General features: G+C 36.8%; 1 protein-coding gene across 1 annotated transcript; it reads left to right on the forward strand.

The window, feature by feature from the left end:
* The first annotated feature begins 20,764 nt into the window (after positions 1–20,764).
* On the forward strand, positions 20,765–108,061 carry LOC125242129 (lachesin-like). Its single transcript, XM_048150838.1, has 9 exons — positions 20,765–20,904; positions 43,781–44,082; positions 55,854–55,981; positions 58,263–58,448; positions 93,392–93,581; positions 98,952–99,083; positions 99,598–99,726; positions 101,612–101,782; positions 105,083–108,061. The coding sequence occupies exons 2-9, from the start codon at positions 43,959–43,961 to the stop codon at positions 105,421–105,423; spliced, it is 1,401 nt and encodes a 466-aa protein (XP_048006795.1). The 5' UTR covers positions 20,765–20,904; positions 43,781–43,958; the 3' UTR covers positions 105,424–108,061.
* Positions 108,062–144,179: the final 36,118 nt, after the last annotated feature.

The raw sequence follows: 144,179 nt of genomic DNA on the forward strand, positions 1-144,179 counted from the left end.
ATTGTATCGGAAAAGGCGTGATTTGTACAAGAATATCTTCTTTGAGTAAACGGGTCGCTAACGTTTAACAATCTATTTAAAAGTGAGCTTATGACGCTGGGTTCTTCACTATAATTAAATAGATACTACGAACCATTTTCCTCCTAATAACATAAAACATTGTTAGTTATGAGTAAATATATAGGTATCTTCGTAAATTGTGTTGATACATTGGGAGCGAAAGGATTATGTAAATGTGTTTCGACCCGTTACTTATTTAGGTGTGTACCTTTGATTTTACACACATGTGCTTATGGCCGACCCCTTTTAATGTCTTTAGTTCGGTTTATTCACTTAATGTTTAAGTTATTCACTTAACGTATTAGCAGGGAAATAAGTACCTATCTATGCTTTGAGTGTTAACAACATGCATGTCTGCTTGATTGACTAAAGTAGGTAGCTAAGAAATTAATAATATTATTGAAGATACGTTTTTGCAAGGTTTGCTTAATTCAAATTATTTATATGTAGTACGGACACGATTCAAGTTGATGAAATATGTCCATATGTGAGTGTGCACGGCAAAACGTTCCACTTTGTCGATTGCTATAAAGCCGCTTGTCAGTTTATTCATATAAAGATACAAGTAAATCTCGCCTTAATGGTAACCGACAAAGTAGGACGTTTTATTAAACACACTCACACATGTGTTACGTAATATATCATCATACCTAAGGATCATCAAGGCACTGTTAACAACCCTTTAACAAAACATAGGTTACAAGCATCAGGCGTGGTGCAGTTACGCATGCTGAGGTTTGCTTGGGATCGCTGAGGCATCCTTCAGGCGTTCTCAAACCTATGCCTTGCTATCAATACGCCTTAGATATGCCACGTCGTGGCGTTCGTAGACACGCCAGGCCCCGTAGCCGAATGGCATTTCTCCGACGCCAAACGAAAGCGATACGCCGCTGGCTCTGTCGCGCCAATACGCAAGCGCGATAGAGATAGATATCTACTAGCGCTTCGTTTCGTGAGCGTTTCGTGAGCGATTGTGCCATTCGGCTAGCCACCCAGGGCGTCATTAGCTAAATACTTTTAAATGTGCCGCGGCGTTCTTCGTCATGCTTTGGCGTCTTTGGCCTAGAATATTCCTAGAATTCATAAGTGAAGTTACATTGAGAATTTTCATTTAATATTTATAAAATACAGAAGTTCCTTGTGATAAGTTTATTTAAGACGTACCTACTTAAAAGCATTTATTTATCTTTCAAACGAATTTTGAGTTCCTGATGCGATTTATTAAGCTCCGAGTAATTCATGTGCGGAACAAGCGTTATTCTTTTCAACATATTGTGGTTTTAACTAACGCTACATGAGATTATTTCATGACCTACACTATTCTACAGGGCACAAGTATCTATCCACCCAAAATACGCAAACCTTGCCTTACCAAATCTGAAAGGAAGCTATCATAAACCATTGTATACCTACTTACTCCGTAGAAACGACACACTTGCCCGCATTCAATAACTAAAGAGGAAGCAATGTGTTTATCCTCAAGAGAAAAGCCAGTCCCGTTGAATACGTACAACATCCGTGATTTATATAGTTATTCTCGAGTTATATTCTCACTTTTCAAGAATATCGGGATTTGACGTTTAAAAGGGGGTGGATTTAGAAAAGCCGTCAGATTTCGGGTCGCGGATTACTCGCGCGCGGGCGCTATGGAATTTGACTCTGCCGTCCGGCCGAAGTGACAATCGTTGACGCTACGTGGCGATCAAAAAGCAGGGACCGGAAAACCCCTTTTTAGGCTTAACTTCATCAATTTGCTTACCCAATCAATTTTCTTACTAAATAAAATGGTAAGCTTTTTTAAAGGTAACCTTTTAAAACGGTAAGCTTATTGAATCTGTTACTATGAGGTTACCATAACTACTAACTAAGTTAACTCCGAAACCCTATCGCGATAGGGTTTTTAAAACCTGTTTTCATTGAGTTATGGTAAGCTTTATCCGTTCCTTGTTGACTTTCTACATTTAAACTGGTTTGCTATAGATAGAGCTTGTCTCAGACGCATGCACTCGAATTTGCGTAGTTATTACCATTTGACATGTACGTCATTTAGTTTCTGTATTTGATAGTACAATTATTGACCTACTCGTACTCATCAGTATATTATAAGGGAATAAAATGAAGTAGGTTTTTACAGCAAGCAAGGTTTTGTACCTACTTTTAGGGTTCCGTAGTCAACTAGGAACCCTTATAGTTTCGCCATGTCTGTCTGTCTGTCCGTCCGTCCGTCCGTCCGTCCGTCCGTCCGTCCGTCCGCGGATAATCTCAGTAACCGTTAGCACTAGACAGCTGAAATTTGGTACCAATATGTATATTAATCACGCCAATAAAGTTCAAAAATAAAAAATGGAAAAAAATGTTTTATTGGGGTACCCCCCCTACATGTAAAGTGGGGGCTGAATTTTTTTTTTATTCCAACCCCAACGTATGATATATTTTTGGATAGGTATTTAAAAATGAATAAGGGTTTACTAAGGTCGTTTTTTGATAATATTAATATTTTTGGAAATAATCGCTCCTAAAGGAAAAAAAAATGCGTCCCTCCCCCCTCTAACTTTGAACCATATGTTTAAAAAATATGAAAAAAATCACAAATGTAGAACTTTATAAAGACTTTCTAGGAAAATTGTTTTGAACTTGATAGGTTCAGTAGTTTTTGAGAAAAATACGGAAAACTACGGAACCCTACACTGAGCGTGGCCCGACACGCTCTTGGCCGGTTTTTTACTTTTAATTTTTATTTATTTTGAACTTCATTATCAGTCTCATAAAAATAACTATAACAATGCATGTGCTCAAAAAGTGCGTTTACAATGCATGTGCTCGAAAAGCACGTTTTTTACGAAGCAAAATCGTGCAGCAAGTAGTAGGTACTTTTAAAGTAGTACTTTTCCACACTAGTTCTTTTTACTTTAAATTTTGAACTTCACTATCACTCCCATAAAAATAGCTATAACAATGTATGTGCTCGAAAAGTGCGTTTTCTATAAAACAAAATCACGCGGAAAGTAGTACTTTTCCGCACTAGTGTTTTTTACATTCCAATTTTATTTAAATTTTGAAGGCCACCATCCGTCCCAGAAAAATCGTTCGGAAAGTTGTACATTTTCGCACTAGGGTTTTTTACTTTTTTTTTTAAATTATGAACGTCGCTATCAGTCCCGTAAAAATAGCTATTATAATGTATGTGCTCGGAAAATGCGATTTCTATGTAGCAACATTGTGCGGAAAGTAGTACTTTTCCGCACTAGCGCTTTTTACTTTTCAAATGTTTTTAAATTTTGAACTTCACTATACGTCCCCGAAAAATCGTGTGGAAAGTAGTACTTTTTCAAACTAGTGCTTTTTACTTTAATTTTTTTTAATTATGAACTTCGCTATGAGTCTCATAAAAATAGCTATTATAATGTATGTGTGCTCGAGAAGTGCGTTTCCTATGACACAAAATCGTGCGGAAAGTAATACTTTTCCACACTAGTGCTTTTTACTTTTATTTTTTTTTACATTTTGAACTTCACTATCCGTCCCCGGAAAATCGTGCGGAAAGTAGTACTTTTCCGCACTAGTGTTTTTTACTTTTAATTTTGAACTTCACTATCAGTCCCATAAAAATAGCTATTACAAAAGTGCGTTTTCTATAAAGTAAGATCGTGCGGAAAGTAGAGTACTTTTCGGCACTGGTACTTTTTACTTTTAATTTTTTATTTTATTTAGGACTTCACTATCAGTCCCATAAAAATAGCTATTACAATGTATGTGCTCGAAAAGTGCGTATTCTATGAAGCAAAATTGTGCGGATAGTAGTACCTACTTTTCCGCACTAGTCACTAGTGCTTTTTACTTTTAATTTTTTTTTAAATTTTGAACTTCACTGTCTATCCCAGAAAAATCGTGCGGAAAGTAGTACTTTTCCGTACTAGTGCTTTTTACTTTTTTTTTAATTTTTTACTTCTCTATCAGTCCCATAAAAATAGCACTGTATGTGTTCGAAAAGTGCGTTTTCTATGAAGCAAAATCGTGCGGAAATTACTTTTCCGCACTAGTGCTTTTTACTTTTCATTTTTCTTTAAATTTTGAACTTCACTATTAGTCCCTTAAAAATAGCTATTAGAATGTATGTGCTCGAAAAGTGCGTTTTCTATGAAGCAAAATTGTGCGGAAAGAAGTAGGTACTTTTCCACAATATTCACTGGTGCTTTTAACATTTTTTTTATTTTGCTTTTAACTTTAACTTAACTGATGACTGGGACTGATAGTGAAGTTAAACTTAACTTTAACTTCATTATCAGTCCCATAAAAATCGTGTGGAAAGTAATACTTTTCCGCACTAGTGCTTTACTATTATAAGTCCCATAAAACCAATGTCTTTCAAATTCGAAAATTGTACTAACATAACTTTTAATTTTAATAATTACTAAAGTATTTTGTCTTATTATGTTTTTTTATTTACTCGCACAATGCAAAGTAAAGCATTGTTTGAAAACTTTGAAACATGTGCGCAAAGATGATTTCCGAAATTCCGACTCGTATCGGCTTATATGACACTCATCAGAAATTGACTTGTTGCATAAATAGCTATTTTGACATTTTTAACAAAGCCCAATTGAGAAGATGTTTTCAATTATCTAATCGTAAGATAAGACTGCGCCCCTCAATGCGATGGACAGACCAAGTGAGGGCTCTCACCGGGTCACCCTTAAATCTCTGCGCGCGGAACGCTGCAAATAGAGCAATATGGCGGGAAACCATTCAAAAGGCAGCACAACGACCCCAATGACCACGACTACTCTGACAAGAGTATACGACTAAGAAGAAGAATCGTAAGATATCGATATAATTATTTGCTTTGTTCTTCCACAATATTTTTTTTAGTTAGTTCTTTACTAAAATTTGCTCTCGAGTATGAGCGTCTTTGCTGAGATGGTCCGGCGGCCAAACAAAAGGTTGATCTTTAAAAAGCTAAAACTAGAATTGTTCGGAAACGCACAGGTAAGATAGATAAACAATAGAACGACCCGGCGCGCGCTACGAATGCATTCAATGCCAAAACACACTATGATAATTCAGGTCAGTTATGTTTTAAATTTTAGTGTAAGGTTTTAAAGTCCAATATTGTTTGAATCGACATAAAACTACGTTATTTGAATCGACATAAACTTGTTTAGAGACGATACGTATGAGCTTGTACTCGCTATGGTTATTCAATAATAAGTTGAATTTCAATGTGCGCAGAGATTAAAGTTGCTTAAACGGTTTAATAACTAAAATGATAGGGTAACCTTTAAGACTGATTTTGGTTTTCGTTAGAGGTTATTTAAGTTAACTGTATCAGATAGGCTTACCCTATCAAACAGTCACCCTTACAAAAGGTTACCATTATGGTTGGGGTTTTTAAAACAACTTCTAAAATAAGCCTATGAAAAACCCCGGTTATGGTAAGCGGTTCCGGTCCCTGTCAAAAAGCAATCTGGCTCTGTCGCGCCACCGCAGAAGAGCGATAGGGAGACTACGATACACTACCGAAACCAAAACGATTGTGACGTTGGCTAGGTATCCTGGTTCTGTATTTTATTGTTGTAATGGAATACTTTTACTAGACGACGGGCTGAATATTAATATTGTGTATTCTACAGGTTCTGAGTTTGTTTCAGATAAGTGTAGTCAATATACAGGTATAACAAAAATACTTTGTATAGGTACCTATACCTTTTAAATACAAGTACCTATACTTAAAAACTGAATATGATGACATTACTGTAAAATTATTTTCCTTTCTTCGTTTAAATGAAATTATATTTCCTTTATTCGTATTTCTACTTAAAGGAATGATTATTTCTCTTTATTTATTTTATGTTTTACGCTAGGTTATTTACATATAGATATGTCACGTCAGTCAAATTGTATGAAACATCCGCCAATTTTTATTCGAGATTTTCGCGTTGGTCTGATAATAAAAGTTGTTCATTGTGACCTCAAAAGTCACTATGCAAAGTTTGGCTAGTACCTGCTTATAAAATGTATATATTTTATTGGTTTGTTGATTTCTAAGGATATTGTTACTATCTAATTATTGTTATTCAAAGCGAAAGGTCTCTGGCTTAACTTGTGCTTATAGCCCTACCATAAATATCAGGCAGACCACCGTATTTAACGGATTAAGATTAAGCTGTGATGGAGGTTCAGCGGGTTATTCTAATTTATTTAGGTTAAAGACTTATAAAACGCTGGTTTTATAATCTCCAAATGTTTATAATATGTAATGTAGATACTTAGTAACTTAGTTTTCCATCGTTTAAATAATCAAACAATAGACATAAATTATTAGATAGTAATAAGACTCTTACAAACCGCAGAAAGTGGCCGCAATCTCTGTATTACTACGGGAGTAAAACATGAAAGGTACGCTTCAAATTTCATAATCTCGGCGCGTAGATCATCTGTGCGATTGTCGGCACATTCAGCGATGATAAAACGTATTCATAGCGTTTACGTTTTGACATCGCGTCGCGTCAGATGCAACAGGGCAGCGATTGGAGCGCGGGAGCGCGCAGGCGCGGGCGGGCCGGGGTGCGGGGGGGCGGGCGCAGCCTCCACGCTCGTTCTTAATGAATCGCCGCTACCCGCGGCTCGCGCTGCGCTCGTAATTTCGTGCGCTCTCTTTAAAAAGTTACCTAGCAGCTCTTCTCGCCATCTCCCTCCCCCCCTGCCGTGTGCATTAAATAATACCTAACCAGGGGCGGCTGCAGTGGCCGGTGACCGATGCTTCCCAGGTAAGACCCAAACATACTTTCTTCCGGAGTTTGTTGTTATGCAGTTGTTTGGTTAATGCATACAAAAGTTAATTTTCGCTTTAAAACTTTCATAAAATTGCATTTTAGTGCTTGTTTAATCCACTATAAGGCTTTTCCAAAACTTTTAAATTGATCTGTCATTAAATTTATTAGCCTAGTTACTTAAACTTAGCAGGCACCTTTCTTGTGCAGTACAGGTATTAACTTTTTTGTTTTAAACAAACTCAAGTTTAAGAACCAAAATGTTTTGACGGAAATTGTCATGCGTTTTTGATGGGAATTGTTATGTGGTTTTGGTAAGACATATGTAATTAATATGCTTGTGTGTTGTGATTATTTGTTTCTTTTTTTGTGAGACTAATTATGTAAAAACTAATTTTATGTTTACGCCTTCGAGTCTTTTATAAGCTTTGCTCGTAAATCAGTAGGTAGACATTCCAAATGAATCCACATGGGAAATGTCTGGCCGCCGCAATAGTCAGGGTAGCCGGTACGCGGCTTTCCTAACATGTCCGGCATTACCGAATACCCGTGAATCCTATGATGCATTTACTGAGGATCCCGAACCCATATACGGGACAAATTTAATACACATAAGGCTTTGTTACTAATATAATTTATTCTATTACTACTATTAGTGCGCCGGACGATAACGGCCTCTGATAGTTAGCAAAAAAGTGAAAACTTACCAATGAGTGTTTTGAGAGTTATGTGCGAAATGTCATCTGATATTTTCCAGTCGCTTTTCGGTGCGAGAATGCCGGGATAACGCAAACAGGATGGTGAGTTAAAATAAAAAGCGCCGCATAACTGGCAACTTTGACATATCATCCGGGGAACTGATAAACAGTGGGCCCCTTAAGATCTAGTATGATCTTATGATTCTACACTTCTCGTATAAATTACCTTCTGGTTATATTTGATTACTCATTTAGGTCTTGAATTCTCTAATATTTGGGATTTTTTAGTGTTACTCATTTCGATTTCGTCCTGGTGTCCCTTTGTTCAAGATTTAATAAAAACTCCAGTATTCACATTCAATACAGTTTATTACATTACGCTACTAATTTACACACTCACGCACTATTAATTTACATTTCAATTACAAATAACAACCTTAATATTATTTTAATAAAATGGCTATGACATACGGACACCCGTAATCTGTCCGTATGTCTTGTAGTTAACATGTTTACATTAAATATTACTTCCCAAATACAGAAATATCATTCTACAATATTGACACTCAATCTAGAACTTGTAACAGAATTTCTAAACTTGAACTGTGGAATTTTAGTATCTACACTAGCCAGCAGCACTTGCCCTCGACCAATGCCCGATAGCAACTGCCGCTCGTCCATCCCAACAGCTGGTTTTAACCCACGTCTTTCCACTACTTCACCAGTGGGAGGCGGGTAGTTATCAAAACAGTGTTATTGTCTTACCGTACAAAACAAGTTTAATATAAAATTATTCTAAAACTAACTTTTATTTACTAAAATCATCACATTCGGCCATCGGACATCGTGCTGCCTCTGGCGCACGTACGTAAATTACAAAGTAATTATAACAATAGTAGGATTCAATTTGCTTAGCTTTCAACAATTCAATTACAAATATTTGGTTACAACCTTCATGTCATGATAAGAGTTTTACAATGGATACAAAACATTCTTGGTTCATTACATAAATCATCACATTCGCAAGGACTAAGTATATGCATATGATTTCTATGAATATATTATTTATTACGACAGTGAACCATCACAGGTAATGTTCAATAGAGAGAAAAAAAGGATGATTAAATTATTCTTATTACCTTATCTGCCGCTTTCATTACAGTAAATTAGCATTTAATTTAATTATGCTCTTAATTTAAGGAATTAACTAAAATTCAGACAAACAAAATAACACTTGCCAGTAATGTACGGCACAGTAGATTTACAATAATTACCTCTCAGTGGAAATAACAGCTCTTAATACGCAATAATACTATCAGTACTATCAATTACGAGGTACGCTCACTAGGTACCTACATTAAAAAAAAATCGATTTTGAAAATTTAACCGTTACTTCTGTAACATGGGATCGACCTTTTTTTATGGAACACATCTTTAAACACCGCGTTACAGTATAAAAATTATGTGTATCCACTACTGTCGCATGTACATGTACTCTAACGATTTCTTTGTTGATATGTCAGACTTGTGGGCGGATATAAAAATAAATAAATTATTGTTTAAAGTTAAAATCGTCACTCATGTAACTGGTTGTATTTTGGGATTTCACATTTGTGCTGTAGTAACAAGATAAAGTAGAATACGGCGTGCTAAACAGAGATATAATTATATTGACAAAGGGTCAAAATTATCAACTTTCGCCGTAACCGCCATCACCAGTATCACCACGTAGTGGTTGGTGAACGTAGTGTATTCTAAATGTTAATATTACGCGAGGCTCCGGTCCCTGTGTTTTAAAACGCGTAATAATTTCTGTATAATCATATTATATTGTTTCTTTATCTCAAAGCTTAGTAATATACTTTTTTTTTTATTGTTATACACACAAGCTAAGCTTATATTAACGATAAAGCTTTTCGACACCTCCAAAGGAAATAGATGCATTGATATTTTGAACAATAAATTGAACTAGATGATAAAAAGTAATCATGTATTACATACACTATTGAATATACTCTTACTTTACTATTTAAACTGTTTGTAGGTACCAGAAATTTACTGGTATTTAACTTTAATCTGAATGGAAGTCAAGTGTTGATCATATTTTATCAACTACTGAGTTGCTGTTCAAAAAGTATACCTACCTAGGATTCTTATTAAGCGTAAATCGTTTTATGATAACAAGGGTAATTATTTTACTGTCATACCTAATCACAAGTACTTAAGTCATTTCATTTAATTTTCCTGAATTTTACATTAAAATGAAAGTCTATTCTAATAAAGAGCGTACGAAACGTTCCTCTCCTCTTTTCTTTATTCTATTAGGTTACGTTCTCCAATACAACATTATATTTACGACCGATATCGAATGGACGACCAAACAACGTAATAGATAAATATAAGATATCGAAAGTGAACTTGACTCTGAGTGCAGGTGTGCAATACTGAAAATTAAAAATCTAACATACGCGTACATACAAGTACCAGGGTACCACCTCAAAAACATGAGGCATGGGCGATAAGTAATATGTGTAAGAAAATTACCTTCAATGTATTCTGATAAGTTGAATCACTAGGCAATGAGTAGTATAATTTAGGTAGTTTGACGTTTCTGTATTCCTATTTGAAAAGCTCTGAAGCCACTAAATAATTTAATTTGATTAAGTACTCTCACTTATCTGCACACTGCGTTTGGCAACGTCATTTCAAGGATTATTTAAAAATATGACTTACTGTGCTCACCGCCCAATCATGTTACCATCATCACAATGTTTTAGTATCTAATTCAAATGCAAGAGAACGACATTCTATGCCGCAATAGTCAAGTTAAATATACCTAATAAGGTAGAAAACTCAACTCTTGAGATTATTTTGTTAATGAAATTAACCGCGTGAAAAACAATCGAAAGCAATAAAATTATTTTACTCTTCTAAAATACTGACATACCTGATTATTATTTTAACGTATGGCGTATACTTGTAGACAATATTATAAGTCGATCCATATACAATTAATATTTACGTATTGTTGCACAATCTAAAGTACGAGTGCCCGACACGTGACGTTTTACCAGAAATCGTTTAAATGCGTTTAATAAAATAATAACCACTGGGTGCAGTATTTTAACGAAAAAAATGTTAGCTTTGATATTTCACATCTCAATTTAAAAATAATATCCTATTTCTATATTCAGAATAGGTATGGGGTTTGTTGGATAGTCTGACATTCTTTATTAGGACTATCAGTTTATTTCAATGTTCAAATGATGTTCGATCCATTTTTAGGAGCCAAAATAGCTAATACAGTTACAGTTTCGCCTTAACTCCTGCTGTCCTAACATTTCACCACCTATTTTGTCCCAACATGACATCTATTAGGACTGCCAACAAAAGAACCTGCTATTTACTTGTACAATCAGATCAACTATTGATACGGTTAGTATGGTCAATTGGTCACCAATGTCACCATGTAAAATAAATTGCATTGGCCACCCCCTTTTTTTTTAGATAATGGAAACAACTTGAATCTACCGACATGTAGTAATATCGAACTTTGCTATTAATGTAATATAGATCTTATTGTAAACACCCAATAACCGGATTTCTTGAACTGTCAACCACGAACCATAATCTCCTGGACTTCAATAAAAAAAATGTATGTATGATCTCCTCCAGTCTTAAAATATCACGGGAAAAATGCAGGCATTATAATGCAGCATTAGCTGCAGGTTTTCAGACATATTACAAGACTGAGCAATTTTTTTTTTTTTTTTTTTTTAATTAGCGGGTTAATGAGGAAATGTGCTTAAGTGGCCAAATACTAATCAGAAATTGCTATTGAATGACCTCATCTACACAGCACGAGTCTACGTATCAGTTACATGAGCAGATGATAATCAGTTTATTAATATATACCAATAGATACGTTTACGCCAATTCTTTTTTTTTTCTTTTTGTGTTGCTACATTTTCCTTTCCTTATTCAGGTATACCTACCTAACCCTTTCAGTCCGTAACAAAACAGCGGCAACAAAACGCAGACATTTAATAATAATTATGATTCCAAATCGAATGACTAAATTGGGCAAAGGGTTATAAACACCATTTGCGAACATACAATGCTTTAGAAATATAAGTAGGTACCTACTCATTGAAATACCCGTTACTTAATTACTTATGTCAATAGAATGGTAAGCCAACGATCAAGCCCAGAAATCATTTTAAATGATGACATTACTTAAGTAGTACTCCTCGGCACAATAATTCAAATACTAATTAACTTAATTTAGGTACTCATTCTGGTCTCCACGTAGTGAGCTGCTTGACAATATCCCTTGTGGTCGCCCAGCTCAGTTCTCGGTGCGGGCTGCTCTAGTTCGACGACTTCCTGCGTCGTTTCCTTCGCTTGCGTTTCGATAGTACATATTGGCACATTCATCGTCATTTCGGAACATGGTTTTACTGAAATGAATAATTTATACTGGTTATATCAGGTCTTCTGAAATCTAAGCTTGTAATTAAAGAACTGTAACATACATACATACATACATACATACAAACACGCCTGTATCCCATAATGGGGTTAGGCAGAGCATATGAAACTACTCAAGTTTCAGTGCCACCCTTGGCAAATAAGCGGTTGAAAGAAAACTAAATATATTGAAAAATATTGAAAAATCTAAATCATTAATATTTAATAAAATTGGTTCACCTACAAACCATACTAATCATTAATGTCAACGTCATCAATATACAAATATAGCGATATAATTTTAATAAGTGTCATCGACTATACTTATCTTTGGTCTATATCCGTCTGGTCATCTCAGCACTCTGGGCTGAGTAAATATGGCATACTTAGCCATTACAGTACTCTGGACTGTATACTTGTGGTAGGCATGGTTGATATCAGACACTCTGCGTCTGTACCACACAAGAACTACCATACGTATGGTTCACACGGTTGATATCAAGCGTCCTTCGCCTGTACCACACATGCACTACCATACGCTGCTCACTCATGGCTCACATAGTTGATATCAGGCGTACTTAGCCCGTACCACATATGTACTACCATATACTGTATACACAAGGTACACATGGTTGATATCAGGCATTCCTAACCTGTACCACACATGTAGTACCACACATTGCTTAGGCACACATGGCTCACATAGTTGATATCAGGCGTACTCAGCCCGTACCACATATGTACTACCATATACTGTATACACAAGCCACACATGGTTGATATCAGGCACTCTTAACCTGTACCACACATGTAGTACCACAAAATATAATAGTTAATAAATGGCACACGTGGCTGTATCAGGCATACTTGGCCTGTACCACACACGTGACACCACAAAATATAATAGTTAAACCAAGAATGGCACACGTGGCTAGTATCAGGCAAACTTGGCCTGTACCACACACGTGGCACCATAAAATATCATTGAAAAACAAAGCATGGCACACGCGGTTAGTATCAGGCATACTTTTCCTGTACCACACACGTGGCACAATAAAATATCATTGAAAAACAAAGCATGGCAAACGCGGCTAGTATCAGGCATAATTGGCCTGTACTACACACGTGGCACCATAAAATATCATTGAAAAACAAAGCATGGAACACGCGGCTAGTATCAGGCATACTTGGCCTGTACCACACACGTGGCACAATAAAATATAATTGAAAAACAAAGTATGGCACACGCGGCTAGTATCAGGCATATTTGTCCTGTACCACACACGTGGCACCATAAAATATCATTGAAAAACAAAGCATGGCACACGCAGCTAGTATCAGGCACACTTGGCCTTTACCACACACGTGGCACCATAAAATATCATTGAAAAACAAAGCATGGCACACGTGGCTAGTATCAGGCATACTTGGCCTGTACCACACACGTGGCACCATAAAATATCATTGAAAAACAAAGCATGGCACACGCGGCTAGTATCAGGCATACTTGGCCTGTACCACACACGTGGCACCATAAAATATAATTGAAAAACAAAGCATGGCACACGTGGCTAGTATCAGGCATACTTGGCCTGTACCACACACGTGGTCGTGGTGGTGGTGGTGGTGGTGGTGGTGGTGGTGGTGGTGGTGGTGGTGGTGGTGGTGGTGGTGGCGTGGTAGCCTCCACGCTCGTTCTTAATGAATCGCCGCTACCCGCGGCTCGCGCTGCGCTCGTAATTTCGTGCGCTCTCTTTAAAAAGTTACCTAGCAGCTCTTCTCGCCATCTCCTCCCCCTGCCGTGTGCATTAAATAATACCTAACCAGGGGCGGCTGCAGTGGCCGGTGACCGATGCTTCCCAGGTAAGACCCAAACATACTTTCTTCCGGAGTTTGTTGTTATGCAGTTGTTTGGTTAATGCATACAAAAGTTAATTTTCGCTTTAAAACTTTCATAAAATTGCATTTTAGTGCTTGTTTAATCCACTATAAGGCTTTTCCAAAACTTTTAAATTGATCTGTCATTAAATTTATTAGCCTAGTTACTTAAACTTAGCAGGCACCTTTCTTGTGCAGTACAGGTATTAACTTTTTTTGTTTTAAACAAACTCAAGTTTAAGAACCAAAATGTTTTGACGGAAATTGTCATGCGTTTTTGATGGGAATTGTTATGTGGTTTTGGTAAGACATATGTAATTAATATGCTTGTGTGTTGTGATTATTTGTTTCTTTTTTTGTGAGACTAATTATGTAAAAACTAATTTTATGTTTACGCCTTCGAGTCTTTTATAAGCTTTGCTCGTAAATCAGTAGGTAGACATTCCAAATGAATCCACATGGGAAATGTCTGGCCGCCGCAATAGTCAGGGTAGCCGGTACGCGGCTTTCCTAACATGTCCGGCATTACCGAATACCCGTGAATCCTATGATGCATTTACTGAGGATCCCGAACCCATATACGGGACAAATTTAATACACATAAGGCTTTGTTACTAATATAATTTATTCTATTACTACTATTAGTGCGCCGGACGATAACGGCCTCTGATAGTTAGCAAAAAAGTGAAAACTTACCAATGAGTGTTTTGAGAGTTATGTGCGAAATGTCATCTGATATTTTCCAGTCGCTTTTCGGTGCGAGAATGCCGGGATAACGCAAACAGGATGGTGAGTTAAAATAAAAAGCGCCGCATAACTGGCAACTTTGACATATCATCCGGGGAACTGATAAACAGTGGGCCCCTTAAGATCTAGTATGATCTTATGATTCTACACTTCTCGTATAAATTACCTTCTGGTTATATTTGATTACTCATTTAGGTCTTGAATTCTCTAATATTTGGGATTTTTTAGTGTTACTCATTTCGATTTCGTCCTGGTGTCCCTTTGTTCAAGATTTAATAAAAACTCCAGTATTCACATTCAATACAGTTTATTACATTACGCTACTAATTTACACACTCACGCACTATTAATTTACATTTCAATTACAAATAACAACCTTAATATTATTTTAATAAAATGGCTATGACATACGGACACCCGTAATCTGTCCGTATGTCTTGTAGTTAACATGTTTACATTAAATATTACTTCCCAAATACAGAAATATCATTCTACAATATTGACACTCAATCTAGAACTTGTAACAGAATTTCTAAACTTGAACTGTGGAATTTTAGTATCTACACTAGCCAGCAGCACTTGCCCTCGACCAATGCCCGATAGCAACTGCCGCTCGTCCATCCCAACAGCTGGTTTTAACCCACGTCTTTCCACTACTTCACCAGTGGGAGGCGGGTAGTTATCAAAACAGTGTTATTGTCTTACCGTACAAAACAAGTTTAATATAAAATTATTCTAAAACTAACTTTTATTTACTAAAATCATCACATTCGGCCATCGGACATCGTGCTGCCTCTGGCGCACGTACGTAAATTACAAAGTAATTATAACAATAGTAGGATTCAATTTGCTTAGCTTTCAACAATTCAATTACAAATATTTGGTTACAACCTTCATGTCATGATAAGAGTTTTACAATGGATACAAAACATTCTTGGTTCATTACATAAATCATCACATTCGCAAGGACTAAGTATATGCATATGATTTCTATGAATATATTATTTATTACGACAGTGAACCATCACAGGTAATGTTCAATAGAGAGAAAAAAAAAGGATGATTAAATTATTCTTATTACCTTATCTGCCGCTTTCATTACAGTAAATTAGCATTTAATTTAATTATGCTCTTAATTTAAGGAATTAACTAAAATTCAGACAAACAAAATAACACTTGCCAGTAATGTACGGCACAGTAGATTTACAATAATTACCTCTCAATGGAAATAACAGCTCTTAATACGCAATAATACTATCAGTACTATCAATTACGAGGTACGCTCACTAGGTACCTACATTAAAAAAAAAATCGATTTTGAAAATTTAACCGTTACTTCTGTAACATGGGATCGACCTTTTTTATGGAACACATCTTTAAACACCGCGTTACAGTATAAAAATTATGTGTATCCACTACTGTCGCATGTACATGTACTCTAACGATTTCTTTGTTGATATGTCAGACTTGTGGGCGGATATAAAAATAAATAAATTATTGTTTAAAGTTAAAATCGTCACTCATGTAACTGGTTGTATTTTGGGATTTCACATTTGTGCTGTAGTAACAAGATAAAGTAGAATACGGCGTGCTAAACAGAGATATAATTATATTGACAAAGGGTCAAAATTATCAACTTTCGCCGTAACCGCCATCACCAGTATCACCACGTAGTGGTTGGTGAACGTAGTGTATTCTAAATGTTAATATTACGCGAGGCTCCGGTCCCTGTGTTTTAAAACGCGTAATAATTTCTGTATAATCATATTATATTGTTTCTTTATCTCAAAGCTTAGTAATATACTTTTTTTTTTATTGTTATACACACAAGCTAAGCTTATATTAACGATAAAGCTTTTCGACACCTCCAAAGGAAATAGATGCATTGATATTTTGAACAATAAATTGAACTAGATGATAAAAAGTAATCATGTATTACATACACTATTGAATATACTCTTACTTTACTATTTAAACTGTTTGTAGGTACCAGAAATTTACTGGTATTTAACTTTAATCTGAATGGAAGTCAAGTGTTGATCATATTTTATCAACTACTGAGTTGCTGTTCAAAAAGTATACCTACCTAGGATTCTTATTAAGCGTAAATCGTTTTATGATAACAAGGGTAATTATTTTACTGTCATACCTAATCACAAGTACTTAAGTCATTTCATTTAATTTTCCTGAATTTTACAACAAAATGAAAGTCTATTCTAATAAAGAGCGTACGAAACGTTCCTCTCCTCTTTTCTTTATTCTATTAGGTTACGTTCTCCAATACAACATTATATTTACGACCGATATCGAATGGACGACCAAACAACGTAATAGATAAATATAAGATATCGAAAGTGAACTTGACTCTGAGTGCAGGTGTGCAATACTGAAAATTAAAAATCTAACATACGCGTACATACAAGTACCAGGGTACCACCTCAAAAACATGAGGCATGGGCGATAAGTAATATGTGTAAGAAAATTACCTTCAATGTATTCTGATAAGTTGAATCACTAGGCAATGAGTAGTATAATTTAGGTAGTTTGACGTTTCTGTATTCCTATTTGAAAAGCTCTGAAGCCACTAAATAATTTAATTTGATTAAGTACTCTCACTTATCTGCACACTGCGTTTGGCAACGTCATTTCAAGGATTATTTAAAAATATGACTTACTGTGCTCACCGCCCAATCATGTTACCATCATCACAATGTTTTAGTATCTAATTCAAATGCAAGAGAACGACATTCTATGCCGCAATAGTCAAGTTAAATATACCTAATAAGGTAGAAAACTCAACTCTTGAGATTATTTTGTTAATGAAATTAACCGCGTGAAAAACAATCGAAAGCAATAAAATTATTTTACTCTTCTAAAATACTGACATACCTGATTATTATTTTAACGTATGGCGTATACTTGTAGACAATATTATAAGTCGATCCATATACAATTAATATTTACGTATTGTTGCACAATCTAAAGTACGAGTGCCCGACACGTGACGTTTTACCAGAAATCGTTTAAATGCGTTTAATAAAATAATAACCACTGGGTGCAGTATTTTAACGAAAAAAAATGTTAGCTTTGATATTTCACATCTCAATTTAAAAATAATATCCTATTTCTATATTCAGAATAGGTATGGGGTTTGTTGGATAGTCTGACATTCTTTATTAGGACTATCAGTTTATTTCAATGTTCAAATGATGTTCGATCCATTTTTAGGAGCCAAAATAGCTAATACAGTTACAGTTTCGCCTTAACTCCTGCTGTCCTAACATTTCACCACCTATTTTGTCCCAACATGACATCTATTAGGACTGCCAACAAAAGAACCTGCTATTTACTTGTACAATCAGATCAACTATTGATACGGTTAGTATGGTCAATTGGTCACCAATGTCACCATGTAAAATAAATTGCATTGGCCACCCCCTTTTTTTTTAGATAATGGAAACAACTTGAATCTACCGACATGTAGTAATATCGAACTTTGCTATTAATGTAATATAGATCTTATTGTAAACACCCAATAACCGGATTTCTTGAACTGTCAACCACGAACCATAATCTCCTGGACTTCAATAAAAAAAATGTATGTATGATCTCCTCCAGTCTTAAAATATCACGGGAAAAATGCAGGCATTATAATGCAGCATTAGCTGCAGGTTTTCAGACATATTACAAGACTGAGCAATTTTTTTTTTTATTTTTTTTTTAATTAGCGGGTTAATGAGGAAATGTGCTTAAGTGGCCAAATACTAATCAGAAATTGCTATTGAATGACCTCATCTACACAGCACGAGTCTACGTATCAGTTACATGAGCAGATGATAATCAGTTTATTAATATATACCAATAGATACGTTTACGCCAATTCTTTTTTTTTTCTTTTTGTGTTGCTACATTTTCCTTTCCTTATTCAGGTATACCTACCTAACCCTTTCAGTCCGTAACAAAACAGCGGCAACAAAACGCAGACATTTAATAATAATTATGATTCCAAATCGAATGACTAAATTGGGCAAAGGGTTATAAACACCATTTGCGAACATACAATGCTTTAGAAATATAAGTAGGTACCTACTCATTGAAATACCCGTTACTTAATTACTTATGTCAATAGAATGGTAAGCCAACGATCAAGCCCAGAAATCATTTTAAATGATGACATTACTTAAGTAGTACTCCTCGGCACAATAATTCAAATACTAATTAACTTAATTTAGGTACTCATTCTGGTCTCCACGTAGTGAGCTGCTTGACAATATCCCTTGTGGTCGCCCAGCTCAGTTCTCGGTGCGGGCTGCTCTAGTTCGACGACTTCCTGCGTCGTTTCCTTCGCTTGCGTTTCGATAGTACATATTGGCACATTCATCGTCATTTCGGAACATGGTTTTACTGAAATGAATAATTTATACTGGTTATATCAGGTCTTCTGAAATCTAAGCTTGTAATTAAAGAACTGTAACATACATACATACATACATACATACAAACACGCCTGTATCCCATAATGGGGTTAGGCAGAGCATATGAAACTACTCAAGTTTCAGTGCCACCCTTGGCAAATAAGCGGTTGAAAGAAAACTAAATATATTGAAAAATATTGAAAAATCTAAATCATTAATATTTAATAAAATTGGTTCACCTACAAACCATACTAATCATTAATGTCAACGTCATCAATATACAAATATAGCGATATAATTTTAATAAGTGTCATCGACTATACTTATCTTTGGTCTATATCCGTCTGGTCATCTCAGCACTCTGGGCTGAGTAAATATGGCATACTTAGCCATTACAGTACTCTGGACTGTATACTTGTGGTAGGCATGGTTGATATCAGACACTCTGCGTCTGTACCACACAAGAACTACCATACGTATGGTTCACACGGTTGATATCAAGCGTCCTTCGCCTGTACCACACATGCACTACCATACGCTGCTCACTCATGGCTCACATAGTTGATATCAGGCGTACTTAGCCCGTACCACATATGTACTACCATATACTGTATACACAAGGTACACATGGTTGATATCAGGCATTCCTAACCTGTACCACACATGTAGTACCACACATTGCTTAGGCACACATGGCTCACATAGTTGATATCAGGCGTACTCAGCCCGTACCACATATGTACTACCATATACTGTATACACAAGCCACACATGGTTGATATCAGGCACTCTTAACCTGTACCACACATGTAGTACCACAAAATATAATAGTTAATAAATGGCACACGTGGCTAGTATCAGGCATACTTGGCCTGTACCACACACGTGACACCACAAAATATAATAGTTAAACCAAGAATGGCACACGTGGCTAGTATCAGGCAAACTTGGCCTGTACCACACACGTGGCACCATAAAATATCATTGAAAAACAAAGCATGGCACACGCGGTTAGTATCAGGCATACTTTTCCTGTACCACACACGTGGCACAATAAAATATCATTGAAAAACAAAGCATGGCAAACGCGGCTAGTATCAGGCATAATTGGCCTGTACTACACACGTGGCACCATAAAATATCATTGAAAAACAAAGCATGGAACACGCGGCTAGTATCAGGCATACTTGGCCTGTACCACACACGTGGCACAATAAAATATAATTGAAAAACAAAGTATGGCACACGCGGCTAGTATCAGGCATATTTGTCCTGTACCACACACGTGGCACCATAAAATATCATTGAAAAACAAAGCATGGCACACGCAGCTAGTATCAGGCACACTTGGCCTTTACCACACACGTGGCACCATAAAATATCATTGAAAAACAAAGCATGGCACACGTGGCTAGTATCAGGCATACTTGGCCTGTACCACACACGTGGCACCATAAAATATCATTGAAAAACAAAGCATGGCACACGCGGCTAGTATCAGGCATACTTGGCCTGTACCACACACGTGGCACCATAAAATATAATTGAAAAACAAAGCATGGCACACGTGGCTAGTATCAGGCATACTTGGCCTGTACCACACACGTGGTCGTGGTGGTGGTGGTGGTGGTGGTGGTGGTGGTGGTGGTGGTGGTGGTGGTGGTGGTGGTGGTGGCGTGGTAGCCTCCACGCTCGTTCTTAATGAATCGCCGCTACCCGCGGCTCGCGCTGCGCTCGTAATTTCGTGCGCTCTCTTTAAAAAGTTACCTAGCAGCTCTTCTCGCCATCTCCCTCCCCCCCTGCCGTGTGCATTAAATAATACCTAACCAGGGGCGGCTGCAGTGGCCGGTGACCGATGCTTCCCAGGTAAGACCCAAACATACTTTCTTCCGGAGTTTGTTGTTATGCAGTTGTTTGGTTAATGCATACAAAAGTTAATTTTCGCTTTAAAACTTTCATAAAATTGCATTTTAGTGCTTGTTTAATCCACTATAAGGCTTTTCCAAAACTTTTAAATTGATCTGTCATTAAATTTATTAGCCTAGTTACTTAAACTTAGCAGGCACCTTTCTTGTGCAGTACAGGTATTAACTTTTTTTGTTTTAAACAAACTCAAGTTTAAGAACCAAAATGTTTTGACGGAAATTGTCATGCGTTTTTGATGGGAATTGTTATGTGGTTTTGGTAAGACATATGTAATTAATATGCTTGTGTGTTGTGATTATTTGTTTCTTTTTTTGTGAGACTAATTATGTAAAAACTAATTTTATGTTTACGCCTTCGAGTCTTTTATAAGCTTTGCTCGTAAATCAGTAGGTAGACATTCCAAATGAATCCACATGGGAAATGTCTGGCCGCCGCAATAGTCAGGGTAGCCGGTACGCGGCTTTCCTAACATGTCCGGCATTACCGAATACCCGTGAATCCTATGATGCATTTACTGAGGATCCCGAACCCATATACGGGACAAATTTAATACACATAAGGCTTTGTTACTAATATAATTTATTCTATTACTACTATTAGTGCGCCGGACGATAACGGCCTCTGATAGTTAGCAAAAAAGTGAAAACTTACCAATGAGTGTTTTGAGAGTTATGTGCGAAATGTCATCTGATATTTTCCAGTCGCTTTTCGGTGCGAGAATGCCGGGATAACGCAAACAGGATGGTGAGTTAAAATAAAAAGCGCCGCATAACTGGCAACTTTGACATATCATCCGGGGAACTGATAAACAGTGGGCCCCTTAAGATCTAGTATGATCTTATGATTCTACACTTCTCGTATAAATTACCTTCTGGTTATATTTGATTACTCATTTAGGTCTTGAATTCTCTAATATTTGGGATTTTTTAGTGTTACTCATTTCGATTTCGTCCTGGTGTCCCTTTGTTCAAGATAACAATGGATCTGTCAGTGTTGCAGCCGCGATGAATAAGCTGTCGATGGATAAAATTGTTCTCGCCGCTGAAAACAAATGAAGCGGTTTTTGGGTGCCAAATGTAGCTATAGACATGTACTACTATTGTTTTAGATTTGAATTAATTGATATTCTCTACGCTACGCAGTTAAGGATTAGTCTAGCTACTTATTACGTTGAATACATTTTTAAACTACATGTGTATACACTTGTATACAACCATGTTCCCCTAAACATAAAAAACGCGAAAAGCAATCCAATATTCTCTAGAAAACTAAAGACTATGTTAATAGACCTTGCATGTTACAATGTACCTGAGTTTCTGCAAGTGACAAACCCATTGGCCCTAACACATCAAATATGTAATTTAGTACCTAATTAATTGAAAGATGTACCAACAAAATGTAAAATGTATTAACACTAATGTAGTAAATATAATAACTTAAGCACTGTTTGCTAAGTAAATCATTTGCAGTTACAATTTTATTATGATTATTATGAATAATGTACCAAATTAAGTAACAATGATCTGCGTGTATATGACTATACTATGTATTATAAATTGACGTATAAATATTTTACTTTTATGAATAAATGATCTGAATCTGAATCTGAACTTATAGTCATATGTCAGTGTCAAAGTGACTATTTTAAAGAAACTAACATATTCGGTCCATGTCGGATTCAGAGCTAGGATTTGACGTATCGTAATAGTAATTCTAATTCGGCCGTTATTAATTGTAATACAAATCGTATACATGTAAAGTGTATTATTTTTCTATGCTCAATTTGAAGGACTTTCATTTAAATAAAAAGAAACCCATCACGTAGGTAATTTCCTATGAGATACACCACTATAAGTATAGAATTATAACTAATAAGTTGCCTGTCAGTCCAATTAATTGCGGTCAATGCACCAAGTGTATTCTGCCTTCGTTGTGTTTCTCGTTTCTAAATAGGGTCATACAGACCCACAATCACAATATGGATGCATTACAAGGGCTGCGTTTTTAAGAATCAATAGAATCACTGTACGCCAAGGAAAACAAAAAAGAAGAGTGTATGAAAACAATGATGTCGCCACTAAAAGTAAACTTCATCAAACTGAAATAAATGTCATATACAAAGAAAAAGTGACCAAGGCCTCCAAGTGTTTAAAGCTGGATTCGAACCAGCGTCCTCCGTTATCGCGACGGATGCCTAAACCATTCGGACATTCGGACACGGTGGCAAAGGTCGAAATTTTCAAGTATATGACACAATTACAAAGGCTTATGGCGCCCCCCGCCATCTCTGAGGTAGAACCGAAACTAGTTCGACCTCCTAACTGAATCAACTCATGTCATGTGATTACGAGTTAGCGAGTTTGTATATGACATTTATTTCAGTTTATAGTTAAAATAGTAGTGTGTCTACTAAAAATACAAATTAAATTATTTTTTATGAGGATAAATTAATTTGTTCTAAGAAACTTCAACAAGTGAAGCAGTAAATAGTATTTTGCTGACTGAACTGAAGATGAAATATTATTATGCTACACCTACTGAGAAGGATACCTAACTGTCATAACTATTGCGAAGTACATATTATACTTATACTATTTACTTAGATTCGTTCTAAAGCAACCAAACGTTATTGGATTCTGGAATGCCAGGTCAAGTCGAAATCGCATTTAGTAGTTGACACAGAGTCAGAGCACCAAACGTCCTGGGGCCTATTTCTCAAAACTGAAACTTACAAGTCACAAGCGGAAGTCTCTTTCCAACTTGGCATATTAGACATTGACCACCACTTGTAAATTGTAACTTGTAGCTTCGAGAAATTGGCCCGTGCAACGCCGTTCTCTGAACTAAGTAGTATCGGGCTCAAAATAAGCCACAACACATTATCAACTCCAGCAGGTGATGGGCTAATGCTAAGAAATGCTAGCTGCCATTGGATGTGCTAGGAAGATTCTGCTTCAAACTATACACTATGTAACATAATTGCCGAAGATAAATCCTACGGCTTATACATTACATAGATAGGGAGCGTAGGGCGCTGGCGATAAGGGCGAATATGATAGCACATAGGTTCAGAGGATGCACAGCGCAGGAGAAAATAACGCTTTTTAGAGCCTATTGTACTTCTCTGTATACTTGCAGCCTATGGGCTAACTATTCGCAAAGCTCGATCAGTGCTCTACGGGTCCAATATAACAACGCCTTCAGAGTGCTATTGCGGCTGCCACGCTTCTGTAGCGCGTCGGGTATGTTTGCGGACGCTCAAGTAGACGGTTTCTATGCCACATTAAGAAAGCGTGCCGCAGCAACGCGTAGCAGAGTGTTTGGCAGCAGCAACGGTATCCTGGGTGCGATAGCGGGCCGGCTTGATAGTCGCTATATGCAACACTGGTCGAACCTGCACCTCTCCCTAGCCAATTTTGAAATAAACTTTTTAACAAAAAATAAAACCGCCTTCAAAAATAAGCGCGTTACAAAACACGGAGAAACTAAAAAGCAAAAAATAATAAACCTTTGAATTCAGATTTCTTATCGTATTGCAATAATCTAAACATCCAAATTATAAACAAATCAATTATTTTTGCAGTCGGTACCAGACCTGTTCGTCGCCTTGCTATTGCCTGTTTGCCCCACCCAACCATACGCAGGCTGGCACCAACTCCAAAAATAATTGATTTGTTTATAATTTGGATGTTTAGATTATTGCAATACGATAAGAAATCTGAATTCAAAGGTTTATTATTTTTTGCTTTTTAGTTTCTCCGTGTTTTGTAACGCGCTTATTTTTGAAGGCGGTTTTATTTTTTGTTAAAAAGTTTATTTATTTGTTGATTTTTAGTGGTTCCTATTGATATTATATGTATCAGTCCGAATACATGTACACTAGTGAAAGAATTATCCTTTAACTCCTAACCATTGAGGAGTTGACCTTCCATCATCAGCTCAGCCACATAAAATTATTACCAACAGGCGTAAATACTGGTTTACCTTTGAAAAATACACTAAAAACATTACATGTGCCTATAACATTTGAAGAGTTCCCTCGATTTCTCCAGGATCCCATTATCAGACCCTGACTTGGTGCCAATGGGACCATCTCGGGGTTATACCCGTTCGATCAAAAAAAAAATTTTGAAAATCGGTCCACAATTCTCGGAGATATCGAGGAACATACATACAAAAAAAAAAAAAAAAAAAAAAAAAAAAAAAAAAAAACATTCAGTCGAATTGAGAACCTCCTCCTTTTTTGAAGTCGGTTAAAAATAGTATATAATAATTAGGCACTAAGGAAATTAACATAGTGGTAGTATTAGGTGTAAGTATTAACCTTGTATGGATTTTGTGGTCCGAAATAAATGATTTTTATTTTTTATTTTTATTTTTTTATTTTATTACCTTCTATAGTACCTTTAATTTTCATGGTGTTTATTTTAAAAAAAGGAAGTGGTATTCGTAACCGCTATTCGATACCGGTTATGTTCTTAAATGGATCACCGGCATTAATGTTACATCCTGTATTACTGTAATTGTAAAACGACAATTTTTTTAAATTAAAACGTCGCTGTTGTTGTAGTTACTTTGAAATCTTTAATTAGTCTGTTCTCCATAATACCGCTTACTTTCATTGTTTTTATTTGGGTGTACATGCCTCTGAATGATTACTGGAAAAACAAAATGAATGTTGATGACTGGAATTAGTACATGTATTTTACATAATATATGATTTGAATACTGAACCATGCAGGTCATCAAATCGTTTTTCATATTTCCTGCAACAATGCAAATTGGCAGCAATACAAAATCGCTCTAGCAGAATCGCTGAGTCAGTCTAGAGGTAACATTGTGATGGAAACTGTAGCTGATATTACTGCTACAGCGGTGGGTGTGTCGTTCGCCGCTGCATTACTGCCGCGGTAATAATAGTCTGGCTCTGTCGCGCCAATACGCAAGAGCGATAGAGATAGATAGCTACGAAAGAGATATTATCGTGAGCGTTTCGTGAGCGTTTGTGCATTCGGCTACGCACACTGGACTTAATTGCGTGCATAATTACATTTTGTAACTAACCTCTACCCTTACGAGGACGGCGTCGATCCCGTAGTATCGGAGAAGTCTCGATTTTAAAGTTATGTGTAAAAATCATAAAAGCTTAAATTCAATTGAAGTAAATGCTACTGAAATTCACTATACAGCCCGGCGCCAATGATGCAGCAGTATTGTCGCAACGGCTGCAGTTGCTATCCAAAAATTATGTGAAATCTGCATTATTATTTGATATTTACTGAATTATAAAAAACGACTTTACAGGAAAAAGATGGTTAAGTTTTATCAAAATATGACTTGGATCTAGCGCGGTAAGTTAACATTCTTACGGTAAATCGTTAGGTTCCTCCATAAAGGCGCATTTATGGTCGAAATATTTACTGTCCATGTTCTTTCACGTTAGCTCAGTAGGCAGAACGCTGGCCAAGTACCTAGTCCAAATTAGTGAGTAGTTTTTCCCATTAATTATTTTTGTTAGTCGTAATAACCAATCAAAGATTTGAATATACTACGTACATAGTACTGATGATATTTTGGTTTAAATCGCAAACGATGCTCAATCGTCCACATATATGTTGTACCGCTTACCTACGTTACAGTACATTCCCATTTACCCGTAGCACAGCTATATGTAGGTAAGCTTTATGGTATGCATTAAGTACGTTCAGATGTAAGCGGTGTTGTGGCGAAGCGCAGATGCAAATATTGCCAGTATCGTGCGTTCGTCGGAAGCAGTTTGATACAACGAAGCACAATTTCCTTTGCCGCCGCCCGCGTTCTGCAAACTGTTGATAGCGTAGCTATAAACGATAATAAAGTAAGATTTAAAACCATTCGGATACAAACAATCAGAAATATTGATTTAAATTATTTGCATGATGCAATTAACGTGGAATGTAGTGGGAATATCAAGTTTATATTAATTTAATTTCAGTCTACGTTTTTCAATCTGATCTGGCAATGAACATTATCAACGTAATGAATGCGCGAATCTTAACCATCTTTCTATAATATCTACTCAATATACTCGAATAAAATCGGAAGGAGGGTAAGATCGTATGTAAAAAAATCGTATGTTTGTAATTGCTGTCAAAATAATAGCGACGCTCTGCAAAAATGAATAATATACTATAATTTGGAAAATTGTTTAACAACTAGGTACAGATCCGATTATACTAGTATATGCAGATAAGGTACTATTCATTTTTGTGCCCCTGGTGATGGCGAGTTTTAAAAGTCGTATCGTTTCTTAAGGATAAAAGTAGCGAGTTAATGATTTTCAAAAATAATATGCGGATTACGCTTGTGTGGATGGATACCTACTTAGTCAATTCCGCGCAGGCATCCACATTCCTTTTATATTTCCTGAAAGGTGTAAAGAAAAGATTTTAACGGGACGTAGTGACCATACCATCTGTAAAGTGAAAACAACTACGTGTGACGTAATAGTATAGTAATTACTGAAGTTTTTATAGCTGTGAAACTAGATAAAAATCAGCAATTCTAAAGCGGACCGTCAGGATTCCAATAGAATTTTTTAATTCAAATCCGAAGATAAACATCGAGAACGAGGTATTTTAATGAGTTTTTTCATGCAGAACAAAAAAATAGACGAGACATAATACGAATAAGTCAAATTCCTCACGATCGACACCGCATGTAGAGGGTGGTATTTTCCAATAAAAAGTTCAATAAATGTACAACGCGACGGGTATTAGCGCCACAAAATTCCTCGTCGCGTAATAATAACATAAAGATTTTCAATACGTGTCCCAATAACAGCGGCAGGGATCGAGATGGCACTGCGGCCTCCGCTGCCTCGGCGGCGGCTTCAATACTCTGCCCGTGCCACTCGTCCGCGACACTTATCAGCTCGGTTCATCTATTTATATTTCAGCACACAGGGTATCAAGAATATACCTGAGGTAGACCTTTCATTTTCTTAACTTTTTTTATTGATTATATGATTAGTAGCGTGTGTTGCGAAATCATTATTTGTTATTGGCGATGTCCCCATGAATCGGGCAACACCATGGACATTCTTAATGTTTAATTGTTTATTTCTCTAAATTAATAAAAGGAAGCACTTACCTACGGAGGAATCTTGTACATGAAACGTTTACTACGTTTTAAATGAGAAGCGTTTATCAAAGCTTTTCGGAAAACTCGTTAATAGAGAAAACGAGTTATTATGAAACTGTCTTGACGGAAGCAAATTAGAACTTGTCGCATTCACCATTAAAGTAATAATGACACACTTTTCGCACTCAACATTAATGTAATATTTGAGACGTTTTCCAGTCTTTTTACTATTGTGTTAACATTTCCTGTACGTCATTACATCTAACATGACAATATTAAGATGTAATCTTTTCAGAACTGTTTCCTGTAAGTAATTCGAGTACCAAGAAACCTTTTTCGATCTAAGTAAGTACCTACACAGGAAGATGACACCACTAAGCTACTTTTGCCGTCTTTCTTCGAATCTGTACTGAGAGGAGGAAAGTCGCCATAATATTGCCTCGTATTTCCTTGGAGCAAATACTTATCTTAGCATCACCTAGTACTTCCTCGAATTATAGTTTAAAATAGAGTATGAAAATGCATCAAATCACAAGTCAAAGTAAGAAGTAACACTCATTTATAGTATCTCTATTACATTTTGTTAGTAAATGATAAAGGGATTCCTGTGATTTCGGACATAACGAGGTTAGCGTTCGGGATCATTTTAATTACCAAAAATTTCTTTTCCAAATTGAATTTTGCCAAAAATATACGATAGCTACAATCTACATGTTTGTCTACTCGATATTTTCCATACGTATTAATATTTAAAATCCGTCAAACGATGGTTTCCCTAATTGTCGTTATGCAAATTTTATAACCCCTACTGTTATATTCCAAAATTCAGTTGCACTAGAATAGTTTACTCATAAACAATAATTTACTGGCGAATAAAAAAGTCTAATATTTTTTGTCTATGAAACATCATGTAATACCACTTCTTGATCAGTCTAACCTAACCTAGCACTTGTTTTAATTTACCAAACAGATTTTGTGTGTATTTTATTTCCTAAACCCATTTTAACATCGTTTATTGCCTCAATCTAGTATTTATTAAAATTCCACACTGACCGATTTGAAATTACTAGCCGTCCGTTTTCAAAAACGTCGTTTTTCACAGACTTACGAATGGTGAAATCGTGCCTTCGAGATTTAAAAATCGGTACCCTGATTTGTGTATAAAATAGTACATTACGATACAAGTGCGAAATAAAGGAAGTTCGAAACGAGTGGCGAAAAATTAAAACACGACCGAAGGGATTGTTTTTAATCGACACAAGCTATGAATTTCCTTTTCGCTTGTGTATTGTACGACGTTTTTCAGTACAGATGGCCCTCCGAAGTTTCGATCTGACAAGAAATTAACCACTTGTCGCACTATTGCGTAAAAAAATTAAATTAAATTATTTAAAAAACCATTTGTGCTGAAAGGACTGTTTTCTCCTCAAAAATAGTTTTTGAATGTATTAAGACATATTAAACATGTAAAATCGGGTAACTCACGTATAATTGTCGAAGGTTTACGTGAGTTACCCGATTTTACATGTTTAATATGTCAGTGGTCACGGTAGTTTTAGGATTAAGACATACTTTTGGATCTTCTTTTTTTAGGGTTCCGTGGTCAACTAGGAACCCTTATAGTTTCGCCGTCCGACGTCCGTCCGTCCGTGGATAATCTCAGTAACCGTTAGCACTAGAAAGCTGAAATTTGGTACCAATATGTATATCAATCACGCCAACAAAGTGCAAAAATAAAAAATGGAAAATATGTTTTATTAGGGTACCCCCCCTACATGTAAAGTGGGGGCTGATATTTTTTTTCGTTCCAACCCCAACGTGTGATATATTGTTAGATAGGTATTTAAAAATAAATATGGGTTTACTAAGATCATTTTTTGATAATATTAATATTTTCGGAAATAATCGCTCCTAAAGGAAAAAAAAGTGTTGTCCCCCCCCTCTAACTTTTGAACCAATTGTTTAAAAAATATGAAAAAATTACAAATGTAGAACTTTATAAAGACTTTCTAGGAAAATTATTTTGAACTTGATAGGTTCAGTAGTTTTTGAAAAAAAATACGGAAAACTACGGAACCCTACACTGAGCGTGGCCCGACACACTCTTGGCCGGTTTTTTTTCATAGAAACTGCCCATTTAAGTATTTACAATATTAAGTGAAGGCAAGCAAGTCCAATTCATTCCGATATAACTATAATACTTATGCACAATAATGTGATAATATTATAAATTTATGACTGGGAACTTTTATCGTTTCTAATAATCTGTCTCGGTTACTGACTTACATTTCGGGATTCCAATCCCTTTGCCGAATTCCTCACATTCTGCCGTGACCCCACTCAAATTAACCCATTATTTTCTAAAATAGTTTCGAGTATTCATTAACAATATTGAAATATCTCAGTTAATTATTTTCTGCTGAAGGAGAATTTAATTACAGGATTAAATAAGATGATATTATAGTATGAGTACATAGATATTATTACCTAGATATGTAACAATAAATCCGTTTTAAATAACCACGTTAATGAACGAACATCTTCAAAATTTACATTGGCGTCCTTCTGGTATTTAGGATGTCTATGGGCGTCGGTAGTAGTTTACTATATCACAACCTGACTGCGTGTTTGCCACCTATCTGATATTTTTGTATAATTAAATACATGGGTTACAAAGTTTTATTTTGTAATGTTTGGCAATAGTTATCGAATAATAAAAACGTCCTTGTTATACTGTAATATAATCCCATGTCTATCTAAATATTCTGTCTGTAATTGTTTTTTGTATATCACAGCACATAACATCTAAATTCTTCATAGCCCAACCGTATATGTCTCGCGGTCCCTTGGGTCGTAGTCCAAGATTCTATTTGGGTCACTCATTCAGAGTAGCTAGTTATTAATTAAATAAGGGAAATGTTTTGTTTTGCTCAAACACGGGATTTAACAATTTCGAATATTTCGCTTAGCATTTTTATTCAAGTAAATACGGATGGGGTCTGTGCAAGAACCCTGACTAACGATTCTTATCAATTTATCATATCTAGAGCTAATTTTTAAATCAGGTCGTAACTCCATACGCTATTTAAAGCATTTTGCCAATCCTTTTACACGTGTAGCATGTGGACAAATTATACTAAAAAGGCCCTCAGGATGCTGTTGGGACTGCCTCGTTATTGCAGTGCGCCAGGCATGTTCGCTGGGCCCGCACTGACAGTTTCGGTGCTATAATACGCAAAAGAACTGCCTCCCTGATGCGTCGCGTGCGAGACAGCTCCAACAGCCTTGTGCGAGTTGTGCGCCTAGTGTTGGAATCGTCTGCTTGTGCTTTCTTGAGACACTGGGATAGTGTACATATGGCATCCAGAGGCCAAGTGTATAATTTATTATGGTTTTAGTTTTTTAGATGTAATAATATGTAAATGTAACTAACATAGGTTTAAGGGAATGTACACTAACAATATGGTTTTTTCCGAAATAAAATTATTGAATTGAATTGAATTGAATAAACATAAAATAAATGTCATATACAAAGAAAAAGTGACCAAGACCTCCAAGTGTGCCGAGTTGAGGAGGGCGAGGTGTTTATGAAGTATAATTAGCAGTGTGACTACTTAAAATACAAATTAAAATATTTTCTATAAAAATAATTGATTTGTTCTTACAGGTCGTAGCTCCTGTAGTTACTAGAAATATTATAATTATTCTATTAAGGAGAGAAATAAGTAAAGTTTAGCACACACATAAAGGGATAAATCCGCCCACATTGTATATTACTGACTCTGTAACTGTGTCTCTTTTGTTTCCTTTATGTACAATAAAGCTTATACATACATACATACACATTTTAGTGTACCTACTACGGTGGACTATTCAATGGTAACGTCAAGGAACTTGCTTAATAAAGTCATGTGTAGTTTATGTTCTTTCGGGATGAAACTGTTGTCCATTCAACCTTTGTTATTGAAGATTTGGTCTGCTCTACTGCTAAAATACTCAAATACACTGATAAGTAAATAACAAAAAACCGGCCAAGAGCGTGTCGGGCCACGCTCAGTGTAGGGTTCCGTAGTTTTCCGTGTTTTTCTCAAAAACTACTAAACCTATCAAGTTCAGTTTCCTAGAAAGTATTTATAAAGTTCTACTTTTGTGATTTTTTTCATATTTTTTAAACATATGGTTCAAAAGTTAGAGGGACTTTTTTTTCTTTTAGGAGCGATTATTTCCGAAAATATTAATATTATCAAAAAACGATCTTAGTAAACCCTTATTCATTTTTTAATACCTATCAAACAATATATCACACGTTGGGGTTTGATCGAAAAAAAAAATCAGCCCCCACTTTACATGTAGGGTACCCTTATAAAACATTTTTTCCATGTTTTATTTTTGCACTTTGTTGGCGTGATTGATATACATATTGGTACCAAATTTCAGCTTTCTAGTGCTAACGGTTACTAGTAGTAGTAGTAGTAGTAGTAGTAGAGTATTAAAACAAGATTAGCCCGACTTTTCCCTTCACATTATTTATAAAAGTACTCTCCTACTCATCGTAAAGCCCTTGTTCACCTTTTTAATTTTTCTTTGGTAGTGACAGACCAATCTTTCTTTTCAAAAGGCGACAAAGGGATTTAGTAATTAAATTCGTAAAGGATTCGCCGGTAACGAGCAAAGTTCTTAGCCCCAATGAATGTAATATTCAAAAGAAATCTTAACTTCTTCAATTTATAGGTTGCAATACGGCATTTATATTTAGGTAAGTATAAAATATATTTCTTTGTAAAGTATTTCAGCTACTCTGTCTATTAATCGTGAAAATAAACCGTTGTGTTTATTACACAATTTTGTTGGTAGATTTGCAGTTCCTCTATGTATGTAGAAGACGATTTATCTTCTATCTAAAAGGCTATAGACTTTTTCAAACTTATAATTTAATACGTATATTAAACTTATTTTCCTGTATTTTCTAATAACAAACAGAAAGCCGTAGCAAGTCCGTATTTCTCATATATTTTCCAAGTTTCCATACATTCTTAAAATAAATTACAATAAATCTTCACTATTGGCTGGGTGCGAAGTAGGTGCGAATAGATCGCAGCGCGCACCGTGGCCAAAAAAGGAACCGTCGGCAGACCAACTGTCACTTTTTACAGCGACGTATCCGTGCATTTAAAGTAAAAATAAATAAATATGCGTCACGATACTTGTCACGTAGCTAACTGTACGAACACTGGAAAAAAACAGTGATCACAAATTTTATAAATATGCACAAGCAAATTGGAAACGAGACCAACAAATGAAATAGATAATCGCTGTAAGTAAACTAACATACTTTTAAATAAAATAGACAAAAATTCTGCATTATTGACGACACTACAGGCATAAATAATCGTCTCCAATATATATGAAATGCGTTATTACCTAGAATCGGTTTACTTCTTTATTTACATTTCGTGAACTCAACCGTGAGAAACTCCGTGTGTAATTGTGTATATACCTGAAATTTATTGATTGTGTAATTTTAAACGGAGTTTAAAATATCGAATGTAATTATCGACACTATATATTTATATGATCGAATTAAACATTACGCTATTTCATTAAAATTATTTGTTTTTTACTTACTCTTCGTATTGACAGAAAGCCATTTAGAAGAATAAGAATAAGAAAACATTTATTGACACACAAATAAAAATTGAACATTTACACAAAAATATTAAAAAATAAAATAGACAACTAGCAATGTCCACCGTAGTTTAATTGACGGCGCAACGCTGATTTTCAGTCCGTCCCCTTTTCTGAACCTCATTAACAACTATGCGGTGTAGGTATGTATTTAACACGAACAGTATTGATGCTGAAATACGTCATGAAATTACAACTAACGGTGGTAGTGGCAACTTGGCGTTTCAAAGTCCACCGTAGTTGTAATTGCTAGGTCTTACAACTACGGTGGTAGGTCTCTTGAAAATGCCAACTCGGCTTCTCAAAATAACGTAGAAGCTCAAAACTTTATTGTAATAATACCGCTTCACAGTTTACCTAAGCCTCAAAAGATAATGAATACTATGAATTCAAATCTCAGAAAGGAAGTTAACCGCGATTTCGGCTAGTGTAATTTATTTAATCCAAGTTGTTCGTTTATTAAGCAGGGGGTAGATTAACACCGGGAGCTTAGCGTAAGATGTGACTTCTCTACCCCCCCTCCCTCCCCAGGGCCAGGGGTTCGCGTGACGCAGACAGATAAGCTAATTACTTATTGTGATTTACAAACTGGTTCTTAGCAAATTTTATACGTAAATTTCAGAGGGCAATTGTGAATAATGAGTAAACGGCGTCCACCACAATGGCCCTAATTAACCGGACAATTTAACTTTTTAATTGCGAATTAAGAAACTGGGGAGTGCTATGGTTGAACACAGGGTGCAGATTTTATTGTCATTTTTTGTTTAGTACCTACTTCTGTAGGACTGCGTTGCTGATAGTACGTACGGTTATATTTTTGTAATATAAAAGACTATAAAATGATACAGGGAAGTCATTCTTCTGATTGTTTCTGAAGTACTAAACAAAAATTCGATAAATGATAAAATCCAATTACACACTTACTTAAAAAATGATGTAGCTAGATTTTCAGTCTGAATGGAATTTGTTTTCATTGTAATACACATGTATACACAATAGTTGCCACCAATAGATGTAATATGTATGTATATCTAGATTTGAAAGCGAGAGCCCGAGAGCAAGAGAAAAGAAAGACATAACGAAGTCAAAACGGTAGATAACTATACTACACAGTTACACAATTTGACCGATTTACATTGAACTTTCTTACAGCGCACACACAGTAAGTGGGAATGAAACAACCCGAATATGAAAAAATGTCCGATCGGTGATAGCGACAACACACGGAAGTATTTCTATTTCCTCTTACAGGAATCGCAATAAGTGTCTATCTTTCTAATACTATCTTTCCCCGCCAAAGACTGTCATGATTTGGATTGCCTCAAACAATATGAATTTGATGTATATCATACATATCATTAGAACAGATATCATTAAAAATAAGAAAGATTAAAGAAATAGTCATAAATATTCGTAAAGTTAAGCGATACTTGTGGAATAAATCGAGCGCAGCAGGCACAATTTAATCCCGGTTCATTTCTTTCGGTGTCCCTCGGAAAGTTACCTGTTTCGACGAGGAACTTTCTCGACTTGAATCCATACAGAAACTTGGGACTATGAAACATAAACAAGACCGCGTTAGCCGCTCAGTCAGACGGTCAAAGTGCACCTTGTAACTGAACAACTTCATCTAGCTATAAATAAGAAACATTACAAGTAACAAATGGTTTAAATTGATGATTAAATGTAACTTTGTATCTATTTATTCATATAAAACTATGTCAGAATTAGAATGAATTAAATGGTTACACAAAAATAATCAGCGTGTTATCGTCTATTGAAATTAGCGCCATCTTTCAGCAAATACTAAACATTAAGAACTACTAAGAGACGTACATGAATAGCGAATAGCGAGCGAAGTTATTGAACGGGCGAGCGATTGTAAAACAACTCCGCTAGATGGCGCTTGTTCAACAAAACACCTTATACAACGTGTATCTGCTAATACTCAAAAAGTAAAATAATTGCTAATTACCATCATAAACTATAAAACTATTTATTTATGTGCGTTACTGCGGCGACATAGGGATTACCAATAGACAGCTAAGATATCATTGTAAAGCACTTTGAGGTTTTGTCACGGTGGATTTCGCAATTGTAGTAGGCGGGTTTGAGCCAATATTAAGAGTGACAAAGGTTGTGATTAGATGCGAGTTTAGTTTGTAGTGACTTATGATAAACATTAAAATTAAAATGACAAACAACGTCAGGCTCGTAGCGGGAAGGAGAGTTCGCCCAGGAAACTGGCCAGTATTGACAACCCTAAATATTGAAAGGGGTGAGCAGCCTCTGGCGGTGCAATGTGTACATTGTTGTGTTGCAGGTACGGTGGAATAGACTTGTAAAAAGATGATTAATCATGTTGATTTGAATGGAAATATTACTTCCATCGGGATATGGTTCAGTCGATTCTGCTTTCGATTCTGAATAGGCGGTTTTCATATTTTTGGTGTTAAATGGAACACGGTGTATTTCAAGTATTTCAACTATTGCGCAATGCAATAAGTAGTTTAATTAGGTATAAACAATGATATATCTGTCTCTCTCTAAGTCAGGTGTGGAAACACCTGTGATAGGAAGCATCTTTTGCTGAGAATACGTGGACTTTAATTCGTAGAGCGTATGGGTGTAAACAAAGCACTTATGATCTTTCTCTTTGGAGCCGATACATCAAACAAAAGCGCCTGCAGGTGCGTCTTCGAGGCGAGTCCATTACCAGGAAGAAATGTCCAAATAAAATGTCTGGACAAAATTTCCTAGAAGAAATGTCTAGAAAAGTGCCTTTAAATAGCTCCGGGAGCATTGTTTTGATTCATTATTTTTCGAGCATCAGGGACCGACAGTCGACTCTGGTTTAAAGTGTAAATTGTTTTAAATAGTGGGGAACCTCTGCCCAAATTTCTAAGTGTTTGATTTTATTGTGAATAAAATCTATGTTTTGTTCTCGTAAAGTCAGCATTTGGGATAAGTGCTTAGAGTTGTTTAACTCTGGTACTAATGGGTAGTGATTTCTGCTAAGTTTAAGTTATGTTTTACTAGAAGTATTGAAAGTTAGTGAGTGTTTATTTTATTCATGCCGTCTATTGTTTGGTTTTGTGGGGAACATATGTTCTTTTCAGAGCCTGATTTTGGATGGTAGATTCCGATTCGGTGGTGCAGGTTTATTGTCTTGTGCTATTGAGTTGGAGTTTATGTGAGTGAAGTGAGCCGCTAACGATTCGGTTCTTCTTGTCAGTTTCATTGTTATTGTGATAATCAAATTTAATGGTTAAAGTAAATAATACCTAATCAGTTCAAATTAAGTGAAGAATATTTAATTATAAAGCCAGATCGCTGCCCAGACAGACAGTTTGTTTAGCCTTGCATCGATTAACCTAGCGGCTGTTAAACTATTGATGCAAGGAGGTCCGTAGTTTTACCAATACAGAGGGTTAAATTGGCATTTTTCTCTTTACCAACATAGAAAAATGAAAATATCTCTCCCTCCCTGGTTCTTCAATGCCCAGCTGTTAGCCTAGAGCGAGGACATTATATGTGTCATTTGGAGTAATCCATGCTTGTTCAAAGCGGCAGTATTTGAAGACCTTGTATATTTATTGTCATAAGTATATATCATATACACAATAGGGAACTATCCTACCCGATTGCCTCCCTGTCCACGGACGCCTGCATCGGGGGGGGATAAATACACAGACTTATAGGGTTTGCTTTCTTCAGTCTAGTCCGCTGAACTCTAGCGTAGTCAGTTTAGGTATACACCGCGTATGTCCTAAAACTCTGGGTCCATGGTGAGTACGAACAGAGTTTTTATCGTTTTAGATTAGGGAACTTTCTGTCTAGTAGGGTAGAATCACACATTTCGATAGGTAGGGAAATAAATAAAGTTCTGTAATATAAAAACCTATCTTATCTAATAACTAAAAATAAATTAAATTCAAGATCTAAAATCATTGTGAACAAAATTACTGGGTGTTAGAAGGTATTTTATAAATAATATCGTGTGTTTATTCTTGGTATAATGAAACTTCAATATCATATTTATTATCAAAGTGTGGAAAAGCTTTGAGTTATTACTGTTTAATTCATCTAAGTGTAATTTGTAATTGTGGTAGCAATTTCTGATTCTTCATGTGACAGCGATCATTGAGTGTTAGCTGGGGTTTGTTTAGGGACCAGTGGCATGCGGGCGCCGTCCACTGATGGGAAGCCGAAAACTCCGAGGAATGATTAAGCTTACTTTTCTTGGGTTTTCAATTGGAAGCTTCTTACTCGATGTATCGTTGAAACAGTGAAAGGGTCGAGAAGTTATGGTCTATTAGCAGTATTGGGGAAAAGGGGGTTTAGCTAGGGAAAATGAAACAAAACAAAAGGGGGTTAGTTCATAGATAGATAGCCCTTCTGGTTTGGCATAGGATTCTCAACAGAGCAGTTTGGTTGAGATGAGGAGTTTCAAACCACAACGCAAGCTTCGAGCCCAATTGAAACTACTAATAGGGCGTAGTGGATGATTACTAAAATATTTTTTATATTATTTACCATTTATAAACCAAAATTATGAATAAAATGTCTGGCGCCTATAGGTTTTTTCCTGTTCAAGTTCGTATGTTACTTTGCTCGCTCATCTTTCACAGGCGTTATTTAGCGTTAACATAATCTCCACGTCTTTTGCCTATTCGTCCAAGTTAACGTAATTTTCACAAAATTATGCTGAGTTTTAATTAGTGGGTTAAGTTATAATTAATCATATGAGTCCAATAGTCGTATCTACTTCGCATTAAAGAGTTTGGGTTGCTAAGGTTCATTACCTAGGGGTCCTTCTACTACCATTAGACGATCACAAGGCCAAATCTAAGGGGTATTCTTAAAGGGTGGTTAGTTGTAAGTATATTTATTCAAGTAAGTAAGTAAATAAGTGAGTGGGTGCGGAAGTTAGGTACAACCTGTAGTTATTTAACTTCTATGTAAAAAAAAAACTTTTAAGATGAAAATAAGCGTTGCTTGAGTTAGACAAGAATAATTTGGCAATAATTTTGGTAGCTATGCCTGAGAAAGGGTTAAGAAACCGTCATAATTCCATTGAAGTTTGACGTTTAAAGTAACTTTTCCACCGGCGAGGTTGTCAAATTCGCTGCGAACTTTCCTTGGCACTTCACGACTCTAATAAGTACTTAATCTTAAGACAAAACCGGCCAGAGCATGCCATTGTTTAGTGGGAGATTTTTTATCTTCAGGTGACGGTTGTTATGACAGCAGTTTAGAAATCATCATAGTAATGTGAGCGTTCAACACAGCTGTGTGCGTAGCCGAATGCACAAACGGTCACGAAACGCTCACGATAATATCTCTCTCGTAGCTATTTATCTCTATCGCTCTTGCGTATTGGCGCTACAGAGCCAGACTAACTTTCTGCGGAGTTTCGATTTCGTTTCGCGTCGCAGAAATGCCATTCGGCTACGGGGCCACCTCTGAAATCACAGCCCGAAATAATACCGGCTAAGCTCTATTAAAGGCGATAATGCGTAGCTGTCCCTAAAAAGCTCAAACACGAATAACTGGATGTTATACTTATCAGCAATGAGTTAAGTTTATTGAATGTGACCACTTTAGCTTTGCACTAAATGGAATTAGGGAATGAACACAGACAATGTAAATATGACAATGAGAGGGCTGGTTGAAACTCGTATCGGCAGAGTGTCACCGGGGAGATAACGGAACGACGTCTTTGTGAACGGGTGTAAAATTAAGCAACGGAATGTTGATCCGGTGCCGGTGGTATCGAGGGTTCTAGACGTCAGCCGTTAAGCGGTTGCTCAATTTGCTCATCTGTATACTCACGAGTTCAATCTCAGGTGAAAAATACGGATTGAACGAGTTATTTTGCATATTGAAATTACGTTTGGTTACATTTCTATAGGCCGGTGAAACGATGGTCTATGATATACTACGTACCTTAATACTACGTAGGTACATACTACCTATCAATTTTATGTATTCTTTGTATAACTATTTTTGATAATAATAATTATGGTTTCGGAAAAGTTACCGATTTTCATTAGTTGATTGTGGAAAATCACTTTCTTCTTATCCTTCTGAGGATAGTGAGGAATTGAGGATACACACTGTTTTCTCTCTCTTGGGGATAAGAAGGGATCTTTTAATTTTATTGTGCCATTAACAAATCTGTGTAAGAATGTCCAATAATATTTATTTATTTATTTATTTAAATATCACAAGATTTTTTTAAAATTATAACTTAAGGTTTAAGGTATAATCGTAACTTAATTTTGTCGGTAACTCATTACTCAGAATTTACTATTTCTAGCCAAGTATCGGATTTTACTTATTTGGGTTTAGTTTTTGTTGTTATTTTTGTCTCCTGTTTGGTAGATCATTACCCTTGTCATAATGTTTGTCGATAACTTTACGTTTTTAAGTTAAAATTTAAATAAAAATACAAAAATAGTTGTTTGAAAACACATCGGCCACAAAGTAAACACCATTCAATTTTATTACGTCGAATAATCTCCCTTTGAAAATCCCCCGGCAGCAATCCCGTAAATCTCTATTTGTCGCAACTAAAACAGGTCACGGCGGAAGGCTATTACGTTCCCTAAATGCTGCCGAACTCCCTGTAGAGCGCTCAAATCCACTCCGAACGGGCTGGTGTCAAACGCAGGCCAGGGTTGTTTGTATTGTTTATTGTCGCAGCGGTCGTTCGTACGCCAAAGACGCCGTCGCAGGCACGGCAGCATGTTTCAATGGAATCGAACAGTCTTACCGAGCAACTATTATATCCTTGCCCGCGAACGATACTTATCCTCACTTAACGTCTCCTTTACCTTTTCCCGTCGGAGCTTTACATCGTATTGAATAGACGTTGCCTTCACAGTACTTACTCGCATAAGTTGAGTCGATTATTTATCTCTTTACGCAAGCAATGCCAATAGGAAATCAATTTTAAATTCTTTCCTTCCGACATGTTTAAAAAAAAGTTGCAACGATATGGTAAAAAAATATAATTTTAAATATTCCACCTCCATAAAATGAGAGTCTACCACGAGTTTATAACATTTCAGAAGTAATAACAGATAGCTTAAACCAAGGATGATTTATATAGAATTTACAATCTTTATACTAAGAATAGTACTTACCTCATTCTGTTAGCGCCACCTATTAAATACTATCATAACTACACTGATGATGCCTACAATTTTTTTTCAAATTGTGTATGCATGCCATTTGTTCTTATAAAAAATAAAAACACGCAAAAATATTTGGGGTAAATATAATAAATAAATAAATAAATAAATATTATAGGACATTTTTACACAGATTGACTGAGGCCCACGGTAAGCTCAAGAAGGCTTGTGTTGTGGGTACTCAGACAACGATATATATAATATATAAATACTTATATACGTAGAAAACATCCATGACTCAGGAACAAATATCTGTGCTCATCACACAAATAAATGCCCTTACCGGGATTCGAACCCGGGACCGCGGCGTAGCAGGCAGGGTCACTACCGACTGCGCCAGACCGGTCGAAATATGATTTTGGCCACTCCCAGGCTGCGAAACAAGGCCATCTAGTTTTAAGCCTAAAAGGCCCATACATTTCAGGGGTACGCTTTTTTGTATTGGCTTTGTTTGTCCCGGTATTATATCGTCTTTGGCTTAAACGATAAAAAAATATGTGTAAAACTTTAACAACTCGAGGTAGAGGCTGACATAAAAAGGTTTCACTGGACCTTTTTCATTAAGGTTACATAATCAAATGGGACAGTTCATATATTTAGGTAGGTATTCATAGTTTTATTTTCGCTAAAATGAAACAGTATTGTCCCGGATTTGTAAGTTCACATTTTTGACACATTTGTTTTGAAGTATGTTGCGATGTGGCATCGATAAGACGTATCGTTTGCCAAATTTAACGATTAATTTCGAATTGGTTGAATCGATTAGGCCCTATGTACAATAAGGAGGCGCTTAAACAAATATACGATTTCTATCAACTTACTGAAATGTCATTTGAATCGAAATGACAGACTCTGCCACAACACTGGTTTAAAAATAAAAATGAATGATAAATGACATTATAAGTAAATCCTGCGTGATAAATTAATATCGTAAAATACTCACTAACGAAGATCCGCAAAAATATAACATGTGTTAGATTATGTTTAAAGTAAGCGAAATATTGTTTTTAAGTACTTGATTTTTTTTAAATATTATTACAGGATTTTATTTAAAATTTCATTAGGTTGCTCGAGTTTACGTTTTGTGGACGCTGTCATGTGTCAAAAAGAGGTTCTTACAGCTCTGGGACAATAGTTTTGCTTTCGCTAAAGTGAAACAGAATCGTCAAGGCAGACCAAAGAGCCAGCCGAGCCGCAAAACTCTTGAAACAATATCGTGACAGAGCAGCAATCATTCGTGTTTTATCTCAGTTTACCCACGCTGCGCCGCGGAAACTGCTGCAATAAAAAACCGGCCAAGAGCGTGTCGGGCCAATGTGTTTAGTTTTCCATCAGAAACTACTGAACCTATCAAGTTATTTTTAGAAAGTCTTTATAAGTTCTACTTTTGTGATTTTTTTCATATTTTTTAAACATATGGTTCAAAAGTTAGAGGGGGTGGGGGACACTTTAGGAGTGAAAATATTAATATTATCAAAAATCGATCTTAGCTTATTCATTTTTAAATACCTATCCAACCTTTATTAGGGGGAGTACCCTAATAAAACATTTTTTTCCATTTTTTAATTTTGCACTTTGTTGGCGTGATTAATATACATATTGGTACCAAATTTCAGCTTTCTATAGTGCTAACGGTTACTGAGATTATCCGCGGACGGACGGACGGACGGACGGACGGACGGACGGACGGACGGACGGACGGACGGACGGACGGACGGACGTACGGACGGACAGACAGACATGGCGAAACTATAAGGGTTCCTAGTTGACTACGGAACCCTAAAAACTACATACAATGTGTTTGCATGTGTACCCATAAACATGTGACGGCCACACCTGTATTGTAGTATTATTTAGGCGAGCCTCGTCACATCCCGCGGGATTTGCTACAGCATAGTTCACGTATCCGTCGGATTATGAAATTATGTGCTTGAAAACCATTTCGAGTAAATTAATTCATTGCTGTGGGAATAGGATTTTCGGTGTTTTCAATAATGTCACGTATCTATTCGCTCCCTTTTTTATGGAAAGCACAAAAAATAAAACATTCCTACATAGGGACACAATATAATCATTGTTTAAACAAGCCTGTTATTTTTTCTACTTATTGGTTTACTTATTAGTTTATACTATCTGGGCGACCGAGCTTCGCTCGGTTCTATTTTAATATATCACATCTTTAGATAAAAAAAAACTCTTATAAATACAAAAACAAAAAAAAAGACAAAAAACAAAAACTTAATTTCTGGCCGGGATTCGAAACCCTGACACTTACGATCTATCTGCGTACATTAGACCGACCTCGTACGACTGAGCTAAGCGGAATCGATGCGTGCGCGGCGAAATTAACGACCATATTTTACGTTTACTAACGCGAAAGAAAAACTCATGAAAATTCGCGTTTTCCGGGATCTAAGGCTATGCTAGATCGATTTTTCACCCTCGAAAACCCCCACATAACAAATTTCAGCGAAATCGTTAGAGCGGTTTCCGAGATCGTCGGTATATATAAATAAATATACAAGAATTGCTCGTTTAAAAGTATAAGATAATCATGTATATGGGTACCTAGTACAAAAAATAGTATAAGTGAATAATTTATTATATTCGATATTACATGTAGTAAACTATATAATTAGGCTTTACTAATTAGGTAATATCGAATACTAGAAGATAAACAGAGAATATGAGTATACCACATTTATTATTAGAATATGTGCGTACCTATTTTGTTCCCTTCAACTATCCTTCAACACTCCTATGTAGGTATGTTTAACATATTTCAACATGTTGACGTTTCTTTGTTTCAGAACACATAAAGAAGAGATGCAGGACAAATGACAACGAGTGACAAATATAACAAACTGTACTCAATATATCATGTTCATATTTGAGATACGTTAGAGATACTACAATAATATTAATATTTAAGACAAAGATTGTTCCGACAATAACGAGATGTGAAGTATAGTTGAAGTAGGTTTTTATATGAAATGTTCTGTGAGGATTATTGACATGATGACGGGGTGCTCCGCTCGAGCGAGATCGGTTGCCATGGAGACCGGGGGCCTGCCGCTGGTTTCTACATTTGCCTTGTTGACCATCGTCGCTGGTAAGTATACCTAATCTGTACATTTTGATGTAGTTTTTGACTTTTATCAAAAGTATTTATTTCGTATAACAACAAATATGATTTTGACCTCATTTGGGTCAAATAGGTACCATCGTTATTGTCTATGTCTGATTCTACTTGATCTAATTTAGTCCCTTAGGACCTGAAGCGTAAGCGTATCGTAATACGCTAAACAACGCTTTTGTTGGTAATACGCCCGATATATATATGTACTTAAAACTGACGAGATAGAAATCAGTAGAACAGGAATTTGATTAAAATAAGAGTAAGGAAAGAACCAAGTCATGTAATTTTTAAATTGCAGTTAAAACGGAACACATCTCGTCACTACTATGAAAAAAACTTGTATCTTCGTCTGTCAATGAAAAGAAAATTGTAGTAAGTATGTATGGAATGCATATAGACTTACTGCGTTTTAACTTTGAAGAGAAGCATGAGATACGAGATTTTTTCAATGTAGTGACGATCTAATATATTCAATCTACTTATCAAAAATTACAACAAGTGTGCAAGTAATCTAACTATTCCTTATCACATTCAATAATATTATTATATATCCGAATATCCAAAAGAAAATTAAATCAAGTGTATTTCAGACATAATAGTGTAAGAGGTAGATATTTAAATTTCTATTGTCCAGCAAATAGGAACCGACCAGTTTCTGACGAGCATGCCTCAATAGATATCTAACGCCGTGTCTTGCGTGGGCGACGGTCGCGCGACCGTCGCCGTCGCGTCTCATACTTCCATATCGATAAGGTTTGATTTCGTATGCGTCGCATCGCCGTCGCGCGACCATCGCGCGACCGTCACCCACGCAAGCCACGGCGTAACGCCGCTGATTGCACATCCGAGGAAATTACTTTTCTTTTTTAGATTACTTCATCATCACTCTAGATATTACGTTAAGCTGGGCATTCATCGCAGTTTTTAACATAAACAAACTTTAAACTATTTACAAAACACACTGTTTTTACGACAGTAATAAAGCATAAAATAATTAAATAAATGTAATTGCAGAGGTACTGCTTTTAAAATAATTAAATAAATGTAATTGCCTTTCATAGCAGAGAAAGTTTTCTGTGAAAAAACAAAAGGTGCGCGATGTGCCCATATTTTTTTCAGCGGCCAGTGCGCGCGGTGACTGCAACATGCAGGTTTGCCAAGTTACAAACAGTACAAACAAATTCTCTGAGAGAAAATTAAATCAAGTGCATAGTACAGTATAACTGTAGGTAGATATTTCAATTTCCATGATCCAGCAAATAGGAAACGATTAGTTTGTGACGAGCATGCCTCAAACTAAATATGTTCCGTCGCTAATTACGCATCCAAGGGAAAGCATAATATCCTGCATGGTCATTTCCTCTCTTTGAGGGCTTTAATTCGCTTTTCCTGCTTCTAAGTAAACTAATACAAGTAACATTATGTAGACCGGTAATTGGTAGTACGGTGTAAGTAGAAATAGAAATCTATGCGACCTGTCATAATTTCAGTAGTCAAAATAATTCATTTATTAAAACTTTGTTATGTTGCGCTTTTATCGGTTGTATTTCATGATATTAATTGATGGTGCAATTTAACGGAATTTAAAATGTGTTTACTTTCGCTCAATAAAAAGTACAAAGCGGGGTTTGAAATTAAAATAAAACACTCTGACTGGATAAAAGCTAAAACATACGCTTGAAAAAATCAACGATTCTTTTTAAATAAAAAATTGAAATGAAAAATACATGATATCCGTTCTCCTGGTCACGCATTACCATCTATCTTATGGTTACTCTAAGTTAGAGGGAGAGATGTACTGAAACTCACTGCACTGTACATTATGGACGACCGGTCTGGCGCAGTCGGTAGTGACCCTGCCTGCTGCGCCGCGGTCCCGGGTTCGAATCCCGGTAAGGGCATTTATTTGTGTGATGAGTACAGATATTTGTTCCTGAGTCCTGGATGTTTTGTATGTATATAATTATTTACATATTATATATATCGTTTTCTGAGTAACCACAACACAAGCCTTCTTGAGCTTACCGTGGGCCTCAGTCAATCTGTGTAAGAATGTCCTATAATATTTATTTATTTATTTATTTATTTATTATGCATTAATGCAAAATAGATTAACATACCTATACCTATAGGTTACTAGTTTCCAGAGTATAAACCCAACCGCACATGTGTTGTGCTGTTGTGAGACTTGTGAGCCGAGGAAATTGTTGCACTTTAACGAAGAGAAGAAGCTTACGTCTGCAGTACACTCGTATGAGACAAAAGGCATTACGATAATATAGACTAAGTTCACTTAAACCCTTTCATTTCTCTGTAAGTTGCCGCTCCAGATTCCGACGCCCATCAGCTCTGACGTGGAGCACGTCTGATATAAGTTAAACTAAAAATACAAAAGCCTTTTCTTTTTAATTTCATTAACAGAGTTTTTCTAGACTAAGCGTTTAAAGCTTTTCATACACGGTTTAAGTTTTACTTACAGTTCACCCGTTGTTCAAGTTTTCTCGTTATGCTTAAAGATATTTCACGTTTTTTGCGTGAATGTAGCTCAAGACTTTGAAATTGTATAGTACCTATGATCCTGCTGCTGCTTTAGTCAGCCATATATATTATACTAAGTGCAAATTTGCACGATTGTGGCTTGTAGCTTTTAACTTCAAATTGGTTCCAACGGCTGCCGCTAGCATTACTGTTTGACATGTCCATAAGATAATGTGTATTTAAAATATTTTTTTATGAAATATCTACAATATATTACATATACATTCAGGCATACATATTAATCGTACCTATTCTTTTGTATTCTCTATTTCGCTTATAGTTTAAGAAATGAACACTATTTAAAACAAAGTTTCATTTGTTTTTATTTTAATTATTGTTACAAAACTCATAGAGGTTAACTTTGTTAAATTATTTCCTTTATTTATTTTGCTTCTTAGGTTAAGCTTTTTATAATATGGATATAAAAGTAAAATACAAAAACACATACAAAACAATATAAAAAAACATAATTATAAACACATTATAAAAAACCTAACCTAGGGTGCCGCCAGCAGCGGGGCAGGGCCCAAGCTGCCGGTGGTTAGGGCTGCAGAGAGAGGAACCGTCGGACTATCCGCGCCGTGTCCAAGATCACCGCCTTCTGCATCTGGCCCTTGATCCAGCCACCTAGCGAGAGTCTCTTAAGATGTTGGTCGAGACTCTTCGCTATGAGACCGTTCGCTGAAACGACTATCGGAACAATGATCGTTGAATCAACATCCCGACTTGTCCTTCTCGGCTTTCACGAGATTCTCATCATGGGGGATGGTGATGTCAACGAGCACTGCCCGGCGTTGCAGTCGATCTATTATCACAATGTCAGGCTTATTGGCTACAATAGTCCTGTCAGTGATAATAGATCGATCCCAATAGAGCGTGGCACGACCATTTTCAAGAACTGGCGCAGGTAAGTACTTGTAGTACGGTACTTCGCGGTCCACAAGGCCGTATTGAAGAGCAAGTTGCTGGTGAATAATCCTGGCTACGAGATTATGTCTGTGCAAGTACTCGCCGTTAGCAAGATGAGAACAACCGGAAATGATATGCCTCAGTGACTCTCCGGGACGGCGGCATGCCCGACAAATGTCGACCGTACCGTCCTTCAGGATATATTTCCGGTAGTTGTTCGTCATCATAACTTCGTCCGCAATTGCACAGGCAAAACCCTCGGTTTCTCCGAAGACCGTAACCAGTTCACCGATGCGAGCAGGTCTACATCGGGTCCCGTGAGGGCCTTGTAGAACCGCCCGTGTAGCTGCTTGCTCTCCCTTACCGCCTTGCGGTCCGCAGTACTTAGTACCACAGGTTTGCGCCAGTTCTCTTTCGCCAAGGAGAGCGGCGTGAGGTTTCCGTCAACTGCCACCACATCACGATGCATCCCACACTCGTTGTTAAGGAAGTAATTCCTGAGATTGTACCCCTCACGGTTGTGGAGATCTTTGGCGTTTAGGAAGCCTCGACCTCCGCACTTCCGTGGGATGTACAATCTTATAACAGACGAGCGCGGGTGTAACATACGATGTGTGGTAAGCAGTGAACGGACCCTCCGATCCAGGGCGTCCAGCTCAGTCTGGGTCCACCGTAGTATGCCAAAGGAGTATGTGAGTAGAGGCATTACCCAGGCGTTAAAGGCGCGCACTTTGTTGCCTCCTGACAAAAGACTGTTAAGGACTTTTGTGAGCCGACTGAAAAAGCGCTCCTTCACCGACCGTCTAATGCCAACATCCTCAATACCCAACGACTGTGACATACCAAGGTACTTATAGGTTTCTGATTCAGAGATAGATCTGAACGACATCGTCTCAGAAAGTTGTAAATTTTCTGAATTTGCAACCTCCCCCCGCTGTACATGCATGACCGCACACTTATCGACACCAAACTCCATTCTGATGGCGGTACTGAAAACTTCAGTGGTTTTCAATAGCACCATCAGGTCTTGGGTGTTCGGTGCAAATAGTTTGAGATCGTCCATGTACAGAAGGTGAGAGATGACTTCACCCTCTCTCCGAAGCCGGCAACCTAGCCCAGAATCCTTCAGCAGCGTGCTGAGGGGATTCAGAGCTAGGCAGAACCATAATGGACTCAAACTGTCACCCTGGAATATTCCTCGCTCAATCCTTATGAAGTCCTGCGGGCCAGGGGGGCCATCCCTGCCTCCTGGTTGACGAAGGACTGTGGTCCACTGTCTCATACATGCAGCCAGGAAGGATATTAAAGCTGCACCAAGTTTATACAGCTCCAATACCCTTCTCAGCCATGAATGAGGCACCGAATCATAGGCCTTCTTATAGTCAATCCAAGCGGCCGAGATGGCTCCCTTGTTCCGCCGAACTTGTTGGCAGATGGTCATGTCTATGAGGAGGAGCTCTTTAGTACCACGGGACCCAACCCTACATCCATTTTGAGCGGGAGCCAGAATGTTGTTAGCGACAATATGCGCGTTAATTTTTGCTCTCAAAATGGATGTAAGGAGCTTGTAAAGTGTAGGCAAGCACGTAATGGGTCTGTAGTTTTTTGCTTCCGTGGTACTACCGGACTTATAGAGCAGGAAAGTAACACCAGTTGTTAGGGAAGGTGGGAGAGAACCAAGATCGAGGGCTTGTTGAAATTGCGTTGCCAAACGCGAGTGCGAGCATCGAAACCATTTTAGCCAGAAGTTGTGCAATCCGTCCGGTCCAGGACTTTTCCAGTTCTGGGCCGTACGGGCAGCACAACTTACGTCGTCGGGGCTGATGGTGATAGCCCCCATAGGTTCGATGTTCTCGCACTCGCGTTCGACAACGGTCATCCACTCACTCTCCGTGTGTTCGACGGGCACCGACCAGATGCTACGCCAGAAATCAGACATGGCAGTAGCATCCGGCAGCCGCACGTCAGACACACGAGGGTCGGTTTCCTCCCACCTTCGGTATACTTTCCTTTGGTCGCTTTGAAAAAGACGATTCTGCTGGAATCGGTCCACACGCTTTCTGTAGCGGCGAATACGGCTTGCCCATGCATAGACTTTCTACTTCAGGAAGTCGATGCGCTCTGTGACATTGGCCAAATAGTCGCGGGGCCTGATGTCCGTCCCCGCGAATGCCTGGTTCACAAAACGCATTACTCGAGGGCGATTATTACCCCCTCTGAAGCAGATCAGCTTTGCAATGAGAGTCCTAAACGAGTTGATACGACGCTCGATCCGTACTTGCTATGCAGGGACACCTCCGGCGGTCCTAGTTGCACGGTCAGCGTCCGGAAACTTGACTCGAGCAACACGGCACGCCGCGATGGCTCCGCAGTACATGATCGAGTGTGTATCATCTAGATCTTTACTAGTCCGTGTAAATGGCTCTAGTAAAGCGTTTAAGGCTCCCATTAACGCTAGATTGCGTCTATTCATAGGCAGACGTGGTAATCGTGGCCTAGGATTGTTTGTGGAGCGATACTGCGTAATCGCCTCTTCCAAAGACCTCCTCAGTTGCTCATTAGCAGGCTCACTCACGCTCTGACTCGCGAAGTCCCCGCCGTCGTTACCGGAATCAACCCGCGGCGCATCCGGTGCCAGGTCGGGTTCGGGCACCGGGTCCGGCGATATGGCGGGCAAATTCCGCCCCGAGGCGGGGTCCACGCGAGCAGCGAGAGCCTCCTGGCGAAGCCGATCAAGTGTGGCGTCATCCAACCGCCTTGACCGCTGAATGACGCGCACCTGATCCGATAGTCGCTGCTCCGATACGGTGGTGGTGGGTTCAAGCGTCTGAAACAGAAGCAGCATTCTTGGACGATACGCTGACAGCCTAGTTCCCCCCTCTGTAGCCCCATAGTACGCTCGCATGACGTTCTCGTTCATCAACTGAGACCATCTCATGCGGCGCACTACACCACCGGCAGCGGGAGCCGTGGGCGGGGCAGGATGTCCCGCAGGCCCCAAGCGTGCCGGCAGCGGTGGCCGCCCTCGTCGCGCAGGTGGTCGTGGCGGCGGTGGCGGCGGCCCGCTCTCGTCGCTCGACTCGCTGGTGTCAGCCGCGGCGGTGGCGAACTCGTCGCTCGACGGCGGTTGCGAGGAGACGCACGAGGCGGGCGAGGGTGGTGGGCTTGCGCTTTGTAGAACCGCTGATTGTCCGCGTGCTTTACTTCTCGTAATCATTCCGTGATATTTGTCTTGTCGTACATGTCGATCATTTTTATGGTGAAATATACCCAATATAAGTTTGGTCACATGTAGAACTGACTTGGGTTCTGGTTTCCACAAAAAGTAACTCAAAAATCAACATGTAAATACAAAATATACAAAAATTTTTTAGAGAGATTAGCAAAACACGTTTGAAGTTGACAGCGTCTTTTTTTTAAATTATTATTATTACCTACACTATTTACTAAAAACTAAATATATAGATGTTTTGAGACAACTAACCTATCGATAAACACTAAATTCACAGCAATTCGCATTTGCGGAATCCACATTGGATTACACTGAGCTAATCAAAGGATTAATTGGAGGCATCGCATTCGATCATGTGATGAATTTAATGCGATTCTATCGGAATGTAATTAATAACATCAATGGCTGTTGCATGCTGGGATGAATATTTAAGGGCGGTTGACAATAACTCCTTGTTTATTCTGTTTGGTTGAAGTTTAATTGACAGATAATAATTGATGAACCATGCTACTGTTCTAAACGGTAGCATTACCGTCTGAGACTTTTTTAAACAGTGGCAAGGTAGTATAAGTAGGTACGTAGCCAACGTAATAAGTAATTGCAGACTCACGTTTTGTTAACGAAACCCAACTAGGGCTCCCCATTCACGGTACGATATATCTGTACGATCCGTCGCAACAGATTGCCAACATCGTTAACGATTTACTTGATCGCATACGATATCGCAAATCGCATCAAAATCCCGTGCGATCGAAATTGTGTGGCCCCTTGCGACCACCGATTCTATTTTGATCTCATACTTACCTACCGATTTTATTATTCCGTCTCATGCGAGTAACGGGGATGGGGATCGTTTACGATATCGTAAACGATCGATCGCCTGAATCGCCTAGTGTGTGGCTGGCGCTTCGATGCGACCGATCGTTCACGATATCTGTCCGATCGATCGAAGCGATGAATCGAAAGTACCTTGAATGTGGGGCTTAAGGTTTGCAGACCTCATAGAGCCATAGAGGGTGCGATGTTAAGGCCGGCAACGCATATTACGCCTTGAGAGTCGCAGATGTCCATACTCCATAGGCTACGGAGACTAGACTGATTATCAGCAGGCGTGCCATTTGCTTGTTTGACACAGACTTAATATTAAAAAACTATAACTGTGGCATTCATGTGGAAGAATGATAGAGAAATGCAAAAGCCTTTGTTAGTTTTCAAAAGTATGTATGTAAATTTTTGATTTGATAGTTGTTTTTGAATGCGTGAGCGAATTCAAAATAAAATAGATGTAACATTTTATATCTCTTAACCGACGAAGCTTGAAAAAGGACACACAAAATAATCGGATTGCTTCGACAGAAGCGTGTTTAATAAGTATTTACCGAGCACAAAGAGGCCGATATGAGTATTAAATGGAAATATTGTTGTGGTAATATCTCGTCGCTACGGTTTTACATTTGACTGATTCAAACCTTTAGTGGGTGTTTGGGTAATTTTTCAATGAAATCAAGCCGGCTGGCCGGCTGGGTACCCCCAAATGGGAATTAATAAATGCGGGCAGGATAATGACACTGTCGACCGCAGCTCAATTTGATATTGATGCGACGCGAAAAGCAAAATGTAATTAAATTTATACACCTGCCTACCCATTATTACACAGTTGTTGAGAAAAATGTGGCCGCCCATATATTTCGTGGAACACAAATGAAAAATATGTGGCTATTATTTTGCATGCATCCGTCACAAAATGCCGTGAAATGTACGAAAATAGCGTATGGAAAATATTAAAAGTTTGTTTCTGTAAATATATTTTAGGTGAAGCTTAAATGTGAAATGATTAAGTGCTGTGACTATAGCCACGAGATTATTAATTCAGCATACAATTAAGTATACTTAAGAGTATTATTTAAAAAAAAAGAGATCCATAGACTTCAATATGGTATATTGTTTGCTTAAGGCACTATTCCACATAGCTGATTCCTTTTTTGTTGTTTCCTCAATAATGATTTACCTCAAAAGTCAGTATGGAAACCTATTTTTTATTTAACTTAGGCATAGCAATTGACTCCAAGCGAAACGTTAATTCCCAACTGACCTAAGCATTAGCTAAATTGAACGAAAATATAACGTGTTCTAAAATCCCCAGATTCCCTCACAGTGCCATTAATCGTTTTGATGTCGCAGTATGGGACATTTAGTGTGACCCTTTTTATGCGCAAACCTTCCTCGGTTCCAGTATGTTTCTAATCGTTGGAATGCCGAACGCCGAAGCCGAATCGGGCGTGGTATATCAGAGGGTTTAGCTGGCATCGGCAGACGCCAAAGCTTGCGTCCGGCTTTGTCGAAAGCTTATTGGAAACGCGTACCGTGGCGGGAAAGGCACGGAGTTTAAATAATAAATAAAGTTTGAATACTAAATAGTAAAGGAAACTCATTTAAGTTTTGTAGTAATGTTAAAAGTGAATACCTACTTCTCTTTATAATCCTAGCTTTTGCCCGTGGCTTCGCTCGAAAATGGCGAGATTTTTCATGAAAACTTTCATCCCCACCCCCCATTTTAGGAAAGTAGGGGTTTAGAAAGAGACAAAAGTAGCCTATGTCACTCTCCATTCCTTCAACTATTTAAAAAATCACGTCAATTCGTTGCTCCGTTTTGTCGTGAAAGACGGACATACAAACAGACAAACACACTTTCCCATTTATAATATTAGTATGGATTACATGATTGTGTAAATTCTCAAAGGTTTTCTCGGTAGTACAGTAATCTGCAGAAATGGCTAAACGGGTGGGGTATTCTAAATGATCGTTAATAATATCAAACCGGTTTTTCGAAATATATTCTAAACTATTATATTTTATTAGTTACTGACCGATGATATATGTTTAAATTCCGGGATGAGAATTTCGCATTTTTATGAATGTTGAATAAATTACATGCGGTACATGCGGTAGAGATCATGATGAAACTTACGTTCATATTTCATTAAATCTCTGTTCCTGTTTGTAGAGCTATGAAAGTTCCAAATAATTGTTTGTAAAGTTTAAACAAATACGAAAAAATAAAACTGAGTCAGTACAGCTGCTACAGACTTCTCGGATAAAAAGTTTCATAGTAACGAACGGATCTGATGTAACTAATGTAAAATACCTTATAATGGACGGTGATGCCATTATGGACAAAAAAACACAAATCCTTAAAAATAAGTATCTAAAAATAGTTTCTAAAAACTGACGGCAATGCACCATAAACTAGAGTTATAGAGCTGCTTAATTTTCAAGTTTCATTTAATTCGGTTATTTCTGAAGAATTTGGCAGCAAGATAAAAGTCATCAGTTTACTGAAAAAAATATCAGGACGAATTCTTAGTAATGTTGCTAAGAGAGTTGAGTTCATGTATAAAATAATAAAAAAATAATACTCGGTGTAAACTTGAATGAGTTTTACTTACTGCATTAAGCATGAGATAAGGTATAAAACATATTAGTCTGTTGCTCCAAAAATATAAAGAAATAGTGTTATTTTGCGAGTGTCCATAACTGGAACCGGAAAACTGCATACCTCCTATGATGGACAAGGAACAATTTACGAAACCAAAATTTACAAGAAACAATCCTATGTTAAAATAACCCAAACTAATTTTATTTGGGGTATATAAAATTGACTCATTGAGTATCAGTTGGCTTTAAAAGCAAAATTTTAAACTTATTTCACTGTCCATAATGGCGGATCCATTACTGGAGAACTGCCGTCCATAATTGGAGAAAAAACACCTAGTTTTAATTTGCTAACTATGAAGAAACCAATAGGAGTATCTATTCTGCAATACGCTTGAAATGTAAAAGAAGGATAAAACTTTCAAGTTTTAATACGCTTAGCGGTAGAATTTTCACACGTATCAGTGAAATATCAAAAATAGGCAAAATTTTATCTTAAACTGTCCATGATTGGGTCCGTTTTTTATGTTTTTTCACACAAATCCTAAACTAAAGTTTTGTTCGTTTTTAGTAAAACGTCCCACTTTGTAATTTACCACAGGTAAACACAAGATTTGCTTGTACCTTCATATGAATAAAGTGATAAAGCGGCTTTATAGACAATATAGGACATTTTACTAAACTCACACATATTTTATTACGTTTGGAACGGTACAAAACAAGCTTTCAAATAATGACTTTACTTTATTATGAAATGCTTTGTATTACATTGTATTGTAATATATTTATGTTGGAAATATCCCAGATTTACGATCTGACGGCGACATTGACATTGGATAATTAGGTAAAACTCTGCTTACTGTACGCAATTTAACAAGAAAACCATGTGAATATTATCTCATATCTGTATTTTATACCCATTAATAAATGACTAACAGACGAGTAAGAGTATACAAATTGATATGTTCGTATATTTAACTATATTATAACATAATATATATATATATATGTATCTCATTCTCTCATTAGTACAGAAAAAGGACCAAAAATACTACCTTATTTTGGCAGCCAAATTATTTCACCCCATTCCACATACAGTACTGCTCAATAATTCGCCACACTTTTCAGCGGCGTATTTACATTCGGGTCTCAGTTCCAATCCAACAATGCTAGATCGATTGATACCGGTTCCTGTAACGTCAGCAATATCCTCACTCTGTTTGTGCTAGACTGACCCAATTGAAACCAATTTGAAAGGCCAATCTGATCTGCGTTTCTTGTTTGTATTTGCTTTACACTGAAAATAAAGCTGATTTTACTGTTTCCGCTTTGCATTAAAACGAACCGAATATATATTCGGATATGACTTCCGGTGTGGCTTTAAAGTTACTATACTCGTATGTCATTGTTATATAAACAATTTATGTATATTTTGATCATAAATTAAGAATGAGGTATTTACGGACACAGTTCCGTAAATAAATTCTGGGTTTACCAGACACGGCTACAATAGAAAAGCACCGCCACACAAGATCAGTTAATCAATTCTTAGTTGTACTTACAATGAAAATCTATGTTTCATTTTGCACTTTAACCACTTCAATAATCATTTAAAGATATTTATTTTTCACAGGTCAACTACAAGTGTCGGGGTATAACGAAAAGGACCCGGAGTTCCTGTCACCCTTGGAAAACTTAACGGTAGCGCAGGGCAGGGAGGTGTACTTCACATGTACTGTTAACAGGCTGGGCAAGTATAAAGTAAGTTTCAGTAATTCTCACAAACAACATGTACATTCATTCTGACACCTAAGATACGTATTGGATATCTGAGGTTATCAGTGGCAGGGGTAACACTTTGTGTAAATATATATTTAACCAACCATTTTTTTTCTGGTTTCGGGGTTGGTCTCGCGTCTCTCTTGGCTTATAGAGTTTCTAAAGTTTTAGTGGCTACCGTAACACTTTGTAAATTATATACGCACAAATTGATCTTGTAATAGGGAACTTGACTGTACTTAAAATAAAATATTTTATACCATGCACGAAATAAAGCTCAGATAAATATAAGAAAAAACATAGATAAAAAGTATTTTTAAATCCAATTTCTATTTATTAAGTCAGGTAGAAATATAGGTATAAAGTAACTGAATTGACCATGACGTCACTCAATTCGATTTCATATTGATTCCATATTAGCGAGACGTTGAAATTCGTTTTGACAGTTCTTAAAAAGACGCTGATTTGACTAGGAGGCAAGTAGCCTATGCAATACAATATGTCCATTCGGATACAATTAATACAGTTTAATTACATTAATAGGCAACATTATACATTCGACGTTTGGAATACGAGTAAAACCTGAAACATTTTAGATGTTGACAGCGTTAATAAGATTTATGCTGAACAATTTGTGTAAGATATTTAATAACTTTGACTCTCAATTAGAAACTAATATCCATGTGGCGCTCTAATTACATTACGAACATTCTTCGGATTTCTGAAACTAACCATTTAACCTAACTAGTTCATGGGGAATAAAAGTAGTAAATTGACGGCATAGAACAGATCAGATTATTGAATGAATGAATGAATGAAATAAGAAGAAAGAATAAGAATAATTTATTGAAAAAACCTTATTGCTAATGTTACATTTATGCGTTTACTTACATTACGTGCAGTTTTACGTGCGTCCGGACTGGAAAAAGAATCCTGTATCTCAAATCCTTTATTTCTGACGTTTAAATCCATAACTTTACAATAATTTACCGAACGAAATTCGTAGTGCAGCGTCGATAAACATCTTCAAGTCACATTCACAGTCTACAGGTTCATATTTTAAAAACGTTTTTAATTTAGTATTACACATATAGTTTAATATTACATATATAATATTAGGTACATATATAAGAAAATTAAAAAAAAACACGTAAATTTAAATTTTGGATAATTTCTGTTAAAATTCAAATTGCTAATATAACTACTTCTTGTAGGTATATTGTAATAATTGTACCTATACACAGTCACGAATCGAATTTTGTAATTGTAAACGAATACAAAGCGCACAATAATATGTTATGCTATGCATGCTAAACTATAAGTAATTTAATTCTCATTTAAAAGTTAGTTAGTAAAAGTGAAGTTGTATATATTATATCTTCTTTGAGAAAAAAAAAAGTTCTTAAACCTGAAACCTGAACTATTACCTACATACATTAAATTTAAAATGTGTAACAGGTACTGTTTATGACTCAGATTCCTATCCTAAGAAGGAAACCTACATATTTTATTCTATTATGTATTTCGTTGTTCTATTCTGAATATTCCTTTAAGTACTAGATAAATGTTTGAACAATGTTTTTAAGTAGGTACTTATTATTTTTGTATAATCTTTATTCCGTACTGAACAACTGCATGAACATGTTGAGATGTGTTCAGAAAGTTCAAAACAAAACCGTCCTGAAGTTTCCTAGCATTTCTGTTTCGAGAACGTGCTGCACGCGTAGATATTTCATCTGAAATTAAAGTAGGTAACTTTCTGAATTCAAAACGTGTCAGGATAAAATAACAAATATTTGAAGAACTTTAAATGCTCCATCTTTAGCCCAAAACCCATTTACTTCACTTCTTCAATAATGTTATTCAGACTTTTTGACATTGCTTCTGACCGTGACGAGAGGCCACACAAATACACAATTTTAATATCTGTATTAATAATGACCTTCTACATATTTTATCATCATCTTTTATTACATTCATCTACATTTTGTATTATTTATAGAATAGGATCCTGACGAAAATTGCGTCAGATTTTTTGTACACCGCACATTCTATGTGTTAAGTGAAGATAAATAATAATGGAAAACTTATTTTCCTTACACCTCCGGCGGGATTCTAACATGCTACCTTTTGAAACACCGATCCAATCGTTAGAACCAATTGAGCCACGGAGTCCTATACTATCTACGACTTTCCTCAGTCCTTAAAGCCTTAGGATTCATGTTAAAAAAATGTTCCCGTACTTTACATACATTTCTTTTAGGTAGCGTGGATAAAGTCGGACACGAAGACGATCCTAGCGATCCACACTCACATGGTGACGCTGAACCCGCGGCTGTCCGTCACCCACAACGGCCACAACACCTGGAAGCTGTACATCAGCAGCGTGGAGCCGGAGGACTCGGGCACATACATGTGTCAAGTGAACACGGATCCTATGATGAGTCAGGTATGTGATCATTATATTTTTATGACTGATACAAAACCTAATCAATAATAAAACTACATAAACAATATGATACATATAAATATGGTGAGAACATTTAATGATATCAGGAGAGTTTTGTTAATAAACGTCAAATTTCGATTTGGAAAGTATGTATATGGTATGTATCGTACGATAGTACTCTTTATTATACTGTGGTATAACTAAGGATCGGATCTGTAAATGTGAAAATATCGATCCTACACTACTACATTCTGCGGCATTTGATGTGGCAAAAATGCCATTCGGCTGCGGGGCCAGGTCGTATCCATTCCAGAGAATATTTTTGACATTCATTATTATTAACATTCTGTAAAATCGGTGTAAAAGTAGTTTCGTGCCAGAACCTCATCTAGAATAATTGTACCTGGGCCTTATTTTTCACGAAAATCGTATTTGAAATGAGTATTTTGATTGATTTTCTGATAATTATCATATTGGACCACGTTCATGAAGAGTCCTCTGAGTTCTCAAAAAACTTATGACATTGTTCAAATGTCAAAAAACTGTAAAATACTGGGAGGTTTCATATCCTCAAGGTTCAATTAAGAACTTCGCTTCGCACTCTCGTTCGATACCTGTACCGGAAGGTAATGCGTCCGGTCCATTTGATTATTAGAGCGTTGAATAGCTTATCAGATTGAATGGTAATTATAATCAGTTTCCAATCCAGTACGCGGGCAGGATGCTGCGAGCGATGCCATGGCCAATATTAAAATTTATGCAATCGATCTGGTCGCCGGCTTGCATTCTGAGCTGCGCCAAAACGACGTCACGTATATAGCCTGCCGCTGGTTAGCTTCTTTCGGTAATTAATTTTTACTTCAATATTCTGGATTTTTTTAGCTTATTATGTAATATATAATGAAGTTACCTGATTTTGGCATAAGTTCTGCCGCTACATAATTATGAATTGTATATATTTTGTTGTAGAGAGGAATTCTTAATTTACAATGCCTGTAATTATTATTAGATGTACCTAAATATCGAATTAAAATTCCATTGCGTGAACAAAATGGCATGTCAACATTGATAGTCCGAGACCCTACGACAATTATTTCTTTCGTTCTTAGCAATGATGAAAATGAATATTTGTTTGAAATATAAATCTACAAAAAATATGTTAGAACATTACCCTCATACTCGTAAACACAAACCAAGCCAACAAGGCTGCAAGGTAACATAATTATTTTTGTGACGTGGTCAGCGTTTCAAACCGGCGGCGGCTCACCGCAGACGTTACGTCGGCAAACCTCGTGTGAAGGGGACGTTTGCTTTCCTAGAGAAAATATTTAAAGTCTGCAGAGCACAAAATACGAGGCCCACAAGCAAAGCAAACATTTTGACTTCTTACACTATTTTTAAAAATAAACTTGATGTGCATATATTTTCTTTAAAACCACAGATCGGACAGATGGTAAACAGTCACCATATGACCATAGGCTATGGGCGTCAGAAACTATTACCTACTTTCTAAGCTACTTATTTTTACTTACTAAAATAAGATTAATAAGGTGACCTTTTAATCCATACCTAATATATTATTAACTCGCTTATCAAAAACAGATACCAAAAGCGGTTCCAGGATATTGCTTTGAGGGCCGTATAGAATAGTTGTGCCGTTCACGGGTCGGCCCGGAATTTCGTCAAGTCGAGCTATGCACGCGCTTGCCAAAGAGCGGCGGCTGGAATGCCACCGCGACATCTTCATGCGACAGACACAACTTTCCAAATGCCCCCGGTGACAACTGTAACGTGCTCGAATACTCGCCGCTATGTGCGGAATATTGCTATTGTTTTGGTTGAATTCAAAGCGTAACATTTTTATGATATGTTAAAGTAAACGCTCATTACCATAATATTCGTAGAATCTTAATTACAAGGCATTTATATCGCTCTAATGCCGTTATATACAGAAGCTCAAGCAAAACATTGCACATACTTATATAGAATTCAGGACAACAGTAAAGACTTGTCTTGCAATGCAGACGAGTGATCATTTGTTTCAGTATAAATAGAAACATAAATATGAATCTCCATAGAGGCTGTAGCAAATTGCTCACCTTGCCTTGACGCGTTTGTGTGTTGACTTAGGTTCGATATTACAGCGGGGAGCCTTTTTCTATTTGCTTACCGGGTGTTGACACTTCTGAAGTAAAAAGACAAATTTGAAGGAATATAGGTAAGTACCGCATAACTTTATACAGTACCTACTGTATGTCACATATCCAATAAAGCATCATAAATCATAATTGTAATATTACAATCCATTGTAATCAATTGTAATAGTATATAACATAGAGGAATAAGTAAGGGAAGAGTTGTAACTCCATACATCAGTAAATGCGAGTTATTTGTATAGGCATAGTTAAGTGACATCTAGCGATAATCACGCGTCAACTAGCGTAAATTATCAGTACTGCTACTTATCAATAGATGTCGCGACGAACGAAAAGTCTAATGCTCACTAATTTTTAGCTAATATTACAATAGTATTATCAGCATTCTATTTTCAATTCCTTCTGCTTGTAATACAAGTTGTAAACTGTTCTAATATTAAATTTTTGGCATACGAGACACTGTGACACCTAGTATCGAGTAGTGGTATTGATAATTCACGCTATTTGACTCGTGATTGTCGCTAGATGTTACCTAACTATGCCTATACAAATAACTCGCATTTACTGATGTATGGAATTACAACTCATCCCTTAAGCCTCTATAATAAGAAAAAATATTTCGACCTGCAGTGGCGCCCAAGGTTGAAATGAAACCAGCGTTTTCTGCTAAAATGGCAGGTGCCTCAGCCTTTGTGCCACATGGGTCATTGCACTCACGGTATCATATTTACATAATTATGTGATTTTTCCAAGTACTTATAAACACAATTATGTTACTGGAAGTCAGTTAAGTAGCTACTTAAAAATTGAGCATGAACATAAAAAATAGGTATTAAAGAATTCGGGCTATATTCATTCCCATACTTAACACGCCCATTCAAAATTATTATATTCTATTCTATTCTATTCATTCAAAATTAGAATGCCTAACTATGTCTTCTATGTCTATAACATATTAATCTGTTGTTATAACTCGTAAACTAATGACAGTTATTAAATTTCACGTCCTAATTGATAACGCGTACTACCATCGATGTAAACTTCTCCTGTGTACTCGGGTTCTGTTCTAAAATCAACACAAGCCATCGATAACTGTCTCAGACGTACATATTAACTTAACTCGGTAATCTAGGCTATCTTCCAAACTACTTATTCGCAAAGAGGTACTATCCTTTTTACAAGAATAATCACCGAAGCCCGTCAAGGGGATAGCGTAGTGTTGCGTTTCCATTACGCTAACCAATGTCTCCTCACTACCAAAATCAAAGCTCCGCAACTACATTATTAACCAAACTTGCCCTGATGACACCGCTACGCAATGACGGTTTTCGTAGTTTTACTGGTGCTATCAGCATCTTTATTATTATTGATTCGACAATTATCTATGACCAAACCGCATGCATTTGCCGCATTTCGTTACGGGTTTGGGACACTGGGACTTGTAATGGCCCTCTTTGACAGTTAAAAACTTTATTGGCCTTTCACTAGAATGCCTAACTATGTCTTCTATGTCTTTAAGAATGGTAACAACTGATCAGGACTTTCGAAGCGAGCTGCTCGGCCCCTAAACGGACGCTGATCATCTATGTTCAATGTACCAGAGATCTCACCGATTTAGTAACATTATTTTATCATAGAAGTATTCTTCCAACGAATAAACTCGTAAACTAATGTAATTATCAGCGTCATAAGTATCGTTTTTTTTTATCAATGTTCACTATTACGCGTAAATTATGTTATGCGAATTAGTAATGCCTGGTCCTGCTACGTGACCGGCGCGGACCTCGGAGTGGCGTCGACAACACACGCGACCTTCTCTGTTGGTTTTCCATTTTCCTGAAAGTTCAAATTTCCAGGACAAGATCTGTTTGTTTAATGGTACAAAGGCAGATAAGAAAACTGCGGGAGAACACCTAACAAGGCTTTAGCATGCTAATAGCTAATAAGTTGTTTATTTATTTTTTTTTTTGTTTGCTAATCAGCAACATAGATAAGCATCATCAACAGTAGTATACATATAATCGAGGCAAGCTGCATGGACACATAATATGAAGCAGGGTACCTATAGTGTTTACACACTTCATCCACCCGTAAGTAACCCAACCGAACCGTCATCGCCCGTAAAGGGTTTTCAAGCTAAATGTCTCCTTTTCCATGATTCTCCACATTGTCATATTATCGTGACTTGACTTGAATAACATTGGCAACGAACTATAAAATGGCGGAAAAACACGAGTGGAAAATAAAAAGTACAGTTATTAAATTTCAATAATACGTCATAAGTACGTCATAAGTTTTTTTTTATCAATGTTCACTATTACGCGTAAATTATGTTATGCGAATTAGTATTATGCCAATTAATATTAATATACACCCTTTAAAATTAAACCTTGCGCGGTCCTGGGCGTCCGTTCATCTAAGCCCGTTTACGCATTTCGCTCACTATTTTAAAATGTCGTTCTGTACCCTTAAATAAAACTATTTGCACTCGAACAAATGATTGCTTCTGGACGCACGGCTGTCGACTAGCATCATTTATTTTATTAAAGTATGGGTAGATATCAGTTGAAAGTCACGATATGAGTTTGAATTACCCTCTGGTAGGTCAATCAAATGTTCAACAACAGTTTTTTTGGTAAAGGACCGTTATAATTATGTACACATTAGTTTTTGCCCGCGGCTTCACTCTCGTTAGAAAGAGACAAAAAGTAGCCTATGTCACTCTCCATCCTGCATCCTTTCAACTATCTACCTCCTGGGGTTCAATGTCCTAATACTAGGACAAAATACCTACGATGAAATTTGAACCTACGTTAAATAGAATTGAGTTGCTTTTGTTTTGATTCGTTCGATTTTCAGAAAAATTAAATTCAACCCTGTTTTATAGTACCATTGATTCAAAATTTGATTGGCAATTTTTTTGTATGGTGGGTCGCTAGAGGAAAATCACGTCAATTCGTCGTCGCTCAGTTTTGCCGTGAAAGACGGACAAACAAACAGATACACACATTTTCCCATTTATAATATTATAAGAAGTAAATAAGTACATTTGTTCTAATTATAAAATTAATAATTATTATTTATTTTATTAAAATTAATAAAACCAATTCTGGTAAAAAGTAATAAGTATGTACCCAAAAAAGGTGAACTGGTTTCTTAGAAACGTATCTTCTTTAAGGGTCGGGCTATCTCGCAGCTATGCGAGTATTATCTGTACAGATGTAGGGGTAATCTTTCATAGCGGCCGGTTGGGGCGATTAAATAAATATTGACCTACTAATTGTTTTTGCGGCATTGATGGCGAGCCCTGTTGACAGAGGCGGTGATGGACGAGCTTATTTTTTCATTCTAACCCTTTTCCCGTCCCCGAGTTGACGCGCCGACATGTCGAAATTATGCACAAGCCAAAAACATTAGGTAGCTGGTAACTTTTTAGACACCGTTTTAATAATCGCATGGATTAGGTGTTTAAAACCGTGCTTGTTTAAATTTTAATCGTTTTTGAACTTTGAAAAGTTGCTAATCCGAAAAGCACTGAAATGTTACTAATTGTTTAGTCCTTTTCCATCAAAGAAAAGTTTATGTATTAAAAGTGTGCAGTTCAGAATTTTTAGGCTTCCGTACCAAAAAAGTACAATATTAATCCTTATGGTACCTACAACTCTGTCTGTCACATTACTCTAGAATATCTCTAGAGTAATATGTTATTGATTTGTGGAATAGTTCTGAAATTGTTATTTATTTAAATTATCAAGTTTACAAAAGAGCCCACATTTACCTACACATTTTGTGCGGGATGATGTTACTTCAGTTAATGCAGTTGTTACTGAGAGTTTTTTATATTGGATTTTAGATTTTCGCAAAATTTTGTCTCTCCCATAGAAAAAAACAGGGAATCTGCTGAAATGGGTGAAATAAACTTTTTCCAGTTATGACTGTTTGGGCTGGGCTACTAAGCAATCGGCACTGTAGGTATATGTTGCATGGTTTAAATCGATATTTTCTCTTATTCTATAGCATTTATTCAACTGGAACAAATTCAGTACAGTAGTTGCTAATCAATGCCAAACAATTCTTAAGTCCATCAAGCTGAACAGAATTATTTATTAGGAAAAGGCCCCCAAAATTTAACGCTTTATTCATAAGTACGAACGGATCTGTTGGCACCAGAGGGTATTTTCAATATGGGTAATTTTGCCGGGAACACAAATAATTTAAGAGCTTTATTGCATGCTCGGGGATTAACTCTATATGAGCACCGAATGAAAAACGAGCGAGCAGCCGAATTGCTCCCGGCGGTTACAATCAAAAACTCTTGATATTTTATCTTAATTACTTCAGGATCTTTTCGAGAGTAAATCCCTACCCTTATGTCGTCCATCGTCGCGTAGCTTTATGGGCGGATTACTTTTATGACCGGGATTAAAGTCCCGTTTGCGAAATGTTTACATCGCAGAACTCGAAGCCGCTAGCCGTTCATGATAAATAAATGTGCCATTTTTAATCTAAAGGGTACATATTTTCGATTGTCAATAAGGCGCTATTGCTTTAATAACTTAAACATGAAATCGATCTTATCGACAACATACAATATACATAGTACATACCTGTTGATAGAGAATTAGATATTTTTAGTCCAACTGTTTCTCTCGGATTGTAAACAGCGGCAAATTTTAAATCGCTAACATTCTTTGAACGACCTCTTTGAAACTGTGTAAGTACTTTGAGAATTCTTCGGTGAAAGTATTGAATTAATATCTTATTGCGCTATAAAATAAATTCTTGTAATATACAAGTTTTTTTCAATAGACATTTCATTTCATTTAATATTTAATTTTACTTCTTATTTCCAAAATAACTTACTCGGTTTTGGTCTCAACAAGTTTATTTTGATTTAGGTACTTAAAAGAGCTGAAAAACAAACCTGTTATTATATAAAGAGATAAACTCGCACATTGATATTTAATTTTTATAACAAAATAAAAATAAAAAATAAAAAAAATAAAAAATAAAAAGTCATTTATTGTCGCAAATAATTTTAAGGTACAATTACTTAAGTATTTACGTATTTCTATCATGCAACTAAGAGTAAGCTACGCTATGATACAGTACAATCATGTCTTGTTCTATATTAGCTACTAGCTTTTACCCGCGGCTTCGCCCGCGTAATAAAAGTATTCTTATTGAAACGTTTACAAAAAATAAGATTTTCATTTGGATCCGTAGGTTTCTTTGTAGGTACATCTGTCCGCGATTATTTCGATTAAGGTAAAGCGGGGCAATTCTCTACTGGGGGGCCATTGTAACTGATCTATTTGCTGTACGGTCAGCCAAGAACCTTACACTGCTTTTTGGCTGACTGTACCTTACACATTCTACTATTGTTTTAAAAGAAATTCTTGCAATGATTGTAGAATTGTTATACAGCGACCACAGCGTAGGTAGTAGGTACGAATATGTATGAATTTACCTATATAAATATTTATACTGGGGAAACTTCATACAACCCACATAGCCAGTATCTCGACGCTATGGTCGGTAGGGTAAAAAGTTCTTCCTTGCATTATCGCTTACAATTTTTTCCATTTTGCTTATACTTATTGCAAATGTAAACATATAAAAGGCAAGCAAACAACGATCTTCTTACAGCACATGGAATATAATAGTTATCACGGATGCAGGATACTCGCCGATGCCTAAGTAGGAAGTGGGAAGTGATTAGTAAGTACTAATCCCTTCCCACTGAGCCACCTGCATTTTACACTGCCTATATATCGATTGCCGACCGATTATTCCGACCCCAATCCCTATTCTTATCCCCGTCCCTACCTCTATCCTTGTCCTCGTCCCCGTCCCCGTCCCGTCCCTGTCCCCGTCCCTCCCCTATCCCTATCACCGTCCCCGTCCCCGTCCCCTATTCCTATCCCTATTTCTATCCCTATCCCTATCTATACCTATCCCTATCCCTATCCCTATCCCTATCCCTATCCCTATCCCTATCCCTATCCCTATCCCTATCCCTATCCCTATCCCTATCCCTATCCCTATCCCTATCCCTATCCCTATCCCTATCCCTATCCCTATCCCTATCCCTATCCCTATCCCTATCCCTATCCCTATACCTATCCCAATCCCTATCCCCGTCCCAGTCCCCTATTCCTATCCCTATTTCTAACCCTATCCCTATCTATACCTATCCCTATCCCCGTCCCTCCCCTATCCCTATCCCCGTCCCCGTCCCCTATCCCTATCCCTATCCCTATCCCCGTCCCAGTCCCCTATTCTTATCCCTATTTCTATCCCTATCCCTATCTGTACCTATCCCTATCCCTATCCCTATCCCTATCCCTATCCCCGTCCCTCCCCTATCCCTATCCCCGTCCCCGTCCCCTATCCCTATTTCTATCCCTATCCCTATCCCTATCCCTATACCTATCCCAATCCCTATCCCCGTCCCAGTCCCCTATTCCTATCCCTATTTCTATCCCTATCCCTATCTATACCTATCCCTATCCCCGTCCCTCCCCTATCCCTATCCCCGTCCCCGTCCCCTATCCCTATCCCTATCCCTATTCCTATCCCTATCCCCGTCCCAGTCCCCTATTCCTATCCCTATTTCTATCCCTATCCCTATCTATACCTATCCCTATCCCTATCCCTATCCCCGTCCCTCCCCTATCCCTATCCCCGTCCCCGTCCCCTATCCCTATTTCTATCCCTATCCCTATCCCTATCCCTATCCCTATCCCCGTCCCTCCGCTATCCCTATCCCTATCTATACCTATCCCTATCCCTATCCCTATCCCCGTCCCTCCCCTATCCCTATCCCCGTCTCCGTCCCCTATTCCTATTTCTATCCCTAACCGTAACCCTATCCCATTCCTGTCCCTGTCCCTGTCCCTGTCCCTGTCCCTGTCCCTGTCCCTGTCCCTGTCCCTGTCCCTATCCCTGTCCCTGTCCTTGCCCCTGTCAAATTATCATGCTAGGAGGTGTACTTTGAAAAATCCTTTCTTAGTTAGACTTATATTGACTGGGATATAGACCGTGATTACCTTTTTATATCCCGGTCAATATAAGTCTAATGAAAATAACCGTGAATCATTCAAAACTCTTATCCTTTCTTAGTGCTCCTCTTATGGCTATTTTGGATATTTTAACCCTATTGCACTACAACAGGGGAGAAAATTTATTTTCCACCTCATTAGATTTTAAAATCGTTGTATTTATCGTGATCAGCGACCCGATAAACCATAAAAACGATACCCATATTGTGTTTTTGACTTTACCCCCTTTGCACCCCTTTAGGGGTCAAATTTTCAAAAAACCTGAAACATCTATTTAGTCATATGTCTTCAGGAATCCTCCTGTGAAGTTTCGTATAAAATAGTCAAACTAATCTTGTTTCCCCATACAAACTTTGAACCCCCATTTGAGCCCCTTAGGAGGCGAATTTTGAAAAATCCTTTCTTAGTGCTCCTGCTTTTCTTAGTGCTCGTGCTGTATAAGGAACCTACGTGCCAAATTTGACATCTCTAGGACCAGCGGTTTCGGCTGTGCGTTGATATGTCAGTCAGTCAATATCTACTTTTATATATGTATATTTTTGATATTTAAACCCCATTGCAACACAACAGGGGAGAAGGTATTTCACTTCCGCCTCGTTAGATTTTAAAAACGTTGTATTTATCGTGATCAGCGACCCGATAAACCATAAAAACGATACCCATATTGATTTTTTTACTTTATCACCCCCTTTTCACCCTTTTAGGAGTTAAATTTTCAAAAAACCTGAAACACGTATTCAGTCATATGTCTTAAGGAATCTTCCTGTGAATTTTCGAATAAAATAGTCAAACTAATCTTGTTTCCCCATACAAACTTTGAACCCCCATTTGACCCCCTTAGGAGGTGAATTTTGGAAAATCCTTTCTTAGTGCTCCTCTACACTACATAAGGAACCTACGTGCCAAATTTGAAATCTCTAGGACCAGCGGTTTCGGCTGTGCGTTGATATGTCAGTCAGTCAGTCAGTCAGTCAGCTTCTTCTTTTATATATTTAGATGATCACAACTTTGAGGACTAAAATAACTAAGTAACTACCAATAGTTAAATACTAGGTGCGACAATAGGCTCGAGACTCAGCTTGTGCCGCGAGTCTAGTGACTGCACAGCGCTGTTTTTCAGCCCGTACCTATTTCTTTGAGTGTATGAAAAAAAAAGAATTGCTAGCTATCAGGGGTATAATGACTTCTAACCCGCGTTAACATTTGAATAGCTGCTCACAGGAGTTAAAATAACAATTTATAATAAGTACTAACAGCAATTTAAATTTAAATTTTTTTTTTAAATTTTTTAATTTTTTTTTAATTTTTTTTTAAATTTTTTTTTTAAATTTTTTTTTTAATTTTTTCAAGAGATTTTTCAAAAGACGGAGATCAGAGCTAGCCACGGAAAAAGGTAAACAAATTATCATTATTACTAAATCCAACCCGCCTGGCAGCTGTTCCAGGGCTAGTAATAAGGATAAAATGACTAGGTGCAATAAAAGTTTTTGTATTTTAAAATGCAAATAAATGTACAGTCAAATGCAGGGACAGGTTCATAACTTCGACTCCCCTTGCATAGAAACGTGTTTGCTGGGAGTTTCACCTCTCTCTCTTCTGTCTATGCATTTAACTGCACGTACTTAAGATGAGATAAGATATTTTTTATTGAACATATAAAATAATAAGGTTCTCATAATTATAGGTGTCAGTTGGCCTGAACAAATTGTAATCGCTGATAGGCAATGCTAATTCATAAAGATGATTTACCTGTGGAACTACTGGAAGCAGTGAAAAAAAAATACAACTTTGCCCCCTTGTATAACAAATAACTATTTTTATTGAACATATAAAAAAAAGTTACATAATAAGGTTCTCATAATTATAGGTGTCAGTTGGCCTGAACAAATTGTAATCGCTGATAGGCAATGCTAATTATAACTTGTATAAAGGTGATGTTCAGATTCAGACAATTTCAGAAGTGTAATAGTGCAGTCTCGATGCGAATGCGCCTCAGTGCCATATTACTGCCGAATACATGACTGATGCAAAATGTTGAATATCTGTCAACGACATAGATTTCGGTCTTTGCAGTAGTAATGTCGTGTTGCAATACTCCTGCAGTCGGTTGTGTTGTTGCAGGAAACTTCAAATTATCAAGTACGGGCGTTTGATATTTGCTGAAGCAGCATCAGCAGTCAGAACTAATGTAGGAAATATTAATGTAGTAATGCTGCCATGACGTTCTCTGTATCTGAATATCACCTTAATCGATCTTTGCCATGAACGGTTTCGTGTCTCGAAAAATGATAGTACCTACTCAGTTAAAGGAAGTTCTTCCTCAAACTGTAGCCAATCGAAGTAACATGCGAAACGAAGATATTCATTAATGATATTACGGAAAACTAAAAGAGGCATCTGGCTGTCACCATTTTTAGGGTTCCGTAGTCAACTTATAGTTTCGTCATGTCTGTCTGTCCGTCCGTCCGTCCGTCCGTCCGTCCGTCCGTCCGTCCGTCCGTCCGTCCGCGGATAATCTCAGTAACCGTTAGGACTAGAAAGCTGAAATTTGGTACCAATATGTATATCAGTCACGCCAACAAAGTGCAAAAATAAAAAATGGAAAAAAATGATTTATTAGGGTACCCCCCCTACATGTAAAGTGGAGGCTGATATTTTTTTTCATTCCAACCCCAACGTGTGATATATTGTTGGATAGGTATTAAAAAATGAATAAGGGTTTACTAAGATCGTTTTTCGATAATATTATTACTTTCGGAAATAATCGCTCCTAAAAGAAAAAAAAGTGCGTCCCCCCCTCTAACTTTTGAACCATATGTTTAAAAAATATGAAAAAAATCACAAAAGTAGAACTTTATAAATACTTTCTAGGAAAATTGTTTTAAACTTAATAGGTTCAGCAGTTTTTGAGAAAAATACGGAAAACTACGGAACCCTACACTGAGCGTGGCCCGACACGCTCTTGGCCGGTTTTTTTTAATAACTTGTGCGTTATTAAAGCGTAGGTCAGGGTTTTTTACTAACTAGCCCGTTATCATGTCCCACTGCTGGACAAAGGTCTTCCGTGTTTTCCACAACTCCGGTTGCGCGTTATTGTGCTATTTCTGGCTAGTTATTTATCATGTAGCCTTGCAAGCAAACATTATAGTTTTAAAAAATGTTATGTGTATCACACGGATCCTGATTATTCGATGAGTATCTTGAGCGAAGACCCAAAAACCTGCCAATAAAGGGGCCTTGCTGTAGACATCATACGTGAGTGTGCACAGGAAAACGCCCCACTTTGTCGAGTGCTATAAAGCCGCTTTGTCAGTTTATTCATATAAAGATACTAGTAAATCTCGCTTTAATGGTAACCGACAAAGTAGGACGTTTTACTAAACACACTCACATTTATGGTTGATTGGATTATTGTCTAGATGGTGGTAATTAGTAAGTAAGTACTTACTTAGTAGGTAGGTACGCGATGTTAAATGTGTCTACTCGTGTCGTAGAGACCTATTGTATAGGAATTAAAAAGGTTAGGTATTTATATTATTATTTTATTTCCTAACAAGGTAAAAATGTCTACAATATACTCCATGGAAGTTACTCGAGCGTGTCAAATATTGCTTTTCAGTCGCTTAACATATATCTGATACAAGGGTATGATAATCTGCCGGTTTACACAGGCATATTATATACTGTGGTCGTAGGGAACGGTAGAACATTAGTAAATACCCAAAAAAATACTCGAGCGCATCAAGTATTTAAAGAGATGTTAAAATGGACCCTATACCTACGTAAAAGTGTTTAGTCCAAATAAGCTTGAGCTCAGCAATAAGTCAGCTTGTCTTTAGCGAATTGCAAGGACACAACATTTCAAGAAAACAGCCATCTGGAAATACTCGAGCGTGTCAGATTACTCGTATTATAAATACCGAAAAATTCAGATTGATGTGCCAGTTGTGTGAAACCTAAAATAATATGACGCAGTATCCTCATTCTGACGAGTTTATTTATTTTGACGACCGGTTTGGCTCAGTCGGTAGTGACCCTGCCTGCTGAGCCGTGGTCCTGGGTTCGAATCCCGATAAAGGAATTTATTTGTGTGATGAGCACAGATATTTTGTTCCTGAGTCATGGACATTTTCTATGTACATAAGTATTTGTATATTATGTATATCGTTGTCTGAGTACCCACAACACAAGCCTTCATGAGCTTACCGTGGGGATCAGTCAATCTGTGTAAGAATGTCCTATAATATTTGTTTATTTATTTATTTTTAATTATATTTATTTATGTTTGTATTAAAGATCATTTAAAAAATATGTTATACTTGATTGTGTACTTTATTATGTTCTTCAAAAGCAAATACCGTACTACCCATTAATCAGGAACAGATAATGATGTAAGTAAGTGTTCAAATACCTTGATTATTGGTAAGTATGTTTTGTTATACCTTTTTTTACGAAAAAGTAGCGCTTAGGGCCATTTGCACCAACGAAAATGGAGGATTTTATATGGAATTTGACAGATGACAGCCCACTAACCCTGAGTTAAGTGCACAGTGCAGGTCGATGCTCCCTCATCTCTCCAATTTAAGCAAGTAACCAAAAAACAAACTATTTGGCATAAAGATGTAGCATTAACGTGAATTGTATAATGAAGCCATTTCTCTGCTAAGTAGCTCACAGGCAGCCCCTACGATATGAATCCCCCGCGCTAAGGAGCTCCATTCTTGGCACCGTAAACACATTCTTCGACACATAGTTGCCTCCTGATGTTGCAACTAACGCCGTAACAAACACTTTACTCGGGCGCTCGAGGAATTTGTCAGACTGCTCGAAGGAATCCAGCTCGGAGCTGTAAAATGTTGCCCCGCTGCGCCCACCGTACCTCTAACATAAATATCTGGCCTTTACTTTAATAACATAAAGCCAAACCATGGCTTTAAAGCGACCGCCTAAAACCCAGAGCCGCTTCCTAAATATTGTGGCAAGGTTTAGCTCCGTACCAGCGGGATTTATTATACTCAAAGGATTTTGCTTAAGCTTTTATTGTGTATTATTACAGAGTTGCAGTAAATATTATTTATTATTACCTATATTAATAATCCAGATATCATGAAATATGTACGAATGTATTTATATTTAGAAATTATTTGAATTCCTTATATAAAACATAACAAGAATAATAGGCTACTAGACTCATATCGAATTTGGCACAATAAATGTCTTCTATAGTATTTGACATAAAAAAACAATATTTATAGATTTTGGGTGTTAAAAGTGTATGATGACTACGTATTTTCGATTACGAAATGTCTGTAATTTTTTATTCATTTTGGTCACCGAAAACGCTGTCAGCGATGTAGTGACGTCATCGAATTCGAACCTTACTGCATGTCAAAACAATAACTGACATATGAACTCTATTCCTTCAAACTTAAAAAGTCAGAAAATGTTGTTTTCGAATAGAATGGCCTGATGCCCAGCTAATCTATTCGATTAACATGACTGTGTTGTTTTCGCCTGATTAAGTGATTAGTGATTACGTAAAAGTATACTTTAAAATTATTTTTTGCTCGTTTTAAGTCATAATAAAATATGGTAATATTTTATTTCGGTTAATTGAACAGTACTTTATCATATAAGACAGACTTTAAAAAGGATCAAGTAGCCTATTAGTTATTATCAAAAATTGCACCTCTATTAGGTTGCATTAAATTCATTTTCAACCCCCGACGCAAACACGAGCGGCCAGCGGGTGTTATTAAGTTTGACGTGTCTGTCTGTTTGTGTGTATGTCTGTCTGCGGCATCGTAGCTGCCGAATGGATGAACCGATTTAGATTTAGTTTTTTTTTTGCTTAAAAGCTGAATTAGTCGGGAGTGTTCTTAGACATGTTTCATGAAAGTCGGTCCACTATGTCGGGGGTTCTTTTCAAAACTTTAATTTCGTGGTAAGGTTTAGGTTGTATATTAAAACGTCTGACGATAACGAAAATAAATGAAAAGATCCTGGATTTTACCACATTTTACTAATACACAGTAATCAGATCACGCCAATCGCTTGTGAAAATGATAATGTGGTTTCAAACACATGAAATGAGTACGTAATGTAGGGTAACAAATTAATTTACGCTGACGTTTCGGCTCTGAAATAAGCTCCCTGTCGAGATTTTCTCGAGATGACGATACAATGTGGGTTCTAAAAAAGGAGTGTACAGGATTTTAAATGACCAGACGTAAACACTACGTTCTCTGCATTAACAGCATATCCTCTGTCAAGAAGTAGATATGTAAGTTTGTCATTGACGTGGTATTTAATAACCAGACATCGGATTCCGTGGGGCGAAAGCTAGGGACTTCCTATATCGATAAACTCATTTATCGATACTAGTTCTATATACTAGTGACCGCCCCCAACATTGTGTGTTTTTTGTAACTATTGTTCTGAAGACCAGTATGAAATTCATTCATAGCGTCTAAAATAAATAGCGTCGAAATAAATTGTGACGAGTAAACTTTTAAAAACGTTATCAAAAAAAGAAGAAGAAAATTGAGTTCTATATCTCTCGAGTTAATATATATATATACAAATACAAACAAGCATACGGTCCGGTGCGGTGGAAAGCGGTTACCGTAACCTATGGACGCCTGCAACTCAAACAGTGTCACATGCGCATACTCTTTTAAAAAAATTAAATTTATACGCAAACCTTTGTTTGTGTGTGTGTGTAGTATTTAGAACTAGTATCGATAAATGAGTTTATCGATATAGGAAGTCCCTAGCTTTCGCCCCACGGAATCCGATGTCTGTTAATAACCTAACCACAAAATTAAAAATTTGAAAAACATAGTGGACTGATTTTCATGAAACATGGCTAAGAACACTCCCGACTAACTCAGCTTTTAAACAAAAAAAATCTAAATCGGTTCATCCGTTCGGGAGCTACGATGCCACAGACAGACACACACACAGACAGACAGACAAACATAAAAACAGACTGACACGTTAAACTTATAACACCCGTCGTTTTTGCGTCGGGGGTTAAAAACATACATCATGACATTTATTTCGTTTTAGGAAACACTGTAAAATCAAATGAAGGCAAAATCTAAATTTCATCGGAACGGTATTACGCTGTCAAAGAGGTTATTTCAGTGTAGAAATATGTTTTAATCATCCATCTTTTGGTCGGGCATGAGCACTGCAAGCCTGAAAATAATTAGACGCATTGCGTTTCGGAAACGAGTCGTCATTTACAGGAAAAACGGCCCCAGCGCTTCAGTGAGTAATGCGGCGTCATACCTACGTAACATCGTTACTACATAATTACACATCGGCTGACGCTCTAAATAACAAGCAGTAGCGGTTCTACGACACAATATAAATATATGTGGCTTTAAATTACAAAAGGGTATTTATACTTCAAGAGCAATAGAGTCTTTCACAGAATAGATATAGGAAGAAAGGAGATCAAACATGCCTTGGGATTTGTATCTAATACTCCTGTCGTCAAGTTCTTGAACCTACACAAATCACACACACATATACTTAGATGGACGCTCCGCAATACACGCGCATTTTTTTTAATTAATTAACGACCAGCAAGACGTGTAATCACCAGTGGTCGGAACTATGGGAGCAAAACTTTAACAAAACCTTAGAGCTGACATAAATATAAAATAAAACCAAGATTAATATTTTCAGATCAGTGTTAAATTTAATTTTATACCTGAATCCAAGATTTCTAATATATTAGGTACTACAAGGATATTAATATTTTCATGGCTGTAAGTACTCTAAAATATCCAATTAGCAAGTTTTGTTAAAGTTTAGCTCCCATAGTTCCGACCACTGGTAATCACGCACGCACAACGATAACGGACGGACGGAACTGGTGGCGTTGTATGCTCAATGAACTAACATCTGCGACACGGCCGCTCTCAGCTTGTCCGCTCTCTAGTTATACATATATGCTTTGGAGGTCTTTATCATCTAAAATTGTAGCGGAAGTGTTTATACAAAGGTCCTAACTGCTCATGAATCATAAGAATGTAAGAGAAAGCTACTTAGAAATTATACTCAAATATTAACGCTGATTTTGATACTTTCATAATATGACAGTAAGTAAGCTATCATTTAATTGGTCACTTAATAAAATGAAAATAAAATCAAGAGCACACAGACAAAGGTACGTTAAGTTTCCTTAAGGCACTGGTCCCACCCTGAGGTAGTAAGCTATGAGCTATCGGCTATAAAAACGAACAAATGATAAGCACTCCCGTGCAAATAGAAGAGACACGGCGATTTTAATAGCTCACCGCTGGGCGAGTAACAATGAACATCGCCGTGTCTCTTTTATTTACACGGGAGTGATTATATTTTGTTCGTTTTTATAGCTGGTAGCTCATAGCTTACTAGCTCGCGGTGGTACTAGTGCCTAAAACCGTGGCATGGACACTATGGCAAATGTACTAAAAACTTCACAAATGTGTAAAATTTTGTTACATTATACATATGTATCTGCTTGCGGACGCGTTACTCGCTGGAAAACAGGCCGTCGGCGTCGCCTCGATATTCGAGTAACGATAATATTCGAGTAAATATTGAAAATTAGGACAATTTCTTTTAAATACGACACCTGAAGTTGCATTCAAATAAGCAGACAAAACAGGTGAGCGTTTTTGCACGTCCGTGTTGTTTTCCGTCTTGTTAAGTTCATACGTCTTTCGTGTTGACCTAACTCAAGTGAAAAGTTGGATAACAAATGACGCACTTACCTGTTGATGCCCCACGCGGCGTAGAAGAGGAAAAGAAACGTGACTGGCAAACGCGCCGTGATTACTTACTTTAATCAAACCTGACACCGGAGCAGTGAATGGAATTTTAATATAAAAAAAGTCTGTAATAGAGTTAGAGCTAAACGCTTCTGATGTCACATTGCACAAGGGTTTTTTTACATATAAAAAAATAAAGACAAGTTTTTAAGGAGGATTTTAATGAAAATTATATGAATATTTCATGAGTCAATTATTAACAAAATAGTTTTTTCAAAAACGTCGTCAAAATGATGTTCCCGTCTCCTACACTACAGTAAGCACCTCTGCAAGTCTGCACTCTGCATACATGAGCATATTATAACTCAAAGCAAAATTTTTAGTAGGTATATTTCTGTAGCCGTGTTACGTGTCAGCCGAATATTTCTTGTATTTGAATCCAGTTTATAATCTGTTTTCATTGATTTCCGCTTTCTTTAAGAAAATGTTAATTTACGTAATTTCTCTAAAAACTTACTTAACTCTTATTGCTAAAAACAAAACATTGCCATCAAACTATTAAAAAAATATTCTAATTTCTCAACAGGAGTATTAATTCCTAATATAGAATATACATTTATTTATTTTGACATGGGCTATCAGAGAATTGCCGCTAACTTTGATTATATTCATAAGGTTCTTTCACACTTATTCATTAATTATGTATGAAAACGAAAATATTTTTAACATAAAAGAGAACGATTTACGTATCAATTTTTTGAAATATTCTAAATGGGTTTACTCTTGGCCACACATTAGCCAAAGGCAAAGACGTGGCCTACGATGGACGAATCCGAAATCCGAATTTAACAAAAAAAAAAATACAAGTATACCTATTTACTTTGTTGCTTGCTTACAATATCTGTCATAACGATAGCGTGCCCCGCTGTGTGGATGTAAATCTCGTAATAGCCTTGCGGTTTGCAATGTGCAGACGGAATTCGCAAAATTCATGTGACGCCGAGCAGTATGTATAAGAATTTACACACTAAGGAAATGTGGAAGAATAAAATATTAGGTATGGCTTATCAAATAGGGTAGGTACCTATTTGAAAATAATTTGTACCGTTCAAAATCCTAAAGATTACTTCGGAAATCCGCGAATAGATAAATAAAATGCTAGTCAATCAGTGCTAACCCGCTTGCGTATTTTATTATGTTTCCACCCTCTCACCACAAAAAAAATACGCAAATAAATATAACAACCGACACCCAAAAATACAAAAGTCGACACGTGTTCCGCCTCTCTACGAGGTATATGAATTTTCGCAATGTGAAGCCTGATTCCACCGATTACTGGCACGCTTAAGCATAAATGACGCTATAACAGTTAACATACAGATAGATTTTACTCGAGAATATCACATTTGATTTCATTCTAGTCGGCAAAAGTAATAGGGACTAAACTCACGGACTGAGGAAATCAATCAAAAACAAAATCGAGTTGACAGATTTAGTAATTAAAAGTCACCTGCTGTCAATCTTCTGTCCTGATTTAATACTATATTCTTAGCTAAATAATTAGTGAGGTCTAGATGTCAGTGGGAATATCCAATCCATATCGTATTTAAAACAAATATTTTGATGTACCAGTACATCAAAGTGTTTTTTTTTTAATCTTTTATTTTATAGAGGCTTCCGTACACTCGTGGTGACGATGCCAGCCTCATAGGAGATTTCACATGTGTACCTAACGCTCAGATCTTAGTGCGAGATATTTTTTAAAATACGTAAATATTTTCTCAGCCTCTTTTGACAAAGGCTGTGAAAGCCAGATATTTAGGGATAAGGCACTATCTAACATATCGCCTAAAATGTTTCTCCGCTCAACTAGACATCCGGTGCATTCTATAAATATGTGGACTAAGTCTTCTATTTTGTTGTAATACTCACAGAGGTTTGTATCCTTTTTCTTCATGAGGTGATAAAATTTATTACATGGTATATGTCCCGAACGCAGGCGTAGTGCACATGTTACCATCTCCCTAGTGAGTCTGGCACCATCAAACCATGGAATCCAACCAGGTCGTCCTTGAACACTACTGTACCATATACCCTTTACAACAGAATCTTCTTCGAATTTCCTCTTCCATTTTTCTAAGCATATGTTTCTTACTTTCGGTATTAATTCTGTTGCATAGGGTTTACAACCAAGGTCTGTTCCTTTAAAAATAGATTCATTTGCAATGCCGTCAACAATTTCGTTACCTCTAATACCTACGTGTGAAGGAATCCACTGGATTTTTATACATATTTTATCATACATAAAAAATGTTGTAAATCCTTTATGATTTTTAGTGCTTGGTAGGCAATCGACGTTCCTCGGTTGCCACATCAAAGTTTGAATCAGGGAATTATGATAAGCAATAGAATATTATTGCTTATCATAATTCCCAATCTGTTTGTTACGATTAGGTTAGGCACTAGACACCTTGAATTTACTAAAAACAGCGCAGTAATAAACTTTATCGAAGGTCAGTCTAGAATCAATATAATATTTTTTCTACTCCCGTGTTGTTATTCGTCATTTACAGTGTCGTGCATAGATCGTTAAAACCCTACATAAAAAATGCCCGCCCCCGCCCGGCGCCCCGCGCACCCACGCATACGATATAGCTCTTAAAGCATTGTTAGGAAGCCTTTAAGGGATATAGCGTGGGTGCGCGGGGCGCCGGGGCTGGCGATGTCGCGGGGGAGTGCGAGCGACAGGGTGAGGCAGGAACAGAGGGGAGGCCGACGCGTCAAAATACAGGAAATAGTGCGAATTTCACGAAAGTTATTCTAGAAAACTATTAAAAAGTAAGTGCATTGTCGTAGAAAAAGTATTGTATGATGCAACGGTGTTTAACTGAGTCAAAAAATACTCGTGGCGTCTTTATTAACAATTTTCGGCTTCGCCTCAAATTGTTACTCACGCCACTCGTCTTTTTTGACCTCACTTAAACACCAGTTGCATAAAATACTATTATGCAACAGGCGTTTAAAGGAAGTCAAAAAAAGACAAGTGCAGTGGGTAACAGTTTGAGGCGAAGCCGAAAATTGTTATTAAGACGCCACGAGTATTTTTTTATTCAGTTAAACACCGTTGCATACAATACTTTTTCTACGACCATGCACTTAGTTTTTAATAGTTTTCTTGAATAACTTTCGTCAAATTCACACTGTTTCCTGTATTTTGACGCAAAAGTTTGCACTGTCAGCTCAGATGCCCAAAGCCTTCCGCGCACGCGCGCAGTATCGTTATAACAATGCGTTGCCATGGTTACAGAGCCAAACAATGCGTTTTCAGTTTTTTCGATACTGCGCGCATGCGCGGAAAGCCGGCGGATGCTGGCTTTGGGGAATAGACTTTTATGTTAGGGTTTTAAAGGTCTATGTACGACCCTGTAACGACGACGGACGAATAACAGTTCGGGAGTAGAAAAACATATGTAAGTAAGCTAAACAAAAGCTAAATAAACATTTATTATTTCATAAACCATTTACCTACCGTTATATAAAATCTGAGGTACTGACTGACTATTTGAAATGATGCGGAAGCAATATTCTTGACGTTGTATCATGTGCCGGGCAGAAAATATTTATCTTATTTATTTATACATGCGCTCCGTTGGCCCTTTATCAAAGTAGTTCCTATGATGCGAACTAATGGAATTTTTGGACGTTCCTCATTTTAAATATTAAAATAACTGATGCCAAAAAATATAGCAGAAATTGGGGCACATGTTCGTTAACAAGGAATGTTTGAACTGATGTTTATTACGAACGGTAGGTACTTATGGTAAACCATGAGTTGATTATGCAATATGCATCGTTAATTTCACATTAGAGTGGTCCGGAAAACATTTTAGTTTACATTTCTACAAAAATGGAGTGACAAAAGTACTGATATGTTTAAAGCTAATTTTTGACGGATCTTAAATATTTAATGGGGCCTTTAGATTTAATCTCCGGCCAAGGAACCTACAAAAATGAGCGACGTATGATTGAAATAAGTATAAAGTTTCAAAATATATGAAGTCACTTTCACTTACGAGACGAATGAGAATCATCCAAAAAGGTAAAATAATACTTGTTAATTGTGTTCGACATTTTTTACAGATACCAGAATAAAAATGTTATACTTACGAAATGCCAATACAATAGTTATTTGTTTTACAAGGGGGCAAAGTAGTTGTTTAACCGCACGTGCTAATATTGATACCCGAGCAAGCAAAAGATTCCAATATTGAACCGCGAGCGTAGCGAGTGGTTTAAAAAATGGAATCTTGACCGTTGCGAGGGTTTCAGGGCACGAAGGTTAAACAAACTTTGCCACCGAGTGAAACACAAAATTTTTCACCACACCAACACGAACAAAATACTGACTATAAAACATCAAACTAAATCAAATCAATCAATTTATTCAATATTTATGATTCAAAATCATCATTTATAAGTAAAATCTACCAGCCGGCTAAAGACATCAAGTTAAAATTTGTATGAAATTACTTTGCACTCTTGTGGATAAAAAATGCAATTTTGCTATCTGTTTTCGAATAGGCAAGAGAGCCTTTACCAGTTGGGGTGGCGAAAATATTATTACAAGTGCATATGTTCTCTTAGAATACAATAGGTAAGTATATCGTTTGTCCTAATCATAGTCATATTAAGCGCCAACCCCACCTCCTTTGCTATACTTTGTTAGGAATGTTAGGTGCATGTTAAAACAGTTTACATAAGTACACGCTATAATAATTATAGTAAAAATCAAGTGGCTAGTTTACCTGCGCCTGACAAATACTTCGGCCGGCCTGTCGCTCCGCGCGTCCCTGGAATTTTGTCAAAGTCACTCCGCCGCGCACCCTGGAATGTGAACAATATGTCTTCATGCAACATTCACGGACCCCTGCCCGTACATTATTAGCCGGAGGGACAGCCGTCTTATAAACTATAGGATTCCTGCCACGTACCTATTGGCAAAATACCTACCTACCGTTTTCGTGTGTAGAGTTCATGCATCTAAAGGCTTGAAGATCATCAAATTTGATATAAGTAAGAAGATTATCTACTGCGGAAAATTTTTGATATTATTATTCGCTGAAATAAGTTGTTATGAAACTGGTGTTATTAAACGAAATGTTCACTGTATAAGACACGCTTTGTACCATTTTACCTATATGTCCTAGACAGTATCATTACAGAGAGAAAACAGGTTTTAGAGGCGATTCTGGTTCAGTTAACCCGGGGCCACATTAAATGTTAAGTTAGTTGTTTCCCGCGGGCGAACTGTAACGATGTTTTCCTTTGTCCGCATTGCCGCGCAACTATCTCGTTAATGTTCTCAATTAATATCGTATTCGAGTCGCGTTCGACTTCTAATACGCTTGGTTACATGCCTTTATGGTATTTTGCAGCCGGTATCTAATTGAGTGAAAGCCAAGTTATGGTTACAATTTGTAACAATTTCCTTTGGTGAACTTTGCCTGGCCAGCACGCCTCGCTTCAGTTGCCGTGCTGCATTTCTGCAAAGATGTTTTCCCCTCACTAGCTCGGAAACACGTGTTTTGTCCTTTAATACCAGCGGGTAAAAACGCATTTTATCCACTAGTGGGTAAAGTAATTTGACCTTGAATTAAGTCAAATTAACTGCTTTAAAATTGATAAAAGTAGGTTAATCTAGTAATAAAGATGATTTACCACCTGTGGAACTACTGGAAGCAGTGATAAACGCATTTTTTAGGGTTCCGTAGTCAACTAGGAACCCTTATAGTTTCGCCATGTCTGTCTGTCCGTCCGTCCGTCCGTCCGTCCGTCCGTCCGTCCGCGGATAATCTCAGTAACCGTAAGCACTAGAAAGCTGAAATTTGGTACCAATATGTATATCAATCACGCCAACAAAGTGCAAAAATAAAAAAATGGGAAAAAATGTTTTATTAGGGTACCCCCCCTACATGCAAAGTGGGGGCTGATATTTTTTTTCATTCCAACCCCAACGTGTGATATATTGTTGGATAGGTATTTAAAAATGAATAAGGGTTTACTAAAATCATTTTTTGATAATATTAATAGTTTCGGAAATAATCGCTCTTAAAAGAAAAAAAGTGCGTCCCCCCCCTCTAACTTTTGAACCATTATGTTTAAAAAATATGAAAAAAATCACCAAAGTAGAACTTTATAAAGACTTTCTAGGAAAATTGTTTTGAACTTGATAGGTTCAGTAGTTTTTGAGAAAAATACGAAAAACTACAGAACCCTACACTGAGCGTGGCCCGACACGCTCTTGGCCGGTTTTTTCGTTGTAGTTTCCTCGCTATAGTGAGGGGAAAAGTTTTGTGTTACACTCGGGTGCAAATGTATTTTACTTCTCGTGTGTTAAAAAACTCGCAAGTTCAGGATTCTATTCTCGAACCACTCGCTTCGCTCGTGGTTCAACTATAGAATCCTTTCACTTGCTCGTTTTTCAATTCCACACTCGGCGTTAAAATACAACTTTGCCCCCTTGTATAACAAATAACTAAGACGGAGAGCTGGCAGGATTTTGGAGTAGGTCCTTGAGGCAACCTGGAAAGGTGCTCAGATGCTTCTCTGATCATAGCCAACATCAGGTCTGCAAGTCTGGCAGCTGGGGAGCGGGGCTTTATCGAGCTATGAATTTTTAAAGATTTAATTTTTTGAGGCCCAAAAAAGGTGTTTGAGGCAACCTGGAATTATTAAAAAGTGAAAATAGAGTTCCTCAGAAGTCGCATAGTATTTATGCCAGATCATTTGGCCGGGTCCTTCACCGTGCCAGAACGGTACAAAGTGGTAAAAAAAAAAATTCCAAAAAAGGTTCTTGAGGCAGTCTGTCATTTTTACCAGTGAAAGATGAGGGTCTAAATAGCCATGGAAAAATAATGCCATGACATGAGGTTGGGTCCGTACCCTGCCATTCGATCTTGAAAGTCATTTTTTTAGTTTTTCGTAAATAACTCGTAAACGGTGGCCCACAGCAAAAAAATATGTTAAACAGAAAATATCTACATAAAATTTCCTACAAGAAAGGTTATGTACGTTTTTTCGATAGGATCAATATATAAACGGATAATTTAGTAAGAAAGTTTTTTTTAATCGATTACATGCTCCGTTTTTCGTCAATACCTCGTAAACGGTGGCCCACAGCAAAAAAATATGTTAAACAGAAAATATCTACATAAAATTTCCTATAAGAAAGGTTATATAACTTTTTTCGCTAGGATCAATTTTTTAGTTGGAAAGTATTTTTAAATAAATATTTGAGCCGTTTTTTGTTGATAACTCAAAAACGGTGGCTCACAGCCAAAAATAATGTTAGACAGAATTAATCTACATAATATTTTCTACAAGAAAGGTTCTATAAGATTTTTCACTAGGATCAATATTTTAGTTGGAAAGTATTTTTGAATAGATTTCATGGGCCGTTTTTTGTTAATAACTCGAAATCGGTGGCTTACAGCCAAAACTAATGTTTCACAGAATTAATCTTCATAATATTTCCTACAAGAAAGATTCTATAATATTTTTCGGACCGCCGGCGAGTCGATCAGGGACGCTCCGGGCCTTAGGCCCTACGCGGAGCTCGGCCTTCGGCCTTCGCTCGGCTCCGAAGCTCCACCGTCGGGCCTTCGGCCCGCCGGTTACGCTTGTTTAAGACACTTTTGTAAGGAAATTGTATGGGAGCACTTTATGCCCGCAGTGAAATTACTTGGATTTGGCCCGGGTGGGAGCCTAAAGGTGAGCTCCGTTCCTGCGGCCCTCCGCGGGGTCGGCCTTCAGCCTCCCACCCTGAAGCTCGCCCTTCGGGCTCGCGAAAATACTAGAAAAAATTATTTTGCCATAACGGCGGCCATCTTGGATTCTCGATAAAAGTTTTTTGACATTTGTATTCTAGGGACCCATACCTCTCCGCATGCAAAATTTCAGCGCGCTCGGACCAACTTGAAAAAAAAGTCGGCCATTTTGAATTTTTTTGATGCAACTTTTTTCTACTCGGGCTCCTGTATGACATTTGATCGAGCACCCCCCGGCTATCTCTTACGGTTTAAAAGTTGCCATACAAAAAAAGTGGAATTTTTTTTCACATTTGTAGCATTTTTCAAAAAATTTTTATATCATTTTATTCTAGACCCTAGAGAGATTCTATGACCAAAATCTGAGCACTCTAGGATAAACTTGAAAAATCGACAAAAAAAAAGTCGGCCATTTTGAAAAAAAAATGGCGGCTTCAAAAACTACCCAGGGTCTTCTATGACATTTGGTCGAGCACCCCCCCCCCCCCCAATATCTCCCCCGTTTAGCCAGGCCGTCCAACATTGTTTGACCCAAGAGTCGCAGACCAAATTCCATATTTTTTCCACACGTCTCCCCGCTCCCTCTATACAAAGACACTTCGACCGTCGAAATCGGTTTAGCCGTTCTCCAGATATAGGGAGAGGTTAGAAATCAGTGGGAAAAATACATAATGTAAACCTCTTTTTATCGAAAAAATGGGGAAGATACGGAAGGTTATTTATCCACCATTTCAAATAAATCTTAAAATGTCAAACTATGATTACCTCGTACAGCACGGGGAGCATGGTCGCGCGATAGACGATAAAATAGCAGGCCGTCCATCGCACTATTTGTAAGTGCGATATCCGGACGGCCTGATATTTTTTCGTCTATCGCGCGACCATGCTTCCCGTGCTGGATATAACAAATAGGATTGTGATTTGTGATCATTTATTACCCCAAATAACATATTTAACAGCACAATCACGATTCTAAACGAGTGATCCCACTACGAAATTTGAAAACGTCTACCGAAAAAACTGATTTGTTTTAAGTATAAAAAAACATATTTTAAAATATTATATTATGATTAACTAGCTTAAGATATGTTCTTTTAGAAACATTATCAGTTTTTTAATAATCACTTAAGTATAGTTTCATTATAGTTTTGAATGAAAAATGTTACATTTTGCAAAAAAACGCTCTTCTTTAGGAATAAGGCCTCTTAACCTTGGTTGATTCCGTTTCGCGCTACTTAGATAGAGGGATGCAGGTGGACGTGCAGTACTTTGATTTAAAAAAAGCCTTTGATCGCGTAGATAACGACGTACTCTTAAGCAAATTATGCAGCATTGGTTTCTCGCCTAAACTGCTTTGCCTTTTTGCTAGTTATCGACGTGATAGACGGCAATATGTGCAGCACAGATGCTTTGTGTCGAGTGCCTACCCCACCCGTTCCGGGGTCAGTCAGGGCTCTATTCTGGGTCCTCTGCTCTTTGGTGTTATGGTCAATGATCTTGCCTTGGTGCCTAAGCATGCGCAATGCCTACTCTATGCTGACGACCTGAAACTAATTTACAGGGTCCAGGAAGATTCTGACTTACAATCTTTACAAAGTGATATTGATCGGGTTTATGAATTGAGTCTTGTAAACAAACTTCTGAAACTTCAGTTCAATGTTGACAACTGTGCGGTTATGTTTTAGATTCCCACCTTAACTTTCATGAGCACATGACAATGCTTGCTGCAGACTGTTACCGCAGGCTTGGGTTTGTTGTCCGCAACGCCAAAGAATTTGACAATCCCAGGGACATAAAGCTTCTTTATACTACCCTGGTGAGAAGTAAGCTTGAGACAGCCTCAGCCGTTTGGAATCCCCATGAAGCGCCCTACATCCTGCTGCTCGAAAAGGCCCAAAAAACTTTTTTGCGTTTCTTTTATAAAAAAATGTACGGGTATTACCGATTCTTGTACCCAACAAAATTCCTTTTGGGGACGTTGGGTTTCTTCTCGTTAGAAGTTAGGCGTAATGTCGTGCTGATGTCTGTTGCATGTGGTATTTTGAAGGGGGAGTCAGATTGCCCGGTTTTAGTATCCCAGCTGGTCCGTCTATTTGTTCTCTCTGTGACGAAATATGCTTTTCGTGAATGTAGGCACCCCCTACTGGCGGTGCCGGCCGCTCGAACCGTGTTTTGCCGCAAGTAACCGCTAGTTCGTGCACTGCAAATAGTGAATGAGTTTTTAGACGTGGCACTAGGGTTGTAAATAGAAAAAAAACCAAATGTTTTTTTTTCAGAATTATGAAAAAAAACCGAGCACCTTGGTTTTTTTTCTAAATATGGTTTTTTTCAGATGAACAAATAATACGACAATAACGGTTTTTGTGAGTTGTAACGTGTTTCAATAACAATAACGTACATTTTAATTCAGAGTATACAAACGTTTATTGGGGAATCCCCGATGCGGCGTGTAGCGTGGAGAGGCGGTGGTGTTGCCAACAGTAAATAGTGATAACTACAAACTACAGATTTCGTAAATGTTACTTTTATAAGACCAGAAATTAAAGTTATTTGATTAAATTCGTTTAATAGTTAACATTAAGTCTAAAAAAACCGTATAAAAGTATTAACTATATTGCAAATTTTGAGATTTCGTACTTTAGAAAAAAAACATACTCCAGAAAAAAAACTGATTTTTTTCACGGTTTTTTTTCATGTTTTTTTTCAAGCCAGAAAAAAAACCGTTTTTTTACAACCCTACGTGGCACCTAATGTTGATATTCTTGCGAGCAGATGGGCGTTTATATGCATTTATATCGCATTATACTCTAATTTGCTTCTGACATACGCATTATACAATAGTAGGGCAATTTTCACGTCACTGAATTGTGCGGCTGTTCTCATGATAAAATCTAACGTCTTGTTAGCCTTCTTGCAAATGCTTATGATGTGATCGTGCATGTTGAGCTTAGTATCCAACCCAATACCAAGATCTTGGATGGCGGAAACGTGCTCCAGCGGAACGCCAGAAAGATGGTAGCTCGCTGTGATCGGGTTTTTTGACCTAGTAAATGTGATGGCTTTACATTTCTTAGCGTTAAGCTCCAGCTTGTTCTTAGCGCTCCACCGTGACACTGTATCCACCTGGAGAAAGTCGCAGTCCAAGGAACTATCTATTGGCAACATTAACTTGAGATCGTCAGCAAAGAGGAGAAAATGCGCCCCAACAATACTACTGCAAAGGTCGTTTACCATAATAAGAAACTGTGTCGGACCCAAGTTGCTCCCCTGGCTAACTCCCGAACGCGTATAATATTCTCTAGACCGGAAGTTCGACATTTCGTCGCTGCGCGTGCAAATTTCGCTATGTGTTTTTAACCTACTTTACAGGAGACACAAAAAACTGTTTATTTCGGCAATTATTTAACATAAACAAATCAATATTTTTATGGCATAAGTATTTTCACTTTTGCATACATTAAGAAATTACTTGAAATTATATTTTAGTTATTATAAGGTTAAAAAAATATTTTTTCATAAATATGTTACATAGCGATTATAATTTGAGTCGTAAATAATCGGTATGTGTCTTACAATCACATAACTAGATTTTATTCTTAAGGAACAAAATACAATTTGTGCACTTTATCGTCACATAGTTATTTAATCATATGATTTGAATTAACTATGTTGTTGTTTATTTGTAATTTATCAATTCATTTTCGAATAAATTATTTCAGAAAAACCACGATTTAATACTATAAGCTTAATACACAATACTATAATAAAAAACTCGATTTAATTAATATATTACTTTACTACCAATATATTACAACTAGAATAATATATTTATTCCATTAATTTTTATGAATGGAGGTTATTTCAGTTACAAAGTTGCTCAATGTGGTATTATGTAAACATTTACGCATTGAATAAGTTTTCATTATGCATGTTTAACTTGAAAAAACCGGATAATGCTAGTCTGGCTCGAACACCGAAGGTTACGTGTACATTTTACTATTTTTTTCTCACAACTATATATTAATAACCATGTACTGATGTATGGTGTAATACGATTTATTTTCCAAATTTTATAGTTTAGGTCAACCGGAAGTACCCTATTAATTTTGACTTCCTTGAGAGTGTAGATTTTTTTTCAACTCAATTAACCTATGTTGTATTTACTTAGAAATAAGGTTTTTTTACAGCTTCAAGGAACGGTACAGTACACTTGAGTATAGGGTTTTTCCGAAATAAAGAATATTGACAAATAGATAAACGGATAGACAAGAAAGTACATAATTGTATAAGGGTTCCATTTTTCCCTTTTGATCCGAAAAAGATAAAAAATCTTTGTCATTCAAAACTTTATGTGATTTCTCAATTCAGCTTTTTTTCATTTATTAAACATTTCATTTTCATTAATTTATTGTAAAATGTTTCCAGAAAGGATAGGTAGATCTTATCACACAAAATTTCATACAAAACGATGTCTTGCCACTTCAAGGCAATGATAAATCACTTGCTATTTTTTTGAGTTACTTAGCATAAATTTATCTTATTTCGATAGTTTGTAATATACGTTTACACACACTGAACCCTACACGAAATTTGTCAGTATACTAAACACTATAAATTTCTGACAGTTAATCTTAAAAATCAATTTGAAATGATTTATTTTTAACTAATATTAAAAAATAACTATTCGATCAGAGTGAGTACTTTCAGACATAGTCTCAATAAAAAGGGAAACTACACTCTGTCTCATTTATAGAGGTTATACTTGACGACAAACCCAGCTACCATACACCATTTAAACAAGTTTTAAAAGATTTTTATAAGAAAAGCCTGCTATGTGACGCAAAACACACGATCTGGAAACATTCACGATTTCTACAAATAGTACTAAATTATCGTTATGTATGAGATTGTACAAATCGGGCACAAACATCTAACACATCTTATTATACAATATTTCCAAAAATATAGCTATGTGTCATAATTCACATAGCAGGCGCAATTCCAAAACTGCTGTTATAAGAAGATAATGTAGTTATGTGATTATTTGCAGTTAGCGATTATAGGAAGAACATTCAATGTATGGGCATCACATAGCTACTTTTGATAAAACCTGTAATACTGAAATAAGCTCGACGCTGTTTTTGGAGCATATGTATCTAGAAATAAGGTTTAAAATGGCATTGAAAACGAAAAATCGTTAAAAATCACATAGCGAATTTTGCACGCGCAGCGACGATTTGCACGTATTGGCTACGATCTTTCAAGTAATTAGCAAAAAACGACAAGAGCTTTGGGGTGAAACCGAGTGCTGCAAATTTCTGCAGTAGTACGTCATTGTCGACCAAGTCGAATGCCTTTTTGAAATCGAAGTATATCGCATCTACTTGGTGGTGCGAGTCCATCTTTTCCAACATGTAATCAAAAAAACAGATATGGTTCGTGGCAGTAGACCGGGCTATACGAGCGTCATGTTTTGATTTTGCTGTTTATTTAATATTTAATTTTGTGTTACTTGTTGTAATGTTTATTTAAAATTCACGGTGCTTTAGTTTTGTATACTGTCATACTGTGTAATTTTCTTTGTGTAAATAAATAAATAAATCTATTTAAATATTATTGATCCTAGCGAAAAAACTTTTATTGTAGCAAATTTTATGTTTGTTATTCCCGTTGAAGATTGATTTAGCTGTGGACCACCGTTTTCGAGTTATTTGCAAAAAACGGCTCGTGTAATCTATTTAAAATACTGTCCTACTAAAATATTGATCCTAACGAAAAATCTTACATAACGTTTCTTGTAGCAAATATTATATAGATTATTTCTGTTTAATATTATTTCTGGTAATGGGGCACCGTTTTTGATGTTATTAACAAAAAGCGGCCCATGTAATCTATTTCAAAATATGTACTTTCCAACTAAAATATTGATCCTAGCGAAAAAACGTATAGAACCTTTCTTAAAGGAAATTTTATGTAGATTTTATTCTCGTGAACATTTTATTTAGCTGTGGGCCACCGTTTACGAGGTATTTACAAAAAACGGCTAACGAAATCTATTTAAAAATATTTTCCAACTAAAATATTGATCCTAGCGAAAAATCTTATAGAACCTTTCTTGTAGGAAATATTATGACGATTAATTCTGTATATCGTTATTTTTTGCTGTGAGCCACCGTTTTTGAGTTATCAACAAAAAGCGGCCCATTTTAAAATACTTTCCAACTAAAATATTGATTCTAGCGAAAAAACGTATACTTAGAACCTTTCTTGTAGGAAATCTTATGTAGATTTTTTTCTCGTGAACATTTTATTTAGCTGTAGGCCACCTTTTACGAGGTATTTACAAAAAACGGCCCATGAAATATATTTAAAAATACTTCCCAACTAAAATATTGATCCTAGCGAAAAATATTATAGAACCTTTCTTGTAGGAAATATTATGAAGATTAATTCTGTGTAACATTAGTTTTGGCTGTGAGCCACCGATTTCGAGTTATTAACAAAAAACGGCCCATGAAATTTATTTAAAAATAATTTCCAACTAAAATATTGATTCCAGCGAAAAATGTTATAGAACCCTTCTTGTATGAAATATTATGTAGATTAATTTTGTGTAACATTAGTTTTGGCTGTGAGCCACCGATTTCGAGTTATTAACAAAAAACGGCCCATGTAATCTATTTAAAAATACTTTCCAACTAAAATATTGATTCTAGCGAAAAATGTTATAGAACGTTTCTTGTGGGAAATATTATGTAGATTAATTCTGTATAACATTATGTTTGGCTGTGGGCCACCGATTTCGAGTTATTAACAAAAAACTGTCCATGAAATGTATTTAAAAATACTTTTCAACTAAAATATTGATTCTAGCGAAAAAACGTATAGAACCTTTCTTGTAGGAAATATTATGTAGATTAATTCTGTCTAACATTATTTTTGGCTGTGAGCCACCGTTTTTGAGTTATCAACAAAAAACGGCCCAAATATCTATTTAAAAATACTTTCCAACTAAAAAATTGATCCTAGCGAAAAAAGTTATATAACCTTTCTTATAGGAAATTTTATGTAGATATTTTCTGTTTAACATAATTTTTTGCTGTGGGCCACCGTTTACGAGGTATTGACGAAAAACGGAGCATGTAATCGATTAAAAAAAACTTTCTTACTAAATTATCCATTTATATATTGATCCTATCGAAAAAACGTACATAACCTTTCTTGTAGGAAATTTTATGTAGATATTTTCTGTTTAACATATTTTTTTGCTATGGGCCACCGTTTACGAGTTATTTACGAAAAACTAAAAAATTGACTTTCAAGATCGAATGGCAGGGTACGGACCCCACCTCATGTCATGGCATTATTTTTCCATGGCTATTTAGACCCTCATCTTTCACTGGTAAAAATGACAGACTGCCTCAAGAACCTTTTTTGGAATTTTTTTTTTACCACTTTGTACCGTTCTGGCACGGTGAAGGACCCGGCCAAATGATCTGGCATAAATACTATGCGACTTCTGAGGAACTCTATTTTCACTTTTTAATAATTCCAGGTTGCCTCAAACACCTTTTTTGGGCCTCAAAAAATTAAATCTTTAAAAATTCATAGCTCGATAAAGCCCCGCTCCCCAGCTGCCAGACTTGCAGACCTGATGTTGGCTATGATCAGAGAAGCATCTGAGCACCTTTCCAGGTTGCCTCAAGGACCTACTCCAAAATCCTGCCAGCTCTTGGACCATTAATAGTAAGGTTTTAAAATACTCGAGGCTTGCTTTGTTTAGCTCACTTTGAAGCCAAACCTGAAATTGTACATACCTATGTAATACTTATAACCAACCACACATGGTATGATCATCGAATATGAAGATAAGTTCAGTAATGTGTTATGGTGAAGGACAGTAAGGAGAAGTTTTTCACATTTTTGATAAAAGTGAACCTCAGTTATCTGTTACCCGCGAACGCTTCAGTTCGTGATGTATTTTAAATTAACAATTTTCGCGATACAATTCGTTACAAATAGCTTCATTTCACGAGTAGGTATTCCCGTTGTAATTGAATATTATATGATTGTTTACACCTTTAACTCTCTTAATATTATGTAATGTTTAAATTTAAAGTAGGCAAAGACACTACTATACGCCATAGTGTACCTAGGAACCGGTACAGGACATGTTTTTGTACTACTATAATTCAAAACACGAAACCATAATATTCCCATGATACGAGACTGAATCAAATAAAAGAACCTGACCGTAGTAAAGCGTTACCCTACCCCTAATAATGTGGAAAGGAGCAAAACAACGTGGCTACAGTATACCCGTAAACAGGGTCGGGTCAGTCAGGTGAGCCGACTCTGGGTATTACGGTACATTATCAACGTTATATTGGGTATTATGAAGGCAGCGGGAGATCACGACTTCGTAACTCTTCTGATATACGGGTTGATAAAAATGCTGTTTGCGAGTGCCAGTTTATGGTTTAGGGTGCTGAAATATTTGCAAGTAGATGTTGTTGGTTGTAGTATTCAAGAAATAATATAGAAAGGAAATGGTAGGTTGAAAGCTAACTAAAATAAAATTATGCAATCCAAATATTCATAAAATTCACATGTCAAAAAATCTTTGATAACATCGTTTTCTGTCAATTAATGTAAAAAGTTTATGTAAAAAAAAATGCTAAGGGTTACATTTGTAACCCTTCAAATTAATTTTTTCAGAATAAAGGTGAATTATAATTAATTTAGTAATTAGAAAACACTTACTCGTGGACCGTAAATTTACGTTATTTATATAATAGCGTTCTACTTAAAACTAAAATGGAACACAAGAGGTTAACAGGAAATGGTTTATTTATAGTCACTCAACTTACTTGCTTCTGTTGCCAGAAGGGATAGCTCAAGATGGGCGCTACAGTATTTTGCACGAGAGACTATTTAGATAATTACTTACTTGTCTAACTAATAAACATTAAAAAATTACAGGAAGTCGTATGTCGCGGACAAAATGCTGTCAAGTTTATCATGTACCTACTTGACCAGCAGGGCCAGGGCACGACAGTATCTCGCCTTGCTGGTAAGCTGGCCCACCTAGCGTATATTCAGCGAGTATTATTCTGTCGTTTGTTTTAGATGGGTCACTTATACGTGGTGATTCCCCCTGAGATCACGGACGACGGCGGGTCCGAGGCGAGCGCGCTCGAAGGCGGAGCGGTGGAGCTCCGCTGCACGGCTACGGGCGTGCCCGAGCCCACCATATCGTGGAAGCGGGCGGGGGGCCGCAACATTGTCATTCGGGATGACAAAGGGAAGCAGATCAAAGGTAAGCTTTGTCACTTGTTTTCGATGGGACACTTGTACGTGATGATTCTCTCTGAAATCACGGATGACGGCGGGTTAGAGGTGAGCGCGCTCGAGGGCGGCGCGGTCAAGTTCCACTGCGCAGCCACCGGCGTGCCCGAGCTCACCATAGGTACCTATCGTAGAAGCGATGCGGACCATTCTGATTCGAGACGACAATGGGAAGCCTACGCTATTATTGGCCAACATTTTCTTTGAAGTCACGTGGTGGTTAAATTATCAGTTGCTACAAAGTTTAAAGTAACTCATTATTCAATCCTAACGCTCCACTAACACATACTTGAAAGCTGTAAAAGTCGGGAACGTTGCAAGTTCATTATAGGCGGGCCTTGCTCCGTGGTGTTAAAAAAAACAAAATCCATTGATGGAAACTGCATCTCTTACGCAAGTAAATACTTGCTAATGTACCGAACACTGAATACATATAATTTGATGGGATCTCGATAGAATATCGATTAAAGAACTGAGAAGCTCCCGACGCGGCGGTCGTTCACGTATTTCTGTAAAATGTGCTGGAATAAGTAACATATCGTGGCGCCACATGAAAATGTAATTTGCCATCTGAAAGAAGCGAAATTGTTCTAGAGTCTTCAAGTTAAATTAAAAAAAATGTTTTTATTTACATTAAAATAAATGTCATATACATATATTTGTAAGTGACCAAGGCCTCCAGTGTTCCGAGCTAGAATCGAACCAGCGTACTCCGCTTACCGGGCGAATGCCTGAACCACTCGGCCATCGGTGCACGAAGGCAAGGGTCGAAATTTCCAAGTATATGACATTCCCGAAGGCTCGTGGCGCCCTCTGCCATCTCTGAGGTAGAACAGTGTGGTTCGACCTCCTAGCTGAATCAACTCAGGTGATTACAAGCTAGCGAAGAGAGATGGCGCTGCCATTCATACTCTAAGAACAAATTAAATTATTTTCATAGAAAATAATTTAATTTATTTATTTTCATAGAAAATAATTTAATTTGTTCTTAGTATGTTTTTATTTGTAGAAACATGCAGTGTGAATAAAGGATGGCTCTCTTTAGACTGGAACGGGTCCGGGTCGGAGCTTTTGGAACTTTGTTCTGCATGGAAAAAATCACGTGATCACCGATCACCTGTCATAGAAAATTAAGCGCTGGAAGCACCGGCCCCAACCCTCGATCATATTTAAAACCGAAGGCTAACCGTAAAAAGTTTAGATTACATAATTTATTGAAGTAGGAATTTCTTCCTCGTTATCTCTCAGTTTCAGAATACCTCGATATAGAATAATGCTCCAGCCATTGGAGTGATTAATGCACCACACGCTTACAGTAGACAGAACACCTGCTTCAAATTAATGACAATAACAATAATCGACGTCCGCCTTAAAAGCATATAAAAGAAAGAAAGACATAAAACGTCAATTTTCCTTTGAATTTTATTCGCATCGGCGAGATCCAACTAAGTGGTAAAAAAGAAACAAGACTTATTTTGCATTCAAAGCCCGCCTCGAGCGGGCGCAGGTGCCGCCATGGTTAAAACATTGGAGTTTTATGGGATTTATTAAGATATCGCTCTCAGCTATTGGAAACAATTACATGCAAAATATACGTACCTACTTATAACTTACATATGATTTGTGACTACCTAAACCCAAAGCAGCCATGAACAACCGCAAATTTCGTAAACCGCATTTATTTTCTTTTGTCTACTTATTTTTTTTAATTCTCCAACCTTTTAACGCATTTCAAAAGTGGCACTCGAGGTCGTCTTCGTGATAAAATTAATTTCCGTGGAAAAACATTGTTCAAAGAATTCAATTACTACTTAAACAAAATAATGTTGCAATTCGGGTCCCCGCCAGGAAATTAAATGAACGGATTAGTTAGAGTTGCCTTGACAAAAGGTTGTTATCTTTATAATTATAATGATACACCCTCACGATCCCGCGTGGAGGTGAAAAGACAGAGTTTAAAGCAATTATAGGACTACTCATTTCAACACATACACACGCCGTTGTCCTTTTAATCGAGCATAATCTTCCAGTGTGATTTATACTCTAAAATTAGCAAGCGCTAGGTGCAGAATAGGCAGGCGTTTGAGGGTATTTAATACCTTTTGTAGAGGGTAGTATTGCGAATTTGACCCGTTTTATTTAAGCCATTAAGCGTAAACAAAAGACAGCCAGGGCTCGGTAAACAGAGGGCGGTTGTAATAGTTAACAGAGTGGTGGAGGCTGTACCTTGTATTAATTGGACATGTTATACACGCTCTGCTGAGTAAATATTGGCGATTTGGTTAAACCGACGCTGTTATTGTTTTTCTTTCTTTTCTTTAGTACTCTCATTTCTTTTGTTCTAAAGCTGTATTACGGAAGCTTTTGCTAAGTTCTTGTTTTGTTTCTTGTAGCGCTTTTATTAAGTATCTTGTCATTTAATAATGGATTACAAGTAAGTAAGTAAATACCTAGTATATGCTACACTTAAAGTATCTGAAAACAGGTTTTTGGTAATCATGGCAGCTATACGAAAAGTTAAAAAAAAATATATCCGTATTGCTATGATACAGGTCGGCTAAATTTGTTGACATTTTCAAAAATGCGCTCAGGCTATGTGCTACGCGCAAAATGTCTGAAAACAAACTTTTTCGTAATACAGTACTACTATAGATATAGATGTTATCTATAGTTTTTAAATGATGTTTGGATAACAATCAGAAATCAATGAATCTGGTACGGGTGTGGTTTATGTTTCGATGCCATGGAGTATTTAAATTTTAAATTTGACAAAAAATTCATTATTACATTTATTAGAAAGAGACAAAAGTAGCCTATGTCACTCTCCGTCCCTTCAACTGTCTCCACTTAAAAATCACGTCAATTCGTCGCTCCGTTTTGCCGTGAAAGACGGACAAACAAACAGACACACACACTTTCCCATTTATAATATTAGTATGGATCATTGCGGACGTCCGGGCTAATTGTTTAATAACCCTGCCTGATGTCTTGGGTTCAATTCCAGTAAGGGTATTTATTTGTGTGATTCTGGCTCATGAATGTTTTCTATGAAACCAATCATTAATTACAATTTATATTAAAATTTGTTTGTGTCAACTTATGGAAGAATGTCCTATAATGTTAATTTTTTCGAGTCAAAAACATTTTGCACACACATGTTAATAATTAGTGCCGTGTAGTTATAGTTATAGCTAGTAGGATTAGTTAATTACTTGTATTCGCTTCTGGCGAGACCACGCGCTGAAGGCTGAAGTCGACTTAATTAAAGCACGGCCGAGTTATAAAACGTAACAAGTAGATTATTAAACCCGTTACTCAAATCTTAAGACAGTTTCGGGGAGGGCGCTAGTTTATTTTAGTTATCTAAGTACTTACTCGCTGATAAATATATTTAAGAGGTTTATGGTGTACGCCCCTATGTCACTAGCTACGTATGTTTTAGATGCTTCATATTGTTTTATTAATAACGAGCATGTGTGTGTCTGTGATAATTTGTTTCTCGGACTGTATTGCACCACCTAAAATAAAATAATTGTAAAATCTTGGCTTTTCTAGGTTCAATTCAAACTAATAACAAACATGTAGACGAATTACGTATCTTGTATCATTTGCTACTTATTGTCTTTCTACCGATTCTTTCAATCAGCCGCCAGTTACAGGCACAGTTCATTAGGTCGCTGGCTTGTTCAAAAGGTTGCCTTTGTCGTCTGCCCGCGCCGCGCCGGCCAAGCCAACTTCAAATGTGTTTAAACGCAGAAAACTCCGCTCCGATACAATCGGAAAACAATTAGTTTGCGCAGTATAAGCCGTAATTTGGCAAATCGCTGCCGGCTCGAGTAACAAGTTGCCAACGACATGTCGCAGCCCGACTTTATAACCCCTTAATAAAACACAATTTCATACAATGGGCGCTTTGATACGCGTTACGTAGTCGCAGTATTTTATGTTTACGTTCAAGATTTAGGGGGGTCGTAAGACTTAAGTAATAAAGTTATAAATTATTTCCATTTAATTTAATTTGACAGCTAATATTAAATGGTGAACTGGTAAGCGTATTGTTGGCGATGGAGTATATAATGATTAACTCTAAGCACGACGATAAAGATTAAGATATTTCTGTATTTATACTTCGTATCTTTATCGATGTTGAGTTGAACACACACTATATTGGAAACATATATCTAGCTGATGGTAATTCCTGATATGTACCATTTTACCGCTTTCCGTTTGCGCGGCGTGCATTCTTACGTCTTGCAATCTAAGTGCTCGCGCACTAGGTATGTGTTTTGTTGAAAGGTTGGAACGAAATGAGAATACTTGTATTCGGTATTTTTCGTGCTGGCATTCCAACGCAGAATGAGATTTTCTAGGAAGTCTAAGAAATGAGTCTTTGGAGTCGCGATCACTAATAGGCTAAAGAAGTCTTAAAGTCAGGCAGTATTATGAGGTCGTGCACTCGCGAGCTGCCAGCGTTACATCTAATCAAAGAGTCAGAGTGAGGGTGCACCAAACAGTCAAGGTTCGCTAATACGATTGACGACAAATGACGACTGCATGTCGCGGTCCGCTCCGTACGTACACGTTCCGATTTTAATATTTGGTGATTCCAGTCGTTGATGCTCTATCGCTCTTCCGTGGGTTACCCTCATCTGGCAGAATAATTTTGGTCAGAAACACACTTCGCATAACATGTTTCGCAGAAACACTTTCGGTCGAATGGTATTTTCGCAGAAAACTTAGTTGGCATTATTACTACCAGGCATACGATACGACACATTTGGTAGAATATTGTTTTACAGAACATTACTTTGGTCGACTTTGATTTAGCATAATTTTATGTACCATAATACTCTTATAGCATACTATTACAACAGCAGAATTATGACACGCTATCGAAAAGAAAATACAGCCCCAGAGGCCCCGTTAGGTATGACGACGAGCGAAGCGAGGAGGAGTGTTAGGTATCTTGAATCCCCAACACATCTGACTCGCTATCAAAAAGCAAATTGCAACTTTATGCCGCCTAAATATTATGCACAAATATTATCTGCGAAAGTACTATTCGACTAGAAGACTATTATGCTCATCAACATTATGCCAACGTACGATTCGGTATTATAAAAATCTGCGAAATGATTTATGCCAAAGCATATTCTGCGTAAGGTGTTTCTGCCAAACGTGTCTTCTGCCAAGTCTTCTATACAAATCAAATATATGAGAAAAAAGTTTCGGCAAGACAATAGTGAACCCTTTTCCGTGTTCGCGCCAGCCAGTTGTGCATCGTTGCTGTTGTCACTCTTGGTTACAGAGCCTGGTCTAAGTTTGTATGTATTGTGTGCAGTGACGGACGTCTTCAAGGGGTCGACGCTGTCGCTAAAGGGGCTGCAGCGCAGCGACATCGGCACGTACCTCTGCATCGCGGCCAACTCCGTCCCGCCCACGAAGAGCCGCCGCTACGAGGTCTCTGTGCATTGTAAGTACCTAATAACTAAAATTTACGAATTCTTGTTGACTAGGTTTATTCAAAGAAATATTTTTTTTCAATCATCAATCAAACCGGTGGTACTGCATTTTTATATTCAAAAGCACCATAAAAGTATTTTACCACGGAAATATAACAACTATTTTTGAGGGACTATCAATATCTTGCACACGTACCTACTGTATATTGAAGTTATGGCAAGAAACATTTTCTACGCGGTAATTCTAGTGATAATATAAAATTTTGATGGAAGCGTTAATTCTATGACTCGCCAATTAACACAGGTAATACGAAAGTCATCAATAAACGTGATCGTCAAAAGTTGAAAAGCGTAACACAGCGTACAATTTGTTGACTACACGTATTCGAAGGCTATTGGATTCAAGTACTACTTTGATATCTCTTTTTCACATTTATATTTTTTAATTAAATATAAAACTTGTATTTAAGAATGTTGAAACTTTATTGGTCATTGGTATCATTACATTTCCTTTCCTATTGCTAGTCAAGCCGAGCTTGGAAGTGGAGCATCCAGTGGTGATGCGGGCCGCCGACAAACAAGTGACGCTGCAGTGCCTCGTGGAGGCCTCGCCCAAGTCGCTCAACACTTGGCAGCGGGACAAATCACCTATCGGTAAGAAATTGTTTAATTAACTTCTGTTTAGTAAACGCAGCTACTGTCTTAATCTACTGGCTTATATGATTAGCCGCAGCCTAAATGTTTTACAGTCTGAAAAAGAGTACGTAGATATTAAACAGTGGTAACATTGTAGTGTCGTCCCTTTCAAATCAATACGTGTGAATAATGACGCTAAAATGTTGCCACTTTTAATTTTTTATCTTTTTTGTCAAGCTATACAAGTCAGAAAAGACAATCCCAATGCCAAAACACAGGCGTTTGTGGAAGAGGAAGATGGTGCTTTTACACGTGACTGTCGAAGTTTAGCCGCTAAACATAAAACGAGTTTGCGTCCTTTTATATTTTATGCGAATAAACTGTCATTGCAGCCTTATGAAAAGCGACAGTGTGAAAATGTTTGCTTGGAATTGACAGATATTCAAATCACACACGAATCCCATTCTATACAAGTCTATTATCGATAGCCAAAATTGATTTGTATTTGAAACAATGGACGGTTAAAGTAAAATATTTTTGTCGAGTTAGAAATGTCATTACATAAATATCATATCCAACCTAAATGTTAAATAAATGATTGGACATGCCCTTAAAATATAAAACAATATACTTTGGTAAGTAATACAACATAAATCCAGTTTGAATAATATATTTACTCACATGGAATACTTTAGTAAACATGTAGGGAAACTGGTTGCTTGCTTTCTACATCGAAGCACGAAACTTTATTCAAACAAGTATCTTTCGAATGTTTGCTGCTGGGATGTTCGCAAAGTTTATACGTTTTAATGCTTCTTGTTGCGCCATAAAGTTAAAATACTGTGGAGATTTCTAGGTTTTTAAGATAATACGTACTTTTCGAAAGAATTTGCAAGTATAAGCAGGGGCGGCTCACTCCGCGATTCTATCGCCGCGCTACAAGTACATGCTGGCGGCCGCGAGTTCGCGGCCTACTCAGGGGTGGCGCGCATTCTCACGGAACGCACGTTCGCATTTTCTATTGTTACTTTACGTCGCGAGATTTTTTTAAGGTTCATATGCGATGTCCGCGTGTGGAATGTCTAATGATGCTTAGTTGAATAGACATCATGAATAAAATAAATACCATAGGACATTCTTATAGCTTAATTCACAAGAGCTGGCACGAATGGAACGAATGTTTGAATGAAAATATGCATGAGTGTGACAGATTAACCAATAAAATGGTGGCTCTTGACAGTTACGACTGTATACCAATACAGGTGTCACTCACACAATCAAAGTTTCGTTCATTTCATTCGTGCCAGCTTTCGTGAATCGACCTGTACACAGATCTACTATTGATTAAGTCCCACGGAAAAGTTGAATAAGGCTTGTGATGTTAGAGCTTAAACAAAAATATATAAAACTGTATTTATACCTAGAAAGTAACCAAGATTTCAATATAATAGTATAACATTTTTTCCAAGTAATTCGTTTTAATCCATGGGCAACCCTATAGCCGGTCGCGGCGCACGTGCGGCTTGTTTCTTTGTTAAAATTTTGTAGGCATTTAGAAAGGCGGCATTTCGTGAACATCAAAGCAGTGGGCCTTCTGTACTTGTACTATTATATATTCTGTGGTATAAGGTACAGTCAGCATTTTTATTTTTTATTAAAAAAAGTTTTTTAGTGTGCCCTTAGATAAGTGCCAGTACTACTTTTGGCGCCTTGTTTCATACCTACTGTTTATAAGTTACCTACAGAATTTCGTATACCTTGCCGTCTGTTGGGTTCTTGCGGCCGATTCCATACTTATATATATTGCGTATAAGACGCGCGTATCAATACAACTTTTGACAGCACGTTTGAGTGTATCTAATCTATTAAACCTTATTCAAAACCCATCATCTTTTGTTTATAGGTGGCAAGCTAATGAACAGTTCGAAGTACATGATATCGGAGGAGGTGATAAGCGAATACGCGCTGCGTATGAACCTGACCGTGACGCGGCTCAAGAAGGGCGACTTCGGCGAATACTCGTGCGCAGCGGCGAACGCGCTGGGCCGCGCTGAGGGCGTCATCACTCTCAAAGGTAAGTTACGACAACAAGCGTTAGTCTTTGACACTAATTATTGCACACTATATGCAGTAAAAGTTCCCTAGTTACGCATATCCTTCGCAATTACGAAGTAATTATTCAAGGTCGTATCAAAACAAAATGAAAAAAAAAAAATTGATTGGAACGACTATTATTCTTTTTAATATTAAATTCTATCAGTCAATTACTAGTGTGGTATAGTTACTCAATCATTATTTTGTCCAATTGAAATACCTAATATTAATAATATGATGTGGTGTTTTGACTTTTGCAGTGTAATTAAAAAATAAAATGATTGAGTTTTACAATTTTTCCTGTTGACATTAGTTTTTGGCACTCTCATTACCATGTGGGCAACTTATTTGATAATATGCTTTTCGGTCTGATGGTATTTAAGAATAATTCTGTGAAATATTCTTCAAGTTGGTTGTCGGTCCTGGTCCCTTATGAAAATCTTACCAAAAACATGAAATTAAACCTATGTATGTACAATTGTACTCTGTACAGTCTTTTTTTTTTGTCTATTTAGAGCTTGCGTCCGAGATTGTCAAAATTATGGGAAGGGTTTTGATTACACGCGGACGTCAATATGCTACGGCGTAGCTTGTAGAGCCCGTAGCTAGGGTGTGCAAACCGGTTAACCGGCTAACCGAAAAACCGGTTAACCGAGACTTTTTGGCCTCTGTTAAAAACCGGTTTTTATAGTCTCTAACCGGTTAATAACCGAAACTGTATTTATTTCTCAAAATTTGGAAAATTAGGCATTAAAAGGTTCAAAAATACGTAATTATTTAATGTTTTGTAATAATAAAGATTTATTCATTACTTTTCATTGACAACATTATTATCTGTAATGATTTTATTTTAAAAATTAGTCCCGAGTCTACTCAATTATACATTTTATACAATACAATAGAGTCCGGTTAGTATATTACGACTCCGCATAGACCTAACGTCCAACCTCTTACAACGACATAAGCACAGGTATTTATCTGGTTTTCGTATGTGATAGTATGAAAGTACATCCGTTTATTACGACTCCGATTTTAACGACCAGCCGCTTTTTACGACAAATTTTACACAGAATCCGTCCGTCAAGTCCGGTTGCAACGACGAGCGACAACGTTTTTAGTTTTACGGCCCCCTGTCTTGCCTACAACAAGTAGCAAGATTACATTGTGGCCACGTAACTTTTTGGAGTATTGCTTTTGAAATTTTAACAATTTGTTCGCCTCGGGTCTAATCTTATAAGCTAAATAGAACCCAATTTGTAAGTAAGGCTAGTTTATACGCAATCGAAAAATACATCGATTGCGTATAAACTAGCTTTACTTACAAATGATGAGCAAGCACGCATACTAATTAAAAAGGACTTTTCTAACTAAACAAGTCACAATAAAATAAGGTATTAATACTATGATGATAATAATACCCTGTAAATAAACCTATTGATTGGTATGTTTTAGTAATAGAAATGTAGATATTACTTTTAATTAAAAGAAATGAAATTTGTTTTGTACGACATCCGGTTAGTACGACGTAATATCAGCGGTCCCTTGAGCGTCGTTGTAACCGGAGTCTACCGTATATTTCAAACTATATTTTTTTAAAAGAAAGGTAAAATAGAGATCTTGGTTTTCTTACATCAATTGCTTGTATTACTAGGGGCTCTGGGAGTTATAGACCTTCGCGACGAATCACATTCAAACCACACAAGCCGTTTTTAGCAATTTCCGCATTTACCAAATTTCCAAAAACTGGATAAAAATGATCTTCATCGTGCAAGTAATACCTGCTACGATATCATCAACATCAGAATTCTTAAAGGTAATGGTAATTATTGCGTAATACGGCCATTTACTAAAAATCCTCAAAACCGGTTAATAACCGGTTAACCGGTTTTGAAGGAAAAGTCTCGGTTATTAACCGGTTTTTTAACTTAACCGGTTTTTGCATACCCTACCCGTAGCACATTTGAGCGCTACGACCGTAGCGTAGCCAAATGAGAGAACAATACAGAGTGAACTAATAATGTTGCTTAGTTTAACCACGAACGACTATGTGCAATTGCAATGTAATCCGACGTTTGATTTTAAAGTTAAATCCCGTCAAAATACGTTTAATACGTTTATATTAATTCAGTGCACCTCAGTAAGTACTGTGAATGGGTTACCCTCATCTGGCAGAATAATTTTAGTCCGAAACACACTTCGCATAACATGTTTCGCAGAAACACTTTCGGTCGAATGGTAATTTTGCAAAAAACTTAATTGGCATTATTACTACCACGCATAAGACACATTTGGCAGAATATTGTTTTACAGAACATTACTTTGGTCGACTTTGATTTAGCATAATTGTATGTTCTATAATAATCTTATAGCATAATATTACATTAGCAGAATTATTAATCGCTATTAATAAAGAAAAACTGCCCCAGAGCCTCCGTTAGGTACGACGACGAGCGAAGCGAGGAGGAGTGTTAGGTATCTTTCATCCCCAACACATCCAACTCGCTATCAGATAGCAAATTGCAACTTTATGCCGCCTAAATATTATGCACAAGTATTATGTGCAAATGTATTGTACGACTAGAAGACTATTATGCTCATCAACATTATGACAACAGACGATTCGGTATTACAAAAATCTGCGAAATGATTTGTGCCAAAACATATTCTGCGTAAGGTGTTTCTGCCAAACTTGACTTCTACCGAGAACTTCTACGAATCAAATATATGAGTAAAAAGTGTCTGCCAGATAATAGTGAATCACTGTGAATTTGGTATCAGCTGTATAAATCAAATTCTGAAACTCAGCCATTGGACTAACATCGGAGTGACAGTGGTGCCCGAATGTCTGCGAACTCTCGACAGATATTTATTTTTCTCATACTTTTTTCAATTTCGATGAGGGTTGCATAACGGTACTATACTTATACAGATACCGCTTGCTGTTAAGATATATATTTAAGGGTTTGTCCTTTACTGTATAGATGACCATGAGGAGTTAGGAGGCCATTGACAAACAATATTTAAATTTTAATGTAGGTACTAAGTTTCCGTGCTAATGTTGCAAATGTTTTTGGCGTTTTATTTCGACCTCATAAATCGAAATTATTTTCTTAGCCACATATAACATTTTGAAATGAAATGAAATGAAATGAAAATTATTTATTTGAAACAACAACATACTTTGTACAATTATTGCAGTTATGACCTTTATTTATGACTGTTATTTTAATCCTAACATTTTATAAACCAACATTAAACACATATTTTTTATTTTCAACAGAAACGCCGCAGCGCACAACCACAACAACTACGACAACAACGACGACGACAACGACAACGCCCGCGCCGACGACAACCACGAGCACGACGACGCGGCCGCCCAAGCGCCACCACAAGAACCAGAACGTCATCGTCGACGACCTGCGTCACGCCGACCTCGGCAACGCCATCAACACTTACAGCGCGTTCGCCCCGCCCAACAACTCGCACAACGAACACGCGCAGCGGACAGACAGGAAGAAAGCTCGCCCCTCCGGCCCTCCATACGTACTCTACAATGGACGCACCACGCGACTGAAGCCCTCGCTCGCGTTAGCCCTACTTATCAAACTATTTGTATAAATTTTACCTTAGTGATAAAATATGGCTGTTGAATTTTGTATTACATATTTTGAAGTTGTTAGAATGGTTGCCCATTAAAATCGTTGTTTAGACGTTATCGGTCAGGCTTAATGTTGAATGCCTTGACTGGAAATGAAGACAATAAATAATGAGAGGTCGAATTTTTGTTCCACCATAATTGCTATCTCCTGAACATTCAATTAATGATGATGATGTTCGCAGTTATAATGTATCATTTAAGACACCATATCAGTCAAACGTCAGTTTTTATACACGTTTGACATTTTATTTTGAGTAGTAGTTAATGTTTTTAATATAGAAAGTGATAATTTCGTAACTCGACAATATAAATCTGAAGTTTTAAAAATCTTATTTTAGACTACAAGTGCTGAATGTTATATTACTCGTTGTAATAAGTTAACCGTTAATATGATAATGTTTAGCGCTATTTTCATAATAATTATGACAATACGATTATGAATAAAGACAATAGCTGTAGAATAAGAATGTATAGAGACCAAGTTGTTTAAACGAACGTATAAATGCATGTATTGTATAGTCATAATGTAGTAACTACTCTATAATGTATGTAGTCGATTTTTGGGTTGAGCTATTCGTGAATGGATTAACGGATCGATATCGAACCACTTCGAGTATTTTTTGTAATATGATGTAGAATATGTACAATATTTATTAATAGGTATACGCATTAATACCATATGATAAAAAGTATCCACGGTTTGGTTCTACCATGTACTAAACGTGGACATTAAAGTTCTATAGAAATTATATTAGTTACCAAATTTTATTAAAGATATTTTTGTTTAGATAATAATAGAATTCATAAGATTTGTGTTATTCTTTAAGAAATATTAACGACTACCTATCTAAAATATCTGAAAGTAATCTTATAATAAATTTATGTCTTCCGGATAGTGTATTTAAAATATAAATTCGGCTCATTTAAATTTATACACCTAAGTTTAATAATCGTAGAAAGAGGAGTTCCTTTTGGACTTCTTATATTATGTAGAAATAATTAATGAGGATGAATTTATTGTAGAAATAGAAGGCGTGCGTGTACATGCACTTTTGATAAGGGAAAGCTAAATAAGCATAACGTCGATATTTACTACCAATAGAAAATATGTTATTATATTGCATTCGCGTAGTTATTATTATAAAGACGCCTCGACGGTGTTTTGTTTAATACAGAGATATCATTTTGGATACATCGAATCATGAATTAAAAAAGATTTAACGTATTAAAACTTTCAAGAATTTTTATACTACTAATAACTACGGTAACTACTGACCATTTGATTTTTTTTATACCAACAATAATTAAAAAAAAAAAGTTACCGTGTCGAAGACGGATTATTTTTAAGCATTTAGTAAAATGCTGTATTTGTCTGACTTATTGTCTGATGCTTTCGTCATTGAAATATGTAAAAAGTTTCATTACTTAAACTTCACTACAGGGCAGTCCAAATCTTAAAAATCAATAATGATATATGTATGTAGCAAACTTTTGTAAATTTCGAGTTTAGACTTTTCGTTTAGAAAAGATTTTAGTGACATTATCCAAAGTTTGTACACTCCAGCCGGCGTATCCTATGCGTATGCTTGCAATTTTATCACTTTTCTTCGTGGATAAAGCAAATAATCTGATAAAATTGAAAGCATAATAGCCCTGCAGCATTTGCCATTTATTTATTTATTTCATTTCAATTATGAAATTGTAACGACCAATTCGTAAGATTATTTTATTAATGCAAAGGTTTGAACCGCCCTATATGTCCAATACAACAAAACCGTAATGCTGTGTTCATTACATTACCTTACTCGTGCCGTGCCGTCATAATGTCGCTGCTGTATCTGTGAATATCCTTGATCAGAATAAGTGATGATACTGATGATGGACTGAAAATAATGTCATGTAACGTTGCACATCGGTCAAGTATGGTTTAATATAGGCAAATATTTATTAGATCTAGATACAATTGGAGTTGGACATTTCTGAGTCAAAAGTGACTAGTTGTTTGAAACAAGGTAATTTTTGACGAAGGCACGTCCGATCCATAGCGTATCTAAGAGAGCTAATATTTGACGTATATTGAAGTTATAATCGCACTGTTAGTCGTGGGAAAATAGAGACAGCGGCTGCAATACAACGTTGCAACGGTTATACTGCTGTCTAAAACGTTAGCTCCAATTATATTCTTGGCGTTAATTTTCATTAATGCAACATCGTCAACTGTCTCGTGGAATGTGGAAAATATATACTCATTGTAAAAAACTATCTACTTAGGACTTACTTATCTCATCTGACTTGATATCAAATGCATATCTTGCAAAATATTATATGATGATATTGATGAATCAAACAACTTTGACATTGATAATTTACTATACATTTTATTCAATACAATACGCTCTAATAATAAACAATAAAATATGTTTCGCTTATAAAGTAGTCGTAATGACAAAAATACCATTTAATTTTAATGACAATAAAGTTTGACAATCATTATTGTATTCGTAATTAATATACAAATATCATGTTAAACCAATGACATTATGAATGCGAATCTATTTATCAGTGTTAACTTTAAGATGTTGATATCATTTTATGACATTTTAAAATAAAAATATTCCTAATCGACGAGTGTTCATTAATCATTTCAAAATAAAAACCGAGCTATTTATAAACTAACACCCAAGTAATGGCTACAACTTGAAATGTGCAGGAACTTTAAATATATATGAGAAAAGTAGGTTGGCATACTACTTACTCCGTTGGCTCATTGCCCCAAAATGAGACTTGGTCTGAGATACAAGACAGCGACATTTTTCACGGTTCTTCAGGGTTAGCTCATGATTGCCGCGAGAGTATGTCGTCGCGAGATAGACTACCCGTCCTTATGTCATTAATACAGTTAGAAGAAGGCGTGTGATCTATCTCGCGGTGACATACTCTCGCGGCAATCATGTGCTAGGCCTACTGAGCTCCTCGCCAATTGTTGACCTGGAGTTCACACAGATCCTTCTCCACCATGTTTCTCTAACGATCAGATATCGCGTAGGTATATATGGGTGTCCGGCAAGCATGTCGTCTTCTTGTCGGCTTAAGTATGCACTTTTTACACTGATCAACGAAGTCTGTGAGGTTTATCGTACCCCATGATGATTCAGCTACAAATTCTTTAGTTTTACTGTTCCTAAGGACTGTCAAGCATCCCCCGGTCTTCGCTTGAGATCGTACCACATCTCGGACACTGGCGATCATTTATATGAAAAAGGCGCGTTCCTAGCACACAGTCCAAGCTCGTACAGGTGAACGTACGTGCACCATGATTGTATTGAGTGAGATATGACAAGTCGACTGGTCGCGTTTTTGACAGGCAGTAACTGTGAGGTAACCGAGAGGGGGTGGGCGGCACTTTCAGCGGGGAGCGGGAGTGGCCGTACTGTATGATAGTACTCTTCATTATACTGTGACCGTACAGACGATGTAAGTCATAAAAGTTTTCACACAATGCAACACACTATCGTAAATGCAGGTGAGTAAGTACATAACGGGTAATCATGGACAGTTTAAGAACGAAATTCGCCTGGTTTTGATATTTCACTGATAATGATAAATGTAAAAATTCTACCGCTAAGCGTGTAAAATCTTGTGTGTTAAATGTTCTATCCTTCTTTTACATTTTAAGCGTATTGCAGAACAGATACTGCTATTGGTTTCCTCATGGTTAACAAATTAAAACGAGGTATTTTTTCTCCAGTCATGGACGACAGTTCTCCAATGATGGATCCCCCATTATGGACAGTGAAATAGTCTTAAAATTTTACTTTAAAAGCCAATTGATACTCAATGAGTCAATTTGATATACCCCAAAATAAATTAGTTTTCACCACACCAACTGATAAAGGCTTACTTTGCTATTCGAAAACACATAGCAAAATTGCATTTTATCCACAAGAGTGCAAAGTTACATAACACATAACAATTACAATTACATACAAATTTTAACTTGATATCTTGAGCTGGCTGGTAGAAGTTACCTATAAATGATGATTTTGAATTATAAATATTGTTGTCTTCGGTTACCGCGATAGTTACTCATAGCTTATAGCTCGCGATAGTTATTATACGTGATTTTTTTTTAATGATTTGTGACTTCCGAGTCCAGTCCCCGCGAATGATACGGGCGGCTGAATTCAATGAATCTTTTTTTTCCGTATGCATAGATAATCTACATACGCGATGTGTATTATACGCGATTTAATCCGTTTCCATAGTTTTATTTTATAAATATAGAACAAATTGATAGATTTGATTTAGTTTGATGTTTTATAAATCAGTATTTTGTTCGTGTTGGTGTGGTAAAAAATTGTATGTTTCACTCGGCGGCAAAGTTTGTTTAACCTTCGTGCCTTGAAACCCTCGCAACGCTCAACTTTTTGAACCGCGAGCGTAGCGAGTATTGGAATCTTTCGCTTGCTCGGGCTTTAATATTGGCACGTGCGGTTAAACAACAACTTTGCCCCCTTGTAGAACAAATAACCATTGCGTTATTTTAACATAAGATTGTTTATTGTAAATTTTGGTTTCGCAAATTGTTCCTTGTCCATCATAGGAAGTATGCACCGTATGCAGTTTTCCGGTTCCGGTTATGGACACTCGCAAAATAAGACTATTTCTTTATATCTTTGGAGTAACAAACTAGTATGCTTTATACCTTATCTCAGTAAGTAAAATTCATTCAAGTTTACACCGAGTATTATTTATTTATTGTTTTATACACGAACTCAACGCTCTTAGCAACATTGCTAGAAACTAATTTTAGATACTTATTTTTAAGAATTTGTGTTTTTTTGTCCATAATGCCATCACCGTCCATTATAGGGTATTTTACGTAAAGCAAAAAAGAAACAATGGTCTACGAAGACTTAAAACCGATGTGCATTCTTTATGGCCGTTTACTTTAGGTATGTGTCAGGAGTGGTATTTAACTAGTACAAGTAGGTAGGTATACAGTAGACGCGTTTTTAATGTATGAACAATTTTGTCCGCGGCCTGCAAAACATTAGCACTTGCCATAAACACGCTTTGACGCGTTATTTGTATAAAAGATAGAAGCATCTCGGCTTTATAAAAAACGATAAACTAGGACGTTTTCATGATAATTTGTCAAAACTAGTTTATACCAAATTACTTGCGAATTCGAATATAGGCAGTTTAGTGAATTTTTTTTGAAACATAGTGAAAAAAATAAAGGCGTTCTCATTAAAACGAGTTTTTAATTAAAAGCTGAGATACTGTTTTATATGAAATTGGTACCTAGGTTAGAAATCAATGCCATTAAATTTAACTGTACCTAAGACAATTTTGATTTCAAATACCTACAAAAAATTTGTACGTATTTTTTTTGTACAATGATTAAAAATACAATATCAGGACGTTTCGTCGTCAGGATGTCACGTGATTGTTTAATTCTTAACTTGTAATAAACAAAACCTGATTCCTATCAGAAATATTAAATATTAAAATATTAATTACTAGATCGATATATGATCACTCTTGTCAGTGATCAGTACCATCAGTCAATTAAAGTTAAAAGTTTAAACTTTATACTATTATATGAATATTTATATGAATATTCCAAATTATAATTCTAGAAGTTTTTTTTCTGACCGCTTATTTCATACTCTTTCCTGGTTCTAATCCTATGTACAGAGGTTACGTTAAAAGCATTTAATATGTACGAGTACATAGGTTAAAAGCTTTTAACAGAACAAAGTTAAATGTATTGAATTGATGGTTATACTTAGTTCATAGGCTCATTATAAAAAAATTACCAACTCATAACTATCTTTATGACTTTTATAGTTTCGCAAAGTTTAACGGTCTCCATTAACCGACATTAACCCAACTAACTACGTAATTTTCCAGTCATTAGAAAAGCGACCCTAAAAATACCGCTATTTACATTAAACTGGTCAAAACAAAGGTCGAGACAAAGGGTTAAGAGTCGTCGGTACGTCATAATACCGCGGGACGCAAGACAAATCCGAGGTCGTGGCGTCGCGCGCCCGGAGGGAACAAAGATTGGATAAGTCAGGATAAATCAATTTATGTAATTTTTGAATGAACACCCGGAAAAACCGGACTCACACGTATAGCTACCATCAATTAAGAAACCTCACTAATAGTGATTTGCATCTAAAGACGACGACAAGACCCCTTTGGCAAAACACGACTTGGAGAATAAGTTGGGATAAGGCTAGAAAAAGGAGGAGACTTAACATTATTGGAAGTTGAAAGGTTCTTTTTGAATTTCATTTTACCTTCCATAAGCATATAAAAGATTTCGCTGACGATTTTTACAAGGGATCGATTGCAAGGAATGCACGAGAATTTAAGGAATACAGAGCAATAAAACTGCTGAACACCGCTCTTATCCGAAGCAAGCTCGAGGAAGCCAGCATTATTTGGAACCCATATGGAAGCTTGTGCTCATTGTCCGTGTGGTGACGGGTTAAGAATTTCACCACCCCCTTTCTTCCCGTGGGTGTCGTAGAAGGCGGCTGTGGGATATGGGTTAAATTGTGGCGTAGGCAAGAGGCTGGCAACCTGTCACTGCAATGTCACAGTTTCGTTTTCTTTCAACCCCTTATTTGCCAAGAGTGGCACTGAAACCTGAGTAGTTTCATGTGCTCTGCCTGTTGTAGAGCTGTGCAGCTGGTTCTAGTGGGCGAGAAATAACAATTCCATGTGTGGCCGGGTGAACAACCATTTATTTTATGTACTCACATCAACGTACAAATCAAGAAGGAATTCAAGAAGACATTTTTTATATTGTTACCAAACGTTTCCATAGCAACCGCTACATAGACAAAAATAAGGTTTAGAAATAGAAATAGAAATAATTTATTATGAATAACATAAGTGTACATTGGTTTTTCTTAAAGACTAAGAATTTTATAAGGGATGATTTATACAAATGCCTGAGCTAGGATAGTTCCTGTGTTTCAGGCAATAACAAGGACTTAATTGGTAAATTATTATTAATTATTCACTATAATAAAGCTAATTATTTTAATTATAAATAAACAAAAAACATATTACAGCAGGTTCTCAACTAGGTAATTAATTAATTTACAACCATAAGCAAAATTTCTGTATCATCGTACCTACGTCATACAATAAACATAGCTACATAGGTGTATATGAGTAATACGTGTTTTTCTTGTGTTAAGTAATTTAGCTTGATACACATTTTTACTAAAGTATAACATGCTATTTCCTATATTAGCAGAATTTTAATAAACAGGGTCAAAGTCAAATTTACGTAAATCATTTTCAAGTTTGTTTATGCTTCATTAGTGACAAATTGCATGCATTACGTGACTTAAGTATGTTAAAATAAGGTTCTGTAGAATTATTTAAATTGCTAAAATTGTCAGTGGGTTCCGGCAGAGCCAGAAATTTGTTTGAGAGCCGCGACATCATATACTTTAGACTCTAACACAGAAAATTGTCTAGGTGGAGCAAGATCATATTATACATAAGAAGGATAATCTAATGGGAATAAAACGTACTATGAAAATATGTTAAGAGGCGCTCCTAAGCGCCTTCATAGTCTACAGAATTTATGAATCTTTTCTCAGCCATTTGTCTCGCTGGGCAGTCGGGGTCGCCTGTTTGATGGTCGTTCGGTTTCTTGAAGTGCGAACAGGTTGCACACTTCGGAGGTTTGTCCTTTTTTGAACATTCTTTGAAAGTGTGACCCGCTTCCCCGCAATGTCCGCAGATGTTGCACTCCATTTTGCAGGTCTTTGCAGCATGATTGTAGAGCTGGCATTTGAAGCAACGTGTGACTAGGGTGAAATCTCTCACTGGGCACGACGACCAGTTCACAAAAATCCTGTCATTCTTAATTAGGGCCTTGCGGATCATTCCAGGAACCTCAATTATGTAATTACAGGACTCAGCATCCTTTTTCCCGGATTTGTGACTAAGTCTCGTAGCGGTCAAAAATTTCTCGAGCGTCCAGTCCTGTATCTTATCGTCCAAATTTTGTTTATAAATGCACTTCAGGACATCATTTTCATGCATCTCCGCGGGAACTCCAATTATGACAATTCTGGGCTTGCGTTTTAGTGGCTCGTCAACAGTGAGTCCAGAGGTAGTGAACTGTGATGATTGCTTCAGTTTTACAATGTCCTCTTTAGAATCAGTGCTTATCACTACACCGCCGTTTCTTACTTTGCGTAACCCTCTCACGTGCAGTTTCATTTCGTCGGGCCGAATAATCTTTTGAACGAGGGATTTTGTCTCCTCGCTCGACTTCAATTTGTCCACAGGGTATATTGCGACTGAGCTGATATTAGACGGTTGGACATACCTCGTTCCAGATTTCTTCAGGGCATCGGCAAATGAAACTGGTCCAGGGGCTGGTCGGCTGGATTCCTCAATCGTCCTCTGTAGGTCTTGGATGCGTTGCACTAGGTCAGTTTTTTCCTGGTGAGCTTGATGCGACTGATAAGCTTGGATCGCATGGGATTTTAGCGATTGGTACTCAATAGCCATTTGTGAGGCGTAATGAGTCACGTTGCGACAAAGAGTGCTTATTCTGAGCTTCTGGTCAATGTTAAGTTTACCTTCTGCTGCTGTTTGGCTAATGTCTTGCAAGTTTAGATCTATCTTTTTAAACCAAGCTTTGATGTCACTTGTAGCAATGACCTTCGGGGGCTCTTCATCCTGCTCCATGTTGGCGGGCGCGGGTGCGGGCGCGGGCGGGACGGGCTGCGGCATGGGCGTCGAGGGCGGGCTGCGGCGCGTTAGGCCACTCCGGTTAAAGGGACTATTCCCGTTTGACATTTCAAACACTTAGTTATCCTATGTCGACATTATACTACAGCCACGAAACGCGATAGCTGAGTAATGACCCAGATTACGCACGAAATGCAGAATTATGCACGCGAATAATTAAATATCTTAATTAACACGTCCGAACTCATTGACGTCTAGAGATGCAAATCTTAAGGGTTTAATTTCTGTTGGATCCTCCAACACTGCCTACCCCTTCATGGGACACAGGCGTGATTGTATGTATGTATGTATGTATGGAAGCTCATATGCGTTACTTTTGGAAAAAGCCCAAAAAACATTTCTTAGGTTTAAGTTTAAAAAGATAGGTCACTAGGTCTGCAATTCACTGTAGGTAAGACGCGGTGTTGTTCGCGGTTGTGTTTTGCGTAGTAATACGTATTACCCCTCATTGGTAGCACGATGAAAAGCTGCCGGCTTAGCACAACATACGCTCTCGCCCGCGAGACGTGAAGTCGCGCCACAGAATATATAATAGTACAAGGTCGCGCTTGATGTATGAACTCGCGCGCGAGAACGCAAGTTGTGCTAAACCGCCTGGTCAATCCTTTTGCGCTCCAAAAACTAAAGGCACAAGAAAGTGATTTGATCGCCAGTCTGTGGATGTATGCAGATCTGATAATGTGAAAACGCACTTCGGGTTGTCAAAAAACAAGTAATTACCGTATCTGTGGTAGCATACGCAAAGGGACATCAAACTGTGCCAACTCAATAAATAATTGCTCAGCTACGTGGCAATGAGAGCCAAACGAAGCCGCAATCGTCTGATTTTTATAGTTTCCAATCACAAGTATAGCACTATTTTCGCAGCCGAATGCCACGTCATTACAAAGTAGTATATAAGTCAATAGGAGGGAGCATTATCTCCCGCCGGGTGTTCCCGCCCGATCTGATTTTCCCTCACATCCTATTACTGTATTCGCAACACATTATTGAGTTTCCTTTTGTGTTGATACGGTTTCATAGCGGTTTAAATAGACACGAGGCTCAATTAAGTCAGTTATCTACGTTAGTAATTAAATTTAATTGATGTATTCCTTATAGAGTTTTCACAAATTTTAATTCTTAAATCAAAGTTTATTTTTGGATATTTTGGTGTTCTCTATTGTAATGCTGCGGCAGGAGGTCAATAAAATGTTTTACGAGACTATTTAAGTAGGTACAGTCAGCATCAATCAGTCAAAGGGGATGAAACAATGCACCAGAAATATCTAAACATTTTGAATAACTTTTCTAAAAATAGATAAATATGCACAGTTTGCGGTCAGAAATGATAAAGTAATTTTTATTTTGAAGCATTGTTTGATTCTGACCTTTTATGCTGTACATGACAAACATTGCTGAATCTGATTGTTTTAAAAGTGAATTAAGATTTAATTATAAGTTTGGAAAGTTTATTATTCTTGCAATGGGAATCTTTGACGTCCTCATGTGTCTATCGTCGTCAAGTAGAGCAGCGTGACAAAAGGACGAGAATATATCATTATTAATTTTAAGATTGTTATAAGTTATAAGATAAATGAATAATTATTAATTTCCGCTTAATAGTTAACAATAATTAGGGTAATTATAGCTATAACAAAATGGCTGTTCATTAAAAAATAAATACCCATAATTCCGTCACATTGGAGTATCCGGTATAATAACTCGACATTTTTCTAAATTACCCGAACACACCTTATCATGTTAAACTCATTTTTCTAAGACCTATACACGCATAGCGATAAATTTTCATATTGCACGAGAACGCAATATTACGAGGTACAGTAAGTGTGTAATATTTCATGTCTGCGGCCACGCGCCGCTGCCTACTTGATAATACAGTTATTCCGCGTACCTACTGAGATATTGTCTTCGGAACAACGTGATCATTCATAGGTACCAGGTTTATTAACTTTTTACTGCACTTTATTACTTACAATAATATTCGTACCTACTTATTCTACGGACTTGGTTATGTGCTTATCCGCTCTAGGGTTAGTAGTTATGTACCCTTCTTGAAATGTATATATATTTAGAATTTTAGATATTATACTTGTATATGATACACATCCTTCTATTATCCACAACACACGGTTCCTTGAATTTATTGGTTGGCTGACAATTTACATGTACGTAAGTGCTCATTTATTTTCCTGTTATAAAACACCTACACAATTTTATTTTTGTTACAATATATTTTTTAACCCCCGACGCAAAAACGAAGGGGTGTTATAAGTTTGACCTATCTGTCTGTGTGTATGTCTGTCTGTCTGTTTGTCTGTCTGTCTGTCTGTGTGTGTATCTGTCTGTGGCATCGTAGCTCTCGAACGGATGAACCGAATTTGATTTAGTTTTTTTTTGCCTGAAAGCTGCGTTAGTCGGGAGTGTTCTTAGCCATGTTTCATGAAAATCGGTCCACTAGGTCGCGGTCGGGGGTTTTTTCAAAATTTTAATTGTTATTTTATGCGCATGGTATCATCGTAATGTAGGATAAACGACCATATCGCTGCAATGCGCTTACCGCTACGTACTTACCGCATAAAATAATACAATGTAACATCAGTAATAAAGATCATTAAATTATCTGATGTATAGTTTGCGGCAAACGACCCTGCGTTTATCGTGAAAACAACCGCGCGTTATATTCAACAATTGTTATGAACTAGCTTGTGTCCATGACTTTGTCTCCATGGAAGTACCTATAGTGATGATACCGATGATGATTATCAACAACTAATTAACATGGCCTTCGTTTTTCAACTATTTTCAATACTCATCATATAGGGTTAGGTACCTAATAATATACATAGGAGTACATACAGAGGTAGTGCCTATCGGATTTATTTATAAGTTTAGTAGTATTAGAAAACCCTCTGGATACGTGTAACCAGTAGGAGTATCTCGTGAGATTTAGGTACCTATAAATGGTAGAACTAAGATGTTGAGAATACCATATTTATAATATGAATTTACATTTTTTTTTTACCTACCGATTATCTTTATGGAGACGTATTTTATGTGCGAGTACATCTGTAACAAGTTGAACAGATTTATCTGAAAGTAATTTTCAGAGCGCAGCTGGCACTGCGGTATGAGAGATTCAGCTGATCAATATTCTGGAAGTTGCTTCCAAGAACTGTGAAATATGTCAGTCTCTCACTCAATCCCAGGAGTTATTTATAACAGCGGTATTATAAAAGAGAACGCTTCCCAATTTTACGTTCGCCCATTTAAGAAGCTCTTAGCAATTTGATTGCGATCATGCGTCAAGGCACTTGTGACTTCTTGTTCCACGTTACACGGTTCTTTAACTTAAGTAAATAGATATTAGATGGTTTGGCATCGACTTTTATTTTTGTTTTTATTTAATAGAAAATATAATATATCTTTAAAAATCTGTAAGTCCGTTGTTTGTACTTCCTAGGCCCGGAATCAACAAATTAAATTGGATAAGAGAGAAAAAATACTGTTAAAAGAACACTGTAGATAATGTATCCATCCATCCATCCTTTTCAGGATTTGATATTTCGGACGGGACGTACATGCATGTAACACGAGCAAGAAACACATTTCACACTCTAAAATGATGACACTTTTTTTCAAGAAATAGTAAAAACGACGCTATCATGTTCATCTCTGTGGGCCTAGTGAAAAAGGGTATAACTCAAAATGACTCGGTGAAAAAGGGCACAAGTCCCGCCTTGGACTTGTGACCTTTTTCACCGAGTCAATTTGAGTTATACCCTTTTTCACTAGGCCCACAGATCTAGAATGTACGCCATGATCGTTACTGCCTCACGCTGTTTTGTTGTGAAATAGGTACTTAAACTGTAAATTACAACAATTAAAAACAAAACATTAAATATTAGACACAATTTATTATTTTTACGGTGGAATACAATTACGCACTACTTACACACTTATAAGACCCACCAGTGTTAAGTTACAGCGAGTTTTTGCAATTCTTAGTAAAATCCAATTTATCTACCCAAAACAGACTAGAAATTGAAGCTGAAAGTGGATGCAGCGCAAAGTTTGTGCCGCGGTTAGCAGCAGCGCAGCGACTGAAGTTGATGATAATTGACATCGAATCCGCTGCAAGTGATTAACTGCTAGTGCTGTGGCTGGATGATTAATGCACCCATGTATAAAGCAAAATCTAGCTTACAGTTACTGCGTTTTTGCACCTGTTTTGATTTTATAAATAAAGAAACAAAGTTCATCCTCACTTTCTCGACACGTGGCAAACCAAGAACAAACGGGCCTCCCGCTCGTTTTTGCCCAGAACGTGCAAGTTGTGGAATGAGCTTCCTTCTGAGGTGTTTCCTTTGCGCTATGACATGGGGTTCTTCAAGAAGCAGGTATTTAGGGTTCTCAAAGGTCGGCAACGCATAAGTGGCTCCCATGATGTTGCTTATGTCCATGGGCGGCGATGACTGCTTACCATCAGGCGGCTCGTCTGCTCGTTTGCTGCCTATTTCATAAAAAAAAAAAGTAGAATAATTCTTTTGAGCATTCACAAAACACAATCATAGTGCAATTAGCAGTAGTTTCAAACCCGATACATGGCATGCCTATTTACACTTATTAATAGCTGAGGCCAATACTGCAACAGCAATACAGCTGCAGTTGTTATCAGAATCTCACCTTTAAACGTCATGTTCAAGAACTTACACGAGATTTTATATTGCATAACGTAAAACAAATAACATAGGTAATAAAAAAAAACGAATACTTAAACTTACTTACAACTGTAACATACTCTTATCCTGCAGTCAAACTGTTAAACAGTTTTGCAGGGCCTGTGATAAATTGTAATATTTGTCGACTGTATAATAATTCAATAAATAAAATAAATAATAACTAATAAACAATACCTAAGTCCTGCGTGCGTAGCCGAATGCACAAACGCCCACGAAACGCTTACGCGACAGAGCCAGACTACCGTTCGCGGCGTTTCGTTTTCGTTTCGCGTCGTAGAAATACCATTCGGCTACGGCGCCTGGTAGGCAAGCATGGTCGCGCGATAAATATAACCTCAGGTCGTCCCTTTCGCACTATTTGTAAATGCGATAGGGACGGTGTTTTATCGTTTATCACGCGACCATGCTATCGGTTCTATTCGTATGGTTGGCGTTTCAAAGTTTAATTATATTTTAAATAATATCAAATTGTAGGTTAAATAGTTTGCTGTAGCTCTAAGGCACTCTAAGGCTCTAAGGCTCTGGCGGCAGCCTATACCGTGCAGTCCACATGGCTTATGACCGCGTTCAATGGAGACACGCTACTTGTGGTCGCGATCCTCAGCATTGAGGGAACGAGGAAGAAGAGAAGAAGGCACTCTAAATGGTTGCAATTAATTCTAAAATCATTGGAGACGAAACCAATTTTGTCATTTGATTCTTTTGTCATTTGGAACTCACGAACTACTACTTCCTATACAGAGTGGGGCCTGTAACAAAGGCGAAGAATTGAACTGTAGGCTATTCTCCTTATACTGATCAAAATTTGTTCGGCGACTTTTAAAAATAACTTGTATTTTGATTTTTATCACCCTTGAAAGTTTTTTCTAAGAGGTAATAATTCTGTTAAGTCTAAAGTGTGACCGACAACGTCAATGACAACAATAATGGCGTACATTGAAGCTAATATTTATTTTGTATGAAAAATTAAAAATTTAAAGACTTCATAATTTTTAAAAGTTACTGAACAAATGTTGATCAGTATAAGGAGAATAGCCTACAGTTCAATTCTTCGCCTTTGTTACAGGCCCCACTCTGTATACTCTTACTAACTATTTAGTGAATTCTAAGCCCAATATCTTGATTAATTGATGTATTAGTCTAACAATCTACCTGTTGCGCGCATGGCATTTCCCAAAGGGTTCAAAAATAATGTTCGTAGTATCTACTTATATTTAGGGAAAGAGAATGAATCAATGTCTTGTTAATTATTAATGTGAACAAAACACGTGCAAATACATTTACGTGAGCGTCTTCTGTTTCCAGAAAATCCTTTGCTTTTCATTAAATTTGAGTAAGTTATATATGTATAGGTAATATATTTTCACGAAATGTATATTAAACTACTTAGAGTGCTTTATTGAATTCCATTATTATCAGTGGTGCATTCCTGAGCTTAAATGAAATTAATTACTCAAAAGACATTGGTGTCATAAATTGTGCGTGTCTGTAATTTATTTTCATATATATGTAATTAGTATTTACATTAAATATGGCTACTTTTACTACTTACTACTTATAATTTGGTTTGGTATTATATTTTTATTAGTGAAGGCCTTCGTTTTAACTAGGGTAAAGTGCTTTCTTGTTTCTGGGTGTTCGACTTCACAGGTCGCAATTCCCCACATAATCCTGTAAAAGTTTTTGCCTACGTGCGGTAGTTAAAAATAATTTAACTCTTCGGCCCTTACACTGAAGTTAATAAAAACAAACAATACACTACATATACATAATATGTATATAACGATATTTGCCAGTCGCTTTTCGGTGAAGGAAAACATTGTGAAGCAACCGGACTATTTCCAATAAGGCACTTGCCCTTCGGGTTGGAAGGTCAGATGGAAGTCGCATTCGTAAAACTAGTGCCTATGCCAAATCTTGGGAATAGTTGTCAAAGCGGACCCCAGGCTCTACGCATAACCCAAGGAGGAGGATGATGATAATACTAACGTGAAGTCTGCGGTCAAATGTTGTTAGCGGCCAAGCGGCCTTTATACAGTGGATCAGTGTATTGTCAAAAGTCGTTAAGTCGACGAGTTTCGGTGTCGTATTCTCTCAATACAGAATTACGGTATGATAATAGAGCAAGTCGGTCACATGAATCACAGGGCTCTTCCCTAGCCAGTCTTTGTATTCAGTTTGGCGGATGACGATAACCTTAATGTAAGCGCCGTCACGGCTGGTGGTCCGAATTCCGAAGAAGGATCGCCTTTGTCGTGGCCCCTTCCACGCGCTCCATTCTTTTCTCTTTATACCGTTTCTCACTTGAGTAATTCGATGACAATAAACATTTATTGTGCTCGTCTATTTGACAGACGATGGAGAAATATCGAGTCAGTGGACTCGTTATATTAAACCGCGTGATTATTCGGTTGTGTGCATAGCACATTAACGAGCCCAGACATTGTTGGCGGTGATGGTATGATACGTCACTCTAGTGACGTGACCTTTGAAATAAGGATAAGAAAATAATCTCCCTGAAACCAAACGCGACTGGTAAAAATGTCTAAAAAGCCGACGGACGAAGTTAATAATGTAATTCCTGAGGGAGCACTCGCAACGGGAGACATCCGCATTCGTTTTTGTGCGTTTCGTTTTGCTACAGTGAAAGGATTTTACGACTTCCTCTTTTAATAATTAACTTTAAGCTAAGCTTTCCTTGCTTTAAATGAAAGTCGTGACTAATATCTTAATAATGCTAATGGCGGAATGTGATAAAATGTTGTAGATACACTGTATCTACAGTATATCTAGATATACAGTAAATAGGTAACAGAAACTTCATCAGTCAATGAAAGTTTTCTGGAGATTTTATCTAAGGACACAAAAATAAAATACTGGATGCGTAGCCGAATGGCACAAACCCTCACGAAACGCTCACGAAACAAAACTATCGCTCTATTGGCGCGACAGAGCCAGACTATACCTTTCGCGGTGTTTCGTTTTCGTTTCGCGTCGGAGGAATGCCATTCGGCTACGGCACCAGGACAGTTTACATAAATAATATTTAATTACACCGAGCTGTCCTTACTTACTAAGAGGTAGGTTTATTTAATGAAGTTTCCCACTGATTACCCAAAAGAGATTCAAGATTAATCTAAAGCCAAATAAATGTAAAACCACAATAAATTAGGCACAACCGTTCCAGTTAAATAGCCTCATTGAAAATATAGATTGCAGGCTGTCAACAAGATTCGGTCAGAATTATTTGTATAATATTTGTTCCTATATCAAAACTGTAAAGTATTATTTATTTATTTACGCAGCACAGTTCTATAAAACTATTAATCTAACGCTTCAAAAATCTATCCAGACAAGCCCGTTTTTACACCCTTATCGACAACAACAAATAAAAAAGTCACTTCATTTGTTCAAACATTAAAAGTACACACAGTATTAAATTTAATTTAATATGGGCTCGCTGAAAAACTATGCGCAAGTTCCCAAAAGCAGGCCAATCAACACAACGAGCCCCCGCCGGTCGTCAAAAGAGTTCGCTGCCGAGCGCCCACATTTGTATTCAGTTTGGCAGACTACGATAACTTTAATCCGGGTAAAGTGTCACCTTGAGTAGCTTACAGAAAAAGAACCTTTGTCTGGAGTGGGGTGCTGTGAACTTCTTATTTTTTCGTCAGGTTTTTCTCCATTGTCATGGGATAATGTAAAATCCAGCCACTAAAAGGCAGGATTTTACAGGATTGCGTTGAACCTAGGCTGCAGCCGTGAGCAGTGTCTCGACTTGATGGATTGTGATCGATTGCCTCGTTGATCAAATATAACATTTACTTTAGTCATTTAATCTTCCTTTACAACGGTTTGGTCAGAAAATTGAAATATTGGGTAGGTAAGAATGTTGCTTCCGTATCAAATTAAAAGTACAAAAGTATATCCTGAACTTAAGTAGGTAATGACATTTTATATTTACGTAATATATAATAAGTATCACATATCTAATCAAAACATATATTCCAGAATACCAATACGAATTTCAATGGAACGTAAATGATACCTACTGTTCCTTTATAAAAGTAGAAATGTACGTGACAAATCTTCTAGTTTCGAGTTCGGATTGAAAACTGCGATAGACTCCGACCAGACGTGCCTGGAATGGGTTATTAGATTCGTATTTAGGAATAGTGCACCGATTTTATACGTATTATATTGAGAATGTCACCAAAGTAGTTCTGGCCCGGGCCCTTGTGCTAGAACTGAGTCACGTAGGAATACACTCTATCTCACGTAGCGTCATCACATTTACAATTCGACCATCCTCATACATTTTAGAATCAGAACTATCACCGTATCAGATAAAATTGAGTACTTACTGATCAAATTATGTACTGACGACATTTATGCGTAGGTATAGAAATCTCTAACAAGAGTATGCTTCTCAGAAAGTAAAGTTAACTACTTTTAAACATGGATGTTTACTTTCAGAATAAATCCGCTATCAGCTACTACCGAGCAACTAGCTAAGTCACTTATCTACTTATATAGCATTAGGTAGCAAGTTAGCGTAAATGAAAAGGTTTTTTACGGAGTAAGTGTTCCACTGATGCGGGGCCGCCAAACACAGAAAACCTTTGAAAAAATGTAAGCTGATTTACCGTGGCTGGCCAGGGGCTCTCGTGACCGCTCGACCGGCAAATAAAGGCGACCAGACAAATGCTCGCAAATTGACTCGACGTTTTTCACCGTATTCTATAATTTTTACATAAACAGCCCTGTTTAGCAAGACCTTACCAGTATTTCTGTACTTTGCCTGCTGCTAATTAATTACCCGTCTTTATAAACTACGTGGTTAACGGGAATAACTTTTATTCGTAGCTTTACCTTTGATTCTTTTTTCTTTGGTTTTATTCTGGAATGATGTCTGCTAATTAAAATGACCATTCCTTTTTAGCCATACATAATAGATATTAAGGTTCTAAGCCCACGGGCCCATATAATATGCAAATTCTTACGAGTATATACATAGAAAACCTCCATGACTCAGGAAATATTTGTGAGTAACACAATTAAATGCCTTTACCGAGATTCGAATCCCGGACCATCGACTTAAGACAGGACTAGGCCAGCGGGCGTAGCCGAATGCACAAACGCTCACGAAACGAAACGCTCGTAGATATCTATCTCTATCGCTCTTGCATATTGTTGCGACAGAGCCAGACTGCCTTTAGCGGCGTTTCGTTTTCGTTTTGCGTCGTAGAAATGCCATTCGGCTACGGGGCCAGGTGCGTCAAGAAATATGCGCGGCGCATCGGATACTGTTGATGCTTTCATCAACGGCATCTTGTTCCTGAAGAAGATTGTGAACAGGGTGGCTAGCCGAATGGCACAATCGCTACGGGGCCAGGCCCCGTAGCCGAATGGCATTTCTCCGACGCCAAACGAAAGCGATACGCCGCTGGCTCTGTCGCGCCAATACGCAAGCGCGATAGAGATAGATATCTACTAGCGCTTCATTTCGTGAGCGTTTCGTGAGCGATTGTGCCATTCGGCTAGCCACCCTGGTTCGACTGCGCATATGCGACTTGAGCATTGTTGCATGGCCCAACATAAACAAAATGTTATGCAAAAGTATAAGTTTTTTTAGGTGTATAAATGGCGTATAAATTTGTGACTTACGTAATAATCTATAATTATGAACGTTTAATGTTTAATCAAAATTATTATTCTTTGTTTGGAATAAAATAATGAAAAATTCGATTCGATCAATGTGAATAGGTACTCAAAAGTCACAGTTATATACGAGTAGGCACTTGTGACATATTAAAGTCCTATTTGTACTATAATATATTCTGTGGTCCTATATAGTCCTATATAACTCATGTACCAATAATTATTGTAATGTATTGTTTTTATTATGACGTGTAAAATTATAGTTTTATCAATAAATATTGAATTGAATTGAATTGAATTGAATAGAAGAGCATAAAAAAAACAAAAATACTTCTTAATATAACGAGGAAAGATTTTAATGAAAGCCACTTGATTTTGGAGATTGAGGGTATTAAGTTACTACAACGGCCAAATAAAGCTAAGATTACAAGTTAACCTCATGTTAGTCCGAACCCCCAATGATAAAGCATCTTAGGAAAATCGAGCCCGAGGAGGGTACACTAATCCCTCTTTAGCAAAAACGCTTCGTTCCAAAAAGTGATGGGTGGCTCACGAGGGATGGATCTTCATTACCCCGCCGTGTTGTCAGTTAAGCCAAAGGGTCGAAGGATTACTTACCAGCTTAGAGTTTAACTTAAAAATTGTCTCCCTACGTCCCAGACATAATTTCCCGTCATACAATTGAAATTCAAAGAGGTGAACATTCTTACCGTTGCCTCTCAGTACATACTTGAGAATATTATGTATGCTAGGAAAAACATCCATGAATACAAGCTTAACAGTGATATCCATAACTATAACACTAGAAACAAACATAAACTTGCGGTGCCCTTCCACCGTCTCCGTAAGGTTAGTACGTCTTTCGTTGGGAACTGTACACGTTTTTATAACAAAATCCCCATTGATGTACTGAACTTGCCACTCGGCAAATTTAAGTCACATGTTAAGCGCTGTTTGCTAGGTAAAGCTTACTATACGGTAAATGATTTTATAAATGATAAAAATGCCTTTAAGCCAGTAGCTTGATTATGGTAGCAGAAGTTTGTAATACAACCGTACTAGTATCCAGTAAAAATGACACAGCGTAATTTTTCTCATGTGATTGTATTGTATCATTAGTTATGTTAGTAGGACGCTTAGAGACCTTATACACCTCTAAGATTTTTGTTTTCATTATATAGCGTAGTTATATAAAATTTATTTAAAGTATGATAGTACACTGACCCTTAGAGACCTTTACATCTCTAAGTCACGTTGAGCATGTAATTAGTTATGTATAGCTATACTAGGCATTGTTGCCCTCTTTAATGTCACCTACAAGCTTAATGTCGTGTTTCACTGTGTCGATTTTTCTTTTGTCAATTTGCTGTTAGCTTGAACATGTCATGCTCGCTTAAAAGTCTTTGCTTACGGTGGCGTGTTGATCGGGTCGCCACCTTCCCGAATGGAGGTTGAGGGAGGCGATGGCTGAGATACGCGTCATACTCGTGAACGGGTGCTGTTTGTGGAGACTGGTCTGTTCAAGCTTACCTGGGCCACATGTTTTGTTAGATTATTTAACTTTACTTTTGAGCGGATTGCGAGACACTACATTCGGTTCTTGTAAGAATTAAACTTAAGTAAGTAATGTCTTAAGGATGACACTAGAGACCATCACGTTGTCGTTTAATTTAGTTAATTTTAGCTTTTGGACACTTAGAGACTTTATACATCTCTGAGATTTTGATTATATTTTATTTTTAAATAGACTCCTTACTTTAATGACCTTGTTGTCGTTTGATTAAGTTAATGTTAGTTTTTTGGACACTTAGAGACCTTATACATCTCTGAGATTTTGATTATATTTTTAAACTTAATTTGTAACCTTGATTGGCCCTTATTTGTAAACTTGATTTGTTCTTTAATGATTGACAACTAGAGACTTGTACATCTCTTGAAATGTGTAATTTAGCTGTTCATTTTCTGTATTTTTTATTTTTTTTTGTATTATTTGACAAAGGTTTTTACTTTTAAATATTTTAATTTTATAAAATTTGACTCTTGGAGACGCTATACATCTCCATGGATTATTTGATTAAGTATAATATTTTTACTTGTAATATTCAGTCTTTTACAACTATTGAAGTATTATAGATTTCTTTTATCTTTGTATCTGTTTGCACTTTCTTTATGTATTGATTATAGTTAGTAATAATATGACATTTAGAGACTTTATACATCTCTAATTCTATATCAGTGTATAGCTACTTTGCTTATGATTAATATTTTTAGTTAATATTTCTATTAATTTCATTTGTTTAACTTTAATGAATACTCTGTAATGTTGACATGTAAAAGTGCCCCCGTGGCCTATTTGCTGAATAAATGATTTTGTATTTTGTATTTTGTAATTCAACCAACACATACACACACACACACACACTGGCACAGAGTTATGAGATATAATGTATGTTATAACTTCAACATAAATTACGGCGTTCAATACTTTGTCTATGGTGTAAGTTACATATATTTCACCCTCTCCAATGTTGGAGACGAGTTTCTTAAACTTTACGATATTATTTTTCTATACAATAGCGTCGTAAAAAGATTCATGGGAATACCTTTTACGTATTTACCTTTCAAAATTTATATTCCCAGTGGGTTCAAGCCCGAAACCGACCGCAATAATACACAATAGGCAATCGAATTATCATATCATTACGGGGTAAGTACTCGTACATAGATAAACAGAACTTCCAAGGGCGAGTAGGTGTTCAAGCTCTTATTTTTTATGGCTTTATAAAGAGGATAGATTTGTATTATACATTTATACCCCCTTATTCATAAACGTATATTAAAGTTATCAAACCGATAAAGTTCGTTTGTCCCTTTCCGACGTATTGGTGTGATAGAAAGGGACAATCGAACTTTATCAGTTTGATAACTTTAGTGTACGTTTATGAATAAGGGGGATAATGTTTAACCATCAATCGTCCAGGAATTGGAATGAACATTTTATATGTTTTACTTTAATTTTGAATAAAAGCTATATTCAAAAACTGATATTAAAACAGACAAATATATAGCCTAAATAGGTCTTTGTCGTTACTAGGAAAGTGCCCAAAAGGCTAGCGGCATTGCCCCACTGCATAGCAATGCCGATCCGCTTAACGAAATATTGGCCAGCAAATATGTGAAAGCGCCTTGTATATGCTTCTGCTGACCAGAGGGTTAAACAAAATGTACCTACGTTCGACATGAATCCATATTTTTCTTTAATATTTTTAAGTGCATAACTGAACAAAAAAAAGAGTTTACCTAACACAAGTACACACCTAGTAATGTTTTGCTGGTAGGAAATTACCGTTACTGTAGATTGAGTATTCTACGCGTTCACACCAAATTGATTTTTTGGAGCGACCCTCGAAAGGTTGACAGGCGAAATGTACCTAATCCATAATTCTAATTGCAAAACGCACTTACCCGAGAATTACCGGTTTAAAATACGGACACCTAAGCCTATACCATGAGTTTTTGACGATTCAGAACCTCGTCATGTGATAGGCTTAGAATAAATTTAAAAGTGGAAAATTACTGACTCGGGTGAGACTTGAACTCACGGTCTCTGGATAGGTACTTTGCCAACAGAGCCACCACGTTGCGTAAACGTTGCAGAAAAAATATGTAGTTTTTAGTTCTAGTGAGTAACATTTTCTCCATACAATTAATGCCATTTACCGTGAGGTTGTACTATCGACTAACATACCTATTCTAAAATTCTATTGCTTAATTTATGTCGTCCCAATATAAATGACTAGATATTACATTTCGGTTTAACCTTCTGTAACGTAAAGCAACACAATCGTTTTGTTTAATTCCTCCGATCGGATCTGGGTCCTCAGATAGATTACATTGTGATGGAAGATAACTTGATATATGGGCCTCCACCAGTATTATGCGGCCTGAGGTCCCCGCTGTCCAATAAATACTATATTCATGTTCATGATTGATGGTTGCGATATACTCTTTTAGCTATATGCTTTAGGTTTAATAAAATAACTCATAGTATCTTTATGAGGATACCTATTGATTTAGGTTTTAGTGCATATTCATTTCAATCATCATGCATGATATAACTCACAATGGTACCTAATATGTAGTTATGTAAATAACTAGCGTAATTTGTATGTACCAGCAAGTACCTATATTAGTAAAAAATCGGCCAAGAGTGAATCGAACTCGCTCACCGAAAGGTTCAGTACAAACTTATAATAGTATAAATTATTATCTCATGTGACTTATTTAACTCTAAAGACTTGACTAGAAATATATATGTATAAACAGTATTTTGTAGAACGCCAACTCTCGGCTAACTAACTAGCTAATTTGTGCGACCTGTATAGAATGTTGTTTTTTTAGGGATTCAACCGATTTAAACAGTTTTTATTTTATGTCAGAGAAGGTGTTTTACGAGCAATTTCTTATAAATTAAATGTGAACTATCACAACATAAACGTCCTTAAATCGAAAAATCTGACACGTTTTTTTTTACAATTCAAGAAAGTTTTCGAGATACAGAATATTATAATATTTTATATAAAATCATTATCATTTTTGTATAAAATTTTGCTAACTTTAAATATGTCAAAATATGAAGATAGATGGTTTCGAGTAAACCTACTGTTTAATAATTTTACTCGATTAATTAAAAGCTTAATACAACAGCCTGGATAATGGATATTACTAATATAATTAAAATCAATTTTATCAACAGTTACCCAGAAATTTCAAACACACAGGAAAATAAGCATCACATTTCAATAGCGACATTTCCGGCTCATTGTCAACCATTCTCATGCCTGTGTTGGCGTGTAATTGAATAAGACGATCGCTATCACCAGCCTTGACGAAAAGAATTTAATAAATGCGAAATAAAAGCCTTCCCAGTACATCTTTGCCATACGAACGACATATCACAAGCAGCGGGTCGGATTCAACGGTCGTTTTCGACCGTGCCAATAGTTTTTTATTTAAATAAAATTCCAATATTTTAAACGCTTACTGCTCAATGCGCCGACAGAGAGGATATTATTTCGCGCTCCGTGAACAGCACAGTCAAACTATTCCACGCGGCAGACGAACTTTTACGTAATTCGTAATAAAAATACGGTGTAGTTGCCAGTAAAATAAAACCGCCTTCAAAAATAAGCGCGTTACAAAACACGGAGAAACTAAAAAGCCAAAAATAATAAACCTTTCAATTCAGATTTCTTATCGTATTGCAATAAGCTAAACATCCAAATTATAAACAAATCAATTATTTTTGTAGTCGGTACCAGACCTGTTCGTCGCCTTGCTATTGCCTGTTTGACCCACCCAACCATACACAGGCTGGTACCGACTCCAAAAATAATTGAATTGTTTATAATTTGGATGTTTAGCTTATTGCAATACGATAAGAAATCTGAATTGAAAGGTTTATTATTTTTGGCTTTTTAGTTTCTCCGTGTTTTGTAACGCGCTTATTTTTGAAGGCGGTTTTATTTTTTGTTAAAAAGTTTATTTATTTGTTGATTTTTAGTGGTTCCTAGTGATATTATATGTATCAGTCCGAATACATGTACAGTAGTGAAAGAATTATCCTTTAACTCCTAACCATTGAGGAGTTGACCTTCCATCATCAGCTCAGTTGATTTTTAGTGGTTCCTAGTGATATTATATGTATCAGTCCGAATACATGTACAGTAGTGAAATAATTATCCTTAAACTCCTAACCATTGAGGAGTTGACCTTCCATCATCAGCTCAGCCACATAAAATTATTACCATCAGACGTAAATACTGGTGTACCTTTGAAAAATATACTAAAAACATTACATGTGCCTATAACATTTGAAGAGTTCCCTCGATTTCTCCAGGATCCCATCATCAGACCCTGACTTGGTGCCAATGGGACCATCTCGGGGTTATACCGGTTCGATCAAAAAAAAATTTTTGAAAATCGGTCCACGATTCTCGGAGATATCGAGTAACATACATACAAAAAAATAATAAAAAAAAAAAACATTCAGTCGAATTGAGAACCTCCTCCTTTTTTGAAGTCGGTTAAAAACGGTTCGATTGACGGGTAGTTGTTGAAAACAATAAATCCGAATAATCTGAATTGTGCGCTTATAATAAAATTGTTTTCGGCTTACATTATTGTTGCGTTGTGGTTTGTAAAGTACTCATCTCTTAAGAGCCTTTAGTCACAAAATACTACGCTTTTCCACGCGCTTAAGTATGCAATAAGTCAACGCTATTACAGTTTTAGTGCTGCACATTCAGATGGGCCCCTATGTAACAAAATGTATTAAAAGCGTGGAGAAGACATACCTACAAGATAAATTAGTTAACTCAATATTTATTATTTGGGCTTATTTTAAGAATCTTCATTCGCATACTCATTTATTTATATGTAATATTGTTACATGTTACACGTCACAATGGATTTACATAAAACGGAAAGGTACATTAATAGTTATTAGTTTTACAAGGGGGCAAAGTTGTTGTTTAACCGCACGTGCCAATATTGATCCTCGAGCATGCAAAAGATTTCAATATTGAACCGCGTGGAATCTTGAGCCTTGCGAGGGTTTCAAGACACGAAGGATTTGTCACAAAAATGATATAAAATATACAATATTCAAACGGCATCGCATTGTTACAGTCAATTTTTCAAATATGGACACGGCCTGACACAATGCCAGAAATACGTAGGTATACACTACCTTAATGTATCCTGTATAGTATACATATCTTTGGCACGTTATCCTTGACCATATTAATCACATGAAATGTGCCTACATTATGAAGTATTACGGATTAAAATGTTAAAAGATATTTACGGTCGACCAGGCGGCTTTTAACTCGATTTACAAATCAGTTAACTCTAGTGAAGTGCGAAGAAAAATATATGAAGTCGAGATTAAAGCGCTCGAGTTTTCTCCTGCACAATTTACTGTCACTCTGGTGCTTTATGAGATAGCAAATGTGTTTGACTCTTAGTGAAACTGGAAAATGGGTTTGATTTGATACAAGCTACCTATATTATTTATTTATTTATTTATTTAAACTTTATTGCACAGTAAAAATATACAGTTACAAAAGGCGGACTTAATGCTACATGGCATTCTCTACCAGTCAACCTTTAGGCCAAACAGAGAAGACCAAAAAAAGGTACGGGATATGTAAAGAACACTAAAGACTTGATTTTATTGGACTACGTTATAGAAAAAAAAAACTTATATAAATATATTTACCTATTTAAGACACTAATAACTATAATAAATACATATAAATTACATATTATAGATTTACATAAATATAACATATATACATACATATACATTTAAATATATGTATTTATATATATACCTGCTCTAAATATACTTAGTCTTGATACTTCTCAAAAAGATGTTTTCGCAGCTTGCGCTTGAATGTAAACTTAGATTCGGCTTGTCGTATATCAAGAGGCAAATCATTCCAGAGGCGTACGGCTTGCACTGTGAAAGAATTAGACATGGTATTGGAACGATGATGTGGGACAGCTAGAACAAGCTTACGAGCAGTGCGAAGTTCGCCACCTGGCCGAGCAGTAACAAATTTGAATTTAGACCGCAAGTAATCGGGTGCCGCTGGGTCGTATAAAATGGACAACAATGTGCATAAGGACCTAAGACTTCTGCGCTCACGAATGCGGAGGCAGTTGAGTTGTCGGCGAAAGGCGGACACATGGTCGTACTTGCGCAGGCCGAAAATGAACCTAATGCAATTGTTCAGAGCACGGTCCAGCTTGTCCAGAAGACCTTGCGACACATTCGTACAGCACACATCCCAGTAGTCAAAGATGGGTAAAACGAGAGCTTGAATAAGGAGAATTTTAGTTGACACAGGCAGAAAATTCTTAAACCTATACAGTGATCGCAAGGTGTACGTGATTCTTCGACACAGATCAGACACTTGGGGCTCCTAAGTCAGGCCACAGTCAAATATCAACCCCAGATTTTTAGCCTTAGTCGAAAATGGAATTACACTGTCTTCGTAGAGAATTGGTGCAACGAGCTCAAAATTGGTATTTAAGACCAGTCGCGGGTTCCCGATGATGATAGCCTGACACTTGGAAGGATTCACAGCTATTCCGAAGTCTTTAGACCAAGATGAGATGCGATTGAGATCCTCATTCAATTTCGCGATAGCCTCGTCGGCATCATCAAGCCGCGTTTGTGTGTAAAGTTGTAGGTCATCGGCATATAAATGGTATGAACACTGAAGTTTGGAAGTAATCATGTTAATAAAAACGGAAAACAAAAGAGGAGAGAGTATAGGCCCTGAGGGACGCCCGTAGTGAGGTCACACCAGTCGGAGAGCGACCGGTCAGCTCGGACAGCCTGGCTACGCCCCTGCAGGTAGGATGCAAACCAATCCGCTACTGACAACGAGACATTTAAGCGACTAAGGGCAGCAAGGAGGAGTTCATGATTTACTGCGTTAAATGCGTTCGTAAAGTCAATTAGGACCATGATAGTAACAAGTGAAGATTCCATGCCAAACCGAACATCTTCAACTACTTTTAATAGCGCGGTTGTGGTACTATGACCGGGACGAAAACCTGACTGTAACGGTGAGAGGAGATGTTTGGAAAAAATATGGGCGGATAACTGTTTATGTCAGCCTCGAGGACCTTCGAAAGGAACGGAAGTATGGAAATGGGACGGAATTCCTTAAGAAGAGTAGGAGTATACGTTTTTGGGAGGGGGATAACAAAGGCCTTGCGCCATGCCGACGGAAAGACACCCGAAAACATAGAGAAATTTACAATGTGAGTGATAATTGGTACAATACTATCTAAAATGTGTACTATCATGGCCCTACTTATCATGTCCGATCGCATTCGACTTCACCGAAATAATCACCTTACGTATCTCGTCGTCAGTAGCCGGAGTGAAAGAAAATTTGGTTTCAGATAGTGATAGCAAATTATTGATATGTGCTAAGCTAAAAGATTTTGAAGTCGGATCTAGGCTAGAAGTTTTAGAAAAATGAGCATTAAAATCATTTAAAGAAAGTGGTTCGAATTAGAACGGGAGCTACCCACACCAATTGATTTTAAAAACTTCCAAGTGTCGGCAGAAGAAGAAACATTGACATTATTGTGAATATACTTCCGTTTCGCAGATCGTACCATCATGTTGCAACGATTCCGAGCAGATTTGTAAGCGGTCGAATTTTCATCACACCGATGACTTTTAAACTTAATGAATGCTCGATCGCGTGTCGTCATTGCAATACGGACCGATCGAGTAATCCACGAAGCGGGCGGCCGCTTCAGTTTGACGTTACGAACGGGCGCGAGAGTGTCAAATAATTTTAAAACTGCCGCATTTAGTGCATCTACCGCGTCATCAACCGTTGGTGCTGTAAGTGTCGGTGTCCAGTCGATGTCACCGGCGTCACGTTGTAGTGCATCAGCATCGAGTAATATTACATGGATACCTTTTATTATGATGCAACTGTAGCCCCTTAAAAGCGCTGATGATGGCGTAGTGTAAAGAGCGTGCGACTTTCGATCCAGAGGTCGCGGGTTCGAACCCCGCTTCAACCCGCTAAGAAATTATAAATGTATATGTGTAAATGTGTATGTTACTGTATACGTGTGCGCGTGTGTGCATAACTTGCACGGATGTGAGGGGTTCGTACAGTCAAGTGGGAGCCCGATTTACACATAGATTGGTGTTTACTGAGATCCATGCATTTGTTACTTGCTAATTCCATTTAGTGGCGAATCGATGAACCCGCAAACGCTAATCAATGTGTGAACAATTTTATTCCTAATTTAAATGTCACACTTACCCTAGTCCAGTGTAAAGTGTACCTCTTTTACATCAAAATAATATATGTTAGAAAACAGGACGACACTACAATGTTGCCACTTTTAGGGTTCCGTACCTCAAAAAGGAAAAACGGAACCCTTATTCCTCACTCGTGCGTCTGTCTGTCCGTCTGTTACAGCCAATTTTCTCCGAAACTACTGAACCGATTAACTTGAAATTTGGCACGCATATGTAAACTTGTGACCCAAAGACGGACATGTAATTTAAATGAAGAAAATTTAATTATAGGGGTCTCTTTTGGGGGGTGAAAGTGAAAATTAAAAATCAAAGTTTCTAGAACTATATTGTTACATATCAAATGAAAGAGGTTTTTTATGAGTATTTCAAAAATATTTTTTAATCATTTTTAGTAAGGTAATTTTCAAGTTATTTAAGAAAATAGGCAAGAAATTACCATTCCCCCCCCCCTTATCTCCGAAACTACTAAGCGTAAAATTTTAAAAAAACTACATGAGATAGTTTTCAATCTATAGATTACAGGAAAACCTATAAGAAATATACAGTAAAGCGTAAGTCAGACTTAAAAGAAAAAAAACTCAAATTACAAATTTCACTCACTGCCGCTGCAAGGAGTTACCAAATCTCTTGAAATTGTGTGAGCGCGTTTGAATATCACATATAAACTCATTTCTGTTTCGTTTTGTTCAAAATATCGATTATTCGCAAAAATGACTTAAGTTCCTACTAAAAAGGAGGCGCTTAAGCCCTTCTTGTAGTGTACGAAACCCTTACAACGCGAGTACAACTCGCACTTGACGGTTTTTAATTTCTACAATTTATTATCGTACTGTATTTAAATGCTTGTGGATAGCTATACTTAATTGAGTATACATTTTACAGTTGTACGCGGTCCACAAATTAATTGATCCTTGTATTGAGAGTAACATTGTCAACATTGGTAAAATACCCCTTAAATACTTCGGGTTTCGAAATATTTTTAATTAATGTGTAGTATAGAGCCTATAGAGGTGACTAGCTACTTTTTAAGGGACTTAATACAAATATCCTTATTTAATTAAATCATCATTAAATTGTGCATAGACTATATCCGTTGGTAACTATGAGCTATAGTTTTTTCAATTTAACCTTTTCAAATAAATAACAAAGACGTCATTTCCAGTCCAGTTGTACAACAAAACTGGCAATAAATCCATGAAGTGATAATAGAACAGCGTTGACAGGACCCAACGCCGCGCCGTTTGTATGTTTTATAATGGTGACTGGACGGTGTTCGAGCCCGTTTCATGTCAATACACACACAGATATCGACTTTGGTTTACCATTTTTTTAGAGCGCCGTAGTCAACAATCCATTAATACTAGCAAGTAAAACTGTATCCTTAAATGACTACACTTATTTATTTAACCCATATGATTGTTTAAACTTCTGTCATGTACCTAGTAGCTATGAAGGTACATTGTACCTATATAAGGTGTTAAGTACAAGCTTTTATTTTACTTGCCTTGTTAAGTATGTTAGTGTGCGTCAAAACGTAGAAGCAAAATTTGACCCACTTCCCGGTTTCCGATTGAGCTGAAATTTTGCACACACACATATATAAATCACGTGACAATGTAATATTATGGTATAAATAAATAAATGAATATTATAGGACATTCTTACCGTGCGTGCCGTGTGAGCTTACCGTGGCCCTCAGCCAATCTGTGTAAGAATGTCCTATAATATTTATTTATTTATTTATTTTATTTTATTTTATTCTTACACAGATTGACTGAGGCCCACGGTAAGCTCAGGAAGGCTTGTGTTGTGGGTGCTCAGACAACGATACATATAATATATAAATACTTACCCCAAACCCCACATACCCCAAAAAGCACAGAAAACCCTACTTTACACATGTTAGCAACGACCGTCCCCACCCCGTCCGGGACCAGTCTGAAAACCAGCGCAGAGCCATTGGCGCTGCACACGCTGAGACTGGGACCCTTTGCCTCATCAAATATACTTGTATAGGTTAACAATAGTTCTTACGTTAAGTTAATAAGTTTAAGTTTGTTTTGTTTGTTATCTTACTTTGTTTGTTATTCTTTCCTTTAAACTGTATAATGTAATGTTTTGTATACTTAGTATTAAGATGTGGCAATAAAGATTATTTTATTTTTTATATCATGTATTACTTGGTATCATGGAGCTGATCTGATGATGGAGCAGAAAGGTGGTCATAGGAACTCTGTCATGAAACGTCGTATCCGCATCGAGTAAGGGGCTTTTTTAGAAACGTCTCGAAGAGCAGTAGATGACTGTTGAAAGAAAGGTACAGTCGGTGATAAAAGCTTGTGCCAAAAATGAAATTTTTGCAAAAAACTTATTTATATATCAGGACATACATATCAACTTTTCCATTTATAACACCAACCCTGATATTACAAAAAAAATACCTCTCATATAAAAAACAAGTCCAGACAGCCAACATGTAGACCAAGACAGACATTGTTTTCGCGATTCTGAGGTTAGTTTCTTGGTACAAAATATTGAGCAAGTATTACCTGAATATTTTGCTCTTAAAATCAATGAAGGTAACTAAAAAATTGTAAACACCCTGTATTTAACCGGTTTGATCGAATGAATGCCTGTTAGAATCTTTATATCGTGACACTATCAAATCCAACCGATTTTTCACGAGGAGGGTTCAATAGTATAAAACAGTCACGTATTTCTTAGTGTCAGTGGCTGAGTGAGGGCTGCTATCTAAACAATATCAGAGTTGCTGAGTCAAAGAATGTCCTTATTCAATATCTAAGTACTTATTCAATTCCAAAAAGGGTTTATGGGTGTATAATTTTACTATACCTATTCATTAGGTACCTAATCTTTCTTTGATGACCCGATGATTTTATCAGACGCCGGAGGCTTTATATACTACCAAATTTATCGTCATTATGAAAAATCAAAACAAAATTTTGCTGTATTGTAGTTTAATTAAATAATGCCAATAATGCAAATTACTAGATAGACAGTAATTTGCATTATTGGCATTATTTAATTAAACTTTTTAGGAACGTTTTTAGGAACTACATATCGTATTTCAAACATTTGTGAGGCACGTGCGAAGCCAAAGCCAACGTTGCGGCTCTTTCGACAAAGTAATGATAGGTAAAGGGTCCATAGAGGATTAGTGGAGGAGTAGGATTACCTATTAGCGTTAATATAATAATGAAACTTCGAATTAAACATAAATATCACTAGCTCCTCTAATACTTATACAGAGTGGGGCCTGTAACAAAGGCGAAGAATTGAACTGTAGGCTATTCTCCTTATACTGATCAACATTTGTTCAGTGACTTTTAAAAATTATGAAGTCTTTAAATTTTTAATTTTTCATACAAAATAAATATTAGCTTCAATGTAAGGTGACGGACCCAATCATGGACAGTTTAAGAAAAAAATTCGCCTGTTTTTGATATTTCACTGATAAATGTAAAAATTCTACGGCTAAGCGTGTTAAATCTTGAATGTCCTATCCTTCTTTTATATTTCAAGCGTATTGCAGAATAGTTACTCTTATTGGTTTCTTCATAGTTAACAAATTAAAACTAGGTGTTTTTTCTCCAATTATGGACGGCAGTTATCCAGTAATGGATCCCCCATTATGGACAGTGAAATAAGTTTAAAATTTTACTTTGAAAGCCAACTGATACGCAATGAGTCAATTTTATACACCATAAATACAATTAGTTTGGGTTATTTTAACATAGGATTGTTTCTTGTAAATTTTGGTTTTGTAAATTGTTCCTTGTCCATCATAGGAGGTACGTAGTTTTTCGGGTCCAGTAATGGACACTTGCAAAATAACGTCATTTCTTTATATCTTTGGAGCAACAAACTAGTATGTTTTATACCTTATCTCATGCTTAATGCAGTAAGTAAAACGCATTCAAGATTACACCATGCGTTATTTTTTTATTATTTTATACATGAACTCAACTCTCTTAGCAACATTACTAAGAATTCGTCTTGATATTTTTTTCAGTAAACTGGTGAATTTTATCTTGTCGCCAAATCCTTCAGAAATAACCGAATTAATTGAAACTTTAAAATGAAACAGCTCTATAACTCTAGTTTATGGTACATAGCCGTCAGTTTTTAGAAACTTATTTTAGATACTTATTTTTAAGGATTTGTGTTTTTTTGTCCATAATGGCATCACCGTCCATTATGGGGTATTTTACCTTACGCCATTATTGTTGTCATTGACGTTGTCTGTCACACTTTAGACTTAACATAATTCGCAATACATTACCTCTTAGAAAACACTTTCAAGGGTGATAAAAATCAAAATACAAGTTATTTTTAAAAGTCGCCGAACAAATGTTGATCAGTATAAGGAGAATAGCCTAGAGTTCAATTCTTCGCCTTTGTTACAGGCCCCACTCTGTATATGGCGACAGTTTGGATGCGCTTATTAAAAATTCAAGCATGAAACCTACGATAAAATGTATGTGCATTGAATACTATTAGGCGTGTTACTTACTCTTTTTATTTGTTCCACTAAGTTAAATAAGAACGCTTTCTAAAAGAAGTTAGCATTAAACCGAGTCCGATAAATTCGAAACAATTTTCATCGTCTAGGAATTCTACGGCTTTATTTTCTTATTGCATGAAGAATGTAATTGATTTTAATTTCGCTGGCACTACTTTGAAACGCAACCAAGCGTTAATGAAAAATAATTTTCCTGGCTCCGTAATTTCAGAGTGCGCTACTAACCTAGGAGGGAGTAATGTTAGCAGATAATGTACCTCTTTAAAAATTCTCTTTAAGGGTGACGTTGACTCAAACCTAGATGGCGCTACCATTTTATTTTTAAATAACGAGTGCCTTATTAAACTAAGACACCAAAGGAATTGAAATCTTTACATGTATTCTATAATAATATTACGACTTTATGCAGTAATTTATTTACGCGAGCATGCGTTTTGTTTGTATGAAGTTATTGACAGTTCATTAGAGATATTGAGTCAGGCTTTTATGAATCAATCTGGATAGTAATTGACCCATTATTCCCATGAAACGGGAACGGTACTACATTACGTTACTGGACTACGTTTACTGAATTATGAAATGAATCTGCATATTCTACAAATGCAACAGTAGGAATGTGAATTATAATATTGTTATGTACTTACATTACATAAACCCATATGTAAATATAGATCTGATCACGTGAAAGAAAAAATAAATGTAATTATCAATATAAGTACTTATAATAAAATATTATTATCAGCGGATGGTAGAATATTTTTTCTACTTTTTGACATATGACATAATTATGACACATGAAAAAAGTGAACGCAGTTGTCAGCTGTGTCATCGTCGTCATCGAGTACACAGTTTTTATTTAATCTGAAAATTACGTGAAAAGGTAGCTTCTTTTAGTGTCTCTGGCTTGGCAATGAGATAGTATCTCAGAAATCTGTTTTCGACTCGAACCATGCCGTAATTTGGATGATTTGCCAGATAAAAACGACAAGTTAATGAAATACAGTTACTTAGTAGGTACCTAGTCGTAGCAGGGCAGCAAATCTATGAAATATAGATAGACAATGAAAGGATTGTTCCGACGTTGAATAGACTAGGTAACGAAGTATTTTTGTTTCACTTCATATTTTGGAGTGGGCATTGAAGTTCGCAAGCAAAAAAAACATTGTATAAGTATTTATAGGTATTGTGCAATATTTATCAATCTGTGCCATACGTTCTGTTCAAATAGTTAGTATTTTAAGAGCCACGAATGCCTGACATTTATTTTAAATCAATTATACATTATTTTAAATAAATGTCAGGCATTCGTGGTCTAATAAAGTAAGTTTGCAGCAGAACAGTGTTTACTTGAACAAATGTTTTGAGTAAATCTTTAGCATCAATTTCCATTAGCTTATATTTATTCGGAAATAAATTTTATGAAACACTATCCCTCGTACCGACGTGTTCAGTTTAGGGCAGATTGATGAGTCGGCTTGACATCGTCATTAGGTTCGGGCCAAAGCCGCCGTTTTTCCCTCGACCGCCGAGATAATTGGACCGAATGTTTTCCTCCGCTCTCTCTAATGACTGGCAGTTCTGTTTACGAACGGGACACGCTGCCTTTTATTGAGTCTTTTGCCGGCGATCGCTTTCAAACCTGGAACGGTTTACGTTAAAGGAATATCTAGTCCGAAACAAAAAGTTACTTCTTTACTTAGTGCAATTAGGCAAGTACGAGTAATTTCCCCAAACAAAATTAACACTAGTGTTTATCCAAAAATAAGTAATTATGTACGACATGTACCTACGTTCAATGTCTTTTATCATGTCAGATATTTTTAAACGGCGATAACAACTACGCTGCAACAATACCGCCGCAGTCATGCTAGTGCAGTCTGAATTACGAGTATAAAATAACTAATTTTAACAAAGCGACATCAAAATGCAAGGCTGATTAAATAAGACCCATTTAAAATCCTTGTTGTCCAGATTTCATAAAAAGCCTTAATATTTTTTCAACTGATCGAATTTAGCGTCGAGTCACGTCGAGGACGGATGTGCGGCGGGTTTGGCCGCTGAGTTTGGCCGCTGCGGTAGATTGATCACCGACTCGAGATCTTTTCAGATACATGCAACCTAAAATGTCCCTATTTATTTTCGCACGAATGGCCACCACATATTTTTTATGGTTCTAAATAACGCTATCGGTAGTTAATACTATGTAATACCTAACACAGAGACAGGCGTAACACTGATATTTGTTAATAAAAGAGCTTTTTCGGCATAGATGGTGCATTTTGCCCGCACTACTGCGAGAAGTGGTTCATTTCTTGTCAGGTCGAAGCTTTGGAGAGCTATCTGGGTGGCTAGCCGAATGGCACTAACGCTCACGAAACGCTCACGAAACGAAACGCTAGTATATATCTATCCCTGTCGCTCTTGCGTATTGGCGCGACAGAGCCGGACTACGTTTCGTTTTCGTTTGGCGTCGGAGAAATGCCATTCGGCTACGGGGCCTGTACTGAAAAACGTCGTATGATACACGTGCCCAAAGGAAATTCGAATCTCGTGTCGATTATAATGTCGCTTTATTAATTTAACGTAGGCAGGTTACCTATTAACCTGAGTTATTAGATACTTGTATTTAATGGGACTTAAGGATTTTACATTTTTATTAAACAGATATGACAGGTCTGTAAAAAATACAAGTTATTTATTCATATAAGGTCGGATATGAATAAAGAACTTGTATTTATATATGGATATCCAAAAAAAGTTAAATAACTTGTTTCTTACCCTGGTATGATTTTATTTAGAAAAATATAATAAGAACCTATTGAAATTACAAAAACTCTATGAACCCAATGACTTCTGAAAAAATATCAACGTCTGACATATGGATATGACATGGTAAATCCTATAGGAGCGCACAATTGCACAGTGGCATCGCTGGCGGCCGGACTGTCAGGAACGTTTTCAAAGAATTATTTTCGCATGACAGCATTGGCAGCGCGGGCAAAAATGTTACAAAATGCCGCAAATTTCCATGATCCCGCTCGTTTTTTTTAGCGACGTTTCTATTTGTCTACTGCACATATATTGAATATGCAATTTTTTTTTTAAATTTATTTACTTTTATTCCAACTAAAATACTCTATTATATCGCAGACTAGATGTGCAATCTTTACAACCTTTGCTCGCACTTCACGCTAGCAGTTCCAAACTCTATAAAATATTCTCGGAAGTGGTACTTATCGTTGGCAAAGAAGTTAAGTGGGCACCAAGTCACGTTGTTGCCAGTGTGATCCCCATTCGACCGCACATAAGGGCGACGGAGCTGTCTATGACATTATTAAACTCCGGCGCATCTTTGCCCGACTGGCGCTAAAAAACTACGTGACCGCGGTGCACAATCAAATTTGCTCTGAAAAATCGCTTGTCCCCAAATTCAGGAGAAATCCTGGGCGAATCGAGGTAAATAAAGGCGAAAATCGCGTACGCTACTTTAGAGAGTGTCCCGAATAAATTATCTTGATAGAAACTTTTAGTTTGAGAGGTATACTGTGCGCGCGCAGTCACTCGCTTTTGAGGATTCTATAAAAATTTAAAGCTTCTTTCATTTGAAGGAAAGACAGTAACATGTTCACTTGAGCGACCAGCCGGCGTATCATGCTGCCAATTTTATCACTTATCCACGTGGATAAGACATCTGTCACTCTCACACTGACATACTTGATAAAGCGTGACGGATGCTTTATCCACGTGGATAAGTGATAAAATTAGCAGCATGATACGCCGGCAGTTTTAAAGTTTGAAGATTCATTGGTAATAACGTACACATTGCAATGATTGTACTTCACACAAACATGATGTGAAATTTTATCCTTCATAATATTATTATTATCATTTAAGTTCTATTGTCTATGTTACTTTTCAGTTTCTTCATTGTATTTACTTGACGACTATTTATATAGATCAAGAGCCCAGGCCCACCAGACCTTCCTCAAATTCTCAAGGATGAAACTTTGGGACAATGTAGAGTTCACATCGGCGTTTAATGTGTGCATATTTTCTAGTTCGGCCCATCGGCCAATTTTTTGCTATCAAGTGATGAAGGTGAAAAAAAAAGTGCTTACCTACTTTCCTTAAATTCTCAAGGCTGATTTTTATATATGTGTTAGAGCACGTTGTTAGAAATTGGTTATCATCAATGCCAGACCGTTTCCGCCGGCCATCACTTTTACCAGACGCGACAAAGTTGGCAAAAAACGACTCTAACTTACCTCATTTTCTCAAGCCTGATTTTGATATATGATACGCAGGGACCTGTAACTAGACCGTTTGTAAGCAGCCAGACCAATCGGATGGACCCAACCATCCGCCAGACCGACTTAAAGTTTCGATATGATTAGTAGAATTGAAATATTCCGGGTCTATAAAAGCTAAAAACTTGAATTTTCTACATTAAGCTACGTGTATATTGTATATTTGACGTAATAAGCGACTTTCAAAAATTTTACTTCTAAGGAAATAAAAAAATGAAAGTTTATATGTGGTGCAAGATTAATTTTAAGCTATGAATTTTATTTACACTGCGTAAGTACATGTGTATTTTATTATAAATATAACTTTTACCAGACGCGACAAAGTTGGCAAAAAACGACTCTAACTTACCTCATTTTCTCAAGCCTGATTTTGATATAATATGATACGCAGGGACCTGTAACTAGACCGTTTGTAAGCAGCCAGACCAATCGGATGGACCCAACCATCCGCCAGACCGACTTAAAGTTTCGATATGAGCATTAGTAGAATTGAAATATTCCGGGTCTATAAAAGCTAAAAACTTGAATTTTCTAAAAACTTGAATTTGCTACGTGTATATTGTACCTATACTTGACGTAATAAGCGACTTTAAAAAATTTTACTTCTAAGGAAATAAAAAAATGAAAGTTTATATGTGGTGCAAGACTAATTTTAAGCTATGAATTTTATTTACACTGCGTATCTACATGTGTATTTTAATATAAATAAAAGAAGAAAAGTAAATTAAACTTTTTTTTCGGTCGTCGAACAAGGTGGTTTAAAATTAGTTTTAAGATCGATCCTTTTTAA

This window comes from Leguminivora glycinivorella, chromosome 2, assembly GCF_023078275.1.
Source record: "Leguminivora glycinivorella isolate SPB_JAAS2020 chromosome 2, LegGlyc_1.1, whole genome shotgun sequence".
Classification (NCBI taxonomy): domain Eukaryota; kingdom Metazoa; phylum Arthropoda; class Insecta; order Lepidoptera; family Tortricidae; genus Leguminivora; species Leguminivora glycinivorella.

Coding starts and splice junctions, on each gene's coding strand:
- LOC125242129 (XM_048150838.1), top strand. CDS start 43,959: ATGAAATGTTCTGTGAGGATTATTGACATGATGACGGGGTGCTCCGCT. Junction 44,083..55,853: donor CTTGTTGACCATCGTCGCTG/GTAAGTATACCT, acceptor TATTTTTCACAG/GTCAACTACAAGTGTCGGGG. Junction 93,582..98,951: donor CAAAGGGAAGCAGATCAAAG/GTAAGCTTTGTC, acceptor TATTGTGTGCAG/TGACGGACGTCTTCAAGGGG.